The sequence below is a fragment of the Nycticebus coucang genome, chromosome 2 (assembly GCF_027406575.1).
Source record: "Nycticebus coucang isolate mNycCou1 chromosome 2, mNycCou1.pri, whole genome shotgun sequence".
NCBI classification, from domain to species: domain Eukaryota; kingdom Metazoa; phylum Chordata; class Mammalia; order Primates; family Lorisidae; genus Nycticebus; species Nycticebus coucang.
In genome coordinates, this window is record NC_069781.1 from 32,125,652 (window position 1) to 32,247,547 (window position 121,896).

Genomic DNA, 121,896 nt, shown 5'->3' on the forward strand with positions numbered 1-121,896 from the left:
CCAAGGGAGTTAAATAAAGTGCCTGGGTTTCAACCTAAGTCACTGGGGTTCAGAAAGGGACTTCTACCCGTAGGTGGGACTGAAGGATGAAGAAGGGTGGCTAGTAAAGCCCAAGGCAGACACCAGTCCTGCGGTATGCACAGGGGCGGAAGGGCTGGTCAGGTTAGGAAACATTCCCCTACGGCCCGCTCTGCTCTGCCTTCCCCGACTCCCTGACTGCTGTACAATCTCTTCTTTGTTTTCCTTCTAATTTAGCTCTTATCACACTGTCAGGTAATTGTCCCTTACTTTGCTTCTCCTTCACAGGGCCTAGGAGAACCTATTAGGGATCCTAGAAGGGTTTCGTGAATAAGTGAGTGAACAAATGAATGAATGAAGGGATGAATCAAGAACGACACAGGTGCCTTGGGCAGTGCACCTGTGTACTATGGGCTTGGTGGTGAATAGGCCCAAAGCTTGGTCATCAAAAAACAGACTTTAGTGCCAGGGAACACTGTGGGCAGTGAGCAACGGAAGCAGCAGTCAGGCAAACAAGATGGCAACTGATACTGTGGCCTCCCTACCTTTTTCCACAACTGACCTTGGGGTGTTTGCATCATAGAGGCCCCACAATGTGAGCACATCCTCTGTATTAAGTCAGTCAAGAACAACCATTCATCAATGGTGCCAGGCACTGTGGCACTGCGATTTCGTAGGTAGAAAAATCACATCCAAAGGGCATGTGTATAATCCAGTTCCTACTGAATTCATTCCCAATGAATCACTGCTACAAAAGAATAATGTCATTTGGAAACATGCTAAGAACACCTTCCCAATAAAATTCTTTAAATCAAGATGCAGTGTTTAAATCAGAATGAGCACACCAATGTCAATGAGACACAATTGATTCTAACCATCAAAGGAACAGATCAAAACCCGTATTACCACCATACCCACAGAAAGTCAAGCTGGAGAGACAAGGGGACAATGGTCACACACCATGCCCCACATTATTTCAGATCTCCGAGAGCCCCATGCCAAAGTTCTGCCAAACTATATGGCATCTGAGAGATGAGAGTTAGATAGAAAAAGCGTATGGTTTGGGGTGGGGAGGCTTGGGGAGGAATTACACAAGAAACAGACATGCAGGCGGCGCCTGTGGCTCAAGGAGTAGGGCGCCGCTCCCATATGCCGGAGGTGGTGGGTTCAAACCTAGCCCCAGCCAAAAAAAAAACAAAAAAAAGAAAAAACAGATATGCTTTTCCAGAAGAGGTCTGCTTCAGCATCAGACTGTTGAGGCAAAATATCCTGTTTGAAACAAACAAAAAAAAGCCTTGGAATTCCAGGAACTCTGCACTGGAGAGCAGGCTGCAAAGCACTGGCGTGTAGGTCAGTGTGCACAGAGAAGGTAACCCCAGGAGCTCAGACCCTCTCGGGTGCTGTCAGAGGCATCTGTCAAAAATAATTGATCACTTGATTCAAGACCCACACGACATGTTTTGCAAGTATAAGTTTTTTATTATTTCTTTGGGGGGTAAAAAAAGTATACACATAAAATTGAGATTTAGCATATTTGTAGTGTGTTTGCCAACTGTTACATGGGGAAAGGGTGTCAGATTCAGTTCTTTTTTTTTCTTTTTTTTTATTGTTAAATCATAGCTGTGTAGATTCGGTTCTTTAAATTCTGCATTTACGAAGAAAGCTAACACAGAAAGTCAAAAGGCTATGACTCCAGGTGAGGAAAAGCCAACCTAGGAATTTCCAAAATGGATAAACACAGAGCTCTGAGAGAACTGGGTCAAGCTTTGCACATCCAGGCAACAACCTGCCTTTCCATTTTTAACGTGAGACGATGAGGCCATAAATCTAAGGATAGTTAGACACCGTGTGCCCAAGGGCATTCCTTGGTTCAATAGATATGTGACATTGAGCAAGTCACCCGCTCTCAAAATTAATTAAGAGTTCAGGAAGACCTACCATATGCCTGCTACTATGCTGATTTTTATAATCGTGCACTTTTTTAGATCCTCCTCACAACCATGAGGATATAGAAATTATTATTTCCAAATTCCAAGTGAGGAAACCGTGGCTCAGAAAAGTTTTGCCATCTTCCCAGTGTCACAGAATGTCCTGGAACATCAGGACTGCCCAGATGGAGCATCTGAAACCAGGGAGAGCAGCGCCACGCCAGGATGTGAGCAGAGGAGAGAAGGAACCAGCGCCCAGCAACAGCTGGGACATAAGCTCCCCTACCCCATCGGGCCAGGTGAGGTGGGGTGATGAGTTTTTCCCAAGGGACTTGAAGGTTCCAAAATGCTTCTGACGCCAGGAAAACTGAGACAGGATTCAAACACAGGTGGTAATGATGGTGATGGTGATGACGAGTACAATGATGAGAGTGATGGCTAAGGATGAGGAGGGATGATGAGGACGGGGGCGATGCTAAATAAAAACAGTACCATCCATTTGGTGCTCTCTATGTGGCAGGCATTGCTTTAAAGGCTTTTGCTCGTCTTGTTCTCACTATATAACTTTCTAAAGTTTCTAAGGATAATTATCATTGTCCTCCAAGTTACAGAGGAAGAAATTGAGGCTCAGAAGGGAATGAGTTCCCCAAGATAACTCAGCTAGTAGGTAGCGAAGATGAAGCCCAAACCCAGGTTCAGAGAATCTAAAGGCCATGCCCTTCACTGCTACACCCACGGCCTTCCCCCAGCAATTTAGCCGCCAGCCCGAGGGAGAAATTTCACCAAAGTTTAACTCCTAAGGTTCTGTGGAGATATGAAATGCTATCACCATGATTTTGTCATTTTTCACTACAAATACATTCAAAGTATGTCTGTCTCTCACATTTCAGTTATTTTTGTTGTTGGACAGAAGTTTTTCATTTTATGGGCCCAAATTTTGAAACCCTCTCTCTGATGATTATTTTTCTGTGATATTAATACTTGGGAAGGCATTCTGCTGGAGGGGAAAGAAATAGCAACTCTACTTCAGTCTGTGTTCTGATTGTGCATTCTTTTAACTCTTGAATCCATCTGGAATCATTTGCTGTATGGTAGTAATCAAATTTCAGATCCGCTGGCCTAGCTAACGCTGTTTCTGTTCCTCTACACTGCATCTTCCTGCAATTATTGTAACAAGATAAAGCATTTTTCTCTCAAAGCTGACGTTTTCTAAATTCTTTTTCAATTATTTGAATTCCTGCCAATACCTCTATGAATCACAATCTTCCTAAACTATTTATAGGTAATTCTACATTAAACTTTTTAGCAAATAAATTTGATCAGAAAGGGGACTGGCTAAGATGGTGATTTATGGCAGATATATAATGTCCTCACCATCATATTTTCAGGAAAAGAGCAAACACACTTTAGTTAACACTCCACTAGCAATTTGTAGGCTGACCCTGCTGAAGACCAAGACTGGCATTACCCTGGGCATGGCCAGCATTTAGCGCAGCTGAGTGGTGCTAACTGCTCGAGCGTTGGAGGACAAGTGCTGAGCTGTGGAGGTGGGATGCCCCAAGTGAGGAAACAGTAAAATCACAGCATCTGCCACATAAGACACAGAGCAGGTCACAGGAAGAAGAGAAAATTCTTTTTAAAAAATGCTTCTGCTGAGCACAATGGCTCACACCTGTAATCCCAACACTTTGGGAGGCCAACGTGGGAGGACCACTTGAACCCAGGAGTTGCAGGTTGCAGTGAGCTATGATGAGGCTTGTTGCACTATAACCCAGACAATACAGTGAGATTCTGTTTCAAAAATTTTTTTAAAGATGCTTTTATGAAATAGACTTTTCCAAGCAGGACAAAACTGGAAACATTCATGAGTCTTATTCTCAGCAAGATTCAAGAAAACAGTGGAACCTCCATAGTTGAGCACAGCCCTACACTGACCAGCTCCTTATGTTGACCTCATTTTCATAGACCGGGCACACATCACATGTACATCTCAGTACAAAGGCCTTATGTTGACCACCTCCATATGTTTACCAGTTTGTTACAGTCGCTTGAGTGGCCAAATTATAGAAGTTCTACTGTATATGTGGCATATACACTCAGGAGTGGAATTGCTGGGTAGTATGAGAACTCTATGTTTAAATTTTTGAGAAATTAAAAGACTACTTTTCAAAGCAGGTGCACCATTTTACATTTCCATGAGTAGCGTATGAGTGTTCCAATTTTCCACATTCTTGCCAATACTTGTTATTATCTGTCTTTGTGATTATAGCCATTCTAGTAGGTATAAAGTAGTGCCTCACTATGCCTTTGATTTGCGTTTTCCTAATGACTAACGATGTTGGGCATCTTTTCATATTTTTTGTTGGTCATTTGTATATCTTCTCTGGAGAAATATCTATTCAGATCTTTCATTTATTTTTAATTGTATTGACTTGTTATTAACTTGTAAAGGTAAATATTCTAAATACAAATATCTTATCAGGCATATGATTTGCAAATCTTTTTTCCATTCTGGTGATTATCTTTTCATTTTATTAGTGGTGTCCTTGGAAAGCTTCTGAAGCACAGATGTTTTTAATTTTGATGAACCCCAACTTGTCTATTTTCTTTGTATACCTGTGCTTTCAGTGCCATATTTTAGAACCCACTGTTAAATCCAAGATCACGGAGACTTACACTTAAGTTTTAAGAATTGTCTAGTATTAATGCTTATATTTAGGTTATTAACTCACTTTGCCTTAATTTTTGCATATTGTATGTAGCAGGGTTTCAATTCTTTTGCATTTGGATATCCAGTGATCCCTTTTTCAGTCACTGCGTCCTGTAAAGGCTGAGGGAAGCAACTCAAAACCTCAACGCATGTAGCTGCAGAAAGTTCAATGCTATCACCAATTTTTTTTTAATTTCCTATTAATATGAGGGTACAAATCATTAGGTTACAATGTTTGCATTTATTAGGTAGTCCCTGTTGTACTTGTGTCCTGAACCCAGGAGGTGTGCCGTGTACCCTTACATTGTGTCTGTTAAGGGGGAGCACACCAATCGCTATCCCTTTTCCCTTCTCTTCCCTCCCCGCTCACCCCAACCTGAACTGAATTGAGTTTCTCTTTCCTGTGGGCATGTATGAGATCGTCTACTGGCTTCATATGAATGCTGAGTACATTGGATACTTGCTTTTCCGTTCTTGTATCACCAATATCTTTAAGGATTTTTGCAGGGGGGAGTCGTGTTCGTGCTATACTGCCTTTCATTCTGAACTCTCATCCCTGAATTTTACCTGTCACAGATGGCGTATGGCTCAGAAAGTGATGCTCATGAACTATACTTATTGTAAAAGAAGTTCAAGAAATGCCTCACAGTTCACTTTGCTCCTGAGAAAAGAGAACCCAAGAAGGCCTTTCCTACATGTGCACCCTGGCTGGACCCATGTGTGCCACATAGACAACCTTGCCACTTAAGCCATAATTGATGGCACCAGGGAGCAATTGCAAAGGTATAAGAGGCACATTCTATCAGTGGGGGCAAACTGACCCAATCAAATTCTCTATTTTGGAAAATGTAAATGCTCCTTCTAGTTTTGTGAGATTAATGGAAGCTTTAGATCACCATAATTGATCACTGCCAATTATGATTTTTGGCTCAGGCAGACTCTTAATAATGCTCATTTTGGTAATAAAATGGGTATAATGCTTATATATGTTATATGTTTTATTACCTTTTCTCAGCATTTATGAAGGCAATAATATTTAAAGTCTTTATTAAGGGTCTCATTGTGACTCTATGGACACAATGTCTTATTGTGTCCATAAGCTCCTAAAAGTAATTTTTTCTTTCATGGAATAAACTATTTGGTTCTAGTGTGTCATCTTCTGTTCACTTTTTTATTTTCATTTTTGAACATTTAAGAGTCACAAGATTAATCTATAGATTTCCTTTTCATCCATCTCTATTAAGAATATTTAAATTATGCTGCTTTTTGACTGGCTTTAAACTTACCAGTTCCTACTACATTCTAAAGCAGTGGTCCTCAAACTGCGGCCCGCGGGCCACATGAGGTGGTGTGATTGTATTTGTTCCCGTTTTGTTTTTTTACTTCAAAATAAGATATGTGTAGTGTGCATAGGAATTTGTTCATAGTTTTTTTTTTTAAACTATAGTCCAGCCCTCCAATGGTCTGAGGGACAGTGAATTGGTCCCTTGTTTAAAAAGTTTGAGGATGCCTGTTCTAGAGCAATGCAAATGATATGAAATTTTTTTTTTTTTTTATTGTTGGGGATTCATTGAGGGTACAATAAGCCAGGTTACACTGATTGCAATTGTTAGGTAAAGTCCCTCTTGCAATCATGTCTTGCCCCAATAAAGTATGGAAATTTTTCAATCCTTGTCAATTAGGGAAGAATTATCCATAATCATCTCCAGCCTAGAGTGTTGGGAGGGAAGGGTTCCTCTTGAGATTTAATTATTTTATTTATTTTTTTCAGGAAGCCCAGGCAGGGCATGGTAGCTCACACTTGTAATCCTAGCAGTCTGGGAGGACAAGGCACAGGATCCCTTGAGTCTGGGAATTTGAAGTTGCAGTGAACTGTGATGATGCCACTGCACTCTACCCAGGCCGACAGAGTGAGACTCTGTCCCCCTCCCCACCCCGAAAATAAACCCATTTCTTGGAGAATCTTTAATTCACTGTTATAATTGTCAATGTGATTAACTTTTAATTTTTTAATATTCTACATACACATCATTATATTACGGTTCTGAGCTATACTTTTTTGTACATATTTTTCTACCTTTATCTTTTTTTAATTCCAGATTAATGGAAGAGTACAACTAGGTTACAATACTTGCATTTGTTAGGTAGAGTCCCTCTTTTACTTGTGTCCTGAACCCAAGAAGCGTGCCATATACCCTTACATTGTGCCCGTTGAGTGGGAGCACACCAATTCCCTCCACCCCTCCCATCCCCTTCTTCTCTCGTTCCTCCTCCCACCAACTTGAATTGAATTGAGTTTTTTCCCTTATGTGGGCATATGTTAGAACATTGGCTGGCTTCACATTAATATTGAGTACATTGGATATTTGCTTTTCCATTCTTGAGATGCTTTACTAAGAAGAATGTGCTTCTACTCCAACCAGGTTAATACAAAAGAGTCACCATCTTTCTATGACTGAATAGTATTCCATGATATACATATACCACAGTTTGCTAATCTATTCCTGGGTTGATGGGCATTTAGGTTGTTTCCACATCTTGGCAATTATAAATTGAGTTGTGATAAACAGTCTAATGTAAATGTTTTTATGATAAAATGATTTTTTTTTCTTCTGGGTTGATGCCTAGTAATGGAATTGTGGGATCAAATGGAAGGTCTAATTTGAGTTTCCTATTTTTATCTTGATTAAAATTTCCAGAAGTTTGTCTGCTTTTTTAAGAACCAGTTCTGATAATTATTTATAAATTCTACTTGTTTTCTATTTTTAAGTTTATTTCTTTATCATACTTTATAATTACCCTGTTTGTACTTTTCAAACTTAGTTTTCCATTCATTTTCTATTTCCTATGTGTAATATATAAGCCAAAAACTGTAATCATATATTTTCTACCTTGATCTTTATAAATGTGTGATTAAATGCCAGTGTTCCATGGACACTTGCAAGGATGTATTTCTATATTCATATAGTATTATTATAGTATGAATTAAAATATTTAATTTTTCACTTATTAAATTACTTTGTTTAATACAAATAATGTGTTGAAATTTAATATTCTTTTGTCTTCTCTTATTTCCTTTTTTTTTTTTTTGAGACAGAGTCTCACTTTATCGCCCTAGGTAGAGTGTTGTGGCATCACAACTCACAGCAACCTCAAACTCTTGAGCTAAAGTAATCCTCTTGTCTCAGCCTCCCAAGTAGCTGGAATTACAGGTGCCTGCCACAACGTCTAGCCAGTTTTTTCTATTGTTTTTAGTAAAGGCTGGACTTGAACTCCTGAACTGAAGCAATCCACCCACCTTGGCCTCCCAGAGTGCTAGGATAATAGGCATGAGCCACGGCACCAGGCCCTTTTCTTACTTCTAATGATTTTTTACTGTGTATATTTTGATGCTGCTCCTTAGCACACAAAGTTTCATTGCTATTAAATCTTTGCTCTCAATCAGTGTTTCTTAATGTGTAGTTCTTGGACCAGCAGCATCAGCCTTATCTGGGAATTTTCCAGAAATGCAAATTCTCAGGCCATACCCCAGACCTAAAGAGTCAGAAACTCATTGACTGGGACCCAGTGATTTTGATTTTGATTGTTGATTTTTTTGTGTGATTTTTGCTTAAGTATATCTTAAGAACACAGCATATCACTGAATTTTATTTTGTGGTCAATTTGGAGAAAGTTTCACTTATTTTAAATGGAAAATTTATAACATTTACATTTATTCTCATATTTGTTATACTTGGTCTTTCTAATGCCGTTTTATGCTTTATGGGTTTTATTTCTTTTATATTTCTTTCCTATTCTGGTTTGGTGGTTCTTAACCTTCCTAATGCCAGTTGAAAGGGGTCACGACCTACACGTTGAGAACTGCTGCTTTATAAGCTACATTTCTTTCTAATCTTCCGCAAATATTTGGAATTCTAGTAAATTGCATCCAAAATTTTCAAAATCTACATTTAATTATCAAACATAAAGACTGTAATTTAAAAAAAAAAAGAATCAGGAAGCATAAAGAAAAAAGACTGTCATGTTTAATCTGTTCAAAATGTGGAAATTAGCACTGACATTTTCCCTGCTCTTCAGTCTTTCCTTCCTGCTTTCTTTAATTTTGAATTCAAATAATATTATTTTCTCTTTTAGATATGTATAATACAAACAATTTCTTCACATGCAGTCGTTTGCCTTCTGAGTAATCACATCTATCATTATTACTAACATTTTACTTACATGTTTAATATAGTCAATGCTCACTGCAGTGTAATTCAAGTCTCAGTGATCTGAACACCTCACGACTAATTTGTTAAGCAGTATTAGGTGGCTGGTGTATTTCTCCAGACACTAAACACATCTGATGATGTCTTCTAATTCTTTTCACTTAGGAACCCCAACTTCCTCCAGTGAGTTCTGTGTGCTTCCCTGCTCTGTCTTCTGGCCTTAGCACTGCCAACCTGCTTTTTGCTCATCTGTCAGCAACTGGGCTTTTTCTTCTCTGTTCAAGATGTTAGCAGGAGTTTTTGCTTTTTCTTTGGAATTTAATTTTTAAACCTTTTTTTAAATCAAGAAATGCTTTTTTACCTTTTTCTTTATTACCTCTGTTTGTCAGGGATTCTTTCACTAGAATACCTATTCATCATCAAGTGATTAATGCTTCAAATATTAATATCTACAAATGTCTTTGCCTTTTTCTTCTGCATTTTAAGAACATTTGAAGTTTGTCTTCTACTTCTTTTAATTGCTTTTTTATAGTATTATGTCTTCACTTTCTTCATCCCTGTGTGGATTTCATTTTTGCTACTATTTTTTTTATTTCTGTGTATCTTTTTATTTTGGTACCACCTTCCCCTCTCATAACAGCCTGGTCAGATTAATGGAAGAAAATACTTTCATGTACCTTGTTAAGAATTGGTATTTTTTGACATCTTTCAGTTTCTTATTAAAAAACTATTTCAGAGGAGAATGTATTTGCTTAGGACCAGCATTACCATGCTTCTCTTTTGCTACAGAATTTTTCCATAAATCTTCTATTGATTTTCCTATATTCTCATCTTTATGAAGGAGATGTATGCTAGTCCAGGACTGAAGCACTGCAAAGAAAGAATTTCTCTGGGAGTAGTCAGACATTGGATACAGGGGTAGCAGAAGAGGGTGCCCTCCTAACTCTGTCACATTCCCAGTTTCAGATCCGAAGTAGAAAAAAGTTGCAACAGGTTAGAAATGCAGAGGTCAAATGACCTAGACTAGACCAGAGCCACCTCTGGGGGTCTTTTAAGGAACCAAAGATAGAAAAAGGCCTCTTGCTGTGCCCTTATAGAATATATTCCTCCCCCTCCCCCCCATCCCAGTATTTTAGAGCCAGAAGTAAATTACAGCAAGAGCGGTCAAGCCATCTCTCCAGCGGTGGCCCTGGTGCCTTGACCTCCCCACTCAAAAGAGGCCACCCAGGCTGTGCACTGCACCATCCACAGAGAGTCATTTCATTGCTGCAATGCAAATAGCACCCCTCGAGTTGTGTGCTGTGGCAGCCTTATTTAAGAATCTTATTTAAATCCCTATAGAACTTTTTTTGTTTCACTGATTGCCTTTTTATTATAATATACACTTTTCATCTTATGAGTACATTATCTTCTTGAATAACTCACGACTTTAATAATCCTTTCACAGTCCCCTTCTTTTCCCTGAATTATCAGTTCCGTTCATTCATTGTCATTTTTTTCTCTGCTCATCCTCTTCATGAGACTCTATCCCCATCCCTGTTTCTGAGGGCTAGTTCAGTTGATTATGAAGAGAGATGGGTTTGTGGGTGTTTCCCTGAGTGAGGGCAGTGAGTGTGAGCCGTCTGCTTACAGGGAAGTGTGTTGACTAGAAGGCATCTCTTCAGAGTCGGAGAACAAAAGGCAGAGAGGCAGCACTAATCCTGACCTCCGCCAGCCCAGTGCCTGTATTAAAAATTATCATCTGACAACAACCATGAATTTTGTAGGCCTGGCCCTTTGCACACGGATTCTCAGTTTCTTGAGAAAATATTCCTCACCCTTTAGCCTTGCCTGGAAAGGACATCCATGTTCAGGGATACTCCAGGACTCTGAGCTAAACAAGGCAGCTATCCCATAGATCATCTGCTCCTATCTCTGTGTCAGCCACTCATCCTATTCCCATCCTGCACTTGACCATACTTTGGACTTCTGGGAGATAGAGAGGTTTTCCTCCTCCCCATAAAAACCTGAGCCCCTCTCTTCACCCTCTCTAGGGCAAGACTGAGCCCCAGCCCTTTCTAGTCTGGCTTGTCCACAAGCTTGAATACAACATGCCTTCTATATTCCAGAAATTCTTCACAACAGTTGTTCTTCTACTATGCCACACTCATTCTCACTTTTTAATAAATTCACTTATTTTTATACTTTTTGCATTGAATTAACTTATCCATGTTGATACTTCTAAGGGTGGAAGAGATTGGGTGCTTGCGCTTACTCTCCCATCTTGAACCAAAAGCTAGGTAGAAAATAAGGGGTGAAGAGCAGCTTAGAAGGTTAAGAATATTCTTTTTAAGCACTTTCCTTCAATGCTTTAAAAGATCACTATTTTTTTTGTCATTCTAAAATTTTATATTATTTATATATGGTTCATATAAGGTCTATAAAAAACTATGCATATATTTGCATGTTACATGTATATTCTATAAATTTTATCATTTGTTTCATATTTACATATATTTCATATATTTATACTGCCCCCACAGTATTTTAGAGCCAGAAGTAAATTATACCTTATATTTTATATAAATTCTGTCTAAAATTCTATATTTTAACGGGTGCTACTTCTTAGAACAGTGGTTTAAGACTCTGTCCCATGAAGACCCAGGGTTCAGCAGAGGTAGCCCAAGTATAAAGGAGGGGGAGGGGGGAATTAACACCCGGTATCCCTGCCCTACTTCAGAAGGAAAACTGCTACTTTGGTCTATTTTAGATACTTGGAGTTCTGTGCCAGATTTTGACTGGAAAATGAGCACCATAGCCTAAAAACTGTTTGAAACACATTATATTATAGGTTTATTATATTTGGTTTACTCATGGCTTCTGTGATTTATAAATATTCTTTGTTGTTTATTTAATAATCATGAAAGAGTTGGCTACTTTTAACAATCAGAATTGATTAATTCCAGCTCCTGGAACATTTGTCCTCCTTGACTGCATCACGGGTTCCTCCCGCCACCTGGTGGCAACACGTGTCTATTGCAGGGGCAATTTCTAAATTCAGCTGGTATCAGCCAAAATTGGAAATAACAATCTGCAAAGCTATGAAGATTTGTAATGGATTTTTACAACTATTACAAGTTACAGGCATTTCTACATCTATTATCTCTTTTGATCCACCCACCATTCCTTTTAGGGGGTATTCATATTCACTCCCATTTCAGCAGAGGAAAAACAAGCTCAAAAGCTTAGTAACAAAACAAAAACAAACCAAATAACTTACCTTAGATGAGGACCAGAAAATTATGGGTCTATGACTAGACCCCAAAGTTGTAATGATCATCAGAGACTGGCACAAAGTAGCTTTGTGACAATCTGAAGGAGGTCTTAAATCTGAAGAAATATTTAGGCCGAAGGTATTAAATTGGTAGCCATCAGAAAAGAGGTGGCATTTGAAGTCTTATGTTGATCTAAACTTGGAACCATGGGAAACGACACAATGGGACAAGGGATGCCAATAAACAAACCAAGGTGTGATGGCTTTGTGGTAGCAGGCAAGAGAAAGAGAAGTGTTTGGGTCACCAGGAAGCTCATCCTGGGCTGTCTGAAATTGCAATCTGAAAAGTGGAAATCTTTGGCTATTACATAAAAATACACAGCTAAAAGAAAGAGATATAACATCCTATTCTACACAGTCCAGATCAACTCTAAAATTCAGGGCCCTATTGTTTTGAGAAACACAGAAGTGACAGAAAAAATAATAAAGTGTGAATATTCTCAGCCTCTTTCCCTCCTTACCCCTCACTCCCAGAAGAATTCTTTCTCACCACATTATCCAATTAGTCCCTAAACAATTTTGTGACTAGTGCAGCAATTAACAGGGAAGATAACACAAGATGAGGACAATACTAGGATTTAAACCAGAAAGGGAGAGAACTAAAGGCGAGAGGGAAAGAATTTATCCAGAAAAGGAGAAGAGGGCCAGAGAGGAAGAGAGAACTGTGGGCTGGGTTGAGAAGAGATTATTGCAGTGGGAAAGAGTGGAGATTTTAGTATGGTTGCCTTGTAGAGGAGATGGATGGATGGATGGATGGATGGATGCGTGAGGAAGAACAGAACTGGGACAGCCTCAGATGGGTTGTCAAGCAGAAATCAGGTCGTGAGAGCAAGAGATGGGAGCCTGAAACAAGTTCCAAATCCAGGCAAGAGGAGCAAAAAGGGTCCACAGGTCAAAACTCCAGAGAGAAAGCCCAAGGCCAGCCTGACTCAGTGGCACAGTCTGTGCCATCCATGACTTCCTGCCAAGATAGAGACCCCCTCCTCAGCAGAGATGGGTGCTGGCCAGCAGATGCCAGAGAGAAAGGCCCCTTCCACTGGGTAAGGGAGGGAAGGGAGAGGCTATAAAAAGTTTCTGACAGATTCGGGTGCAATAGGGGGAATTCTGTCCATGGCCAAAAGCCCAGTTCTACCACTTTTTAACTAGTGACCTTGGCAAATTTCCCCCCAACCCCCAGAGCCTCCACACCATCCTCTGGACAATGAGTGAAAGAAGCTGGGTGATCCCTGAGGGATCTTCTAGCTCTGACCCTCTGCCTCAGCACCTCAAAGTATCTAACCGGCCACAGGAAACCAGCTGTTTTATTCCCCCTCCCCCACCCAGCTGTGGCTGTTGTTAAGTAGAGTCCTTCCCCAAACCCCCCTTGGCCTACAGCTTTGGCTGTCACCACAGCCAGCATGACTGCCCCCCACCTGCCTTTGGGCGTAACCTCCTGCTCACTCCTGCATGCACCAAGCTCCACCAAGCTCCTCCACTTCCCCTTGCTAGGTTTGGGGCTTTTGCCCATGCTCTATTATCCTCTGTCCACACAGAATGTCATCTGTCAAACACCCATCATGATACTCCTCAATGGATCCTATGACAGGAATTTGCTGCTGCTCCCTTTCTGGGGCCACCGTCTCTGGAATGGAATGATGGAATCATTAATTTTGTGTCTTCCATTTCAGACTGCATTCTCTGTGAGAGCTCAATACATATTTATTAAACCACTTATTAAATGGTTTATTAAATTAAATAATGAATAGATCAATAGATGCATAATGCTAACAAATTTAAACACTACATTCACTACTACCAGCTTCATCTATCACCCAGATTTTTGTAATAAACCTTAATTGCCCTTCTTGTATCTGCCTCCCACTTTCATCTTTCTTGCTTTTAAAACTAAAGTCTTGTTTGTCACTTCTCTGCTCAGGGATTTCCAGATAAAAAGCCACACGCATTAGAACAGCTAACAAAGTCCTGTATGGTCAGGTCCTCATAACTGTCTTATCTCTCCTACCACACTCTGCCTCTGTCACCCCGCACCAGCTTCTCTGGCCTCCTTGCGGGGCCTGTCCAACCTTGAGCTCTTCCGTGACTTTGCCTGCCTGGCTCAACCCTCATCCCCTCAGTCTTTGCTCCTATGTCACTTTCTCTTGGAGGAGTTCCCTGACCACCTATTTCAAATTTGCAACATGTTCCTCCCCTCGAATTCCCTGGCCTGCCTAATTTTTTCCATATTATTTACCACTTTATGATATGTGACATGATTTACTTATTTACTTTCTGTACCTTTTCATAAGCCCTTGAGGAAGGGGTCATGGTCTGTCTTGCTCGCTGGTCTATCCCTTGTAGTTGGCACAAAATATTTGTTGAATAAAAGCCCTGGTTCCCAAGTGGTTCAATCCCAGCATAGTGTCTCATTCAAATAAACTAGTCCAACAGCCAGAAATAATTCAAACTTTTTACATGTGTTGTGTTCTTCAGAAAGACCAAAGAAGAACACAATTATAACTCAAGTGACACTTCTTAAATTCCTTTCTGTACTTCAATTTCAGCAGCTGCTTCATCTAAAACCTTCACTTCCACGCCTCTCCCTTATGGAGCTTCTCCAGCTGCCCTGCCTGGAGAAATTATTTTCTTTTCTTTCCCATGGGCCCTTCCCCCACATCCTCACCAGAAGTTGCCTCCAGGACTTCTGCTTCTACCACCACTGAGCCTCACGGGGACAGCTGGAGACACCACCACTGAGCCTCACGGGGACAGCTGGAGACACCACCACTGAGCCTCACGGGGACAGCTGGAGACCCCCTCACTCTCTATGAAGAGAAGTAGGCAGAGCCCTTTAAGAAGCAAAGTTCTCACACCCTGAGTGATTTTCCCAAAGTAGCTGTAACAAAGAGCACGGCAGAACCTCTACAGTTAACCACTCTCTTAAGGCGACCTAATTTTCATAGTCCAGACATGAGCCCAAGCTACAGTACAGTAGCTTGTTACAACCCCTTGGATGGTCAACTTATGGGGTGTCTATGGTATTCTGAGTAATCATTTTTTGTTCATTCATTACAAACACGACCATAGAAAATCAATAGACCAGAGGCCCCGGTATCTTTCCAAGGAGACACTCTACGTGTTTGTTAATTGAGGCGCTTGCTCTCTTATTGTAAACCTACCTGTGACCACTTAGACAGAGGTTAGAGCCTTCCCTTCCCTAAATTCTAGTTTGAGAACCTTGAGTTTTCTGGGGCCTTGAGGGTCAGGGGTCTGGACCCTCAAGCATTACAGGTCACTCTAGGAAACAGAGTCAAAGCCTCACCGACACTCCCTACCCCCGACCCACATGCAGATCTCCCTGAGAGGGAGGTCTGGCCAACTACAGAAGCATGTTCCAGGGAGTAGCCATGTTGGAAAGCCTTCAGCTGGTGGCCAAGACCATGGAGTTAGGAGAAAAGGCAGTTATCTGGAGAGAAACACAAGGGTGACAAGACCCCAACCTCCTGCCCTAAAATCAGCAGCACTAAGGGTCATCGCCAGAGGGGAAAGGGAAGAGCTAGACTCAAAAGCAAGCCAAGCACCCAGGAATTCCCCTCAGAGCAAGTCTAGTGCAGCAAAGGAGGCTTGGGCAGCATGATGGGGTCAGACAACAGGTCACCAGGAGGTCATCCGGTGTTGGGCCCTGCCATGTGCCTGAGGCCTAGTGCAACTTCCCGAACTTGACTAGAAGTAGATCCATCGAGCTACTTCCATGTAGCAATGACTCAGCAAGGCTTGGCCTGAAACTGCTCTACCTAGATACAGCCAACGTGGTACCATGCCATTGGCCCAACCCTGTTATACCACCCATCACACCATTTCACATACCTCATCCCCCACTTCCTTTCCCCGCCCCTTCCCCACGCCCTATATAAGCGGCTGCTTGACTCAATAAAGTTGAATTCCTGCTTCGACAGACTCCCGGCTCCATGTGTTCCTGTTTGAGCCACCGACACTTGCCATCCCGCTCAGCCCCTGGGACGAGATCGGGCTGGCCCCGATCTTCCCTCAACTGCGACTGCCAGAGGACCCGGCAATCCGGTCCCAGGCAGGCTGGAGTCCTGACTCTAAGCATCTGAGGCATATACAGTAAAGCGACAGGTAAAATCCTTCCTTGGTGGAAATGGACACAAAATCAGGAGCAAATTAAGCCGCAGGTGGGGCCTGCAGAGGCACAAGAACAGCCAGAAAATTCATTCATTCCTTCAGCCATTCAACCAACACTTATTGAGTGCCTACAGTTGCCAGGCACTTTCCTCTTGGAGCTGATACCCTAGTGAAATAGACAAACCCCCTACTTAGGACAAGTCAACACCAAGAAATGTCTCCCGTGACTACTCTCATCTGGCTCCTGTACACCTGCAAACTCACGCCACACCCATGGCAAACTTTTATTTTATTTTATTTTATTTTATTTTATTTTATTTTATTTTATTTTATTTTAAGACAAAGTCTCATCATCACCCTGGGTAGAGTGCTATGGTGTCATAGCTCACAGCAACCTCAAACTCTTGGGCTCAAGTAATCCTCCCGAGTAGCTGGTACAGGCGCCTGCCACAATGTCCAGGTAATAGAGACAGGGATCTCACTCTTGCTCAGGCTGGTCTCCTGAGATCAAGAAATCCTTGAACTCCTGAGATCAAGAAATCTACCTGCCTCAGCCTCCCAGAGAGCTGAGATTACAGACATGCGCCTCCGTGCCTGGCCTATGGAGATGTTTTAAAACAAAATCTAAGGAGCATGTTCTGCTTGCACTAGATATATATACTCTAACACCAGAAAAAGTTTAAAAAACAAACCAAAATCAGAGCTCCTTAAAAAATAAAAAAATGTCCATGGCTGATTTTACTCTTGTTATTCCCTAAAACTCTTGGCAGCCTACTCAGGATTCCAGAATTCCACAGAGCACAATTTAAAATCGTTTGTCCTCAGTCAGGCTGACCTTCCAAAAGAGAGGTGGGCACACACTCTATCCCCCACACAGCCATAGCGGTGAGATTTATCAAAGCTGAGTGAGCCCGGCTTCATTACAGGAGCTCAGAGGCCCAAATTCAGCCTCCCAGAGGGTCCATGTGGACTTGTAAATAGATGCAGTAAAAGAGTAAATAATGAATTTGTGCAATTGGAGGGAAAAGCTCCAAAGCAGCTCTGGTGATGGGGATACAAGCATTTAAAAAAGAGTGCCCGGTGTGCACCTTGTAATGGCTTCATATACATTCATGAGCTTCGGTCCCCCCACTCTTCCTCTTTGGCAGTCACAATCATAAAAGACAAAGGAAAAGTGAGAGGGCAGAGAAAGATAGGTAAACTTTAAGGGTCCAAATTGCAAACACAACCCACAGTTTGTAAATTGCTTGGAGACCTTTGGAGGGAGAATCAAGGAAATAAAAAGTAGAACATACAGGAATTTTGCAGGGGAGACGCTCTGCTCTGGGCATCAAATCTTGTCTGGAGAATGGTTGAGAGGCACAAAACTGGCTAAACCTGAGACGGCTCTGTAGAAAGGACGTGTCTCGTCTCCACTCTTCATTCTTCTGCCTGTCTCCCGCGGCCACCTCCAAGGCTACAGCTTTCACCATATTAAAAACCAGGGGGCTCAAGGGGCCCTGCTGCTCTCCTCGGCCTTTGCTGCCTCCAACCCCTCCCATGAGACCCTCTGAGAGCTCCACTTGCAGAATCAAAGGGTCTCAGGGAGTGGACCCTGAAGCCACCCCTCCTGAATTTAAATCCTAGCTCAACCACTTTTTAGGTAACATGCACCTTTTTGCAGAAAGGATTTACAGTCATCTACAAAGATACTTTCCACTTCTCTGCATTTGTGCATGTGCCCCTTGTTTAATTTAGATAAGGAGATGTGTTGGTTTTAGAAATAAGCGTGAAGATACACCCACACCTAAAGGGGTGAGGAAATTAGCTTCCAGTCACTTAATGTCAAGTTGTCTTCCCATGCTGGGGTCTCACCCTCTGAAAGGCAAGTGCATCTTGCCAAGTTCAGATGGAAGGGATGCAGCAGTGCAGCTGGAAAGAATGACAGGGCGATCACAGGCCATCTCCCCTTTGCCACACCAGGCAAACCAAGGGCGACAGAGCGCCACACAGCACGCTCCGTGGGGTCCCTGCAAGTGAGGCTGACCCCAGGGTCCCAGCAAGCTGAGCAGAGCCCGAGCTGCCTGAGCAGCCGCTCTTTAGAAGGGATGTGAAATTGAGGTCGTGCCCGTCCGTGTTCAGCCCTGGCCTGGCCGCGGCTCTGCAAAGCCCTGGCGTGGGGCCAGCGTGGATAATTACATGTCACCTGCCCAGACTCCGCTGTGGTCTCCCTCTGAGACACATTCCCTCTTCTGCGGCTGCCGTGATCCAGAACATAAATACTTTCTCAATGGCAGCATTCTCTGCCTGGGCAGCTGAGGTTTTGTTCCTTACAAGGAAAATCCTCTTGCAACAACGCACGATTGCACCTTCACTCCCTCAGCAAATGTTTATTAAGCGCCTACTTAGTAAGTGCTGAGCGTGGTGCTGGAGGGGCCAGGGCCAGCGAGACGGAACATTTTTTGGCCCCTGAGAAGCTCACGGTCAAGTCGGAAAGCCATCAACATGGGCAGTAAATGTTTTGTAGAGTCTGGCTGGAGAGCTGCTAAGAAAGATTCTAAATCTCCTTAGATGAGTCAGGGAGGTTTCTAGGATTGGCATTTTGAAGCACAGGTAGTGAAAAGAACAGGTAAGGCAGAGGGTGAATCCCCGTGGTGAGGGGGCCATGAGGAGCCCGGCCCTGCACAGAGAGCCGTCAGGAAGGAGACCGGTCTGAAGGGGGGGGTGGGAAGGAGGGAGCCCGGAAAGGGAGCCTCAGGTTAGATTGCGAAACACCGAGAATATTAGGGTGATGTTACCGGAAGAGGAGGGTCCTGCCACCTGTCACTGTCAGCCAAAATGCAAATACAGGGATAGGTCTACCTATCTTTATTATCAGAAAGCCAGCAACTCTGGAGCACAGTGGGAACAGCCTCTCCCAGACTATTCTGTTGTCTTTCATTTCCAAAACTACAGCTTTTTTTTTTTTTTGAGACAGAGTCTCACTTTGTCACCCTCTGTTGAGTGCTGTGGCATCACAGCTCACAGCAACCTCAAACACTTGGGCTTAAGCAATTCTTTTGCCTCAGCTTCTGGAGTAGCTGGGTCTACAGATGCCTGCCACAACTCCTGGCTATTTTTTTGTTGCATTTGTCATTGTTTAGCAGGCCCAGGCAGGGTTCAAACCCACCAGCCTTAGTGTATGTGGCCAGCATCCTAACCACTTAGCTAGGGTCATCGAGCATATTTTTTTTTTTTAGACAGAGTCTCATTTTGTCACCTTTGGCAGAGTGCCATGGCATCATAGCTCACAGCAACCTCAAACTCCTGGGCTCAAGCAATCCTCTTGTCTCAGCCTTCCGAGTAGCTGGGACTATAGGCGCCTATTTTTTAGAGACAGGGTCTCATGCTTGCTCAAGCTGGTGTCGTACCTGTGAGCTCAGGCAATCTACCCACCTCAGCCTCCCAGAGGCTGCCTCCTTACAGGCATAAGCTACGGCACCCGGCCAAAACTATTGCATTATACATAAAAGTTCCAAGCAAAAACCATGTTACCTCTAATCTTCAACAACAATAATTGGCATAACCTATGACCTAAAACAATATTTCTAATTCAGAGTTAGACTCCTAAATCAATTGCCCTAAACTACTCCAGATATACACTTTTAGGTTAAAGCTGAATTTACAAAACAAGGATCAGAGACTTGAGGTGGAGGTCGCTGGTGTGTCGTCTTGGCCCTAGCCCGACCAACTCCATCTTATTCTCACTACATGAGCTCCCAGTAAGAAGTTCTTCTACAGCGTTGGAAGGTCTTTAAGCAGTGAGAAAATGTCCATCCATGTTTTAGTAAAGCCGCCCTACAGCAGTGTGGAGAGGGGGAACTAAAGAAGCCAAGGTCAGAAGATGCAACAAAAATAGGACCCTACAGAGAGGGAGGGAAGCCTAAAGAGCTGGAAGTGGCGGGGAGGGAGGAGCAGACAGACACAAGCATCCAGGAAAGGGAGTCAACAGGTTCTTAGTGCCTGGTTGGATAAAAAGTGAGGGAGAGAAGACTCCAGAAGGGCAAATGGTAGGACTCCTAACCAAGATGCCACAGGAGGAAGCAGAGTGGAGGAATGAGGGGCTCCAGTGGAGATTCCAGAAAGCATCTGGAAATTCAGGTCTGAACTCACAAACTTTCATAAATGTTTGCCAATGACTCTGGGCTATGCTTTATCAACAGTTTACTGCTGATGGCTCTAGGCCAGTGGTCCTCAAAGCTGAGCTTAAGAATCACCTATAACACACCCTCTAAGACAAGGTTGGTTCTCAACCTTCCTAATGCCGCAATGTATTTTCATTGTTAAAAAGGGGTCATGACCCACAGGTTGAGAACCACTGCTCTAGGACCTAGAGGGTGTGCTAAAGCACAGAGTGCTGGGTCCTACTCTCAGTTCCTGATTCAGTGAGTCTGGGGTGCACCAGAGCCTGAGAAGTTGCATTTCTGACCAGGCAAATTCCCTGTGGTGCTGATGGGACTGCCGTGGAGCCTACACTAGCCTCAGCTCTAGACTTGTCTGAGCCATTTCCCCAACTTAATCTAAGATTTTTCTTAGGGTAAGGAAAAGGGTTGACACAGGTGGAGATGATCAAAATGTTCCCCTTTATCATCAGAATGCTAAGGATTCCGTTCTACCCATTAAGAACAAGTGTTTGAATTTGGTGCCTGGTTAACCTCCCGTATTCTATTTCTCAGATGCTAAGTGTTTTTTGAGAAAACTTAACCTGTGACAAAAGGCACCCTTTTTTTTGAGTGCCTACTATATGCCAGGTGCCACACCAAGCATTTCACAAACATTCTCTCATTTAGTTCTGCCAATAACCCTATGGAAGTGAGTACTTTTATGATCCCCATTTCTAAGATGAGGAAACTGAGGCACTTAGTGGTTAACATGAGCCCAAGGTCAAGTTGCCAGTAAATGGCAGATTGAGCCCAGAGTTCATCTTCCTGTATTTTGCTCTGTGGAATAGCCTAGATTACTCCAAGAACCAACATCTTTCACATCCTATTATACCATTAACCTACAGTGGTTTCCTATGGATCTGTTTTTAAAAATCTGCCAGCACGTAGCTGGCAACCATAGTGGAGTGTATTAATCATCATTCCGCTTCTTAATAACCCTCGTGCATTGAACAATCAAGAGAAGGGAAGGGTCAAGTGGAAGGCGACACCCAGTGGTGATATGAATGTGCTGGAGGCGGCTCTGCCATCACACCTGGGGTTACACAGCATCCTCGGCATATTAGAGAGTAAGAGCCTCTCACAGCATCCGTTCCAACAACATCTCTAGACAATACATGTGGCATCATCCTTAAAAAACAATTTTCAGAAAGCCCTAAACAATTGTTAAGATTGTTTTGCCCACCTCCAAAGACGGAAGCAAACAAATAGAACAGCCCTTAAGTTACATGCCCACCCTGTGAGAGAGATGTGTCCTGTGACATTACAGGACATCTGAAATTTGTGGCCTGTATCCTATCTAGCATCTTTTTAAATGTAAATTCCTAAAAGCTAGAAAGAGTGACTAAGGCTGCTTGAAGAAGCCACAGGGATCCACCCACACCCAAACCCCCTACTTCTGAAAGACTAAATTATTTAAAGGTCAGAGGAGAGTGAATGCCTTTCTAGAAAAGATAGTGCTAAAGAAAGTTTCAGCAGGAGAACTGAACCATCCCCAAACTATCCCAGAGCTGAGCCTGTCCTTGTTACTGGCCTTCAGTATCACTACTAGAGCCTGGACTTGAATCTTGGTCCTTGTGGTTTAAGTCCAGGAGCCTCATCCTACTTCATTCTTGGAGCCCTCTTCCCCAGGGTCTGGACACTAATGTCCATAACACTCCCAGCACGAAAACTGTCCCCCACACCTGCAGCTCGCTAAGTCTTAACTCTAAACTGGGCAGAACCATTCAAAACAGAATACTGCCTCATGTCTGAATTCCAGCAAAATTTTGATTTAGTTCCTTAATCCAAACACCACCTCTCGCATCACACTGTCCCTTGGGCAGAGATAGCTAATCCTAACTAAATTTATTCCCTCTTCTTCTTGGGTCCAGTCTCCTTTGCCAGTAGATGTGGCCACATGGTTCAGTTCTACCAAAGGAAGTGGTGTTTAGGTCTGGCCCATAAAAACTTCCTGCATGACCTTTTTCCCTTTCCAGTGGGTGTTGATGTCCAAGACAACCTTGTATTAAAGATGGCAGAGCCTGTCAGCCCAGATCATGGATTCCTATGTGGAGCATAGGTATCCACCAACTAGAACTGCTATGGGTATCCATATGAATGAAAATAAACTTGAATGTGTTTGAGGCCTTATGGACTCTAGGACTTTGGTTTCTGCAGTTGGCCTGTCAAACAAATACAAATGGATTATGCCCTGATCCACTAATACTCTTTGGAGTATCCTCCATGAGAACCCTCCTCATTGATAAGTTAATCTCCCTGAACTCACACTCAGCCTCCCCAGCTTGCTTATTTTTCCTGCCATGCCCGTCTGAGATCCCAGCTTCTTTCTGCCAATTTCATCTAAGTAAAAACAGCACCTGTGGGCTCAAGGGTGGGAAAAGCTAGATTTGTAGCAAGGAGATGAGCCTGTCTCTCTCAGTCTGTCTATCCAGAGATGGTTGACCCAGCATTCCTCAGTAAGGGAGAATATCATCTGTAACTTCAGTGCCATCGTGGGAAGAGAGGAGGGATCCAAAACAATGCTGATGATTTATTACCAATTTACCTTGCTTTCCTAGAGAAGATTTTCTCAACTGGTTCTTATGAAGAGATATGAAAATTGCCTTTTTTAGGGTAATTAGGAGGCCTCAAAACCAGATGGAACTTCTGTTAACCCAGTTGTAAAGGGTGTTCTGGGTCCTCGTCTGAAACGTGCTGTTCCTATAACTCTTAGGAGAGGCTTAGAACCTGAGGTCCCTGAACCAGCTGAGGGAAGAGATGAGACACAAGAGTGACACATGGGGAACATGGTAAGACAAGTAAATACCATAACATGGGCCTATTGCTGCATTTTATTTGCTGTGAAGTGAGTCCCTTGATCAGAAACTATGCTCTATGGGAAACAATGTTGATGTAAAGACATTTTAAGACCACATATAACGGTTTGGGTAGAAGCATTACTTGCAAAGATGTCGAATCCGTATCCACACTAAGCCTCTCCTTTGAGAAGAAAAAAGTGTGTCCCTTCCATAATGGAAGCAGTCCAGTGTAATCAACCTGCCACCAGGTAGCTGGCTGATCACTCAGGGGATCCCCACAATGGGGAGTCAGAACTGGTCTCTGCTTTTGGGAGATCAGGCACTTGGAAGTCAGTGCCTGTAGCCAGGCCGGTGTAGATGTCCATGTTGCTCGGTATACATTTAGGATAAGCTCTTCCCTTTCCGTAAAAAAGATTTGTGATAGGTATTACATTGAATCTGTACATTCCTTTGGGAAGCGCCGCCATCATTACAACATTAAGTCTTCCAATGCATGAACATGGGATATCTTTCCATTTATCCTTAATTTCTTTCAGCAATGTTTTTTAGTTTTCAATGCACAAGGCTTTTATCCCCAGGGATTTTTTTTTCCCTTTTGGATGCTGTATCAGTCATGGTTCTTTAGAGAAACAGAACTTACACATAGATGGATGGAGGGAGGGAGGGAGGGATATATACACACAAACATGGAGAGATTTATTTTAAGGGGTTGGTTCATACAGTTATGGAACTGGCAAGTCCAAAATCTATAGGGCAAGCTGGAAACTTGGGCAGCAGTTGATATGCAGTCTGGAGGCATCATTTCCTCTTCTTTGAAAAAACTCAATTTTTTCTCTTAATCCCTTCAACTTGATTGGATGAGGTCGTCTCACATTATCAAGAGGAATCTCTTTTATTTAAAGCCAACTAATTATATATGTTACTCACATCTCTGAAATACCTTCATAGCAACAGCTAAAGTAGTTTTTGATTACAGTAGATACTATAGTCTAACCAAGTTGACATATAAAAGTAGCCATATTAAGAATGTACATCAGGGAGGGATTAAAGATGGCAGCCGAGTAACAGCTTCCCTGCAACTGGGCATGGTGAGTCCTGGGAGATAAGACTCCAGGCATCTCTGGCTGGCAGGTTCTGCCGATCATCATCCCTTTGAGGATACAGGGAGTCAGCAAGGGACTTCTGGACCCCAAGAGGAGGACAAAAACAGTGGAAAACTGGCAAGTGGTTGCGTGTGTTCGATTGACCTAATCCTGCTGGTAACCATAAGTACAAGCAGCAGTGAGACTGCAAACCGGAAAGGCCTTACCTGTGAACTGTTTTGGTGTTTTTGGACTTGGCACTCAGTTGAACTGCCTTGGGGTGAGCTTGAGCAGGAGTGTGGAGAACTTTGGGCATTGTCTAGGGCCCCAGACTGAGCCACTGAGCTGGGCCGCAGGGAGCCATTGTAGAGAACTGCCCCAGCAAGCTCTGCCCTCAGGGTCCCAGAGCAAGGATTGGGCGGGACCTAGTAACCTAGTGACTGAGCAGCCTAAAGGCAGGGACTGAGCTGCCTTACAGCCTTAACCCTTAGGGGCAGAGTGAGAAGGTTTGGGCACACTGGAGACTTAGGCTGTGGCCCAGGGTAGAGTGCCATGGTGTCACAGCTCATAGCAACCTCAAACTCCTGGGCTTGGTGCCGCCCGGATCTCCATAAGAGCTGCGCCACAAACCCCGACCCGTGACCTGCACCCACTGGGCCTCCGCATGCCCTGACCAGGAACTGCAGGAGCCGTGCAACCCTGGGTCCTCCCTCCTCTGTCCTCTACACTGGCCCGCTCATCTGGCCAGGGATACTGGTAGCCATGTGCCCTCTGGAGCCCTCCCTGCCTCTGAGCAGAGCCCTTCTCCTGGCCAGAGACTGCTGAAGCCTTGGGCTCTCTGTGCCAAAGTCACTGGGTGCCAGGCACTCCCAGAACTGTGCACACCAACTCCTGCCTGTTGCTGGAACCGGGTGTGTCACACACCAGAGCTGCTTCCACAACCAGAACTCCCTAGCTGGGGCAGCACCAGAGGAACTACACAGGGTCACTCCCTACAAAGATTCAGCAAAAATAGAGTGATCCCACTGGGGTCTAATCTTGGAGAGCCACCTCCCCAACTCTGAGGACAGCCAGAGGCAACGGTGAAAAACAATCATGAGGCGAAATCAACAGAAAAACTCTGGAAATATAAATAATCAGAGTAGATCAACTCCCCCAAGGATCAATGGGACAGACACAGCACATGATCCCATGCACAAACAAATAGCTGAGATGTCAGAAATTGAATTCAGAATCTGGATAGCAAATAAGATCATATTAGAACTCTAAGCAGTAACCCAAAAGATATCTTAAGAATTCAACAAATTCAAAGACCAAATGACAAAAGATTTTGACACATTGAGACAAGAAGTTGCATCCCTCAAAGATCTGAGAAACACAGTAGAATCCCTCAGTAACAGAATGGAGCAAGCAGAAGAAAGGATTTCTGACATTGAAGACAAAGCTTTCGAACACTCCCAAACTCTCAAAGAGGAAGAGAAATGGAGGGCAAAAACAGATCACTCTCAGAAAGCTCTGGGATAATTCGAAGAAAATCAATATTCGTCTAATAGGGATCCCCAAAAGCGACAAAGTGGCTTCACAAGGCACAGAGTCTCTTCTCCATGAGATTACGAAGGAGAACTTTCCAGACATGCCAAGAGATTCTGAAATTCAGATAGCAGACAGTTTCAGAACTCCAGCACGACTCAACCCAAATAAGACATCCCCAGACACATCATAATCAATTTCACTAAAGTTAATATGAAGGAGAAAATTCTGAGAGCTGCCAGATGAACAAAAACCATTACCTACAAGGGGAAGACTATTAGAATAATTGCAGATCTCTCTGCTGAAACCTTTCAAGCTAGAAGAGAATGGTCATCTACTTTTAATTTCCTAAAACAAAATAACTTTCAACTCAGGATCCTATACCCAGCTAAACTGAGTTTCATTTATGATGGAGAAATTAAATACTTCAATGACATTCATATGTTGAAGAAATTTGCCATAACTAAACCAGCTCTCCAGGATATTCTCAGACCTATCCTCCATAAACACCAGCGTAATCCTCCACCACAAAAGTAAACCCACCCAGAAAATTTTGATCAAATTCCAACTTCTACAGTCGCAAAAAGATTAAAACTGTCCACCAGACTCTCGAAAGGCTTATCAATATTCTCAATTAATGGAATGGTTTAAACTGTCCTCTAAAGAGGCACAGGTTGGCTGACTGGATACAGAACTCAAGCCAGATATCTGATGAATACAAGACTTGCATCTTACATTAAAAGACAAATATAGACTCAAGGTGAAGGGATGGTCATCTATATTCCAGGCAAATGGAAAGCGGAAAAAAGCAGGTGTTGCGATCCTGTTCGCAGACACAATTGGCTTTAAACCAACCAAAATAATTAAGGATAAGTATGGACACTTCATATTGTTAAAGGTAATACTCAATATGATGAGATCTCAATTATTAATATTTATGCACCCAACCAGAATGCACCTCAATTTATAAGAGAAACTCTAACAGACATGAGCAACTCTATTTCCTCCACTTCCATAGTAGTTGGAGATTTTAACACCCCTTTAGCAGTGCTGGATAGAGCCTCCAAAAAGAAGCTAAGCAAAGAAATTTTAGATTTAAACTCAACCATTCAACATCTGGACTTAACAGACATCTACAGAACATTTCATCCCAACAAAACTGAATACACATTCTTCTCATCAGCCCACGGAACATACTCCAAAATCGACCACATCCTAGGCCACAAATCTAACCTCAGCAAATTTTTAAAAAAGAAATTATTCCTTGCATCTTCTCAGACCATCATGGAATAAAAGTTGAACTCAATAACAACAGGAACCTGCATACCTATACAAAAACATGGAAGCTAAACAACCTTATGCTGAAGGATAGATGGGTTATAGATGAGATTAAGAAGGAAATCACCAAATTTTTGGAACAAAACAACAATCAAGACACAAATTACCAGAACCTCTGGGATACTGCAAAGGCAGTCCTAAGAGGGAAATTTATAGCACTGCAAGCCTTCCTCAAGAAAATGGAAAGAGAGGAAGTTATTAACTTAATGGGACATCTCAAACAACTGGAGAAGGAATAACACTCCAATCCCCAGAAGAAAAGAAATAACCAAAATCAGAGCAGAATTAAATGAAATTGAAACAAGAGAATTATACAACAGATCAATAAATCCAAAAGTTGGTTTTTTGAAAAGATCAATAAAATAGATAAACCTTTGGCCAACCTAACCAGGAAAAAAAGAGCAAAATCTCTAATTTCATCAATCAGAAATGGTAATGATGAAATAACAACAGACCCTTCAGAAATTCAAAAAATCCTTAACGAATACTACAAGAAACTGAAATCGACCAATACCTGGAAGTACGCCACCTACCAAGACTTAGCCAGAATGAAGTGGAAATGTTGAATAGGCCTATATCAAGTTCTGAAATAGCATCAACTATACAAAATCTCCCTAAAAAGAAAAGCCCAGGACCAGATGGCTTTACGTCAGAATTCTACCAAACATTTAAAGAAGAACTAGTACCTATATTACTAAACCTCTTCCAAAATATAGAAAAAGAAGGAATATTACCCAACACATTCTATGAAGCAAACATCACCTTGATCCCCAAACCAGGGAAAGACCCAATAAGAAAAGAAAATTATAGACCAATATCACTAATGAATATTGATGCTAAAATACTCAATAAGATCCTAACAAACAGAATCCAACAACACATCAAAAAAATTATACACCATGACCAAGTCGAATTTATCCCAGGGTCTCAAGGCTGGTTCAATATATGTAAATCTATAAATGTAATTCAGCACATGAACAAACTAAAAAATAAGGACCATATGATTCTTTCAATCAATGCAGAAAAAGCTTTCGATAATATCTAGCATCCCTTCATGATCAGAACACTTAAGAAAATTGGTATAGAAGGGACATTTCTTAAACTAATAGAGGCCATCTACAGCAAACCCACAGCCAATATCGTATTGAATGGAGTTAAATTGGAATCATTTCCACTTAGATCAGGAACCAGGCAAGGTTGCCCATTGTCTCCATTGCTCTTTTACATTGTAATGGAAGTTTTAGCCATTGCAATTAGGGAAGAAAAGGTGATCAAGGGTATCCACATAGGGTCAGAAGAGATCAAACTTTCACTCTTCGCAGATGACATGATCATATATCTGGAAAACACTAGGGATTCTACTACAAAACTTTTAGAAGTGATCAAGGAATACAGCAATGTCTCAGGCTACAAAATCAACACCCATAAATCTGTAGCCTTTATATATACCAACAATAACCAAGCCGAGAAAACAGTCAAGGACTCTATTCCTTTCCAGTAGTGCCAAAGAAGATGAAATATTTGGGAGTATACCTAACAAAGGATGTGAAAGATCTCTACAAAGAGAACTATGAAACTTTAAGAAAAGAAATAGCTGAAGATGTTAACAGATGGAAAAACAAACCATGATCATGGCTGGGAAGAATCAACATTGTTAAAATGTCCATACTACCCAAAGCAATATATAATTTTAATGCAATTCCTATTAAAGCTCCATTGTCATATTTTAAAGATCTTGAAAAAAATAATACTTCGTTTTATATGGAATCAGAAAAAATCTTGAATAGCCAAAAACATTACTCAACCATAAAAACAAAGCAGGAGGAATCACGCTACCAGACCTGAGACTGTACTATAAATCAATAGTGATCAAAACAGCATGGTATTGGCACAAAAACAGAGAAGTAGATGTCTGGAACAGAATAGAGAACCAAGAGATGAATCCAGCTACTTACAGTTATTTGCTCTTTGACAAGCCAATTAAAAACTATCAGTGGGGAAAAGATTCCCTATTTAACAAATGGTGCTGGGTGAACGGGCTGGCAACCTGTAGAAGATTGAAACTGGACCCACACCTTTCACCATTAACTAAGATAGACTCTCACTGGATTAAAGATTTAAACTTAAGACATGAAACTATAAAAATACTTGAAGAAAGTGCAGGGAAACTCTTGAAGGAATCGGCCTGAGTGAATATTTTATGAGGAGGACTCCCCAGGCAATTGAAGCAGTATCAAAAATACACTACTGGCACCTGATCAAACTAAAAAGCTTCTGCACAGCCAAGAACATAGTAAGTAAAGCAAGCAGACAGCCCTCAGAATGGGAGAAAATATGTGCAGGTTATACCTCCGATAAAGGTCTAATAACCAGAATCCACAGAGAACTCAAACGTATTAGCAAGAAAAGAACATGTGACCCCATCTCAGGGTGGGCAAGGGACTTGAAGAGAAACTTCTCCAAAGAAGACAGACACACAATCTATAAACACATGAATAAAAGCTCATCATCCTTAATCATCAGAGAAATGCAAATCAAAACTACTTTGAGATATCACCTAACCCCAGTAAGAATAGCCCACCTAACAAAATCCCAAAACCAGAGATGTTGGCGTGGATGTGGAGAAAAGGGCACACTTCTACACTGCTGGTGGGAATGCACACTAATACGTTCCTTCTGGAAGGATGTTTGGAGAATACTTAGAGACCTAAAAATAGACCTGCCATTCGATCCTATAATTCCTTTACTAGGTTTATACCCAGAAGACCAAAAATCACAATATAACAAATACATCTGTACCAGAAGGTTTATTGCAGTCCAATTCATAATTGCTAAGTCATGGAAGAAACCCAAGTGCCCATCGACCCATGAATGGACTAGCAAATTGTGGTACATGTATACCATGGAATATTATGCAGCCTTAAAGAAATATGGAGACTTTACCACTTTCACGTTTACATGGATGGAGCTAGAACATATTCTTTTTTTTTTTTTTGTAGAGACAGAGTCTCACTTTATGGCCCTCGGTAGAGTATTCTTTTTTTTTTTTTTTGTAGAGACAGAGTCTCACTTTATGGCCCTCGGTAGAGTGCCGTGGCCTCACACAGCTCACAGCAACCTCCAACTCCTGGGCCTAAGGCGATTCTCTTGCCTCAGCCTCCCGAGCAGCTGGAACTACAGGCGCCCGCCACAATGCCCGGCTATTTTTTGGTTGCAGTTTGGCCGGGGCCGGGTCTGAACCCGCCACCCTCGGTATATGGGGCCGGCACCTTACTGACTGAGCCACAGGTGCCGCCCTAGAACATATTCTTCTTAGCAAAGTATCTCAGGAATGGAAGAAAAAGTATCCAATGTACTCAGCTCTACTCTGAATCTAAATTATAGCTTTCACATGAAGGCTATAACCCAACTATAGCACAAGACTATGGGGAAAGGGCCAAGGAAGGGGAAGGGAGGGGGGAGGTCATGGTGGAGGGAGGGTAATGGGTAGGGCCACACCTACAGTGCATCTTAGAATGGGTACAGGCAAAACTTACTAAATGCAGAATACAAATGTCTGCATACAATAACTAAGAAAATGCCATGAAGGCTACGTTGAACAGTTTGATGAGAATATTTCATATTGTATATGAAACCAGCACATTGTACCCCTTGATTGAACTAATGTACACAGCTATGATTTAACAAGGAAAAAAAAAAAGGAATGTACATCAGCACAGCCCCTCCCCCAAAAAAAGTAGCCATGGTAACAGCTGAATTGTGTGAACACTAAAGTTTGAGAGTCACTGAGCATACAATTACCATTATTTAATATTGCCCTGGAAATTCTGGTCAATTTGGTGATATAGTGGTAAAAATTAACAATCGCAAGAAAACCAATGAAATGCAATTATTAAAAAAGTTTAGAAATTGGTTGCCAAAAACATATATTACTGGGCAGCGCCTGTGGCTCAGTGGGTAGGGCGCCCACCCCATATACCAAGGGTGGCAGGTTCAAACCCAGCCCTGGCCAAACTGTAACAAAAAAATAGCCAGGTGTTGCAGTGGGCACCTATAGTCCCAGCTACTCAGGAGGCTGAGGCAAGGGAATTGCCTAAGCCCAGGAGTTGGAGGTTGCTGTGAGCTGTGTGATGCCACGGCACTCTACCGTGGACAATAAAGTGAAACTCTGTCTCTACAAAAAAAACAAAACTAAACTAAACTAAAGAAAGTACAGTAATCAAGCCAGTGTGGTATTATCAAAAGATAGATGAATATAGTCAATGGAACAGAAAACGCAGAAATAGAACTGAACAAATATAGCCAACTGAACTTTGACAAAGGAGCAAAGGCGATTCAGTGGAAAAAGAATTTTCTTTTCAACAAATGCTCCTGGAAAAAAATGGAGATCCAAATGTTAAAAAAAAAAATAAAAAATGAACCTAGTCACAGACCTTATACCTTTCACAAATACTAACTCAAAATAGGTCAAAAGCCTAATGTAAAATGCAGGAAACTATGAAACCTATAAAAGAAAACATAAGAAAAAAATCTATGTGGCTTTGGGTGTGATGATGACTTTTTAAATGCAACACCAAAAGTACAATACATCAAGGAAAAAGTTGTTATATTGGAATTTATTAAAATTTAAAACTTTTTGAACTCCTGAGCTCAAGCACCAGCCTCAGCCTTAGAGAGGGCTGTGATGCCACGGGACAACAGAGTGAAAAAAAAAAAACTTTTTTTAACTGTTCTGTTCTTCAAAAGACTCTACTAAGAGAATAAAAGGATAAGCCACAGACTGTGAGAAAAATATTTGCAAAATACATATTTGATAAAAGATGTGTATAAAAAATTATACGAAAGCCTTTCAAAATTCAACAATAATTTTTAAAACCCAATTTTTTATTTTTTATTTATTTATTTATTTATTTTGCAGTTTTTGGCCAGGGCTGGGTTTGAACCCACCACCTGCGGAATATGGGGCTGGTGCCCTACTCCTTTGAGCCATAGGCGCCGCCCCCCAATTTTTTTAATGAGACAAGGAAAGAAGTACATGAAAAGATGGACATTATCATTTGTCATTTGCAAATGAAAACTGTGAAATACCACTCCACATCTTCTTAAATGGCTTAAATCCAAAAATTGACAATATTAAATGCTATTGAGAATGGAGAACAGGAACTCTCATTTAATACTGATGGAATGCAAAAATGGTTACATACCATCCCATTTGGAAGACAGGCAGTTTCTTGCAAAGCAGTCTTACAATACAATATAGCAATTAGCATTTACCCAATTGCCTTGAAAACATATGTCCACATAAAAACCTGCACACAAATATCTATAGCATCATTATTCAGAATCATCCCAAACTTGAAGCAACCAGGATGTCCTTCAATAGGTGAAGGGACAACCTGGTATATCCACGCCATGGAACATCGTTCAGAAAAAATAAATGAGTCATCAAGCCACAAAAAATACAGATGAATCTAAAAAGCACATTATTAGGTGAAAGTCAGTCAGTTTGGATAAGCTACATACTAGATGATTCCAACTATATTAACATTCTGGACAAGGAGAAACCTATAGAGATGAAAAAAGATCACTGGTTGTCAGTTCAAGGCAAAGAGAGTGAGCAAAGCACAGGGATTTGGGGGCAAGTAGTGAAACTATTCTGCATGAATCTGTAATGGTGAATACAGAACATTGTGCATTTTTTAAAATCCATAGACCTTCATGGTACAAAGATTGGACCTTCATGTATATAAATATTAAAAATATCATAGAGGTGGTCAGGGGAGGTCCCAGGATGGAATGCAGAACATGACAAAACAACTTAGCAAATGTATGAAATAACCACAGGGAAGTGACTGAGAAAAAAAGGTGCTGATCCATGTAATTTTGGAAGTGAGTCTCTAAGATTAAAGGCAAAAGAAACAGTATGTGAACACTGTACTCTATTTGACAAAGTTTTTTCTCAAGGTATTACAGGCTACAATTCTGACACTGGTATACGTGTATGCTATAATTGAACAATTAGGTAAACAGATGGTGAATGGTAGATGGTGGAGAGGCTTTTCCCACCTGTTGAATGGGAGGTTCCAGCTAGGGGAGGAGACTGGAATGATCCACACAGTAACAAATTATAATTGGAGTCATCAATATCAACTCATCTTTAGCTTGACACAGACACAGATGCTTACATAGATAAGTATTTATAGATAATATGTGTATATACATGGGTTAATACAAACACAAATATCTCCTTTCTCTGACAGCTGAGAGGGCCTAGACCACTGGTTCTCAACCTTCCTAATGCTGCGGCCCTTTAACAGTTCCTGTGGGTCACAACAGGTTGAGAACTGCTGGCCTAGACACATCAATATCCCAGAGGTAACAAGCATATGTGTAGGAGCCAGGTCATAATTGCAAATAAAAACTCTTTGGAGAAATGGCTTATTGTGAGACTGAGGCAAAAAAATACGAGATGAAGCTGGAATACATTTTAATGCCAGAAAGTTAAAGTGTTAAAAAAAAAAAATCCACAAAAGGGGTATGTCAAAGACATGTAGGAGTCAAAGAAGGAGCTTTCAACGGTCAAAGCTGGAACAATGAGTCACAAAATAAGTGAAGTAGTATTAGATTATAAGTCAAAATATAAAATAAATATTCATGAGACCATACTGATATAAATAAATGATTAAATAAAGAAGTGGGAGAGAAAAGACAAAACTCCTGTGAAGAATTCAAGTAATCTATATAGATATATAGATATTCCACCCTCAAAAAGGTAAACACTAACTTCCTACTCCTTAATTGTGGGCTGCACAGTGAAGAAATCTGACAATCACTACTTTGGGTGGTCAGATTAAAAATCAATGACTGGGAGGCGCCCGTAGCTCAGTTGGCAGGGCGATGGCCACATACATCAAGGGTGGAGCGTTCAAACCCGGCCTGGGCCTGCTAAACAACGATGAGAACTGCAACCAAAAAATAGCTGGGCATTGTGGCGGGCGCCTGTAGTCCCAGTTACTTGGGAAGCTAGGTAAGAGAATTACTTAAGGTTGCTGTGAGCTGTGATACCATGGCACTCTACCCAAGGCGACAGCTTGAGACTCTGTCTCAAAAGAAAAAAAAGGAAAGAAAAATCGATGGCTAAAAGTCATGACAGTATGTACTGTTGATGTGATGAAAATGTCACTTTATCAGGCAGCGCCTGTGGCTCAAAGGAGTAGGACACCAGCTCCATATGCAGGAGGTGGTGGGTTCAAACCCAGCCCTGGCCAAAAAAAATGCAAAAAAAAAAAAAAAAAGAAAGAAAGAAAATGTCATTTTATCTTTGTGGTTTTCCTCAAAAAAAAAAAAAAAAATCACAGCCCCAGTCTAATCATAAGAAAAATATCAGACAAATCCCAATTAGAGGACATACTAAAAAAATGCTTGACTAGTACACCTCAAAACAAAGTGATCAAAAACAAAAAGCCTGAGAAATGATCACAGCCAAGAGGAGGCGAAGGAGACATGATTACTAAATGTAATGTAGTATCCTAAATGGAATACTGTAACAGAAAAAACATTAGGTGAAAACAAAGGAAATCTCAGTATACACAGATTTAATTTTAAAAGTATCTTTTTCTCACGTTAATTATTTTTTTATTAAATCATAACTTTGTACAGTGATGCATTTATGGGGTTCAGGGTACTGCTTCAATATACAATGTGAAATGTTTACATTGAACTAAGTAACACATTCATCACAATTATACTCATTTCTTAATAGTTTTGAAATGTACCATTGCATCATGCACAATAGGTGAGGTCCCCCCAAATACACTCCCTCCTCCTATATCCCCCCTCCCCTCTTCCCTTCTACTTTCTGGACTATAGTTATGTTTTGCCTTTCGTATGAGTGTATAAGTGGTTATACATTGATTTCATAGTAGTACTGAGTACATTAGATACTTTTTTCCCATTCTTGAGATACTTTACTAAGAAGAATATGTTCCAGCTCCATCCAGGTAAACATAAAAGGTGTGAAGTCTCCATCCTTTTTATGGCTGCATAGTATTCCATGGTGTACATATATCACAATTTGATAATCCATTCATGGGTCGATGGGTACTTGGGCTGTTTCCATGTCTTGGCTGTTATGAATTGGGCTGCAATAAACATTCTGGTGCAAATGTCTTTGTTCTGAAATAATTTTTGATCATCTGGGAATATATCTAGTAGAGGAGTTGCAGGATCGAACATACTTTTAGTTCCTTGAGTGTTCTCCAAACTTCTTTCCAAAATGGTCGTATTAGCTTGCATTCCCACCAGCAGTGTAGAAGAGTTCCCTTCTCTCTGCATCCACGCCAACATCTGTAGTTTGGGGATTTTGTGATGTGGGCTAATCTTACTGGAGTTAGATGATATCTCAAAGTGGTTTTGATTTGCATTTCTCTGATGATTAAGGATGAAGAGCATTTTTTCATGTGTTTGTAGGCCATGGGCCTGTCTTCATCAGAGTAGTTTCTGTTCAAGTCTCTTGCCCACATAGAAATGGGGTTATTTCTCACATATTCTTATACATTAACAATAACCATTAGAATAATGCTAAAATATTCTAGTCACAATAGGAACAATTATAACAAAAAATAGTTTTTAAAAGTAATAAAATTGGTCAATATAAAGAATATTACAAAAGTTTACGCACAAAAAAAAGATAAAAATAAGGGGAGAGGCATTTCATTGAATGCAAATAAGAAAATTTAATAGTGAATGAATACGAAGTCTTTTCCAATTATTTTTTAGACTTAACATAATGCTAATCAAATTCATATGATTGTGGAACTTGATAAAATGAAATACTTCCTAGTACAAATTGGTTTTTAAACATAATATTTTAAAAATAAAAGTAATAGAGAAGCTTTCTCTTGTAGATAAAAACACTCTAAAGCTGTAATAATAAAAATATATTTGAAAGAGGCACCTGTGGCTCAAAGGAGTGGGGCGCTGGCTCCATATACTGGAGGTGGCGGGTTCAAGCCCAGCCCCAGCCAAAAAAACTGCAAAAATGTATATATATATATGTTTGAGTAAGGGAGATAAGAGGAACTGAAGAAAAACCTAGAAAATGCAGTGTTTCTCAGGCATGCCCCACTGAAACAAGTACCCAGGAGTTTGTAAAAATGCAGATTTCTTGGTTTCTCTCCTGGATATTCTTTCTCATTCACTAAAATACACAAATTGCCCTGATGTTTGAGTAACAATACTCTCAAATGATCAGGAATGTAATACAGTGTAGCACCCCGTATAGCCTACGGCTAGGAGGAATGAGAGTTATAAGAAATACCTGTATAGCTCGATAATGGAACACCTTGGTGGAAAGGGCATGGAGAGGGATTTAGCTCTCTTAATAAGCATGAGAGCTTGTGAGATGAGAGCAGTGGTAAATTGGCAGTCTCTACACCTGTGGTGTTGAGAAGCAGGAGATCAGCCTTATATTAGGCTGGAGGAGCAGGCAGTCAGGAGCATGTGCATTCTATCACAGACCCTCTTACTCTGACTCTGACTCTGTCTCCTCTTCTGCCTGCAGAACACCAGCACAGCATCTCTCTGCTGAAGATCACTAAGCTCTGCTAAAGACTAAGATCTATCTTTCTAAGAAGACTGCTTTATTCTCTCTAAGACACTCTCTCTCTTTCCAGCTAAAGTAGATAGCCCTCAGGCACCTAAGAGAAACTGTACCTGAGCAAGGTAACTTAGCGGTCTGCATCCAGAACCTAGTTAACCCGGGCCCAAGACCTGGCCAGTCCTGGGCCCTGACAAGTGGTATCAGAAGTGGGATATGACAATACAGGATGTCCATAAAGTTCCTGTAAAATTTACTATGTTGAACTATTTTAAATTGTACATGAACTATATGTACATGCTATATATAATAATGAAGACAATAAATTCTTTGAAGTTTTGCAGAAAATACACACAAGGTAGAGAGATGTTTCCAGAAGAGACTGGCTGGCTGGTTCCAATGGCCCCACAAGTGGCCTTATCTCAATTAACTTAGCAGGGTCCAAGGTATGATTATAAATCCAACTCAACCCATCCAGAGGCAGCCTCATATTAAGCAAGCTAATTAATAAAACCAGACTTCAAATTTACTACATAAAATAAAAAATGATGATTACCACAATCTGAAACATTCAAATTGGTATGATTACTTGTTGAACTCCTGGCCTCAAACAATCCTCCTTCCTCAGCCTCCCAAAATGTTGGGCTCATAGGTGTGAGCCCCAAGGCCTGGCCCAGAATGATTAGTTTATTCTCTCTCTTCAGGCAAATGCACATAATAAACAAATTATGATCAAAAGCTTACTTGAAGCACAAGGAACTAAAATAAGAGGAGTTAACTGGATCACCTTAAAAAGTGTATGTCAGGTAATACAGCCTGGGGCATCCCTACCTACCATGGTTCCTGGCTCACCAAGGGCCACAGTGTTCAGAGTAGCAGCTAAAAGAGTAATGTAGGGTTCAGCAAAGCATTCACTGATGGTGGTGCCCATCTAAGCACTGTCTATAAGAATAGATAACCTCACATGCCTGTGTGAATATTAGCCTCCATGGCAAGAACGTAACTGCCAGTGCAACTCGACGAAAATGAATTAACACCTTCTCAGTCCATTTGCATTGAACTGAGGGACCCATGGAGGCCAACACCAGCAAGCACTCTGCAAGGAGAAACCAGGGTATGGCCCTCTCCAACGTTCCTTACTGGCTTTTATTGAAATCTCAGGGATGAGAAAATACAGCACAGCAGAAAACTTCAAAGAGAGAGTAAAGGACACTTTAGGGGGGCAAGACATGATTGCAAGAGTGACTTTACCTAACAATTGCAATCAGTGTAACCTGGCTTATTGTACCCTCAATGAATCCCCAACAATAAAAAAAAGAAAAAAAAAAAAAAAAGGATACCAAACAAGCAGTTTATCTTTAGCTGCATGATTGAACTGTTAACACATACTGTTTACTGCATGTCTGTCTTCCTTTAATCTTATCACTGCTCAGATATGATGTAGGGTTGGGACCGTATGCTGTCTAGTGAGTACTGTTTTCAGTCAGTGCTCATGGTCAGCAGTGATTCCTGACTTTTCCCCAGCTCACACCATCCCTAGCATCAAGCACCTTTAACCCTATAATCTACTCTACACATAACAACTATGAAAACGGTTGTACCAGGCTATTTGACATACATGCTGTGAGATGTTTGGGGAGGATCAACTTCCCTTGGCCTATTTTCAAATTTACAAAGGAATCATCTGATTAAGTTGACCTTCACTTAGCATCCCTATAAGAAGATAATGTGCTCATAAGGTTACTACAAATACTCCATATTACTTCCTCACTTCTAAACCGGAGTGAGTGGACAGTTGGAAAAAAATCACCAAGGGCAAAAAAGTGCCATTTTCACTGTTATTCTCCAACTTCATTTAGGTTTTTGACATTCCCCTGTCCATATGAGGATGGTAAGCTGCTTCCCCCAATCTCTCCCTCAGCTATTTCAAGGCTTCACCTGTTTTACCACCTAACCTATTACTTTTTACAAAAGAGAACACCTTTTTAATGACAAACTAGAAAAAAAGGATGCAACAGAAACTCCCTGAACTCCCTAATACCATGTGTATCCTATTTGTTTCTCCTCCTTTATGATCCTCCTTGCTTCCAGTTTTTGCTAAAATAGTTTTTTCTCTGTCTAAAACTAATCCTTCAACTCCTAGACTCAAGCAATCCTGTGCTCTGGCCCCTATTCCTGGCCTCAACCCCCTTCTTCTGCAAACACATCTGTCAATTTAACACTCTTCCTCCTATAATTCTAATCTCAACTCTTCAATTCACTCTTCTCACAATATAAATATATTCAAATGCTACTTTTACAAAAGAAAAAAAATCACTTTCCCTCAATATGCTATCTCCTCTAGTTTCTGCACATTCTTTCTCCTTCCCTTCAGAGCCAAACTCTCTAAACAAGCTCATCCTGGATTTCAGCCCTTCTCCAAACCTTCTTTTCATCAATAACCACCCTTTATTTCATAAAACAGAAACACAAACAAAAGTGTGCTAAGGAAAGCATAATCTTACATGATGAAGACTTTACATAAATTTATAGGACAAACCCATTCATAAACAAACAATAGATTTTTTGAAAGGTTAATTCATCATAATCAGGTTGCGTTTATTCCAAGGATGCAAAAGGTTATTTTACATTCAAATACCAATCACTGTAATTCACAATATTAAGAAGATAAAGAAAATTCTCTCAATTGATGCAGAAAAATAATTCGATAAAATTCAATATCCCTTCACAATAAAAAACTAGTAAACTATCAACAGTTAGGAAATTTCTTCCTCTGGTAAAGAACATCTAAAAATGTCTACAGCAAGGCCAGGCGCAGTGGTTCACGCCTATAATCCTAGCCCTTGGGAGGCCGAGGCGCCTGGGTTGCCTGAGTTCACGGGTTCAAGACCAGCCTGAGCTGGATGTTATGGCAGGCACCTATAGTCCCAGCTCCTCAGGAGGCTGAAGCAAGAGAATCACCTGAGCCCAAGTGTTTGAGGTTGCTGTTAACTATGATGCCGCGGCACTCTACTGAGGGTGACAAAGTGAGACTCTGTCTCAATAAAAAAAGAAATCTGCAGTAAAAATCCTACTGACAGCTTTGTCTCTGGTATCAGTAATGATATAATAAGGAGGATATTTATCACTTCCATTTAAAATTTTAGAGGGTCTAATCTACACACTTCAATAAGGTTAGATAAATAAATATGTGAAATGCATAAGAAAGAAGAAATGAAACTTTCATTTTCATGGACAGCATAATTATATAGAAGATCATTCTAAAAATATACTTGATAACCCACCTCACACAATATATAAAAATTTTAAACCAAAATGGTTCAAAGCCATAAATGTAAGAGCCAAAACTATAAAACTCTTAGAAGGAAACAGGTAAAAATTTGCATGACCTTGGATTAGGTTTAACATAAAGTCAAAGAAAAATAAATTGAACTCCACCAAAATTAAAAACTTTTGCGCTTCAAGAGATACTATCAAGAAAGAAAAAATGTAATTTTCAAAATGGGCAAAAATATTTGCAAATCATATATCTAATAAGGATCTAATATTCAAAATATATAAAGAACTCTTACAGCTCAGCAATAAAAAGAAAACCCAAATTTAAAATAGGCAAAGGATTTTTTCATATAAGTTTCCTCAAAGATATATCATAAAGTTTAACTATTTTACTGTTTAGTAACTTGCACACAAACTTTATGGCTACCCTGTATAAAATAGCCAAGAAGTTCATGAAAAGATGCTCAGATCATTTCTCATTATGCAAACACAAGAAAAAACCACAATGAGATACCTCCTTATACCCATATGATAATAATAATAATATGTGTTGACAAGAATGTGGAAAAATGGAACTTTTATTCATTGATTGTAGGAATATAAAATAGCACAGCTGCTATGGCAAACAGTCTAACGGTTAATCACAAATTTAAATACAGAATTACCAAATGACCCAGAAATTCCACTCCTAGGTACATAAAGGAGAAAATTGAAAACACATGTTCATACAAAAATTAGTACACAAATGTTTTTAACAGCTTTATTCACAATAGTCAGAAAGTGGAAACAACCCAAATGTCCATCAACTGAGAAATGCATAAATAAAATGTGATATACTGATACAGTAGATATTATTCAGCTATAAAAAGAAGTACTGATACATGTTACGATACGAATGAATCTTCAAAATATTATGCTAAAAGACCCAGGCACAAAAGACCCTTTAGTGTATGAGTCCATTTATATGAAATGTCTAGAATAGGCAAATTCATAGAGACAAAATGTAGACTAGTGTTTATAGGTGCTGAGGAAACGGGGCCATAGGGACTAACTGTTCATAGGCACCAGGTTCCTTTTTTTATCTTCCTTTTATTTTTCGAGACAGAGTGTCACTCTGTTGCCCTAGGCTAAAGTACCACCACACTAGGCGAGATTTTCTATTTATAGTAGAGATGGGGTCTCACTCTTGCTCAGGCTGGTCTTAAACTCCTAAGCTCAAGCAATCCACCTGCCTTAGCCTCCCAGAGTGATAGGATTACAGCCATGAGCCACTGTGCCTGGCTGAGGCACAAGGTTTCTTTTGGAGGATAAAAGAAACCATTAATGACCTAGTATGATGGTTTCACAACATAGCAGACATACTAAAAACCACTGAAGTATATACCGTGAAAAAGTGAGTCTTATTTTGTATCTCAATTAAAAATGTGAAAAGAAATAAAACACACTGATAAATCATTACACTAATTAAATTTAGCAACGTTGCTGGCCAATATAAAAAAATCGATTATAATTCTTTATACCAGTGCAGAGAATGCAACTTTAAAAATTATACCTTGTATAGTAATCTCAAAAAACATCAAATTCTAACAAATAACAAATATATAAAATATCTCACAGAAAGAACTACAAGACACAGATAAGACAGAGGGATATACTACGCTTCTGAGTTGGAAGACTCAATAGTAAGAATGTCAACTGTCCCCAAATTTATTTGTAGATTCAGTGCAATTCCATTCAATATTCTAGCAATTTATTTTTGTGAAAACCGATGATTCCAAATTTATCAGTTTTGGAAGAAAACGGAGCCAATAATAAATTTTTTAAAAATTGGAAGTAGAAGATCAATACACAGCTACGGTATTAAGATAATATCATATGGTGTAAGAATAGACAAACAGAACAATAGAATAGAATCCAGAACATTTCCATGTATATATGGATCCTTGATTTTTGACAATGTGGCATTAAAAAAAATAAAATGGGAGAAAAATAAAGCTGACCTCTTCCTCACACCATACAGAAAAATAAATTTCAGATGGAATTACAGATCTTAGAAGAAAAGATAATGGTAATACAACTTCTAGAAGATAATATAGGAGAATGTCCTCATGATCTTGTGATGGGGAAGACTTCTTAAATAAGATAAAAAAGCTTTCATCATAAAGAAAATATGGCCAAGTTGGACATTACAATTAAGAACTTCTGTTCATAATACTTAAATATTAAGAGAATAAAAATGAAAGCTGACAGAGTGGAAGAAAATATTTGCAATACATAAAACTGCCACAAGAGCTCATATCTTGAGTGTACACACATACCCTTGGCATAAATAAAAAGACAGACAACCCAACAGAAAAAAACCTGGGCAAGAAACTGAAATAGGCACGTCGTAAAAGACGATATCCAAATGGCCAATAAATCATTCGAAGTGTCCAACTTCACTGGCTGTCAGGGATAAGCAAATTGAAAAACAGACCATACTACTGTTATACCTTCACCAGAATTACTAAATGTAAAAGACAAATAACACATTGTATTAGTGAGTCTGTGGGGGAATTGGAACTCTCCTATGCTGCTGGTGGGAATGCAAATCAAGACTAAGCCAACCATTGTAGAAACTTTCTGGAACTACCTACAAAGTCGAACGTGTACATACCCGATGATTCAGCACTTTCACTTCTAAGAAAAATGTATACATGAGCACGGATACACCCAAGAATGTTCATAGCAGCAATATTTACATTAGCCTGAAAATGAAAACAATCTAAATTTCCATCAACATGATGAAATGGATACACAAATTGAGGAACAGTTGTACAATCCAATACTAGCAACAAAAATACACTACAGCTACACAAATGTAAAGTAACACAGATGAATCTCACAAACACACTGAGTCACAAAACAAGTCAGACACCAAGGATAAATATAGTCTAATCTTATTTATATAAAATTCAGAGACAGTCAAAACAAACATCTAGTATTAGAATTCAGAATATTGGTTACCTTTAGGAAGGAAAGAATAGTGATTTGAAAAGAAAAGTGAGATATTGGTAATGTTTCACTTCTTGAGCTGAGTAGTGGTTACACACAGATATGTTCTCTTTGCAATGATTTAATGAGACAAACATGATTTGTGCACTTTTCTTAATGTTATACATCAATTACAAGTTTTAAATACAAACCTGATAAATGTTCTTTGGAAGAAATGTTACTGTTTCTAACAGAAATTACTTACCTTGACAATTTACTCTCATCCTTGAATGAGAATTGAATTTATCTCCTCTAGGCTCACGTAGTATTCAGGGAGTGCCCTGTCAAGAGTTTAAATGTGTTTTAATTTCTCATCTACAGGGAGTTGTCAGCTGCATTTTGATGCACTCAAGGACAGAAAGACACATTGAAGCAAATCTTGCTTTTTCTACAAAGAATTTCAAGTGGGTTCTTATCCTCAAAAAGAGGCTTAGCAAAACTAAAATTAGTATTCTGAATGGCTTTAAGCATCTATCCCTTATGGAGGGAGTTAGTCACCAAGGAGGAAGTAGAAGGATTGAGGATTCTAGGTTTGTGCCCTGAAAGGTGGTGGTAAGTAAAACAGCCTGTTGGTGAGAGGTCTGTTAGGAAATTAAGACACTTCAATGGTATATGACCATGGAGGATGGTTATCCTTGAAACAGCAGCTGCGAAAACTACCCTGGCAGCCTTGACAGCAGAAGATTCACCTCTGCCACCTTATTTCACACCTGACATTTGGGGGTAACTGTGCCAGTACTTGTCCTCCCTGAAGGCAGGTCTTCCTAGAAGATTCTCAACCTTGTTCATTCCTGCTGCCCAAACCTTCTGCCCCAAATTTCTCAAGCGCTTCAGTCCACCAACAGGAAGTATCTCAGCTCCTGTTTTACCACATCACTACCTCCTCTTGGGAGTAACCATCAATTCAATTTATGTCATCTCCATTGCCCTGGGATTGACCCAGCAACCCAGGGATTGGGGAGGGATTTGAAATTACTTTAAAGAGTCTGGAATTTGCCTTCAGGTTGGCATAGTAATGCAGTAGTAGAAATGTTAAGAATTATTTAAGGGCATGAGTCAGAATGTCCTACACAGAATGACTCAGCTCTTCTATTAGAATACCATCACATCCCTATAGCATTTTATTATTACATAACAGTGATAATAAAACTATAGTCACAGTGTGATAAGGAGAATGGACTTCTGAAATTCCTGCCTTACTGGCTTGTGAAATTAAGTGTTCTACATGGGATAAGAGCAGAGCACATTATTTGTACTCCAAACTATATAGAATTCTAATTTTACCTATAAATTAACTGGAGTCTTTTCTGTGAAATGTTTTAACACCTTTTCGTGCATATTATCTTATTTTCAAAACAGTCCTTTACAGTAAGCACCTGTAGCAAAGACTGCTATTTGTCCTCTAATATGAATTAATCCCTTTTTTCTCAATAATGGAAATTCCAAATTGTTAGGCTGCTCAAAATAAAACTGTTACTATTTCAATAATTTCTGTCATTCTAAGTTTATTACAAAATGCATGCATATTTTAAGCCACATAAAATTTCTTCCCAGAAATTTTACATTCCCAGAAATACTTACATTTTTGAGCCAAATCATTTTCTAAGCATACTATAAGTCCTTTGAATTTTTCCTGTCATCACAGACTTTCCTATCTACTGCCCTCTGCAAATTTGATCAGGATGCTATATACTTCCTCTCATAGTTCATTAAGGTATCAGATATAACAATGCTTCTTAGCAGCCACTGCTGCAGATTCTTTTCATTTCATATTATTTTCAGTAAAGGTTTTAGTCTACAGCCTACTTTTATTGAGGTCAGGCTGAATTTTAAGTAAAGGTTTCCATCATTACACAAAGTATTCATTACAATGCAAATATCCATTATCAACTTTATTCTCATTACTTTATTCTACAGGGGTTAAATAAACACCTTAAATTACTATAATAAATTTGCCTGGGAGGAGTCCCTCCCTTTCTCTTCCTCAAACCAAACCTCTATTTGCTGAGATTCATCTTACCACATGAATTTCTTAATTTTTTTCTGGATGCCACTTAACTCTTAACTCTTTCTTAAATGTGGAAGTAAGTAATAGTTCTCATCTTCATTTTTGTCATGGATCACCTCACAGTCTTATCACCTAATTTAGTCTAGGGTCTACTGATTTGCATATCAGACCTTTAGTCTGCAAATGTCACTACAAATACGCCCTTAGGTCATATATTTCAATTTGGACCATTACTTTCCCAACCAACTTTGTTTTAACCACATATTTATTCTGAGCTTATATGTTTTTACTTTAATCTTTAAATATGTGCTATTATCACATTACTATTCATCATCCCTTCTAAACCCCAAAGATGTGATAAACCAGTCAAGCCTGATAACAGAAAGCCCCTACACAGAAATAAAAAGTCCTGGCCCCGCGTCCGTGGCACAGTGGTTATGGCACCAGCCACATGCACCAAGCCTGGTGGGTTCGGACCATCCCAGGACAGCTAAACAACAATGACACCTGCAACAAAAAAATAGCCGGGCATTGTCCTGGGCGCATGTAGTCACAGCTACTTGGGAGGCTGAGGCAAGAGAATCGCTTAAGCCCAAGAGTTTGAGGTTGCCGTGATGCCATGGCACTCTACCAAGAGTGACATAACGAGACTCTGTCTCATAAAAAAAAAGAAATAAAAAGTCCTAAATTCCTGTGATGTGTAACCTGTAGAACAGAAAAAAATGACTACATATATAAATAAGGTGTACAATGATCTTTAGGAAACAGAACCAAAAATTAGGCCTGAATGACTTGGTAACAGAATTATTACTTTTCATAATATCATAAAATATGATTCTATTAGTGATTCTATAGATACTCCTTTACTTGGGGTTCCTCAGATTAGCAGAAGGCAAGAACCATAAAAGAAAAGATTAAGAAATTAAATTTCTTCAAAATTAAAAACCTCTGCTCATTAACAAAATAGGCTAAGCCACAAATCACAGACATTATGTACAAAATACTTGTCAAAGGATTTATCAAAGGATTGATAGTCAAGATATATAACTTAAAAGAACTCCTATAACTTAATTATAAAAAGGTAAATATAAAATATGGGCAAAAGATGTGGACATTTTACAGAAGATCCACAAATGGCCAATTAGCACACAAAGAAAGGGCTCTACATAATTAATCATCATGGAAATGCAAAACCACAAAATCCACAAACTGTCCATTGGAAACGTGTACAATTAAAATGTCTGACACCACCAATCCTTGGTTAGGATATAGAGTAACTAAAAATCCCATAGACTTTTGTGGAGTATAAAATGATATAGCCATTTTGGAAAAAAGGTCTAGCAGTTTTTTATACAACCAAACGTTTGACCCAATAAATCTCTCCCTAGGCATTTATCAAAAAGAAATAAAAAACATACGTTCACTAAATGATTTGGTTCAAATGTTCAGAATAACTTATTCACAATACCCCAAACTAGAAACAGACCCAATGTGCATCAATAAGATTTAAAAAAAAAAAAAAAATGGTGGTATATTCACAAGGGAATGCTACTAAGCAATTATAAAGGCACGAACTACTGATAATGCAACAAGATAGATGAACTTCAAAAACATTACTCCGAGCTTGAAAAAAGTACATGCCAAAGAGAATGCAGTATATGATTCATTCACATTAAGTTCACCTGGGAGTTTAATTGGAAAGGGACTCTCTGGGGTGCTAGTAACGTCTGTACCTTGATAGGAGTTTAAGTTATACATTTGCATGCATTAGTCAAAACTCAGTGTATATACATTTACAATTTGTGCATTTTACTGTATGCAAATCATACCTCAAGAAAAAAACCTCTCAAAAATAGTTAAGGAATACATATGTTAAAAGAATAAAATTGTTTTTAAGAAAATAAATTCAAAAAATTTGGACGAAAGTATAATCTGAATCGAATATATGAAGGAACAGCACAACCCTTGTACTTACCCACCTGTCTTACCTTGCTCCCTGGTGTCCTTTGGGTCTCTGCTAAATGCAATTTTAACAGAAAGGCCTAACAATCCTATCTCACTCCCCTGGCTTTCTTTCTATCCCTATGTCCTACTTAATATATTCATAACCTTTATTGTCACCACAAGAAACACATTTGTTTATTATGTAATTAATAATTTACCACTGGAATGTGAAATTGAAAAGAGCAGGCCTTTTTCTGGTTTTCTATATTTTCAGAGCCTAGGAAAATGTTCAACCCATAACGTACACTCAATATTTGTTGAATAGACAAATGAATAAACATCACCAAGGATGTGAATTACACCTGAGGGTAAACATTATGAAGGATTTTTTTTGAGGTGGGGGAGAACATTCTTGACCACATTATTCCATTTGCAACATTCCACTCAATTATAATCATCTCGTGATTTGAAATGAATTTTAATGGAAAGGTGTCTAGCTTAAAAGGAACAGACAAAACGTGTACTAACAAGGGTCTCCCCGCTTCTCTCATCTCTACTTTTTGCTTTCTGCCCCCAGAAAGGTTGGCATTTCCACTGAAACCTGCTCACCCCACATACCTCATCTCTCTCCAACTCTTATTCAATTCTCCCTCAGCAAGGGAGAGTGACTGATCTGACAGTTTGATATTCATCAGGCCACATTTTACTAGAGGATGAGATCACTGAAGTAAGCTGGCCCAGGCTCTTGTCAGTTTATCTCCTTTTTTTAGAAGACTTCTCAGATCTTGACTTTCCCAGCGCTACCTCTGATTTGCTGGGAGGCAGGTCTGCAGGCCTCATTCATGCTTCAAGTTGGATACCGAGTCTAACAATTTGCTTTGCAAATCCATGTCAAGCCTCTGCAGATGACCAGAGTAGACCCATGGTGGGATGTTTCAGGCCTAAGTCATGCTCTACAGTGTAGATTTTACCTGAGAACTTTGAATTGAGGTTTATAAGATACTTCCGTAGATTTAACAGTTTGTACCAATGTCACAATTGCACAGTAATCAGTGAATATATACCGTATCAGTCAAAATACCACATAGGTTCTGAAAACCTACCTTAGGAAAAATATAAAAGAAAAAACATAAAAATAATGTAATACTCCATTGGTGCTAAATAACTTATTTTAATAAATTCATCTTTAATACAAGTGCAAAACAAAACTCCTGCCATTTGAACTATAAACTTGAACTTCAAATCTAATCAATAATTAATAACATGTTAATTTTAAAAAGTTTTTAACTACAAGAGTATCAAATATAATACAGAACTCAAATATCGAATGCTTTTTGTCACAATATTAAAAATAAATTTCCTAATGTCCCAAGGCTATCAAAATTCTCCACTCCCAATCTTTTTTTTTAAAAAACAAGTATAGTGGCTACAGGTGTTTATAGTTGTTAAAAATCATTTTTAAAAAACTTTTAATTCTTTTGAGTACTTCCAAGCCATTCAAAAATACCTGATACAGGTAGTAGGTTCATGATTTGGGTAGAAGAACTCATATCACAGAGTTGTAATGTTATAATTGGATTTTTAAACCACAAAATAAAAGAAGAAAATCTAACATCATTTAATACTTTTTCTTGTTTTCTGTTTTACCAATAAAAAACCAGATTTAATGTCATAATTCTTCATTCAAATGGATTACCATATGAGGTTTTGGTTTCTCTGTTAATGGTTAACTAGTTATTATCAAATGCCCAAGGACAATCCTCCTTAGAGCTGAGCATTTTTACATGAAAGTAATTAGTTTTCATTTCAAATAAAATTAGTAACATATGTACATTCAGACTAAAATGTAACCATGTGCCAACTACTAAGAGAAATTCAATTAGAAAACTAAGAAAATAGCCAATAGAAAGAAGATAGAGGGAAAATTTTTAAATTAAGATAATACCTTTCTTTGAATCATTAAGATATCTGCTACCAATGTATTCAGACCACCTAAGATTAGAAAGAACATGAAAAATGCTGAGAAGAACAATTTCTCCTGCAGTTAAAACAAATATGTTTTTAGAAAAGAGGAAAAAAATAAGCTAAATTCCTCAAATGAAAATTACAAAGCATGGGATTAACAATTTCTTAAAAATTACAACTTTGATTTTCTTTTGAGGAAAAAAAACAGTATTCTTTTAAAACAAGAACCTGAGAAAAACTTCAGATTGAGACCTATACTCAGGTTCTCAATGAAAAGTACTACTACTAATAAAATTTCAGGTATTTTCCATTTAATATGGGCAAAAAACATATTGTTTATATCTGAAATATAAACTAGCTATTTATTTTCATTTATAATATAAAATGTTTTAGGAAATGTTTACTCCTCTCAGTATTCAAAATTAAACAGGCATTATTTTTCATACCTAGCAATATAATGGTTAATATGAAGTAAAAATTTAATTCTACTGAACTAAAGCTCAAATAGATTCAATTTTAAAATATGCATGAAAATACCTAGACTTTTAAAAAGTTCAAAATTTTTCTTATTTGCAAGGATACGTTTACTTTTTCTAACATTTTAAAAAATGCTGCCTCCTATCAATACAAACTATTCAAATAATCACAACAGAATCTTTTATCTCAGAAAAACAAATTCACATGATACACACCTAAAATGAATTACGAAAAAAGTGGTAGTCTCCCTGAAACAGAAAGAATTTCTTTCTCTTTGTCACCTCCATTCCTAAAGATAATCTTTATTTCACATCATTTACATAGAAATATTATCACAATCTGACAGGTAGATAAGAAAAACTTTTTTTTGCCTTCTAGAGCTTATCAAGTAAATTTATTCAGTCTTCTTAGCGTGTTTCTTTTTAACCTTATCTAAAGTATCATCTACAGGTTTGGAGGCCAGCGATCCCGTGCCATTGGAAGACGATTTTGTTTCACTTTTCTTTTCACATAATGGAAACTGCTGCTGCCAGCCAAACAGCATCCGACTCAACGTATCCTCAAAAGGAGCAAAAGTTGTAGTAGGAGTCTGTGTAATCATCATGGTCACCTGGAGATAAAAGTGCAATTTTGAATGTAATTACAAATGCTTTATGTTTCTCAAAACAGAGAAGTAAATAAAAAAATAATAAAAATAAATAAAAGAATTCAGGCTGGGTGCCCATAGCTCAGTGGGTAGGGAACCAGCCACATACACCGAGGCTGGTAGGTTCAAGTCCAGCCTGGGCCTGCTAAACAACAATGACAACTACAACAAAAATATAGCCAGGCACTGTGGCAGGTGCCTATAGTCCCAGCTACTTGGGAGGCTGAGGCAAAAGAATCCCTTGAGCCCTAGAGTTTGAAGTTGCTGTGAGCTGCGATGCCACAGCACTCTACCAAGGGCAACATAGCGAGACTCTGTCTCAAAAAATAATAATAATAAATAAATAAAAAGAATTCAAAGTGCATTCTTAATTGATCTGCAGATGTTTACTAAGCTAGATCCTGGTAAAATCTCTGTTCTCTATGAGTTTACACTTAAGGGAAAAGAATACAACTCATTATAAATAACACAAGGTACCATATTTGGTACCAAGAGTAGTATAACCATTTTCAAAAAAATCACATTTATTCACAATAAATAAAACAAACTGACATCTGCATTCTAAATCAAACAACCAATACAGCTATCATTATTATGAGCTTAGCATTTGCTAGAACTCAGATAAGTCCTTTACATTATTATCATCTTTCATTTTAATCCAACAACTACTCTCTTATTACCCTCATCATAGACACAGTTAACCAAGGCTCTGAGAGGTTAACTAACTTGCCAAAAGTCACAAAGCTAACAAGTGGTAAAGCAGTTAGAAATACCCAGATTTTGAGTTCAATTACTAAATACACTGTCAATCATCATCTCCGAAAGATATAGACTCTCAGAGACTTGCAGAATATTGCCCACAAGAAGAACTGTGGAAAGCCTCTATCACTCAGCTTTTCCATATATATCTTTATATGTAAGGAACCAAGACATCAAGAGGTAGAGTTGGAGAGTGCACCCAGTCCTTTATCTGGCAAAAGGAAGTGTTCAGAGACACGTAGATTTTCTCAAAAATCTACTTTAGTGTCAAAATAAATCTAGGGGGCGAACTTCAAGGCTAGAACAGTTCCAAAAAATCCGGGAATTTCCAAAGTCACAGATAATGAATCAAACTAGGAGCTTTTGGAATCAAATTTCAAAAAAGACCCCTAGATAACCCACTGGCATGGGGAATATGAAATCAAGAATAAATTCTTAGGAATAGAGAAGTGAAATGCACACTTCAGTGATAAATGGAATAGGAAAAGGAAAAAAGTCTTAGAGCATACTGTTAAATGAAAATAAGACAGAACAATATCATTTATGTAAATTAAAAATACATTTACACACAACATTGTGAATGTATTATATGCCACTGAAATGCTTACTTTGAAATAGCTGATTTTGTTTTGTGAAGTTGACCTCAAAATATTTTAAAACAATTTTTTAAAAATATATACACATGGACTTCAGGCCAGCCATGATTAAATATCTTTTATCAGACTCAGTATCTCACCAAAATCAATACAGAAGTCAGAAATACATAAAATAACTACTAAAAGAAACTAAAGAACCACCTGATGAAACTATTATTCCTAAGCAAAACAAAGCTGAATAAAGTGCGCTCCACATTTGCCTGGCTTTTTCTTTTGAGGATTTGTGCCAATTCAGAGCACAGGACAGACTCCCAGTTGGCTAAGAACACAAAGGCTGGAGTCAGAGAAGATCAAAGCCTCAAGGTCTTGAAGGCAATACAGCCCACAGGGGAGGGAATCATAGGAAGTGAGCCCAAATATCCTTCTATAATCTTCCCGGGAGGAGTTTTTACCAACCCCTCAACTATGCATACGTAGGAAGGAAGAGAATTAGAAAGCCTACCAGGCAGCAACAGCTGGGAGGCAACGAGCTGACACTACAGCAGCCAGCTGCTAGTTACTGGGAAGCCAGGATGAAGTTCAAGGTCAGACAAGGTAGAATTACTCATGGATATAGCTCAGGCTTAATTTAAGAACCCCAAAAGAGTTACAATGTAGAAGGGCAACCCTGAATAAAACAGCACTAACAAACTCTAAAACTAACCATCAATGGGATTAAAATAATCTGTTTGTGCGTTAAACCTGTCTGCCAGAAGAATGTTAAATGTGGTCCTTACCCTCAAGTTGCTTTACAGACTAGTCAGAGATAAGCAAGTAAATCAGTAATTATAAAACAGTAAAGAGTAAATGCAATAATAGAGGACTTGCCCTCTACAAAGGATACAGATCTAGAAGTTATTACCATACAAGTGAAAGAAAAAGGCATGAATATGAATGTTGGTCACTTGGACAGAATACAGAGTGAGAGTTGTCTAAATTCAATGTTAACCTCTAGGTTCATGCACTTTGGGGTAAACCTACAAAATTTTTATATTAAATTATCCCTTAGAATAAACAGTTACAATAAAATCTTGGTCACAGCTTGACTTAATTAACTGCTAATAAAAAGACAAAATAAGGCTGCTGCAAAGAAGTTTCTTTCCTGATAAAACAAGGAGACTTGGTGAGTCTGGGAAGATAAGACTCCAGGCATCTCTGGCTGGTGGGATCTGCCTATAATCATCCCTTTGAGGACACAGGGAGTCAGTGAGAGACTTCTGAACCCCAAGAGGAGGACAAAAACAGTGGGAAACTGGCAAGTGGTTGCGTGTGTTCAATCCCGCCAGCAGCTGTAAGTATAGCAGCTTTGAGACTGCAAACTGGAAAGGCCTTACCTGTAAACTGTTTTGGTATTTTTGGACTTGGCACTCAGTTGAACTGCCTTGGGGAGAGCTTAGGCAGGAGTGGGGAGAACTTTGGGCATTGTGTAGGGCCCCAGACTGAGCCACTGAGCCGGACAAAACTAATAGTGTTTGGCTGTGGGCTGCAGGGAGCCACTGTGAGAGAACTGCTCCGGCATGCTCCACCCTCAGGGTCACAGAGCAAGGATCGGGCGGGAGCTAGTAACCTAGTGACTGAGTAGCCTGAAGGCGGGGACTGAGACACCTTACAGCCCTAACCCTCAGGGGCAGACCTGTTTTGGCACAGTGGGTAAGTGGATAGCCACTTCAGCAGTGATCCAAGTGACAAGCACTTTCCTGGGAAAGCTTCTGCTTAGCCACGTTTAGAAGTTTAAAGTGCCTTTTAAGAGGTCTGAAGAGAGATTTAGGGTCTCCACCCTGTGGGGTTTGAGAACTTAGCAGAGGCTTCCAGTCGTATCAGCATTGTGATTAACATCTCATATGCCAGAAGACCACCTGTTGCCCAGACAACATTCAACAAGATATATATACTACTTTGTTTTGGGGGGTTTTATTTATTTATTTATTTTTTGTTTATTTTTGTTGTTGTTATTTTGTTTTTTAATTTCAACCTTTTCCCTACAGATTTTTTCTTTTCTTTCTCCATTGTTCTAGTTTAAATATAATTTCCCATTGCTGCCTTTTTCAATAATTAGAACGTCATTTTTGCTAGTGTTTCTACCCCTATTATTTGGGTTTTCACCAATTTTATCCCCTAAAGTTTTCTGTTTGCTTGTTTTGGTTTGATTTATAGCATTTTTGTCTTTCCTCTCTACTTGTGGAGGTAGGGTACTGTGTTGGATCAGGTTAGCAAATAGCTGATGACCTCAAGGGAACCACCCAACCAGGCACCCCCAGAGATTCAGGGTTTTTTAAGGTTGTGTCAAAGTACCCTACTCTCTCTCTCTTTCTGTGCCTCTCTTCTTTTCGTCAATATTCCCTTTTACCCACCCCCTCTCCTTTCTTTCTTTTCTTTTCTTTTCTTTCTTTCTTTTATCCCTTCTTGCTCTTCAACCTTCTCATTCTTCTGGTCCTTACCAAAAGGACTCATTGAAACCCTAGTTTAAGGCACGGCAACTTAAAGAGCAAGAGGAAGTGAAAGGAAAATTAGGGCAAGGAAACAGATAAAAGAAACCACTCGAGGCAGAATCAGCAGAAAACTCCTGGCAACATGAAGAACCAATCCAGAGCAACCCCTCCAAGGCACCACGAAGTAGCTACTGCAGAGGATTCCACCTATAAAGAAATGTTAGGAATGACAAGAGAATTTAGAATACACATGATGAAAACAATGAAGGAAATGATGGAAACATGAAGGAAACTGCTAATAACTAGAAAATAACTAAAAGAAAACCCAAAAACAGAATCAAATAAGAGATGAACGATATGAAGAATATAGAAAGGATATAGCAGAGCTGAAGGAACTGAAGCAGTTAATTAGGGAACTTAAAGATGCAATAGAAAGTCTCAGGAACAGGTTAGATCATGCAGAAGAAAGAATTTCAGAGATAGAGGACAAAGTTCTTGAGATAACTCAGATACTTAAAGAGGCAGAAAAGAAGAGAGAGAAAGCAGAATGTTCACTGAAAGAATTAGGGGACTTTGTGAAGCGTTCCAACATAGGAGGTATAGGAATCCCAGAAGGAGAAGAAGAATACCTCAGAGGAATGGAAGCCATACTAGAGAATACTACAAATGAAAATTTCCCAAATATCACCAAAGACTCTGATACACTGCTTTCAGAGGGATATCAGACCCCAAGTCGCCTCAACCCTAACCGAGCTTCTCCAAGACACATTGTGATGGACCTGTCCAAAGTCAAGACAAAAGAAAAGATTCTTCAAGCTGCCAGGAGTAAGCGCCAGTTGACCTACAGGGGCAAACCCATCAGATTTCACTAATGAAACTTTCCAAGCAAAAAGACAATGGTCATCTATCTTTAATCTACTTAAACAGAACAATTTCCAGCCCAGAATTCCATATCCTGCTAAGCAAAACTTTGAAATTGACGGAGACATCAAATCATTTACAGATATACAAACATCCTGGCCACAATAAGACCAGCTCTACAGGAAATACTTCAACCTATTTTACACACTGACCATCACAATGGATCAGCAGCAAAGTAAGAACTCAGAAATTGAAGGAAAGAACCTAACTTCCACACTGATGCAAAAGATAAAATTAAGCAATGGACTCTCACAAAATAAGATGAATAGAATACTACCACACTTATCAATTATCTCAATAAATGTTAATGGCTTGAATTCCCCACTGAAGAGACATAGATTGGCTGACTGGATTAAAAACACTAGCCAGCCATTTGCTGTCTGCAGGAAACACACCTGGCTTCAAAAGACAAATTAAAACTCCAAGTCAAGGGTTGCAAGACAATTTTTCAGGCAAATGGAATTCAGAAGAAAAGAGGAGTTGCAATCTTATTTTCAGATACATGTGGATTTAAAGCAACTAACGTCAAAAAAGACAGAGATGGTCACTTTATATTAGTCAAGGGAAAAATACAACAAGAAGACGTTTCAATTCTAAATATTTATGCACCCAATTTAAATGCTCCCAGATTCTTGAAACAGACCTTACTCAGTCTGAGCAATATGATATCCTATAATACCATAATAACGGGGGACTTTAAACTCCTCTTAAAGACCTGGACAGATCCTCTAAACAGAAATTAAACAGACACATAAGAGATTTAAATGAGACCCTAGAACAACTGTGCTTGATAGACACATATAGAACACTCCATCTCAAAGATAAAGAATATACATTCTTCTCATCACCCCATGGAACATTCTCCAAAATTGATCATATCCTGGGACACAAAACAAATATCAACAGAATCAAAAGAATTGAAATTTTACCTTGTATCTTCTCAGACCATAAGGCACTAAAGGTGGAACTCAACTCTAACAAAAACGTTCGACCCCACACAAAGGCATGGAAATTAAACAACCTTCTGTTGAATGACAGATGGGTACAGGAAGAAATAAAACAGGAAATCATTAACTTCCTTGAGCATAACAACAATGAAGACACAAGCTACCAAAACCTGTGGGATACTGCAAAAGCAGTTTTGAGAGGAAAATTTATCAATTTAGATGCCTACATTCGAAAAACAGAAAGAGAGTGCATGGACAAACTCACAAGCCATCTTATGGAATTGGAAAAAGAAGAACAATCTAAGCCTAAACCCAGTAAAAGAAAAGAAATATCCAGAATCAAATCAGAGATCAATGAAATCGAAAACAAAAGAATCATTCAGAAAATTAATGAAACAAGGAGTTGGTTTTTTGAAAAAATAAATAAAATAGATAAACCATTGGCCAGACTAACGAGGAATAGAAAAGTAAAATCTCTAGTAACCTCAATCAGAAATGATAAAGGGGAAATAACAACTGATCCTACAGAGATACAAGAGATCATCTCTGAATACTACCAGAAACTCTATGCCCAGAAATCTGCAAATGTAAAGGAAATGAATCAATATTTGGAATCACACCCGCTCCCTAGACTTAGCCAGGAAGAAATAGAGCTCCTGAACAGACCATTCCAAGCACTGAGATCAAAGAAACAATAAAAAAGCTGCCAACAAAAAAATGCCTTGGTCCGGATGGCTTCACACCAGAATTCTACCAAACCTTCAAGGAAGAGCTTATTCCTGTACTGCAGATTATTATTCCAAAAAATTGAGGAGGAAGTAATCATCCCCAACACATTATATGAAGTAAACATCACCCTGATACCAAAACCAGGAAAAGACCCAACTAAAAAGGAGAATTTCAGACCATTTTCACTCATGAATATAGATGCAAAAATTCTCAACAAAATCCTACCCAATAGATTACAGCTTATGATCAAAAAAGTCATACATCATGATCAAGTAGGTTTCATCCCAGGGATGCAAGGCTGGTTTAACACACGCAAGTCCATAAATGTTATCCACTGTATTAACAGAGGCAAAAATAAAGATCATATGATCCTCTCAATAGATGCAGAAAAAGCATTTGATAAAATCCAGCATCCTTTTCTAATTAGAACACTGCTGAGTATAGGCATAGGTGGCACATTTATGAAACTGATTGAAGCTATTTATGACAAACCCACAGCCAGTATTTTACTGAATGGAGTAAAACTGAAAGCTTTTCCTCTTAGAACTGGAACCAGACAAGGTTGTCCTCTGTCACCTTTACTATTCAACATAGTGCTGGAAGTTCTAGCCAATACAATTAGGCAAGACAAGGAAATAAAGGGAATCCAAATGGGAGCAGAGGAGGTCAAACTCTCCCTCTTTGCTGAGGACATGATCTTATACTTAGAGAATCCCAAAGACTCAACCACAAGACTCCTGGAAGTCATCAAAAAATATGGTAATGTCTCAGGATATAAAATCAATGTCTACAAATCAGTAGCCTTTGTATACACCAATAACAGTCAAGATGAGAAGCTAATTAAGGACACAACTCCCTTCACCATAGTTTCAAAGAAAATGAAATACCTAGGAATATACCTAACAAAGGAGGTGAAGGACCTCTATAAAGAAAATTATGAAATCCTCAGAAAGGAAATAGCAGAGGATATTAACAAATGGAAGAATATATCTTACAACCACCTAATCTTTGATAAACCAAACAAGAACATACCTTGGGGGAAAGACTCCCTATTCAATAAATGGTGTTGGGAGAACTGGATGTCTACATGTAAAAGACTGAAACTGGACCCACACCTTTCCCCACTCACAAAAATTGATTCAAGATGGATAAAGGACTTAAATTTAAGGCATGAAACAAAAAAAATCCTCAAAGAAAGCATAGGAAAAACACTGGAAGATACTGGCCTGGGGAAAGACTTCATGAAGAAGACTGCCATGGCAATTGCAACAACAACAAAAATAAACAAATGGGACTTCATTAAACTGAAAAGCTTCTGTACAGCTAAGGACACAATAACCAAAGCAAAGAGACAACCTACACAATGGGAAAGGATATTTGCATATTTTGAATCAGACAAAAGCTTGATAACCAGGATCTATAGAGAACTCAAATTAATCCACATGAAAAAAGCCAACAATCCCATATATCAATGGGCAAGCGACATGAATAGAACCTTCTCTAAAGAAGACAGATGAACGGCTAACAAACATATGAAAAAATGTTCATCATCCCTATCTATTAGAGAAATGCAAATCAAAACCACCCTGACATACCATCTAACCACAGCGAGAATGGCCCACATCACAAAATCTCACAACTGCAGATGCTGGAGTGGATGTGGAGAGAAGGGAACACTTTTACACTGCTGGTGGGACTGCAAATTAGTACAACCTTTTTGTTAGGAAGTATGGAGAAACCTCAAAGCACTCAAGCTAGACCTCCCATTTGATCTTGCAATCCCATTACTGGGCATCTACCCAGAAGGCAAAAAATCCTTTTATCATAACACTTGTACTAGACTGTTTATTGCAGCTCAATTTACAATCGCCAAAATGTGGAAACAGCCTAAATGCCCACCAACCCAGGAATGGATTAACAAGCTGTGGTATATGTACATCATGGAATACTATTCAGCCATTAAAAAAATGGAGACTTTACATCCTTCGTATTAACCTGGTTGGAAGTGGAAGACATTATTCTTAGTAAAGCATCACAAGAATGGAGAAGCATGAATCCTATGTAGTCAATTTTTATATGAGGACAATTAATGACAATTAAGGTCACGGTGGGGGTAGGGGAAGGGGAGAGCAGAGAGAGAAAGGGGGGAGGGGTGGTGAAAGGAAGAACAGAGAGAGGGAAGGAGGGAGGGGGGTGGGGCCTTGGTGTGTGCCACACATTTTGGGGGCACAACAAGATTGCAAGAGAGACTTTACCTAACAAATGCAAGCAGTGTAACCTGGCTTATTGTACCCTCAATGAATCCCCAACAATTAAAAAAAAAGACAAAACGATTTGAATCAAAAACAATGGTTTACTCTCAGGAAAACAGCAATGTCTTTTTTACGAATTTCAAGAGAGAAGAATGTCAGGACTTAAAGTATTTCTGAGAACATGAACGATAAGTATTTTTCAAAGTCGAGTTTTTAATAGAATTTCCAGCCCCAATAGACACATCCCTCTGCTGAGTATTGTTGGTATCAGAAATTACTGCTGAGATAGACTTATGTGATTCAAGGACTAGACTTCTGTGGAGTGGACTCAGCCTGTTACCAGACCTTGATTTAACAAGCAAGGTGACAAACATAATTGTGACAAACAGAATAATAAACTGTTATTTTTTATAAATAAAATATAAAAGAAAAAGTATATTACCTAAATTAAATAGGAGTTGGCTTTATGGTCTCTTGCTTTAAAAGGAAAGGAAACAAGGGTTGGCGGCGCCTGTGGCTCAGTCGGTAAGGCGCCAGCCCCATATACCAAGGGTGGCGGGTTCAAACCCGGCCCCGGTCAAACTGCAACCAAAAAAATAGCCGGGCATTGTGGCGGGCACCTGTAGTCCCAGCTACTCAGGAGGCTGAGGCAAGAGAATCACTTAAGCCCAAGAGTTGGAGGTTGCTGTGAGCTGTGTGAGGCCACAGCACTCTACCGAGGGCCATAAAGTGAGACTCTGTCTCTACAAAAAAAAAAAGGGATTCTAAAAAAAAAAAAAAAAGGAAAGGAAACAAATCAAAGCAGAAGCCCTAAAATATTTTGGTATTTTTCAATATATCCTGAAATATAAATTAACTGAGGTAAAGAAATTGTTTAAAGGTCTCCCTTATTTTTATATAATAGTTCAAGTTATAGTACTTCAAAATGCCCAGAAAAATTGACATACAATGTTACTCAAGAGAGCAAAAGGTACTCAGGTACTTCTATATTCTCTATACTGTGAATATAATGAATGAATGAATGAATGAATATAACATCTACCTCACATGAATAATTCAAGGACAACTACAATATATCTATACAAGCAAAATTTATCTAATCTTTCTCTTTCTAAAACATACTTCTTCCTATCTCCACCTCCCCAAATCCAAATAATCCTTTACAGTGTAATTCAAGTGTTTATTCCATTAAACCTTTATTGATGTCTTCCGATGAACCCCTGATGGCCTGCCACATATAGATGTCATTCAGTCAGATATCAGTAATATTAAGCTGAATGACTCAAATAAATTAAAATTAGAGTTTACATTTTCATAAATGTCTTTTTCAAAAACAAGGCAAATGAATTCTTCATTTTTGGTGTATATCCTTTATATCCTTAGATAAATAAGTGTAGAAGAATAAAGAAAACTATGAAAGAGCTTTTTGGTCATTTATTAATCAGTCGGTCAAAACATACACAGGATATGCATAACGTTCATGTGCAATCTAAAATGGCTATTTTACATTACACACGAAATTTATGGACACCTGTGTATTAAAAATTGACTACATGCACCAGATACAATGCTAAGAATGCAAAGATGAACAAAAGAAACTTAGTCTCTGCCTCATAAAGTATGAAAGTAGTGTACACGTCTAACATTTTTTTTAAACGATAACATCTTGAGGACAGAGTTTGAGTCTTATTCAAAGTTTAAATGACCATTTGCATCCCCAAAAGGGCCTAATGTATTCAAAAACATATTATCTGAAGACACTTTTCAACAGCATTCAGCACATCTATCCTTCTTAAAACCATCTCCTGGTTTTCCTCTTACTTCATCAATCATTCTCTTTCAGCCTCCCAATCTAGATCTTCCTTCTTTAAATAAGTGGGTCACAAAAAATAATTTGAGACAGAGGCGGAGCAAGATGGCAGCCGAGTAACAGCTTCCTTGCATCTGGGCACTGTGAGTCTGGGGAGATAGGACTCCGGGCATCTCTGGCTGGTGGGATCTACCTATCATCACCCCTGAGAGGATACAGGGAGTCAGCGAGAGACTTCTGGACCCCAAGAGGAGGACTAAAACAGTGGAAAACCGGCAAGTGGTCCGCGTGTGTTCAATCCGTCTAAACCTGCCCGCAACTTCCACAGGCACGAGAACTTAAAGAGCAAGAGGAAGTGAAAGGAAAATCAGGGCAAAGAAACAGATAAAAGAAACCACTCATGAGAAAGAATCAGCAGAAAACTCCAGGCAACATGAAGAACCAGTCCAGAACAACCCCGCCAAGGGACCATGAGGTAGCTACTGCAGAGGATTCCACCTATAAAGAAATGTTAGGAATGACACAAAGGGAATTTAGAATACACATGTTGAAAACAATGAAAGAAATGATGGAAACAATGAAGGAAAGTGCTAATAAAGTGGAAAATAACCAAAAGGAAATCCAAAAAAAGAATCAAATAAGAGATGAACGATATGAAGAATATAAAAAGGATATAGCAGAGCTGAAGGAACTGAAACAGTCAATTAGGGAACTTAAAGATGCAATGGAAAGTATCAGCAACAGGTTAGACCATGCAGAAGAAAGAATTTCAGAGGTAGAAGACAAAGTTTTTGAGATAACTCAGATAGTAAAAGAGGCAGAAAAGAAGAGAGAGAAAGCAGAACGTTCACTGTCAGAATTATGGGACTTTATGAAGCGTTCCAACATACGAGTTATAGGAATTCCAGAAGGGGAAGAAGAATGCCCCAAAGGAATGGAAGCCATACTAGAGAATATTATAAAAGAAAATTTCCCAAATATCACCAAACATTCTGACACACTGCTTTCAGAGGGCTATCGGACTCCAGGTCGCCTCAACTCTAACCGAGCTTCTCCAAGACACATTGTGATGAACCTGTCCAAAGTCAAGACAAAAGAAAAGATTCTGCAAGCTGCCAGGAGTAAGTGCCAGTTGACCTACAGGGGCAAATCCATCAGAGTGACCGCAGACTTCTCTAATGAAACTTTCCAAGCAAGAAAACAATGGTCATCTACCTTTAATCTACTTAAACAGAACAATTTCCAGCCCAGCATTCTGTACCCTGCTAAGCTAAGCTTCAAAATTGACAGAGAAATCAAATCATTTACGGATATACAAACATTGAGGAAATTCGCCACAACAAGACCAGCTCTACAGGAAATCCTTCAACCTGTTCTGCACACTGACCACCACAATGGATCAGCAGCAAAGTAAGAACTCAGAAATTAAAGGACAGAACCAAACCTCCATACTGATGCAAAAGATAAAACTAAGCAATGGACTCTCACAAAATAAGACAAATAGAATACTACCACACTTATCAATTATCTCAATAAATGTTAATGGCTTGAATTCCCCACTGAAGAGACATAGATTGGCTGACTGGATTAAAAAACACAAGCCATCCATTTGCTGTCTGCAAGAAACACACCTGGCTTCAAAAGACAAATTAAAGCTCCGAGTCAAGGGTTGGAAGACAATTTTTCAGGCAAATGGAATTCAGAAGAAAAGAGGAGTTGCAATCTTATTTTCAGATACATGTGGATTTAAAGCAACTAAAGTCAAAAAAGACAAAGATGGTCACTTTATATTGGTCAAGGGAAAAATACAACAAGAAGACATTTCAATTCTAAATATCTATGCACCCAATTTAAATGCTCCCAGATTCTTGAAACAGACCTTACTCAGTCTGAGCAATATGATATCTGATAATACCATCATAACAGGGGACCTTAACACTCCTCTTACAGAGCTGGACAGATACTCTAAACAGAAATTAAACAAGGATATAAGAGATTTAAATGAGACCCTAGAACAACTGTGCTTGATAGACGCATATAGAACACTCCATCCCAAAGATAAAGAATATACATTCTTCTCATCACCCCATGGAACATTCTCCAAAATTGATCATATCCTGGGACACAAAACAAATATCAACAGAATCAACAGAATTGAAATTTTACCTTGTATCTTCTCAGACCATAAGGCCCTAAAGGTGGAACTCAACTCTAACAAAAATGCTCGACTCCACCCAAAGGCATGGAAATTAAATAATCTTCTGTTGAATAACAGATGGGTGCAGGAAGAAATAAAACAGGAAATCATTAACTTCCTTGAGCATAACAACAATGAAGACACAAGCTACCAAAACCTCTGGGATACTGCAAAAGCAGTTTTGAGAGGAAAATTCATCGCTTTAGATGCCTACATTCGAAAAACAGAAAGAGAGCACATCAACAATCTCACAAGAGATCTTATGGAATTGGAAAAAGAAGAACAATCTAAGCCTAAACTCAGTAGAAGAAAATAAATATCCAGAATCAAATCAGAGATCAATGAAATTGAAAACAAAAGAATCATTCAGAAAATTAATGAAACAAGGAGTTGGTTTTTTGAAAAAATAAATAAAATAGATAAACCATTGGCCAGACTAACGAGAAATAGAAAAGTAAAATCTCTAGTAACCTCAATCAGAAACGATAAAGGGGAAATAACAACTGATCCCACAGAGATACAAGAGATCATCTCTGAATACTACCAGAAACTCTATGCCCAGAAATTTGACAATGTGAAAGAAATGGATCAATATTTGGAATCACACCCTCTCCCTAGACTCAGCCAGGAAGAAATAGAGCTCCTGAACAGACCAATTTCAAGCACTGAGATCGAAGAAACAATAAAAAAATCTTCCAACCAAAAAATGCCCTGGTCCGGATGGCTTCACACCAGAATTCTATCAAACCTTCAAGGAAGAGCTGATTCCTGTACTGCAGAAATTATTCCAAAAAATTGAGGAAGAAGGAATCTTCCCCAACACATTCTATGAAGCAAACATCACCCTGATACCAAAACCAGGAAAAGACCCAAACAAAAAGGAGAATTTCAGACCAATCTCACTCATGAACATAGATGCAAAAATTCTCAACAAAATCCTAGCCAATAGATTATAGCTTATCATCAAAAAAGTCATTCATCATGATCAAGTAGGCTTCATCCCAGGGATGCAAGGCTGGTTTAACATACGCAAGTCTATAAACGTTAACCACCATATTAACAGAGGCAAAAATAAAGATCACATGATCCTCTCAATAGATGCAGAAAAAGCATTTGATAAAATCCAGCATCCTTTTCTAATTAGAACACTGAAGAGTATAGGCATAGGTGGCACATTTCTAAAACTGATTGAAGCTATCTATGACAAACCCACAGCCAATATTTTACTAAATGGAGTAAAACTGAAAGCTTTTCCTCTTAGAACTGGAACCAGACAAGGTTGTCCTCTGTCACCTTTACTATTCAACATAGTGCTGGAAGTTCTAGCCAATACAATTAGGCAAGACAAGGAAATAAAGGGAATCCAAATGGGAGCAGAGGAGGTCAAACTCTCCCTCTTTGCTGAGGACATGATCTTATACTTAGAGAACCCCAAAGACTCAACCACAAGACTCCTAGAAGTCATCAAAAAATACAGTAATGTTTCAGGATATAAAATCAATGTCCACAAGTCAGTAGCCTTTGTGTACACCAGTAACAGTCAAGATGAGAAGCTAATTAAGGACACAACTCCCTTCACCATAGTTTCAAAGAAAATGAAATACCTAGGAATATACCTAACGAAGGAGGTGAAGGACCTCTATAAAGAAAACTATGAAATCCTCAGAAAGGAAATAGCAGAGGATATTAACAAATGGAAGAACATACCACGCTCATGGATGGGAAGAATCAACATTGTTAAAATGTCTATACTTCCCAAAGCAATCTACCTATTCAATGCCATTCCTATCAAAATACCAACATCGTACTTTCAAGAGCTGGAAAAAATGATTCTGCGTTTTGTATGGAACCGGAAAAAAACTCATATAGCTAAGGCAGTTCTCTGTAACAAAAATAAAGCTGGGGGCATCAGCATACCAGATTTTAGTCTGTACTACAAAGCCATAGTGCTCAAGACAGCATGGTACTGGCACAAAAACAGAGACATAGACACTTGGAATCGAACTGAAAACCAAGAAATGAAACTAACATTTTACAACCACCTAATCTTTGATAAACCAAACAAGAACATACTTTGGGGGAAAGACTCCCAATAAATGGTGTTGGGAGAACTGGATGTCTACATGTAAAAGACTGAAACTGGACCCACACCTTTCCCCACTCACAAAAATTGATTCAAGATGGACAAAGGACTTAAATTTAAGGCATGAAACAATAAAAATCCTCCAAGAAAGCATAGGAAAAACACTGGAAGATATTGGCCTGGGGAAAGACTTCATGAAGAAGACTGCCATGGGAATTGCAACAACAACAAAAATAAACAAATGGGACTTCATTAAACTGAAAAGCTTCTGTACAGCTAAGGAGACAATAACCAAAGCAAAGAGACAACCTACACAATGGGAAAGGATATTTGCATATTTTCAATCAGACAAAAGCTTGATAACTAGGATCTATAGAGAACTCAAATTAATCCACATGAAAAAAGCCAACAATCCCATATATCAATTTGGGGCAAGAGACATGAATAGAACTTTCTCTAAAGACGACAGATGAATGGCTAACAAACACATGAAAAAATGTTCATCATCTCTATATATTAGAGAAATGCAAATCAAAACAACCCTCAGATATCATCTAACCCCAGTGAGAATGGCCCACATCACAAAATCTCAAAACTGCAGATGCTGGCGTGGATGTGGAGAGAAGGGAACACTTTTACACTGCTGGTGGGACTGCAAACTAGTACAACCTTTCTGGAAGGAAGTATGGAGAAACCTCAAAGCACTCAAGCTAGACCTCCCATTTGATCCTGCAATCCCATTACTGGGCATCTACCCAGAAGGGAAAAAATCCTTTTATCATAAGGACACTTGTACTAGACTGTTTATTGCAGCTCAATTTACAATCGCCAAAATGTGGAAACAGCCTAAATGCCCACCAACCCAGGAATGGATTAACAAGCTGTGGTATATGTATACCATGGAATACTATTCGGCCATTAAAAAAAATGGAGACTTTACATCCTTCGTATTAACCTGGATGGACGTGGAAGACATTATTCTTAGTAAAGCATCACAAGAATGGAGAAGCATGAATCCTATGTACTCAATTTTGATATGAGGAGAATTAATGGCAATTATGGTTATGGGGGGGAACAGAAAGAGGGAAGGAGGGAGGGGGATGGGGCCTTGGTGTGTGTCACACTTTATGGGGGCAAGACATGATTGCAAGAGGGACTTTACCTAACAACTGCAATCAGTGTAACCTGGCTTATTGTACCCTCAATGAATCCCCAACAATAAAAAAAAAATAATTTGAGACAGACTGTGTTATTATGGTCCATTATTCACTTCCAAGAAACACAGTCAACAGCATGCTTTCTGATTCACCCGCCCAAATTTCAACGGGCTCAGCTCATCAATGTTGCAGGGAGGGCTTGGTTTGTTTCTGTCTAGGCCACGGAGGTGGGGAGAAAGCATTTTCACGCAATGATTTTCTATCATTTTATAAGTGAGTCAAAGGTGTCTCAAAGCCCTGAGCATTTGCAACAAGCTTTCAGGGACCTTACTCTTTCCCATGCCAACAACTTTTCAGGAGTTTCAAGAATTTTGAAGAGGCCAAACGTCACTGACAAGTAGGGAGAGGAGTGGGCATCCACTGAAATGACTGCGGAAAACATCACCACTGTGGAAAAATGGTTTGCGAAAACAATCGAGTGACATTTAAGGACACTGAAGCAGCACTACACATTGGTTCAATGGCAGGGTCCAAAAACCACATGACTATCTTGAAGTCAGGAAAGTTTCATCTCAAACTCACACTCTGACAGACAAGCAAAAGTGCATCTGAGAATGGTGTGAAGAAATGTTGGTCAGATTTGTCAGAGGTAAGGCTAGATGTGTTTTTGACATCATTACTAGAAATGAAACCTGGATTTACTGGTTTGATCCTGAGAACAAGCATCAGTTGATAGTATGGATTTTCCTCATAAAAATTTTCCCAGTGAAAATCCACCAAGAAAATGAAGTGGCTCTGAAGTGTCGGAAAGAAAATGGTGGCAACTTTCTTCTCCAAAAGTAATCATGTTGCAACTATTCCTCTGGAGGAACAAAGGACTGTCACTGCTCAGTGGTCCACAATAGTATACCTACCAAAAGTTTTCAGGAAGCTTCAACAACAGTGGCCAAGGGCAGAACAGCAGGAGACCATTTTGCACCATGACAATGTGTCTGCCCACACAGCCAACATCGCCATTCAGTTCCTGGAGTCCACAGAGGTTACACTGATGACTCATCCACCCGACAGTCCTGACCTGGCCCCATGTGATTATTTCTTGTTCCTTACATTAAAAAATTGCATGCCCGAAGAAAGTTCTCCAGCCATGAAGAAGCTGTTCATGCCTACAAAAGTGAACTTGAAGAAAATGAGTGGCAATGGTGTTTTCAAAAATGGTTAATAAGAATGCAAAAGTACATACAATGTCATGGCAATTATGTTGAGAAAATATAGTAATCTAAATGATTTTATGTTTCTTAATTTTGTGTATCTCAAAACTTTTGTAGTGTTCCTAATATCACTTGAGGCCAGGAGTTTGAGATCAGCCAAGTCAACATTAACTAGCTGTTCAGGAGGCTGTGCAGGAGAGTCACTTCAACCCAGAAGTTTGAGGCTGCAGTGAGCTATAATTGTACCACTAAACTCCAGCTTGGGCAACAGAGCAAAACTGTATCTCTAAAAAATAATAATAAAGTTGAACTCTTCCTCATATCATCCATAAAAATTAATTCATAACAGATCAGAAGAGCTAAAACTATAAAACTCTTAGAAGAAAACATAGGAGTTTGGGCGGCGTCTGTGGCTCAGTGAGTAGGGAGCCAGCCCCATATACCCAGGGTGGCAGGTTCGAACCTGGCCCCGGCCAAACTGCAACAACAACAAAAAAAATAGCTGGGCATTGTGGTGGGCGCCTGTAGTCCCAGTTACTCAGGAGGCTGAGGCAAGAGAATCGCCTAAGCCCAAGAGCTGGAGGTTGCTGTGAGCTGTGATGCCACAACCGAGGGCAACAAAGTGTGACTCTATCTCTCAAAAAAAAAAAAAAAAAATATATATATATATATATATATTAAAAGAAAGAAAGAAAGAAAACATACAGGTAAATCTACAATGGTTTCTTAGATATGCCACATAAAACATACATAATAAAGATATAACTTGATTATATCATAAGTTTTAAAATTTGTGCTTCCAAGAACACTATAAAGTGAAAAAAAATTCAGAGAATGGGAAAAAATAACTGCAAATCATACGTCTGATAAGGGTCTAGTATCCAAAACACATAAAGAATTCTTATAATTAAAAATGGGCAAATTATGAATCCCCAACAATAAAAAAAAAAAAGAAAAAAAAAAAGGGCAAATGATCTGAATAGATAAAAGAGGACACACAAATCTAACAGGCACATAGAAAGAGGCTCAGCACCTTCAATCATCAGAGAAATTGCAAATGAAAACCACAGAGATGCCACTTCACATCCAGTGGCTATAGAGAAAAGAAAAAAAGACAATAACGTGTACTGGTGAGGATATGGCAAAACTGCAACTCTCAATGTAAAATGACAAACCACTTTAGAAAAAATTCTGTCAGTTTAGCAAATGGTTAAACACAGAATTACCATATGATGTAACAATTCCACTCCTAGATGATATGCCCCAGAGAAGTAAAACCCATGTCCACACAAAAACTTGTACATGAATGTTAATAGCTCATTATTCATGTTAGCCAAAAAGTGAAACAACCAAAATGTCTATCAACTAATGAATAGATAAATAAAAGTGCCTGCCTATGGTTGGGGGTACTAGGAAAAACGTGAATGACTGCTAATGGGTACCAGGTTTCATTTAGGGGTGATAAATATGTTCTTAATATTTATTACGGTGGTAATTGCACAACTCTGTGAATCTACTAAAAACCATTCAATTATACACTTTAAGTAGGTGAACTGTATGGTATAGAAAATATATCTCAACAAAGGCTGTTAGAAAATAACACATACAGCTCAAATTTGAAGCTTGAAAGAAAGCACGTGTAGAGAGATTTTGCCTCCGATATTTGAAGCACAAACCACCTTCATTGAAGTGACTACTGAAACAAAAATAAATGATCCCTTTAGACGGGCGTGTGGCTGGTGCCTGTTGTCCCAGCTCCTCAGGAGACTGAGGCAAGAGAATTGCTTAAGCCCAAGAGTTTGAGGTTGCTGTGAGCTGTGACATCATAGTACTCTATCCGAGGGGAACACAGTGATATTCTGTCTCAAAAAATAAATAAATAAAAATAAACGATCCCCAGAGTGATGTGGTTCTAAGATACAAATTTATACTTTTTTCTTTTTAAGAATCCTGTAGATAAGTTTTTACTCAAAATTATCTAGTTTGAAACAGAATTAGCCATAACATTTTTCTAGGTTTAAATAATAATTTTATCTTAAAATCAACTGAATACTTGTGAATAGGGAACCATACCCATCATAATTAGCCCCATAAACAGCTGCAAATAAAATTTGTAAGATGTGTTAGGTTCAGTGACAGAGGCTGAGAATACTGGGATTCAGAGATATTAGTCACTTGCTTATTCAGAGATTAGGCCACAGGGTTAAGATTTAAACCCAAGACTGCCTGTCTCTAAAACCATCTTATACTATACTATCTTCAAGAAGGAAAAAAGATTACACTCAGGCAAATAAAATAGACTGACCACAAATAATCCCTAATATAACAAATTGAAATTTTAGTACTTAAAGGAAGCTCCGAGGACTTCCACCCCAAGCACCTCATTTTACAAAGGAAACAACACGCTCTTTGAAGTCTTGGGTAAATCTGGCTATTTCTACTACTCTCTGACCTCGAATATACTAGCAGGCTATTTGCAAGTGTTTCCCTGACAGCCTCAGCACAAAGCAAGTGAGGAATCACAGAAAATCTGTTATAGAAAGTCACAGACATGCTGAATAAACTCTCCCAAATTTATCTTTTTAGATTATAATAAAATAATAAAAACAGTTCTTGTTACTTGCCCAGTATGCAGGACTCTATCAAAGGGAAATGATAATACAGGATTTGTAACACTCCCTTATAAGCATCTCAAACTCTTACCTTTGTGGCCACAATAAAGATGGTATAAAGGAACATAAGATTATGCTTTGATATTGCCAGATGCTTGGTGTACTGCAATGTGAAGATAACTGACCCCAGCAGGGTTATCTTGGAAGGGCTGAAAATAAAACACATTTTAAGTCAGCAAGTAATAGTATTATCGATCTCTTTCTCAAAGAGTGCTCTGCAAAACACCAATTTAACAGGCTATTTATTAACAGATACAACATAAAAATGAGTTTTGTGAATACACTTTAAAAGTTTTGAAAATACTGAGTTATTCAAAGTCAAATAACTTTCTTCACAGTATAAAGTACAAGAGATTTTAGATGGTTCATACATTTCCAACTCACTAACAAAGAAAATACATTTCTACATGCAACATTTCTGAAATGCATTTGGCCATATTACACTTTTTCACAAAGGATTTGAAATTCCCATGATTCATTGCATGGTTTGGAATTAGTCTTGGAAAACCTTACAGCACTAAACAAACTCTTAGGGTGGGGTGGGAAGATGAAAAGAAAGCCATAATTTGTTGAACTTGCCCATCTCCATTGTGTAAATACTCCCATCACAGCCAATTTCAGGCTGCTGTAGAACAGGGAAGAGATGTACACAATCTGCTCTCATAATACAGTAACAGCCACCTCCAGCAAATCATTCAACTAATTCTAGCACAGCATATTAATCTTAGCTAATATCTTAATATACTAATGCTGAAATTATAAAGCCTAAAATAATAATCTACCAAATAAGAACCATTACTTTCAAGTGATATATTTACCACATAAAGTATATTTCAGTAATAAATCATTATCTAGCTCTCTATGCATATAAGTATAAAAAGATAAAGAATAAACTCTTAGACTGCCACACCAGGAAATACGGCAAATTTAAAGGTTCCTATAGACACTTAATAAAAAAATAAGTTATTTAATTATAACAAGTTAGGAACTGAGTTCAAAACAGGGTTAAGTTTAGAAAACACAGATTTAGATCTCACTTAATGTGAGATAAAATTCAAGTTTTAGAACAGTGATCTCTAAACTTTTTTTTTTTTTTGAGACAGAGTCTCACTATGTCACCCTCAGTAGAGTGCTATGGGATCACAGCTCACAGCAACCTCAAACTCTTAGGGCAAACTCAATTGGGTTTTAAGGCTTAGGAATACTTCTCTGTGACTTGGAACTCTATCCTCTGGGCTGCAGCTCCCACCATGAAGTCATTCTTCCTTTTCCTCGGGTAACACATGTTTGCAGCTGAGCAGTTTTATCAGACCTTTTCCTGTCTATAGATTTTTGGTAGCCAGCTTTCTTTCTTTTCATCCTGTCTCTCCTTTCAGTGTAAGCTGTCATTGTCTCTGCTAATTTAACATTTCCAAAATCTTGTGGGTCTCCTATGTATGACATAGAAGAATCCTCCACAGGTCTTTCTTTCATAATCTCATCTCTAGTCCTGACTTCTGCTATAATCTTGGAATGGATCCATGAGTCACATGCCTAATCCTTTCAATACTGGCAAAAGGTTGCCTAGCTACACCCTTGACCTTCTCTCCAGAGTAGGCTTTCCTAAGAATAAATCTCCTAGTTTTATCACCTTCTGCAATACAAATAGGCTGAGAATTTCCCAAATCATCAAGTCCTGCTTTTGTTTTATTTTCAATAGTTATTCCTTAAATTTAGTTCTTTCATCTTCCACTTTACTGTAAACATCAAGAAACCAGGATGTACCTTCAACACTGTGCTTAAAAATCACCTCAGCAAGAACATTCAAGTTTACTACTTACAAGTTAAGCTTTCTACACAACAGTGGCAAAGAATAGTGTGGCTAAGTTTCTGCCACTATATATAATAACAAGGATCACTTTTCCTCCAATTTGCAATATCACGTTCATCATTTCCCTCTAAATCTTCACTGATACTTTTAATATCCATATTTCCACCAACATTTGGTCTATGACAATGTATGTATTCACTAAAACTATATAAGCTTTCTCTAATATGGTCCTCGCGCCTCGGTGCCTGTAGCTCAAGCAGATAAGGTGCCAGCCACGTACACCGGAGCTGGCGGGTTCGAATCCAGTCTGGGCCTGCCAAACAACAATGACAACTATAACCAAAAATAGCTGGATGCTGTGGCGGGAGCCTGTAGTCCCAGCTACTTGAGAGGCTAAGGGAAGAGGATCGCTTAAGCCAAAGAGTTTGAGGTTGCTGTGGATGGTGATGCCACAGCACTCTACTCAGGGTGACAGCTTGAGACTCTGTCTCAACAAATAAATAAATATAATAATAATGTCCTCACTTCCTTCTGACCCCTCACTGGAAGTTCCTTTGATATCCATATTTCCACCATCAATGTGCTTAAAGCAATCTAGGCTTTTTCTATATCATGCACTTCAAAATTCCTCTAGCCTCTACCCATTATTTATTAAACATATCAAAGCCACTTCCATATTTTTAAGTATTTGCTAAAGCAGCACCCCACATCCTGGCACCAAAATCTGTATTAGTGTCCTGTAGCAACTGTAACAAGTTACCACAAATTAGGTGACTTAAAACTGAGAAATTTATCTTTTCAAGTCTAGAAGCCAGAAATCCAAAAGTAGTATCACTCAGTCAAAATCAAGTTGTCAGCAGACCATGCTCCCTCCAGAGGCTCTACGAGAGAATCCATCCCTTGTCTTTTTCAGCATCCAGTGGCTTCCAGCATCCCTTGACTTGTGGCTGCATCATTCTTATCTCTGCCTCCAGTGACACATGGTCTTCCCCTCTTCTATGTGTGGTCAAATCCCCCTTTGCCTGTCTCTTACAAGTACATACGTGATTGTCTTGCATCCTACCTGAATGATCTAGATGATCTCCTCATCCCAATATCTTTAACTTGCAAAAATATGCAAAGACCCTGTTCCCATATAAATTAACATTGAGAGGTTCCAGAGATTAGGAATGACATCCTTTAGAAACCAATATTCAACCTACTACATTTATTTACTGTAAATATATATTTATGTCAAAAAAACACTTAGAAATACACTGACATATTAACAATAATTGTCACTAGATTATAAATTACTTTTCCTTTATGTTGATATTTTACCAGATTTTTTATAATACATATAATTTACTTCTTAAAAATTGGGAGTGGAGGAAGAGGGAAAGGAAAACACTCTAGAAGACTTACTATGAGGAGGGAGAAAGGCTTGATTCTGTTTTTGATAGAACTAGACCTTTAAAAAAATTGGGCTGGCAGCAAAAAACAATCTGAAAGGAAATTAAGAAAGGAAATTCACTTACAATAACAAATAAAAGAATGAAATACCTGGGAATAAATGTAATCAAGGAAGTGGAAGATTTGGACTATAAATCATTGTTGAAAGAAATTAAAGAAAACCTAAATAAATAGGAAGTTACCCTGTGTTCATACATCAGAAGACTCACTATTGTTAAGATGGCAATACTCTCAATCTACAGAGTCAATGACATCACTATCACAATTCCAACAGTATTTTTTTTTTTTTTGCAGAAACTGAAAAGTACTTAGAATTTTTGAATAATATTCAAATTCACATGGAATTGCAAGGGGCTCCGAATAGCCAAAACAATCTTGAAAAAGAAAAGTTAAAAGTATCACACTTCTACATTTTGGAACTTATTACAAAGCTACAATAATCAAAATGGGAATGTACTAGCACAAGGTCAGACATACACACAACAGCATAGAATAGACACTCTACAAATAAACCATCTATGACCAACTGATTTTCTATAAGGATGCCAAGTCTATTCAATGGGAAAAGAACAGCTTCTTCAATAAATGGTGCCAGGACAACCAGATATTCACATGCAAAAGAATGAAAGTGGACTCCTACCTTAAGCAATATGAAAAAATTACAGTAGAACCTCTGTAAGTTGACCACCCAAGGGGCTATAACAAATTCATCAACACATGGAAGTGGTTAGCATAAGGAACTAGGCCTAGTGGACTGATATGTACATGTGGTGCATGTCCAGTCTATGAAAATTAGGTGAACTTAAGGAAGTGGGCAACTATGGAGGTTCTACTATTATTCAGTAGATCAGTGACCTAAATCTTAGCTATGACATCAAAAGCATAAGAAAGAAAAGAAAGTGGAGTCATGTCCCCAAAATGGCCAACTGCAAGCACTTGTTTTCTCCAATAAAAAGCAAACAAAACAATGAATAAACAACTACATTGTGAAGAAAATAACTAAAGGAGAATAATGGACTACAGCACAGAAGTAGCAGAAAACCCACAGAATACATAGAAAACAGGATGATCACATAAAGGGAAGGAAAGACCTTGCCTCTACCATACCATTCCCCAGTCAGGATCACCTTAGAACCAGGAGGGACTTCCCCCTGCTAGGAAAAGGTAAACAGGAGGACTGAACAGCCCCCATCACCACCATGGACAACCAGGGTCTTTCTACCACTGTGAACATCTACACATCTCACAGGTACTGAACCCGGCTGAGGGAGCTTCCTGGAGTCCACACAGCTGCACTGCTCTCAGAGAAGGATCCATCAGCTGCCCCCTGTCCTGAGGCCCAACCTACTACTGTGCTGTGCCATCTCGAAACCAGAGCCAATCTGGAAATGCACTTTGCTTTGTAGGAGAGCAGCCACTACACACCTCCATCCCTGAGGCGCTGCTACCACTGCACATGACTATCCAGGCCCACCACCTCAAGCTGAACTTCTACTAAACTCCACCTCTGGACCCAGGATGCTGGGGGGTGATACACTCTATCTACCTGCCACGCCCCCACTGCTGCTGCATCCTGCCCACCAGGACCTAAGCTGATGTGGTGCCCCAACTCCTGGAGGACAAGAGACTTAGCCAAGCAGAGAAGTCACAGCCACAGCACCTGGAGTAAAGCAGCACCTGAGAGGAATGGCACCTTATCTTGCAGGAAACTGATGACGTGGCCCAGCCAAGCAGCTGATCCCCATCAGCACCTGAACTGCCACTGTGCCCTGCATCCCAGGGAAACAGAGCCCTGGTTGAGCTGGAGCACCCTGCCTTCCTGCTTCCCTAGAACTAGACTAGTCTCCTAGGGTCTGAGCTGCTGAAGTAGCCTGCTTCTCCCACCCCCAGGAGTAAAGTTATTACTGTATTGCTCTCTCATCCTCAGGGCCCAAAGCATAGCTGCATTCCACCATTCCTGGGTCCTTGCTATCTCTTTATCTGGCATCAGAAAACTTGAGCCATTGCCATGTCCCACCATCCCAAGGTCCACAGTCACTCCTACACAGTGCCTCATCCCCTGTGGTCTGAGTTGACACTACTACTATTAGCTCTGGGACCCAAATATAGATACACCCTGCTCCCTGGGGTCTAAGCCTCTAGAGCACCCCTTCTTCTCTGGACATGTGCCAGTGCAGTGGCCTGTACCCTAGGGTCAGAGTCATAGATACATCCTTGCCCCAGGCCCAAGCAGCTGAAGTGCACCTCAGCATCACAGACCCTGGCTTTGTGAACAGTATATATCCACTGATGCCTCAAAGAGTGGACGTACAGCCTAAGTCCCAGGTGCCACAGAAGTTGTAATGAGACCCTGAGTTCAGGGTGCTGGCTCTTCAGCCACTGGAACAGCCAGCATCCTGGAACTCAGCACTGCTTTCACTGCCTGTGGGCTGTGTCAGGCCAGACACCAAGAAAGAGGGAAACCCCCTAAGACCCACACACACACACACACTGTGGGGAAAACTAAAAGACCCCCAGAAGTCTTTGTTACGGAGGATGCTAACAACCCATGCTGTCACTACCGCTGGTCTCAAACTCCTGAGCTCAAGTGATCCTCCCACCTTGGCCTCCCAAAGTACAAGGATTACAGGCATGAGCCACACTTAATCCATTCACAATCAAGGTTGTGATCAATAGGTAAGTACTTACTCCTTTCATTTTGTAGGATGGCAGGGAGTGAGGGATTGTTTTTTGTGTGTTTTGTAGATCCTTTGTTCCTTTCTTTCTCTCTTATTATATACCTCTGTGGTTGGCAGTTCTCTGTAGTACTAATTTTTATTTTGTTTCTCCTTATTTACATATTTGCTATAATTGTTTTCTTTGTGGTTACCTTTGGGCTAAAACAAAGAATCTTATAATAGACTAAGTTGATAACAACCTTGCATAAAAATACTCTAGACTTTTTTTCTCCCCCATTTATATTTCTGTTAGCCTAATTTACATCTTATGTATTATTTGTTCCATAACTTCTAATAATAGCTGTTGTCTGTTTTTGACCATTTTAACTTTAAACCTAGAGAATTAACTTGTACTAGAGGATTGAAGGATTTACATAGCATCATTACAGCACTGGGGCACTCTGTTTGATTTTTAATTTACCTTACTGGTGAATTCTATACTTTCACGAGTTTTCTTCATAGTAATTATTGTCCTTCCCCTAGCAGTTATAGTACTCCTTTGAGCATTTCTTACAAGCATGGTACTGTCGTGTAGACATACAGACCATTGGAACAGAATAGAGATCCCAGAAAAAAAGCCATACAGCTGTGACCAACTAATTTTTGACAAAGTTGACAAAAACATACACCAGAGAAAGGATACCCTGTTCAATAAGTGGTCCTGGAAAAACTGGATAGCCATATGCAGAAGAAGAAAACTGGATCCCTATCTCTCACCATATATAGAAATTAATCCAAGATGGATTAAAGACTTAAATGTAAGACCTGAAACCATAAAAATTCTAGAAGACAATGTAGGAAAAGTCTTCTAGACACTGACTTTGGCAAAAAATTATAACTAAAATCCCAAGACCAAATATACACACAACAAAAATTAATGTGACTTAATTAAACTGAAAAGTTGCTGCACAGTGACAAAAATAATCAAGAGGAAATAGGTAACCTGCAGAATGAGAGAAAATATTCACAAACTATACATGCAACAAAAAAAATAATATCCGGAATCTACAAAATATTCAAATCAGCAAGACAAGTAAAAAAAAAAAAATCCCATCAAAAAGTGGGCAAAAGACATAAACAGATATTTTTCAAAAAAAGATGGACAAATGGCCAATTAACATATGAAAATATGCTCAACATCATCAGTCATCAGGGAAATGCAAATTAAAACCACAAGAATCATCTTACCCGTGTCAGATGGCCTTTTTCTTTTTTTGTCTTTTTTTTTTTTTTTTGAGACAGAGTCTCATTCTGTCACCTGAGTAGAGTGCCATGGAACTCAAACTCCTGGGCTCAAGAGATCTCTTGCCTCACCCTCCCAAGCAGCTGGGACTATAGGCACCTACCACAACACTTAGCTAAGTTTTCTATTTTTTTGTGGTAGAGGTGGGGGTCTCATTCTTGCTCAGGCTGGTCTTGAACTCCTGAAGTCAAGCAATCCCCTTGTCTCAGCCTCCCAAAGTGCTGGGATTATAGGTATGAGCCATCATGCCCCTCTAGAATGGCCATTATTTTTTTTTTTTTTTTTTTTTGTAGAGACAGAGTCTCACTTTATGGCCCTTGGTAGAGTGCCGTGGCGTCACATGGCTCACAGCAACCTCCAACTCCTGGGCTTAAGTGATTCTCTTGCCTCAGCCTCCCGAGTAGCTGGGATTACAGGCGCCCGCCACAACGCCCGGCTATTTTTTTGGTTGCAATTCAGCCGGGGCCGGGTTTGAACCCGCCACCCTCAGTATATGGGGCCGGCGCCTTACCGACTGAGCCACAGGCGCCACCCAGAATGGCCATTATTTAAAAGTCAAAAACCAGTAGATATTGGCATAGATGCAGTACGCGGGGAATGCTTACACTGTTGGGAATGTAAACTATTAAAACCTCTACAGAAAACAATACAGAGATTATCTAAAGAATTAAAAGTAAATCCATTAATCTAATCCAGCAACATCCCACTACTGGGTATCTACGCAAAGGAAGAGAAATACTTTTATAAGAGTGACACCTGCACATGCATGTTTATCGCAGCACGATTTGTAATCTCAAGGATATGAAATCAACCTAAGTGCCCATTATCTGATGAGCAGATAAAGAAATTGTGGTATGTGCAAAAGTACTACTCAGCCATAAAAAGGTATGAAATAATGACAGAACTGGAGAACATTACCCTAAGTGATTGAGAATGGAGAAACAAATACATGTTCTCACTTACAAATAAATGGTAGCTAAACAATGGCTACAAAGGTCATAAAGTGGTGTGGTGGACACTGAAAACTAAGAAGGGGAAGGATGGCAGGGAATGAGGGATAAATTACACCAATCGGATACAAGGTAAACTATTCTGGTGACAGGTACACTAAAAGCTCTAACTTTATATATTTCATCCAGGTAACAAAAAACTCCTGTACCCAGTAAATCTATTGAAATTAAAAAAAAAATCTAAAAAGAATAGCTTCGCAACTTTGGAATAGGCAAAGACCTCCTAGCTAGAATACAAAAACATTAAAAATTATTAAATTAGGGCGGCGCCTGTGGCTCAGTCGGTAGGGCGCCGGCCCCATATACCGAGGGTGGTGGGTTCAAACCCAGCCCCGGCTGAACTGCAACCAAAAAATAGCCGGGCGTTGTGGCAGGCGCCTGTAGTCCCAGCTACTCGGGAGGCTGAGGCAAGAGAATCACTTAAGCCCAGGAGTTAGAGGTTGCTGTGAGCTGTGTGATGCCATGGCACTCTACCAAGGGCCATAAAGTGAAACTCTGTCTCTACAAAAAAAAAAAAAAAAAATTATTAAATTAGACTTTACCAAAAGTACACACACAAGCGACAAAGAAACAGTACCCTAAGTATATTATTATATGTGTATAAAGAACTCTTATAGTGCCGGGCGCGGTGGCTCACAGCTGTAATCCCAGCACTGTGAGAGGCTGAGGAGGGAGAATTGCTTGAGCTCAGAAGTTCGAGACTTGCCTGAGCAAGAGTGAGACCCCGACTCATAAAAAACAAACAAACAAAAAAACCAACCAGGTGCCACAGCGAGCACCTGTAATCCCAGCAGCTTCCAGAGGCTGAGGCAGCAGGATGCCCACAGCCAGAGTCTAAGATTGCAGTGAGCTATTACACCATTGCACTCTGCTCAGGGCATAGGGTGGGACTCTGTCTCAACAACAACAACAACAACAAAAAGAACTCTATGGTCAGGTATGGTGACTCATGCCCAAATCCAGAACTTTAAGAGACCAAGGCTGACAACTGCTTGAGTCCAGAAGCTCTAACCCAGCCTGAGAAACATGGCATGACCCTATCTCTATAAAAAATAACCAGGCTGTGGTGGCATGCACCTGTAGTCCCAGGAGTTTGAGGCTGCAATGAGCTATGATCGTACCACTGCACACCAGCAGCCTAGATGACAGAGACAGACCCTGTCTCTAAAAGAAAATAAAAAACTTTTATAACTCAATAATAAGACAAATAACCCCCCCCCCAAAAAAAATAATGGGCAAAGATATATAAAAACACACATGGAAATGGCCAATAGACTTATGAAAAGACCCTCAACATCTTTAGTTTGCAGGGAAATGCTAATTAAACCCACAATGAGAAATATATCCATTGGAATTCTTAAAATTAAAAAGACTGACAATACCAAGTCTCAGAGATAATACAGAGTAACTGTAATTCTCAGACACTTTGGAAAACTGCTGGACAGCTTTCAAAAATTTAAATATATACTATTATTCAACTCAACCATTCCAGTCCCAGATATTCACCCAAGTAAAATGAAAACATATATACACATACATATAAATGTTCATAGCAACTTTATTCACAAGAACTGGAAGCTAGAATCAATCCAAATGTCCACCAACAGATGAATGAATTAACTAGAAATTAACTAGTTCATCCTTAAAATCTCTGTGTTAAATGAAGGACAGCAGACACAAAAGGGAACATACTATAAAAATTCATTTATAAAAAATTCTAGAAAAGGGCGGCACCTGTGGCTCAGTTGGTAAGGTGCCAGCCCCATATACCAAGGGTGGCGGGTTCAAACCCAGCCCTGGACAAACTGCAACAAAAAAAAATAGCCGGGTGTTTTGGCGGGCGCCTCTAGTCCCAGCTACTTGGGAGGCTGAGGCAAGAGAATCGCTTAAGCCCAGGAGTTGGAGGTTGCTGTGAGCTGTGTGATGCCATGGCACTCTACCTAGGGCCATAAAGTGAAACTCTGTCTCTACAGAAAAAAAAAAAAAAAAATTCTAGAAAAAGCAAACTGGGGTGGCACCTGTGGCTCAAGGAGTAGGGCGCCGGCCCCATATGCTGGAGGTGGTGGGTTCAAACCCAGCCCTGGTCAAAAACGGCAAAAAAAAAAAAAAAAAAAAAAAAAAGAAAAAGCAAACTGATTCTGTATGTGTGCCTGGTGCCAGGGATGGAAAAAGAGATGGACTGCAAGACACACGGGAAAATATGGGTTAACAAATATTCTTGGCAGTGGGAGTAGTCGCTTCATTATCACATCTGTAAACTCATCAAATCATACTCTTCAAATAAATGTATTTATATTTAAATGTATTTAAGATGGAGATCTTCACTATCTGTTTAACATTAAGCAAGTCTTTTAACTTCTGAGAGCCTTAGTTTTTTAATCCAAGAACTAGAAATAATATCTACTTCTCAGGTTTGTTGTGAGGATTAGTGATAGCATATATTTTGAAAAGTACCTACACAGCACAGGCATATGACACTTGGCTTAGAAAATGGCTTAGGATTCCGATTTCAACTGCACTCACTTCTAGAACCCTGATTCATACACTATTCTCTAAGACTTTGATCTTGGATATATTGTGCTCTACAAGTTTTTTGCATACAGTAAGCACTCAACAAATGCACGCTGCATGGATAAATTAAAAGACATCACAGACATATAAAAGTATTTGGCAATAAATATATGAAAACTATACATACATATACACATACACACGCATACAGCTCTATGTGCTGCATAACAACCTTTAGGTCAACCATGGATCTCACATACATAGGTGGAGCTGAAAGATTTTAATAGAGCTGAGAAATGCCTATCACCTGGTGATGTACCTATCATAACATCACAGCAGGATGCATGACTCACATATTTGTGATTATGCTGGTGTAAGCAAATCTACTGCACTGCCAGCTGTATAAAGTCTAGCACTTAGAATTATGTACAGCACATATTTGATAATAATAAATGACTATATTACAGTTATGTATGCAATATACCTTATTTTTAATCACTATTTTAGAGTGTACTACTTATTAAAAAAAAGAAAGTAAACTGTAAAAGAGTTCCAAGAAGATCCTTTAGGAGGTATTCCAGAAGAAGGCACTGTTACCATAGGAGATGACAGCTCCATGCATGTTATTGCCCCAAAAGACAAAATGTGGAGATGGAAGACTCTCAACCTGTGTGATGATCCCAATCGTGTGTATGTGTCTTAGTTTTTAACAGAAGTCTAAGAACTAAAAAGCAAATAAGTAATTTTAGAAATAGAAAAAACTTATAAAATAAGGATATAAAGAAAGAAAATATTTTTGTACAACTGTACAATGTGTTTTTTTTTAAGCCAAGTGTTATTACAAAAGAGTCAGAAAGTTTAAAAAGTTAAAAAGTTTATTAAGGGCACAACATAAAGGCATCTGGCACACCAAACTCTGCCTAACAAATATTGTAACCTAGTTATTAACCTTCATATTACCTTAATATGTACCTTCATATTAACCTGAAATTTTTTTAAGTTTATTACGTAAAAAAGTTACAATAAAAAAAGCTTAATTTGTTATTGAAGAAAGATTTTTTTTTTTTTTTTTTTTTTGCAGTTTTTGGCCGGGGCTGGGTTTGAACCTGCCACCTCCAGTATATGGGGCTCCACTCCTTTGAGCCACAGGCACCACCCACTGAAGAAAGACTTTTTTTTTTTAATAAATCCAGTGCAGCCTAAGTGCAGGTGTGTGTAAAGTCTACAGTAACGTCCTAGCCTAAGCCTTCACATTCACTTACTGCTCACTCACTGACTCAACTCTAAGCAACTTCCAGTCCTGCAAGCTCCATTCAAGTTAAGCGTGCTAGCCAGGTATGTCATTTTTTATCTTTCACCCTATTTTTAGTGTACCTTTTCTATGTTTAGATACACTGTTATAATTATCTACTGCATTCAGTCCAGTACATGCTCTACAGGTTTATAGTCTAAAAGCAATAGGCTATACATATAACCTGGTTATGCAGTAGCTTATACATTCTAGGATGTTTGCACAATGACAAAATCACATAATGCACATTTCTCAGAATGTATCCCCATTGTTAAGCAACTGTACACACACACACAACATATCCTAATAGACCAAAGATCTATCTCACCTGACCCACCTCTTGATAATTCATACATTTATCTAATATGCCTTGAGTGTCTGTGTGTTAGGTTCATGGGACAAAGAGCAATAAAAAGAGACAAAAATCCTTGTCCCTGGCATTTTGTATTCTTTGAAGGGTAGGCAGAGGAGCCAAGGACAGAAGACAATGAACAAAATGAATAAGTAAATTACAGAATATGTTAGAAAGTGATAAATGTGGAAAAAAGAAAAACAATTTTAAGGAGAGTAGTCCTCACTGAGAAGGAAAGCACTGAGAAGACAGGTAAGGGATAAGGGAGTTAGCCATTTGGGGGAAAAGATTCTAGGCAGAGAGAAAAGCTAGCACTAAACGAGACCATAGCTGGCTAGCTCAAACATAGAACGGAGTGAGCCAGGAGATAATGACAAGACATGAGAGGAAAGCAAATTGGGTACAGAAGAGAGTTAGATCTTCTAGGGCCTTATTGGTCATTCGGGGGAATCACTGCAAAATTGTGAACAGAAAATAAATATCATTTTTTTTTTAGTTATAACCAAAAACAATGCACTATGAAAGATGTTGCAAGGCATGTACTTAAAACGAGGAAACTTCCTGTGAATACACTAGTATCTTATTTATAACTTACCATCCATCAAAGCCTCCTTTGTTCTATTTCCAAACTACCTCACTCAAACTTTAAAGGGGACTTTCTATTAAATATCCTGGAATTTGTTAGTTCACTTAAAAGTACTTTATACTGCTTTTTGATCTTCATTTTTAATACATTTATAATCTAGTTTAATCCATTTTTAATTAGAAAATCAGCTTATTTTTACAGTCTTTCCTTGCCTTGCTTGTTATGGACTCTATTCTCTAAGACTTATCCTTCTTGAATTGTGGAAACAGTCATTTCTTGACTTCACTTTTGGGTATATCAGAAATATGTATATCTGTGACATATTTAAGACTAGGTCAGTGTCTTTAGAAAACAGGTACTGACTAGATTCTCTTAAATAGATACAAGGTATGAATGGGTTATTTCCTCTAATCTTTTCCTTATGTATATATAATTTAACTCAACTGTCATTTTTTTTTCCTTGAGACAGACCCATTCTGTCACCTGGGCTAGAGTGCCATGGCCTCAAGACTAGCTCCCAGAAACCTCAAACTCCTAGGCTCAAATGATCCTCCTGCCTCAGCCTCCCAAGTAGCTGGGAACACAGGCATGTACCACCACACCCAGCTAATTTTTCTATTTTTTTAGTAGAGATTGGGTTTTGCTTTACTCAGGTTGGTCTCAAATTCCTAAGTTCAAACTATCCTCCTACCTCAGCCACCCACACTACTAGGATTACAGGCATGAGCTACCATGTCTGGCCTCAACTGTCTTTTTTTTTTTTTTTTTTTTGCAGTTTTTGGCCGGGGCTGGGTTTGAACCCACCACTTCTGGCATATGGAGCCGGCGCCCTACTCATTTGAGCTATAAGCGCCACCCGCCTCAACTGTCTTTTTTAAAGTAACTCACAGTGATTTATGACATAATTATGATTGATTATTCCCTTAAACTTGATATTTTACTACATTTTACCGTGTATAATCTGAAATCTGGATTACGCTGTAGACACTTATTAAAATGCCATGAGCCAGTAAGTGACTCTTTTCCATCCAGAAGTCTGTTTCTATATAGTTCTCCTTCCATAAACATACACTCCTGCCACAATTCTACAATAATCCAGAGGTTTTTATTTGGTTTTGTTTTCTAAGGGGAGGAACCCACATAAGAAGGGAATCAATATTTATTTTAAAATATATTTGAAACAGCAAACTTTTTAAAAGAATAAAATTTACTAGTTCTCTTCCCATTATCACTGCTGGTTTTTTTTTTCCTAATATATTTCATACACATTCAGAATCCCCAAAATTTTCTTAAAAAGAAATATAGAAATACATCTATCTGAGAATAAAAATCCAGGTCTCAGTATGTGTTTAATTCAATCAACTTACTAGGACATCTTCAGCCATTCATGACCTTCTGGTTTCCAATCTCCTTTTACCAACCTCTCAAAATTAGTGATGATGGCACCACCAGCACCTAAAAATGAGAAAATAAAACAAGAATATTTAGCCAAATTTCCTTGAAAAGATATTTGAGGAAAGCTGTAATTACATCCCTTGATTGAAAATTCCATGAAGACTCCCAAATATAATTCTTTGGAAAAAGGCAAACAATGCCTTGTATATTTATGGTACTAAAACAATCGCAATTCTTCTCTTTCACCAGTATGGAAACTATTATTGTACCATAATTAGGGTTAAAATTGAGGCCTCAGGCAGAAAGATATGGCTAGATGTTTGTTTCACAAGTAAAAAATTAAATTGTTTTATCACTTCCTTTCCTAACATGATTGGTTTTAGGTGAAGTACACTGTAACAATAAGAGAAATTTATTAAATTCCTACATACAAAAACAACAAGAGTAAGTGATAAAAGACTAAAATGATGCCATGATCAATCATATTATATTTCCAGTAATTCAGAAGGGGAAAAAAAGGTACAGAAATGGCAGGGTAATATTTTTTCTTCACATGTGCCACATACTTTCTTATGTAAACTTGTATTTGTGGTGGCACTATAACTTACTTAACTATGATCCCTCTGATTCTGTCATAAAAATTTTACATAAAAACAGCCAAGCTCAAAATAATGGCTAATGACCAGAATTAGTAAAAAGTACTAGTTTTAAATTAACTAAAAAGAAACAGGTTTTCACCTTCCAAAAAGGTGAATCACTACTTAAGTATGTGATTCCCAATAAAGTAACTAGAGAATTGTTCTGTAATGGCACACCAGTAATAGAACATTTATGAGCACATATTGTTAGTATTACCTCGGGCCCATCCAATAGCTATCATGACTAGCCAGCCATTTTTGTAATAGCTATTAGCATGTGTGACTCCACCTACTATTTTCCAAGTTCTGGTCACTTCCTTCATTCCTGCGGCCAGAAGTTGAACAGGTAAAAATGAATAGCCCTGGGAAACCAGATCGCATGGGCAAAAAAAAGTAATATACCTGAAATTAAAATAGAAATATTTTAATATATGAATGGAATCAGAAGAACAGAAATAAAAATCTTACCTATCAGCAATAACAATTAGACAAAACACAACAATGGAATTACTCACATACACATTGAACTTGAATTCAGTAAAAGCACAGATTGGGTAGGGTGTCAATTTTTTAAAACACACAAAACATATGTAATCTGTCAAAAGTCACGATCAGAGGAGAATGTAAATTTTCATGAACTCCTGATTTGTGCCAATGCCATTCTGGAAGCTAAGTGCTAAATCCACTAACAAATAAAGCAAATGTATAGGAAGGGTAATGGGTGGGGGCCACATCTATGGTGCATCTTAGAATGGGTACAGGCGATTGCACTAATGTACACAGCTATGATTTAACAATAAAAAAAGAAAGAAAGAAAAAAAAGCAAATGTATAATCACTTCTGGGACGGAGGCTCCTCTAGCCATACACTGTTTCTGTCTTGGAGAAAATGAATTAGAGAAAAGGGCTTTTGGTAACTGAGCAGGGCTACATTTCAACTTTCATTAATTTCGTCACCTGTGCCCCTTTGTGCAGGACATACACCTCAATCTATATAAAAACAAGTGACAGTTCATAGGGAGGTAGATTTGTGTTAAGAAAAAACATTTTCATACAAATGAAAAACATGAAGCTTAGTCCAGCAGTTCTCAACCTGTGGGTTGCGACCCCTTTGTAACAATGAAAATACATCGCGGCATTAGGAAGGTTGAGAACTAGCTTAGTCTTTAATTTAGTTGACTACGCTTATATTTTAACAAAATTAAATTGTGATTAAAGAATAATTCACCCCTTCTGTTGTAAATTATTTTTTAAACTTCACTTGTTCTAAGAATCTGTTCAGATACTAGCAATAGGATCTATTGGAAAGCACACTGCTTTTTTCCTCTACATTCCTAAAATACTCTGATAGACAATTTTGTGCTTACAGCAGAATATTTCCTCTTTCTAATGGAGTGATATAAAATACAAGACATGAAAGAAGTATCATATCTTTTTCGAAAGAAGCTATTAATCTTACTGTAATTCATGATGAATAAAGTCAGAATTCTTGAAAGTTCATGAAATATGAAATGTTGGCCAAAATATTGCTTCAAAGACTGAAACAAGATACAAAGCTTTGTCTAATCTACCGCATTCCTTCTGCTTTGTCTCCACTTACTAATTCCTTCCTATTCTTCGAGGTCCTATTCAATACTACCCACTGACTTTGGGGGTTTTGTTTTATTTGATCTTCTCAGCTAAGAATACATTCTGATGGCTCTGTACAACTAAGCCAATTGGTTCCTATGCCTCAAAATAGCTCTTCATACATTTTTCTTTATAAAGACTGTTATGCTCATAATAAAATTATAATAGTCCTTAGATAACAGAAATTGTTCATTTTATTATCCCCCAACACACAGCATGATATAAAGTAGCCCCGAATTAAATCATTTATTAGCAATCAGTCTAGAGGCAAAATACAAAATATAGCAAATCAAAGAATCAGTTGATATCTAAAGAGCTTGAAAAAAGGAATAAATTATCTGAAAGAAGTAAAAAAAATTGTGAGAATGTTTGATTTAATTTAAAATTTTACATGTTCATATAAGATTTGTGGAAATGGTATAATTTAAAATTTTAATGTGTTCATATAATATTTGAAAGTCTCTGTATACTATTCTTTTTAAATATAAACCTAATTTCCAGGACACTGGTGGGTAATGAGAATACAAAGAGTACATCTACTTAAGTTATCAATTTTTAATGAAATAAAAATATTTTGGTATCCATTATAGATTAAAGAGAGGGGGGTTGTTTTTGCTTTAGTAGTAAGTGATGTTCAAAAGTAAAATATTCAGGCTCAGCGCCTGTGGCTCAAGCGGCTAAGGCGCCAGCCACATACACCTGAGCTGGCGGGTTCGAATCCAGCCCGGACCCACCAAACAATGATGGCTACAACCAAAAAATAGCTGGGCATTGTGGCGGGTGCCTGTAGTCCCAGCAACTTGGGAGGTAGAGGCAGGAGAATCGCTTGAGCCCAGGAGTTGGAGGTTGCTGTGAGCTGTGATGCCACAGCACTCTACCCAGGGCAACAGCTTGAGGCTCTGTCTCAAAAAAAAAAAAGTAAAATATTCAAAAAGGAAACAATAAAAATAATAATATTACAAATGGGCCAGGCATGTGGCTCATACCTGTAATCCTAGCACTCTGGGAGGCCAAGATGAGAAGATCACTTGAGGTCAAGAATTTGAGACAAGCCTGATAAAGAACAAGACCTCATCTCTACTAAAATAATGGACAATTACCCTTGGCAGGTGGCACACACCTGTAATTACAGCTACTTGGAAGGCTAAGGCAGAGGATTTCTTGAGCTCAAGAGTTTGAGGTTGCTGTGAACTATGGTGAAGCCACTGCACTCTAGCCCAGGTGACAAAGTAATATTTTATCTCAAACAAACACAACCAATAATATTATAAATGACCCCATTCTCATTCCCTGTACTGAGCCTATCTTTAACATGAGATAAAAACTTATACTATTATACCAGCAATACTGGACTTTTTATATGTGACATACGGCACATAACATAAAATTTGTAATTACTTCTATTTCTTTATAAATAAATTTTTATTCTATTACTTCTAAAGTATACCCACAATAAGCTAACATTTTACACAAAAGAACTTTTCTCATTTGAGTACGAAATCACCCTGGGGGGAAAGAACAAGTTTTTTTTTGTTTGTTTTTTTTGAGAAAGAGTCTCAAGCTGTTGCCCTGGATAGAATGCCTTGGCATCACAGCTCACAGCAACCTCAAATTCTTGGGCTTAAAGCGATTCTCCTGCCTCAGCCTCCCAAGTAGCTGGGACTACAGGTGCCCATCACAACACCTTGCTATTTTTTGGTTGTAGTTGTCATTGTTGTTTGGCAGGCCAGGGCTGGATTTGAACCCACCAGCTCCAGTGTATGCGGTTGGCGCCCTACCTGCTGAGCTATAGGCACCGAGCCGAAAGAACAAGTGTTTGGGGGGCTCACTAGACTTATAAGTAAACACATCAGACCAAAGGCTCCCTAGAAAACAATTCTTGTTCTATAACACAAAGTAGCTTTTTAATATTCCCTTAATGAAGGAAGCAACACTCAAGTGTCTCTCCTTCTATAAAGACTATAATTTCACCGTTAACTAAAATTGTCAAACCTAAGGTAGAAAGAAGAAATGAAATAAAAAGATAATTGATTTTGCATACATTTTATGCTATAAAATGTCATATAGGTTAAGCTAATGAAGAGGAAAATAATGAAAGTTGACCTAAAACAGGATACAAAGAAGATCCTAAGCCACTAACAAATGAAAGCTAAGCCAGTTTAAGAAAATATGAGAGCAGGCGGCACCTGTGGCTCAGTGAGTGGGGCACTGGCCCCATATACCAAGGGTGGCTGGTTCGAGCCCAGCCCCAGCCAAACTGCAAAAAAAAAAAAATGGCCAGGTGCTGTGGCGGGCGCCTGTGGTCCCAGCTGCTTGAGAGGCTGAGGCAAGAGAATCACCTAGGCCCAGGAGCTGGAGGTTGCTGTGAGCTGTGACATCATGGCACTCTACCAAGGGCGACATAGTGAGACTCTGTCTCTAAAAAATAATAATAATAATAAAAGAAAAAAAAAAAAGAAGAGAGCAAAATTTAGGTTAAACCAACATTTGAACAGAAAGAAACTTCCCAGGATCAATCACTAAGAACTCTACTTTCATTCAAATATCAATTCCACTCCTCTATCAAAGACAGTATCACTTAACAAAGCCAAAACACAATGATAAACCAAATATATAGTTCATGTTAGTCCAATAATATCTTTGTCTTGCCTTATTTCTCTAACAAGTTATTAACTTTATGTATAAGCTTTGAAAAAGATTGACAGATAAATGACACCTATAAAAACTATATTTTTTCTTTTTCTTTTCTTTTTTCTTTTTTTTTTTTTTTGCAGCTTTGGCCAGGGCCAGGCTTGAACCCACCACCCCTGGAATGTGGGGCCGGCGCCCTACCCCTTGAGACACAGGCACTGCCCATAACTATATTTTTTCTTATATTTTTTCTCATTAAATATAATTCCACAAATGTGGAAATCTATGATCATTAATACTTTGGAGCTGAAGGAAATTACCAAGGCACAAAAATCAATTCATAGAAAAATTATAAAGTATTTACTTCCCCCAAACAGATTTTCAAACCAAAAAAAGCCTATGAAAAGTTTACACTATCTCAGAAGCAATGAAACTACACAACATACCAAGTTTCTTTGCCAGTAGATGGCGCTAATCTCCAGATGTATGCACTATGAGCTATTGAATTAAAGATGACTTTGCTTGCTAGATTTTAAATTCCAAACATTTTATTTCTCAACTGAAAATCAAACGGAGCAAAATTAAAAATTTGTTCTAAATATTAAAACTTTAAAAAAAAGAAATATATACTCTGCCTTTAAGCCAGCATAATTTTTTATTTTTAAGGGTCTATGAGGACAGAAATAAAGTTTGTATTTCCAGAGTATAAAATAATACACTGCATAAGCACAAACTAAAGAACTAGATAACCTATAATTTAATCATGACTCCAACTACTCAATATCTGCAAGTTATTAACCACTCCATGCTTTAGTTACATGATCTGTTAAGTAAGAATGTTATAGTACAGTACCTACTTCATAGGGTTCTTGTGAGGTTTAAATGAAATAATACATCCAAAGCACTTAGAAAACTAGGACATACTAAATGTGGAAGAATAACAAAATAAGTGGTTGCTGTTGTTATTATTGCTGTTTTATAATGCCCAACACCTACAGCCATCAAAAATGCTCATCAACAAAAGAATAAATAAAATATAGATATTAATATAATAGATTATCCAATAGTGGGAATGAATGTACGATAGCCACATACAAACCTGCAGATTAATCTAGTAACATAATATAGAGTAAAAAAAATTATATCCCATCTTAAATCTTTGCTCTCTACAGTTTTAGCATATATTTATACCTTTAATATTGTTTTTGAAAGCTTTATAAATGAAATACTATAACACTTTTCTGTGACTTACTTTTTTTTGTTCAACCTGTATTCCTGAGTCATTGTTATGTGTAGTTATAATTTAATATAAATTTTTACCAGCATATAGCTAAACATAATATGTCATAATTTATTCGTCCATTTCTCTGTTGACAGTTGTTTCTAGTTTTGGCTATTCTAAGTAGCATTTCTTTTTTTTTTTTTGTCGCCCTCACCCTCACAGCATCACAGCAACCTCCAACTCCTGGGCTTAGGCGATTCTCTTGCCTCAGCCTCCCAAGTAGCTGGAACTACAGGCACCTGCCACAACACCCAGCTATTTTTTTGTTGCAGTTCGGCCGGGGCTGGGTTTGAACCTGCCACCCTCGGTATTTGGGACTGGTGCCCTACTCAACTGAGCTACAGGTGCCGCCCTCTAAGTAGCATTTCTAAGACCTTTCTTGTACATATGTATATTTACTGATATACATGAGCAAGATTTTCTCTTGGTATATGCTTAACAGTATATTTATTGAGTTATAGGGAAAGTAATTCTTAGACTGTATCAGATAATGTCATTATGTTAATATCTGTATTTTATTTATTCTTCTGTTTATGTACATTTTCATTGGTTCAAGCTCCTTTGTTGGGCAACATGTTAAAAGTAATTGTTACTAAAAAAAGGAAGGAAGGAAATGGAATGGGAGAGACTTCAAAGCTAATGACAAGGGGTCTTGGAAGATGGCAGAGGCCGCACATACTTTGATCTCTTCAAATTCCCATAAAAATACACAAACAACAAGATAGTAAGATCAAAATCCTACATACAATATAGTTGACCCAGGAACAGCACAGAGGTTGGGGCAGTAACCCCAATACAGTGAAAATCCATGTGTAACCTTTCACTCCACCAAATTAGCTACTAACAGCCTCCTATAGACCAGAAGCCTCACCAGTAACACAAACATATCATAAAATATGATTAATACATATTTTATACGTTATATTATATATTGTATTCTTACAATAATCTAAGCAAAAAATAACTGTTAATAAGAAAATCTTAAGGAAGAGAAAATATATTGACTATTCATTAAGTAGAAGTGGTCTTCATTCTCTTCCCTGCCACATTGAATAGGCTGAGGAGAAGGGACAGGAGGAATTGGTCTTGTTTTTTCAAGGGTGACAGAGGCAGAAGAAAATCTGCACATAAATGAACCCATTCAGTTCAAACTCAGGTTGTTCAAGGGTCAACTATACTTACAACAGAACTATGTGACAAGGTATCTTCAAACCCCAAAATGCCAAATCACCAATGTCCACAAGACCCACACCACTTGGCAAGGTGAAGAAGGCAGCAAGGTGTTGACCAAGGGACTCAAACCAAAATAATGCCAAGATGGCTAATGCGTATTCACTGGAAAGCACATCAGGCCAATTTGGGAAAAAACAAAACAACAAAAAAGAAAGGAAAATCCCTACCACATGGAGAGGTTCTAGCATCTCTAACACCAGATAAGACAGAGCCCATGGTAAGAACTTCTGAAAGGGTTGTAGCCATTTAGTCCCTATGGGCTTTCAAACTGATCCACCAGGGCTCTCTTCCAGAACAAGCCACACACTGAAAAAAAACGACTGCTGAGGATCAAAACTGAAGAGGAAGAGACCCAAGAAATCTCAGAAAGCAGGTCACTTTTGAACACTACATAAAAAAACAACAGAAGCAGAAGCTTTGTGAAGTAAAATCTTTCCTTTTCCAAATCTATCCAGGTTGTTACAAAAAAAAAAAAAAAAAATCTTTCCTGAATTTCACCTCATTCTGAAAGTCTGAAAACCAATTTCATATAAAAATGACCAACAAAAATTATCAAGGTCAAATACCATACAATAGGATTTGTATCCCATACAATCCAGCTACTCAGGAAGCTGAGGCAGGAGAATCGCTTGAGCGCAAGACTTTGAGGTTACTGTGAGCTGTGCCACAGCACTCTACCAAGGGTGACAAAGTGAGTGAGACTCTGTGTCAAACAAAGAAACAAAAAAATAGATCAAGGCAACTTGCGTAGCTCAGTCGGTAGGGAACCAGCCACATATACCGAGGCTGGCGGGTTCGAACCCAGCCTAGGCCAGCTAAAACAATGACAACTGCAACAACAACAAAAAATAGCCAGGCATCGTGGCGGGTGCCTGTAGTCCCAGCTACTTGGGAGGCTGAGGCAAGAAAGTCGCTTAAGCCCAAGAGTTGGAGGTTGCTGTGAGCAGTGATGCCACCACACTTTACCCAGGGCAAAAGCTTGAGACTTTGTCTCAAAAAAACAAAGAAAAAGAAAAAGTCTCACTGCGTGTGGCTCAAGCAGCTAAGGCACCAGCCACATACACCTGAGCTGGCAGATTCAAATCCAGCCCGGGCCCACCAAACAACAATGATGGCTGCGACCAAAAAAATAGCCGGGCATTGTGGCGGGCGCCTGCAGTCCCAGCTACTTGGGAGGCAGAGGCAAGAGAATCACTTGAGCCCAAGAGTTGGAGGTTGCTGTGAGCTGTGATGCCATAGCACTCTACCCAGGGTGACAGCTTGAGGCTCTGACTCAAAAAATAAAGAAAGAAATAAAAATAAAGAAAAAAACGGCAATCTACTATTTCAAAACAAGGTAAAGACATTAAGAAAGTAATGTTAAGACATTAAAAAAAAGCAAACATTGGGCGGCGCCTGTGGCTCAAGGAGTAGGGCGCCGGTCCCATATGCCAGAGGTGGCGGGTTCAAACCTAGCCCCGGCCAAAATAAAAAAAAAAGCAAACATCACAATTAGAAAAACAGAACTGAAGGTACAATACTCAGAAAGACTAAGAAATAAGAGGAGAAGGGCGGCGCCTGTGGCTCAGCCGGTAGGGCGCCGGCCCCATATGCGGAGGGTGGCGGGTTCAAACCCAGCCCTGGCCAAACTGCAACAAAAAAAATAGCCGGGCATTGTGGCGGGCGCCTGTAGTCCCAGCTACTTGGGAGGCTGAGTCAAGAGAATCGCCTAAGCCCAAGGATTTGGAGGTTGCTGTGAGCTGTGTGACGCCACGGCACTCTACGGAGGGCGATAAGGTAAGACTCTGTCTCTACAAAAAAAAAAAAAAAAAACAGAAATAAGAGGAGAAAAAAATCATTTGAGAAATGAATACCAAACCAGAAAATGCAAAGAGAAATAAATGTAACCAATAGTACCTTCAAAGAATTAAAGGTGAAAAGAAAAAAATATTTAAATTTTAAAAAGCAGATAAAGGCCAGGTACAGCGGCTCATGCGTATAATCCTAGCACTCTAACTCTAGGAGGCCAAGGCAGGAGGATTGCTTGAGGTCAAGAGTTCAAAATCAGCATGAGCAAGACCCCATCTCTTGGCTTAGTGCCCATAGCATAGTGGTTATAGCCCCAGCCACATACACTGAGGGTGGCGGGTTCAAACCTAGCCCAGGACAGCTAAACAACTACAACCAAAAAATAGTTGGGCATTGTGGCAGGCGCATGTAGTGCCAGCTACTTTGGAGGCTGAGGCAAGAGAATCACTTAAGCCCAAGAGTTTGAGGTTGCTGTGACTGTGATGCCATAGCACTCTACCAAAGGCAACACAGTGAGACTCTGTCTCAAAAAAAAAAAAAAGACCCCATCTCTACCAAAAATAGAAAAAATTAGCAAGGCCTGGTAGTAGGCACCTGTAGTCCCAACTACTTGGAAGACGGAGGGAAGAGAATTGCTTGAGCCCATGAGTGTGAGGTTGCAGTGAGCTATAATCATACCACTACACTCCACCGGAGGCAGCAGAGTAAGACTCTGTCTCAAAAAAAAAAAAAAAAAAAGAGAGAGAGAGAAAAAAAAAAAACACGCAGATTTAAAAAAAAAAAAGATACCTTGTAAAAAGACTCAAAGAGCAGCCAAAATACCAATAATAAGAGTTCTGAAGGAAACTAATGCCAGGGAAGAATGCAAACACTAAAATAACTTTCCCCTATGAAACCAATTTATGGCTTTCATATGAAAGCTATAACCCAGCTATAACATAAGAATATGGGGAAGTGGGAGAGGGAGGAGACGGAGGGGGGAGGATGGGTGGAGGGAGGGTGATTGGTGGGATTACACCTACGGTGCATCTTACAAGGGTACATGTGAAACTTAGTAAATGTAGAATATAAATGTCTTAGCACAATAACTAAGAAAATGCCAGGAAGGCCATGTTAACTAGTGTGATGAAAATATGTCAAATGGTCTATAAAACCAGTGTATGGTGCCCCATGATCGCATTAATGTACACAGCTATGATTTAATAATAAATAAATAAATAAATAAATAAAATAACTTTCCCAATTAAAAGAAAATCTATAGGCACCAAAAAGAACATACCATGTACCTGAGAGCAATATTCCAGAGCAACCAACACCAGGATATATTTTATTTAAATTTTAGGCTTTAATAAATAAAGAAATCCTTTAGGTATCTAGAAGAAAAGAACATACGACTTATAAGGGAAAGATAATTAAAAGGCCATCAGATTTTTTTTTTTTTTTTTGAGACAGAGTCTCACTATGTTGCCCTAGGTAGAGTGTTACGGTGTGACAGTTCACAGCAACCTCAAACTCTGGGGCTTAAGTGATTCTCTTGCCTCAGCCTCCCAAGTAGCTAGGACTACAGGCAACAACGCCTGACTATTTTCAGAGGCGGGTCTTGTTCTGGTTCAGGCTGGTCTTGAACCTGTGAACTCAGCAATCCACCTGCCTTGGCCTCCCAGAGTGCTAGGATTACACCCGTGAGCCACCTCACCTGGCTGACCACCAGACTTTTTCACAGCAATGCTTTCAGCCAGAAGAAAATGGAGTAGATCTGAAGGATCTACAGAACCATGACCATATGATCTTAGTATGGAGTGCAGTGTCTGCACCAGTCTGGTCTGCTGATTGGGCAAGCCTTGCATCAGGTGCGTGCAGAGCCCTATGCTTAATACAGTAGACCCTCGATAAGTCGACCACCCATGGGACCGTAACTGCTCAACCTACAGAGGTGGTCAACATAAGGAACTAGGCTAGGCCTACCATATTGATATATATGTGTGGGTACATGTCTGGTCTATGAAAATTAGGTCAACTAAATTATAGGGAGATGGTCAACTATGGAGATTCTACTGTATTTAAAATACTCAAGGATAAAAAGTATGAGTCAATGATTTTATGTCCAGTAAAAATGACTTTTAAGTATAAAAGACAGAGACAAATCTATCAATACATAAAAACTCGGGGACTTTTGTTACTAATGAATTTGCTAGAGGATAAGCTTCAGACAACCAAGATTACTAGAGAGATATATATAAGGATTGATGATAGGCATTAAATATAAAGTTAGCTGAAAAACTAAAAATGAGGGGGTGGCACCTGTGGCTCAAAGGGGTAGGGCGCTGGCCCCATATGCCAGAGGTGGTGGGTTCAAACCCAGCCCCGGCCAAAAACTGCAAAAAAAAAAAGAAAAAGACTAGGAATGAGGGAGCACTGAGAATCGAAGAGTACAACATGTAATAGCTAGAAAACTACAATAGTGTAAAACAGTACATCTGTTTTAAGAATGAGAGAATGTAAAGTATATATACAAAAAAGTTTTAGTGGGTGGCGCCTGTGGCTCAGTCGGTAGGGTGCCGGCCCCATATACCGAGGGTGGCGGGTTCAAACCCGGCCCCAGCCAAACTGCAACCAAAAAATAGCCGGGCGTTGTGGCGGATGCCTGTACTCCCAGCTACTTGGGAGGCTGAGGCAGAATCGCTTAAGCCCAGGAGTTGGAGGTTGCTGTGAGCTGTGTGAGGCCACGGAACTCTACCAAGGGCCATAAAGTGAAACTCTTGTCTCTACAAAAAAAAAAAAGTTTTAGTAACCATTTCAGTGGAAGTCTTAGTATTGCTACTCTAAGACTACCATGTACATAATACAGAATAAAATAAATTAGTCATGTTAGAATACTTTAATTCTATCATATCCTTTGCCCTTAAGAATCAAAACTCTTAGTCAAAAAAAGGAGACACATATGTACCAGAAAAAAAGTTAAATAAAAGCTCTGTAGTCCTGAATGTGCATTAGAAATACCAGTGTGAACTCACGAGTTATCTTTATTCTTCTTAGCTCTATTCACTGAAATGACCTAGAAACAACCATCAAACCAGTAACAATGAGCATTTCCAGCACTCAGACTGTGGTCTCAAAATGCCATCCTCACTAAAAGAAATAAGTGCTTCTTAGGGAAATAAGTGATTCCAGAATTAAAATACAAGATGAATCTTAAACCCTAAGTAACAAGAAAGCTAATCCAAAGTCTTAGGTGTCAATTTGAAGAGGTTCCCAAAGATGGGACAATTTGAGCTTCAACAATGAAAATAACTGAAATTTACTGAGACCAAAAAAACACGCTTAAATCCATGAATTATTTTTTCTAAACAGGTCAACTCCAGAGGATGACAACAGACCAATTCATTACCTTGAAAACTGATAAATAAAGGAAAAGAATCAAGCATTTATCCCACCTTTCCTATATGAACTATAAAACTGCTTTCTCAAATAATAAGTGAGAAGTATCTATTTATAATTCAGAAGTATTCCAACCAATAAAAAAAAAGAGTGAGACTATCACCACTTTGTAATTCCCATTTAACTAGCAGATATAATAAGCATTAAGTGTAAAAGGGTGCTATTGTCATAAAGAGAGCCAATCAAAAAAATACGGACCTCTTTTAAAGTTGCTAAAGGGATTTAACCTGAATCTGATTTGGATTCTGGATCAATCTGCCAATTTTAAGTAAACATGGAGGAATAAAATGATCTGTACCACAAATATGCGATCAGCAAACTCTGGACAAACAGCTCTGGTTCAACAGGTAAATTTTAAGAAAAAGAAAAACAGAGGGATAACTAAAAAAACTTTAGAAAAATATTAAAAATTTTAATGGACATAACTATAGTGTGTAAGAATGAACACTGAGTGATAAAATCATAAAAATATGCAAAAAAGTGACTACCATAAAAGTTAGGATAATATAGGTTACTATAATGGTTAGTCAGGGAGGGAAGTAAGTTATGATTAGAATGGGTCACACAGAAAGGACTTCTGGAATAGGTGACAGAGTTGTATTTCTTGACTTGGATAATGGTTACAAGGATGTGCCCTATAGTAATTCACGAGATTATATGCTTGTTTTCTGTGGTTGTCTGAATTTTTTCACTTTATAATAAAAAGATTATTTTAAGTGACAATTTTTTATTAGTATAAATGATGGCTATATAAGCTTCTTTACACATGTATCACAAATCTTTATACTTTGCATATATTTTATAAATATTTTTATAGCTATTCAGTATTACTTGAAATTTTAAGCTAAAAAAAAAAAGATTGTTCATAGTGAAAATTCTTCTTAATAGTCCAAATGCCTGAGTTGAAATCCAGATGCTGCCATTAACCAACTTGCTCAGCCTCAATTACCTCTTAGGTAAAATGGAGCTAATAAAAGATCTGAGATTAATTAATAAATTCTATAATAGGAATTCACCACTTGAAAAAAGGTATTTATTTTCCATTTCTAACATACCTTTTGGTTTAAGCCAAGAAAGCATGTTTAGAGACAAGAACTTATATTTCCTTTAAGGGATCAACTCATCAAATTCTGTAATCCTTAACTACTCAAATATAGAAATCCTTTATAATGTCTAACAATACATAGCAATCCATTCCTTTAAAATGTAATTACTGTATGAAGAATAGTAGTTGGCACACAGTTAACAAAATAAAATCCCTGCTCTGATAGGTTGTTTTTCTAGTGGACTAAGACAAATCAACATTAAGAAATCAAGAAAAAAAACAAAGGATGATGTGACAGTCACAGGAGAAGAGGTACTATTTCAGTCAGGGAAAGACTCTCTGATAAAAGAAAACATAAGTCTTCTGGGGGAAAAAATATAACAGGGAGAAGAAATTAAGTACAAAGGCACAGAGCTAGAAGAAGACCTTATACGTTCAAGAAACAGCAAAGCTCTCCGGTGAGAGTGGAGGGAGCAGAAGTACAGCAGACATCCGCCACAGGGAGTGGAAGGGAAGATTCTGCAGGATTGTGTACGCCATGGAGAGAGCAGAGAATTTTATTCTTAATAAGATTAAGAAACTATTGAGCACCTGAGTAACATGTTCTAACTTATTTTAAAATGTAGTTGTCCCTTTGTGGAGGACTAGTTCTAGCAACCTCCTCAAAACCTTTGGATGGTCAAGTCCCTATATAAGTTGGCACAGTATTTGCAGATAAGCTACACACATCTTCCTTTATACTTTCAGGGGTGGCCAACCTGTGGCCTGTGAGCTACACGCAGATTACGTGAGGACATTTTTGCTTATCTGTAGTGGCAGATATCACAAAAATTATGCACAGATCATTTTTTTGTTCATCAATTTTCATTAGTGTATGTGTATGTAATGTATGGCCCAAGACAACTCTTCTTCCAATGTAGTGTGGAGAAGCCAAAAGGTTGGACACTCCAGCATGGATTACTTACAACACCTAATACAATGTAAATGCTGTTAATACTTATTATATTATGTTGTTGTCTATTTTTATAATTTTTTTATTTTTTTTCCAATTTTTTTGATCTGTGTTTGATTGAATCTGAAGATATGGAACCCACAGATATATAGGGCCAATCACCTTACTGCATAAAGAATAGATTCAAGGGGATAATCAAAGGAGCAGCTGGACCACTTAGGAAGATCCTGCAATTGAAGAATGGTGGATGTTAATACCATAGGAGTACAAATAGAAATGATGGAAAGTTTTAGAGAGAAGAAAAAGAATCTAAAAGTAGAATCTACTTTTTATATAGTTTCAGAATCAATACACATTAAGAAGTTTTCCAAAATGCTAGTATCTTTTAAAAATATTGTTATAGAAATAAACGTCCGTGAGAACATTTTTCAAAACACCTAGCAACTGCAAGACTGTAAGAAATGGTTAAACAAATTTGTAACATTTGGCTGTTAAGTGCGAAGACTCTAAGGCCGCGCCACTTTGGGAGGCTTAGGTAGGAAGATCACTTGAGGCCAAGAGTCCAAGACTAGCCTGGATGATATAGAGAGACCTCATCTCTATAAAAAAATTTAAAAATTAACTAGGCCTGGCAGCTGTCGTGGGAAGACTGCTTTAGCCCAAGAGTTTGAGGTTATAGTGAGCTATGACCAGGCCACTGAACTCCAACCTGTCTCTAAAAATACATACACAAATGTGCAGCCTCTGAAGTTAAACTTCATGTTTTGATTCTAGCTCAACCACTCACTGGATATAAAAATCACAGCAATGCTTCTCTATGCCTCAATTTTCCCATTTGTCAAATAGGCCTAATAGCAATAGCCATATCACACGAAAATAAATAAAATAAATAAAAAGAATTTAGCAGACAATTCAACAGATGTTAGCTATCACGTAATATAGTCTCTTCCTCCTAGTTTCCACTGCCACAGGTTTCCACTATTACTCCATTGCTACTATTATTTACAATACCCGTTTTTATAATTGGTTACATATGCATTTAAAAATTATCACAATAGGCTCGGCACCTGTAGCTCAGTGGTTAGGGCTCCGGTCACATACACCAGGGCTAGCAGGTTCAAACCTGACCCGAGCCTGCTAAACAACAATAACAAAAAATAGCCAGGCATTGTGGCAGGCGCCTGTGATCCCAGCTACTTGCAAGGCTGAGGCAAGATCACTTAAGCCCAAGAGTTTGAGGTTGCTGTGAGCTGTGACATCATAGCACTCTACCAAGGGCAACACAGTGAGACTCTTTCTCAAATAAATAAATAAATAAAAATTTTTTTAAAATTATCACAAAAACTTTAAGTATTCCTAATATATATAACATATATGTTTACTTATATATTTGATTAATATAAGTAGATTTAATATATAATTAATAACACTTTAAAAGTTCCTAACATATATAACATATATAATTAATTATATATTTCATTAATATTTTTTAATAAAAAGCATAGTTTTTGCTTTAAAAATAACAAAGGAATCTGATTTGTATCATACTTTTTTTTAGCTTGATGGATCAATCCCCGTAAGAATAACTGAATTTGGGCCAAGCACAGTGGCTCACACCTGTAATCTTAGCACCCTAGGAGGCTAAGGCAGAAGAACCCCTTGAGTTCAAGAGTTTGAGACCAGCCTGAGCAAGATCAAGACCTGTCTCTATAAAAAATAGAAAAATTAGCTGGGTATAGGACGTGCTCCTATAGTCCTAGCTCCTACCTACAAGGGATGCTGAGACAGGAGGGTCACTTAAGCCCAGGAGTGTGAGGTTGCAGTAAGCTAGGCTGATGCCACTGTACTCTATCCCAGGCAACAGAATGAGACCCTGTCCTAAAAAAAAAAAAAAAAAGGAAAACTAAATTTGGATTTATAAGCATTCAAAGCAATTTCTAATAACATGTTTCTTCCCTTCAAAACAACAAAATTAGGGTTTAAAGATTTCACAAGGTTCAAAAACTTCAACAAGTACAAGAAGAACAATTTTATATGGACTATAATCACATGGACTTTTTGTTTAGTTTTAGATGTTCACATTCATGATTTTATAGTATTGTATATGTGGCTATGGATTAGGTTCACAAACTAAACAGCTGGAACCAAATATTTAGTATTTGAAATGTTGTAGTAAAGATACGTAAGTTAATTTTTTTTGATAGCTTAGCTGTACTTCGTTGGTTTTCTTTCAGAATCCTTCTACAAAAGAACAAATTGAAAATCAAGGCCTTCCTCTTTCTAGGAGCCTTCCACCCACTCCTATGCACCCTGCTGGGTCACCGTTGCAGTTCATGGTGGGTAGAGGACTTGCTACCTTTGCCCCCCACCAAGCTTCTAGAAGAAGATAAGGGGAGAAAGGCAAGAAAGAAACATATTTCATACTTAAAGCCTTTGGCATTATTTGGGTTCCTTCCTCGCACATGCACTAACTTTTCAAGAACATAAAATATTTTTCAAAGAAAAAAATTCTATTTTACTAAATAATTTATGAAACAATTTTTTATATGTCCCATAGTTCGCCATAATGGCAGCTTACCAGATTGAAGATGCCAGTAATATATTAGTGTGGTTTGCAAGAAACCTCAGAGGAGGCTCTGCAAGCAGTATACAGGATAAAATTCCTCCACCAAAGCAGTGGAGCATAGCAGTAAACCAGCTGGAAAAAGGATTCTCCCATGCCACTGCCACTGCTCCTGAAATGGTAAGATAAAAACATGAGATAGTTGTATGTTTATTTATTTTTTTTTATATCTTTTTTTTTTTTTTTTTGGCCAGGGCTAGGTTTGAACCCACCACCTCTGGCATATGGGACCAGCAACCTACTCCATGAGCCACAGGCGCCACCCAGTTGTATGTTTATTAAACAAGTCCCAAGGTATCATGTATACTGAAGAAATAAACCTTTTTAATTCTTAATTTTCAGCAACTTACTCATAGGTATGCCAGTTATGATCATTGAAAACCATATTCTTTGTCCTTTAAAGCAAGACTGGAAACATTCCATTATTGGGTGAATTGGAGCACCTTTGGCACCTTTAAAATACCCTTTTTAGGTTCCCATTGCCAGTTACCTAGTAATACTTTTTTTTTTTTTTTTGAGACAAAGCCTCAAGTTGTCACCCTGCCTAGAGTGCTGTGGCATCACAGCTCACAGCAATCTCCAACTCCTGGGCTTAAGGGATCCTCTTGCCTCAGCCTCCCAAGTAGCTGGGACTACAAGCACTCACCACAACGCCCAGCTATTTTTTGGTTGTAGTTTTCAGTGTTGTTTGGCAGGCCCAGGCTGGATTCAAACCCACCAGCTCTGGTGTATGTGGCTGGCGCCTTAGCCGCTTGAGCTACAGGTGCCGAGCCCCTAGTAATACATTATTATAAACAATCTTCCAACTTACTGGCTCCTTTCATACTAAACCCAACTTTAAGTACTCCCAGTCAATATGTCAACGTGATACATTAAGAAAAATGTATGGGGCGGCGCCTATGGCTCAGTGAGTAAGGCGCCGGCCCCATATGCCGAGGGTGGTGGGTTCAAACCCAGCCCCGGCCAAACTGCAACCGAAAAATAGCCGGGCGTTGTGGCGGGCGCCTATAGTCCCAGCCGCTCGGGAGGCTGAGGCAGGAGAATCATGTAAGCCCAAGAGATGGAGATTGCTGTGAGCCGTGTGAGGCCACGGCACTCTACCCGAGGGCGGTACAGTGAGACTCTGTCTCTACAAAAAAAAAAAAAAAAAAAAGAAAAATGTATGATCTTAAGTACATTAGAAAATAAAACAGGCTGAAATAAATAAACTAAGCTTTCAACAATAGGTGAGAAATAGGGTAATAAAATAAACCCAAAAGTGAAGGTTACTGAAGAATAGATAATTACCTATCTCAACATGAGTCCTAACAAAATTACTTATTAATTATGAAAGGAAATAATAACTTTGGAGTGGAGAAACCTTACAGACATCACCATAAACAATATGACCCCTGATATGATACACTGAGAATAAATATCACTTCTGGAGTATTTTTAATAAAAATTATATAACCAGAGCTAACCTAATCAGACAAATCCAAATGAAGGCTACTCTGGAGGAAAAAAAAAAACCATGAAACAAACAAACAAGTGGCCTTTATTTTTAAAATGTCAAGGTCAAGAAACACACAAAAAAGGCCAATGGAATGTTCCAAGCTAAATTACATTAAAGAGACAAAACAACCTACTGCAATGCATGCCTAGATTATATCCTGAAATAGGAAAGAAATTATAAAGGAACTTATTATACAATGGATTATGGCTTAAATAACAGTATTTCATCGTAGTAAAACTTCCTGATTTTGACAACCGTACTGTGGTTCTCAGAATATACACACTTAAGTAATTAGAAGTAACTGGGCAAAATGCCCCTAATTTATATTCAAGTGGTTTTAAAAAATAATATTCATAAATAAAAATATTCAGAGAACTTTTCTTGGGTTTAAAATTATCACAGGAAAAAAGTTCAAAAAATAAAAACTAAACTCATCCAGAGAAACAGAAGTAATAAAATAAAATAAAAGCAATAAAATAAAATAAAAGTAGAAATTAATTATAACAAAGCTAAAATGGGGGATAGAGATGGGCAATCATTAAAATCAACCCAAAGCTGTTCTTGGAAAAGACAATAAACAGACCACAAGTATGAGGAAGATTAAAAAAAAAAATGACTAAAAAGGCCAGACATGCTGGCTCATACCTATAATCCTAGAACTCCAGGAGACTGAGGCAAGAGGACTCCTTGAGCTCAGGAGTTTGAGACCAGCCTGAGCAAGAACAAGACCCTATCTACACTAAAAACAGAAAAAGTAGCCAATATTGTGGCAGGCATGTGTAGTCCCAGCTACTGGAGAGGCTGAGGCAGAAAGATCATTTAAACATAGGAGTTGGAAGTTGCTATGAGCTAGGCTGATGCCATCGTACTCTAACCCAGGGCAACAAGGTGAAACTCTGCCAAAAAAAAGTTCATAGCATTAGAAGAAAAAAAAAGAAAGAAAATATGACAGAGAGTTTTCTTAAACTATAAGAAAACTAACATATATTTAATCCAATGAATGCAAAAATGTAGTTGGATTGGGAATTTTTCTAAGAATTTATAGATTAGTAAAATTCCCTTAATAACAAATAGAAACCTGAACATACAAATAACTACAGGAAAAAACTATAGGGCAAAAACCTAGCCTAACAAAGGTGCGAGGCCTAAATAAATTAATGGAAAAAAATTTTACCAAATATCTTTGCACAACTTATTTGTATAACAATTATAGGTACTTACAGCAAAGGAGAAAAATCATTCTACGAAACATAATCCTAACTCAAAAATTAAAACAAAAAAAGACAGAGACAAAGAGAAAGATAATGAAACAGAAAGGAGGGAGGGAAAGTGAGAGGAAGAATAACAATGAGACAGAAAGGAAGAATACACACTAAATTCTAATTTACAGTGAACTTAAATCAGTAGTTTTTCAAAAAGACAATAAACGGTGTCCAAGTAGAATTTAACCAAAGAATTCAAGGAAGGTTCAATATTTAGAAATACATTAAAACCATTCCTTATACTAGAAAATTATTATGATCACTCCTTTAGACAAACAATAAAAGATCACTTCATAAAAATTCAACATTCCAGACTTAAAAAAAAAATTCTAGAAACAAAAATAGTACTTAACCTGAATAAAGCCATGAAGGAAAAGATTTACAAATATGACTACATTGAAATTTAAAACTTCTATAGGACAAAAGACTAGAATAAAATGTTTTTCACCCTGACACATAATAACCAATGTATACCTGGCTATCACCATTATTATGCGAGTAAATAAAGGGGAAAAAAAAAAAGCAAAATTACCCTTCCTCTCTACTCTTACCATTCAGTTACACTCCTCTCCTAAGGAGTGATTACTTCCAGACTTCTAATGCTTATTTACAAGCATAAAATATTCCTCTTCCCTTTCCTCCCTCCCCTTTCCTTTTCTTCCTCTCCACAGTTCCACTGCCTAGCATGTGTTCCTATGTGTCTCTCTCCTCTCTCTGTCCCGGGCGTACCTTGGTTAGCACTTGGGGTGCAGTCTCAAATGGGAGCTCTAACTGAATGAGAACTATAAGGGGCCCATAGCAGAGCACAATCACTAAGAAGACTCATTCCCAAGGTGATTATTTCTGATAAATATACAATTAGGGAATATTGGCTGGAGTCCCTATCTTCTTCATTCCTTAGTATTATTCTTGAGGGGTGGGAGGTGTTTCTTCTTTTTTGTCACAAGTCAAATAGGCAGCTATGACTGATTACTAGTTTTGTAACCTCTGTATAGGATCCCTCTTAGCCTCTCTTGACACAAATTTCATCTTTCATAAATGTAAGCAATACAATGTAAGTACATATTTTATGAGGACTTAAAATGAGTGGAAAAAATAGATACAGCATATATTTACTACCTAGTATATGGTAGACACTCTGATGATTCATTTATCTGTTGAATGGATTAATCACTGATAGCAAAGAGGTTGTCAAAAGGAAACCCTTACGCTGCTTCTGATTCAATTCTCTAAACTCTATATAATTTTTTTGAGTTTTTATTGCAAAGCTGGGGTAAGAACGATATATCATGGCAGTGTAAAAGTACTCATAACCCCAATAGTCTTAAATCAATGGAACTACGATTTTATTAGGGAAAAAAAAAGACAAGAAAAGAACAGAGTTGGAGGGAGGATCTCCCTCACCTCAGTCTTATTTGCCTTAATTTTCAAAATTATTTCAGCCAGAAAAACTTCTCTAACTCAAAATTATTTTATTTTTAACATATTAACATTTAAAAGAGAAAAAAATTATCTACCCTACCTTGAGTTAAGATGCTTAAAATACGCTATTAATAGAATGATTTTCCCCAAAATTCTTTTTTTTAATAAAAAAATTATATTTACTTAGAAGCATTCAGAATGTCAACAAAACAGCTGCAACTTTTTTTTTGCAATTACAGAGTGGTATTCAGTTAACAGAACAATTATTTCGTATAAGCTGCATCAGAGACAACTGAAGATGAAAAGACTACCATCCTCATATATAACTAATTTGTGCTGTGCACCAAGAACCTGCTGTAAATTTCCATGCCAATTTACAACCCCCATATTGCACCCCAGGCAAGGTTAGTGGCTATTGAAAATATCACCAGGACAGGGCTATCTAAAGATACATTTGGTAGTGTGTTAACAATACAAAAAAAGACACCGTACAGTTTAAAAAACAAATCTTACACAGCCTTACATTTCAATTTTTTACTTTAAAAGGAGTGAGTTGTGTACAGGGAAGTTAAATGCTTTATAGACAAGAAAAAAAAACTGCACTGGAACCAACTTATTCATCATCATCTTCATCTTCTTCGTTGTCCTCCTCCTCTTCATCCTCTTCAACTTCCTCCTCTTCCTTCTTTTTCTTGCTTTTTTCAGCCTTGACGACGCCCATTTTCCCTGCATCAGGCTTTCCTTTAGCTCGGTATGCGGCAATATCTTTTTCGTATTTTTCCTTCAGCTTTTCAGGCTTCTTTTCATCAGGCTGCTTGTCCTCCGCAGCAGTGTTATTCCACATCTCCCCAGCTTCTTTGCAACACCACCAATGGACAGGCCGGGATGTTCTTTGATTTGGGGGCAGTACTCAGAACAGAACAAGAAAAAGGCCGAAGGAGGCCTCTGGGGTGCATTGGGATCCTTGAACTTCTTTTTTGTTTCCCCTTTAGGAGGGATGTAGGTTTTCATTTCTTTCATAACGGGCCTTGTCTGCCTTTGCCGTATCTCCATATTTTCCTTTCTCTTTAGCAGACATGGTCTTCCCCCTCTCTGAGCACTTCTTAGAAAACTCTGGGAAGTTGACTGAAGCATCTGGGTGCTGCTTCTTGTGCTCCTCCCGACAAGTTTGCACAAAGAATACATATGATGACATTTTGCCTCTCAGCTTCTTAGGATCTCCTTTGCCCATGTTTAGTTAGTTTTCCTCAGCGAGGCACAGAGTCGCCCAGTGCCTATCCGGCTCTCACTTACCCCTGCGCTGTCTCTATGGAACTCAATGTACTGCAATGGCTCTTTCCCCAAAATTCTTACCAAAATTTGTCACATTGAGTCCTGAATCTTAAGTCCAAGCACAAGATGTTTAAAGTACAAACAAACATATATGGACTTTAATATCAAAATGCTTCCACTATGAAATGAAAGCCAAAAAATAAAGTCATAGTCTACTTCTGTTAAGTTCACTAAAAATCACATGTGCAAAATAATCCCACATGCTAGCCAAAATGAATCATTGGACTATATTTAAAATAGTTCTATTACTCAGGAGTCTGAGGCAGGAAGATCACTTGAGCCAAAGAGTTTGAAGCTACAGACAGCTATCATTGCACCACGGTACTCTAACCTGGGTGACAGAGTGAGACCTTATCTCCAAAACATAAAAATAAATAAAAAATAAAGTAAAAGAGTTTTATTAACTCAGTTATAACAAAGCTTAGAAAGATAGTTTTAAATGTGCTTACATGAATTCTTTATTTTGTTACACTTGGTCTATTTTAGTTTGACAGTATGTCCCTATTTTTAAGAACTAGTTGTACCATAGCTATTTTCAAAACAGTTGACATTTACCTTGCTAGTGATTGATATTTATGACTTCCAAGAACAAAAGCAGAGGAATGTTCTAGCCTTCTTAAAGCCTCAACTCCAGAAGTTAAGTATTTTTAAATTGCATATTAGTTTGCTTTTGTTTTATAGTCTCTCCCCTTTATAGATTTATCTCCTTTTTGAAAAGAGAGGAAAGCTAAGCGGGGTGGCCAACTCCAGTAATCCTAGCATTGCTGGGAGACTGAGATGGTTGGTTTGCTTGAGCTCAGAGTTCGAGATCAGCCTGAGCAAGGGCAAGACCCCATCTCTACTAAAATAGAAAAACTAGCCAGATGTCGGGGGTGGTAGAGAGGTACCTACACTCCCAGCTACTTGGGAGGATGAGGTAAGAGGATCCTTTGAGCCCAGAAGTTTGAAGTTGCTGTGAGGTAGGCTGATGCCACAACATTCAACCACAGGACAACAGAGAGAGATTGTCTAAAATAAATAAACAAATAAATAAAATGAAAAGAAAGAAAAAGGAACATCATGATAGATTTCACAGATTCAAGCAAGCTTTTTCATAATAATTATTTTTTTAAAGATCATGTAGGCAACAGAGGCTCAAAGATTATCTATGACATAATTCAAGAAGCTTTAGATCATTTGATCAGAGTGGGCCAAGTAGATCCACAAACCCATACTATGGTTATTTCCCCAGTTCTTAACATATAATTAGAACAGACATACTTAGCAACAGCATAATCCTCATATTGGTTCTCTGACACATGGTGTAAGTATCATCAAGGTAGGAAGAAATCAAGTAGAAACTCCTCTCTTCACCAACAAAGTAAACAAAAGTATTGTCATAGAAATTGGTGCCGCACCCAATGACGTGAAAGATGAAAAGGTAGTGATAGGTACCATGTTACATTGGATCTAACACACAGCAGAGGGATCTTGGAGAACTGCAGTGAATTTTCATAAACATAGGTAGGGACTCCAACTATAGCTAGTATTCAAGATGTAATATTTTTACTGGATTAGATCAGCACAACTCTTATTACCTTGTAAGCATATGCTTTCTTCTCCTTACTAATTCGCAAAGAACCCCAGAAGTACTTTGCACTTTGTTTAACTACTACAACTCTCCCACTCCACAGAAAGAATTTGATCATATTGAGAGATCATGCAACACCACACTGAAGACACTGTACTAACTGAGTCTCATGAACAGTAAGTAGCAAGAACTTTAGATCTTAATAAGATATGTGCCAACCAAAAAGCAGGACATTAAACTCCCTTGTAGATTTCCCTATCAATCAGAGTTCAGGAAAGAGACAGAAAATAACAGTTATTTTAACAGAGAGAATTTACTAAGGAATTTAGTAGGTATAACATTGTTAACTAGACTGCTGAAAAAGAAATAAATACTATGTTATCACGGAAGTTAATAGTTACAGAAAGCAGTTACCACTTTAGTGGAACAAAGAATACCCTGAAATTATTACAATTTAGAAACTTGGAAGAGGAGTTCCTTAGGAGCCAAAATCAGACACTTAAGGAAGGAAAATCACTCTGCTGGTATTCTAGTCTAGCACATTTATAGCACAAATAAAATACTGAATTTTAAGTTCTTATCAAGCTACTCTGGACATTACTGATCATTTGAACTAGACACAGGTCTCCTGACTTTATAACCTTTTCCACCACAACATACTCCCTGACATTTATGACAGGTCACTCAAATATTCCAACTTTCCTTTCACTTACAAAGTATTAAATACTTTAAGCAAAATTCTTTAAACTTACAGAAGTAAATTATGGACTATCATTCCTGAGACATCCTTTCCAACCCCACACCAGGTAGAACCTGCTATGGTTCTTTAAATCATGTAATGAAAGAGGCTTTGAGAATATCATGAATGTTCTATTTTTATCTAAATGTTGATTATGTGGATGTGTTCATTTTGAAAATTCATTCAGCTGTAAATTTATGATTTTTGCACTGTTCTGTATGTTTTTTTTACAGAGGGATTCAGAAAGGTTGTAAAACTGTGCCGTCACCACTGCTGGTACCTTTCCAGGATGCCCAGAACTGATCAATTCTAGACTTATAAACTCTTTCATCTCCCACAAATTAGAGAAAGGAATAATGCCAACTTTATTCCTGGATTTAATTCCTAAAAGCAAAAAAATAAATATTTGAGATATAGGAAAAGAGAGAAATTTTTTTTTTTTTTTAGAAACAGAGTCTCACTTTGTCACCCTCAGTAGAGTGCCATGGTGTCACAGCTCACAGCAACCTCCAGCTCAGGGGCTTAGGCAATTCACTTGCCTCAGCCTGCCAAGTAGCTGGGACCACAGGCACCTGCCACAACGCCCAGATAGTTTTTGTTGCAGTTTGGCTGGGACTGGGTTCGAACCTGCCACCCTCTGTATATGGGGCTGGTGCCCTGCTCACTGAGCCACAGGCACCACCCAAAATGAGAGAAAATAATCAGGTCAAATGACAGCTTATTAAGAAATTGTGGCTCCCGGGGCGGAGCCTGTGGCTCAGTGAGTAGGGCGCCGGCCCTATATGCCGAGGCTGGCGGGTTCAAACCCAGCCCTGGCCAAACTGCATCAAAAAAATAGCCAGGCGTTGTGGCGGGCGCCTGTAGTCCCAGCTGCTCGGGAGGCTGAGGCAAGAGAATCACATAAGCCCAAGAGTTAGAGGTTGCTGTGAGCTGTGTGATGCCACGGCACTCTACCGAGGGTGGTATAGTGAGACTCTGTCTCTACAAAAAAAAAAAAAAAAAAAAAGAAATTGTGGCTCAGAAAAACAAAAAAAAGGAAAGAAAAAGAAATTTTGGCTTGGTGCCAGCCACATACACCTAAGCTGGCACGTTTGAATCCAGCTTAGGCCCACAAAACAACAATGACGGCTGTGAGCTATAATGTCACAGCACTCTACCCAGGGCAACAGCTTGAGGCTCTGTCTCAAAAAAAAAAAAAAAAAAAGAAATTGCAAAATTCTTAAAACAGTAACATTAAATGAACTACAAAGAGAAGGCACAGACCAGTTCAAAAACTTACAGCATAGCCAGATCTGAACTATGATGTCACATCATAGCCAGATCTGAGCTATGATGTCACAGCATTCTACCCAGGGCAACAGCTTGAGGCTCTGTCTCAAAAAAAATAAAGAAATTGCAAAATATTTAAAACAGTAACATTAAATGAACTACAAAGAGAAGGCACAGACCAATTCAAAAACTTTCAGCATAGCCTGATCCGGAGTCAAGAACTACCTCTAAAACTTACTAAACTATGTGACTTAAGGAAAGTTATTTTACTTCCTTAAAACTATTCTTCATCTTGCCAGGCGTGGTGGCTCATGCCTGTAATACTAGCACTCTGGGAGGCCAAGGTGGGTGGATTCCGTGGGCCCACGAGTTCAAGACCAGCCTGAGCAAAAGCGAGACCTCATCTCTACTAAAAATAGAAAAACTGAGGCAAGAGGATCACTTAAGCCAAGTTGGAGGTTGCTGTGAGCTATGATGCCACAGTACTCTACCCAGGGCGACAGTTTGAGATTCTGTCTCAAAAAAAAAACTATTGCTCATCTGTAAAATGATTTTGTTTTTATTTTGAGACAGAGTCCACTCTGTCTTCCCAGGTACAATGCTGTGGCAGCATAGCTTACACAGTTCAGGAGTTCAAGACAACCTCAAACTCCTGGCTCCAGTGATCCTCTTGTCTCAGCCTCCCAAGTAGCTGGGACTACAGGTGTTTGCCATCTACACCTGGCTAATTTTTCTGTTCTTAGTAGAGACAAGGTTTTGCTCTTGCTCAGGCTGGTCTCAAACTTCTGAGCTCAAACAATCCATCTGCCTTGGCCTCCCAAAGCGCAAGGATCACAGGTGTGAACCACTATCCCTGGTCTGTAAAATGAATTTAATAAGATCTACTTTACAGGGATATGTGGGGATCAGAGTTAACATACTGAAATGTTCTGCATGTATCTGAACTCAGCGATAAATATTATTATTGTATAAGAAAAGTAGCTCAACCTTATGTGATGCTATCAAAAAAAGGAAAAAAACACAGATGAGTTTCTTTAGGGCTTTAAACAGCATCTTTCATTTAGGTATCCTCAACATCTAATACAGTGCACAGTATAGAGTTCCTATGAATATTTGCTAAATATGACTTGAGAGAGGTTAGCAGAGTAGCTGTGGCAGAACTTAGAATAAAATAATAGATTTCATATGTAGTAGAAATAATTATAGCTAGGAAGTCTTATAAAAAATGACTGGGGCCAGGCATGGTGGCTAACGCCTGTAATCTGGGAGGCTGAGGCAAGAGGATAACTTGAGGTCAAGCCTGACCAAGAGCACAAGACCCTACCTCTACCCAAAATAGAAAAAATTAGCCAGAAGAGGTGGTGGTCATCTGTAGTCCCAGCTACTCAGAAGCCTAGGCAGGAGGATCACCTGAGTCCTGGAATTTGAGATTGCAGTGAGCTATGATGATGCCATTGCACATGAGCCAGGGCAACAGATCGAGACCCTGTCTTATAAAAAAAGAAAATGGCGATTAGATGTGAATTAGAAGCGAAGAAATGTGTTTGTTCTGATGAAAATTTAAATAAGAAAAATGACAGAGCTAAAAATATAAGACAGATTAAAACTGGTATTATAAACCTTCTGTTAAAATGGTTTCCCACCAGCAGTCCCCAAAACAGCATATTCCAACTTACCAATACTGCATACAATGTAACAGGACACAGAAAAGAGGGAAAAAAACAACCTTACGCTACTAGCCTAATCATAAAACTAAAAGACAATCACATAACAGAGTTCAGGAGGAACCAGAGTTAAATCATGAGACGACTGGAGGAAAATAAGGGGTGGGGAGAAACAATCCCATTTATTATACAACCTGATGTCTTTATGTCTTTGCTTATGAAGCAGAAGTCATATGATGGGGGGGGATTATCTTTCCTTGGATTTAAAAACCTAAACCTGAACCAAATACAAATGGAATACAATACTTCTCCACACCTCAGATAGGAGCTAATTCCCTTTACCTTTTTCCCTCCACTAGTATTTTTTAAGATCTAGGAGTGGAGACTGGTAGGAAAGCAGGGAGTGAGGTACTGGCAGTGGTAAGAGTACATTCTAAAATAAAGTCTCAAGAAATAACAGGCTTGCTGGAGGCTGTGGCTCATGCCTATAATCCTAGCATGAGGCCTAGGCAGGTAAACTGCTTGAGTTCAGGAGTTAAGACCAGCCTGAGCAAGAGCAAGACTCCCATCTCTACTGAAAATAGAAAAACTAGCCAGGCATTGTGGCAGCACCTGTAGTTGCAGCAACTGGGCAAGCTGAAGCAAGAGGATCACAAAAGCCCAAGAGTTTGAGGGTGCTATGAACTATGATGATGCCACAGCACTCTACCCAGGGCAACAGTGAGACTCTGTCTCAAAAAAACAATAATAATAATAATAATAACAGGCTTGAGAGGCTAACATGCTTGAGAAGAACCTCGGTAGCAGTATATACATATGAATTACAGTTTATTGTACTACAGGTCTGAGTTTAGAGACTCAATCACTGAAGGATAGGAAAAGATTGCCAAAAGTAAAGCATAGACATACTAAGTAAAAATCTAACAGAAAGTCAGCATTATAGCTGGACGCTGTGGCAGGCACCTGTAGTCCTAGCTATTTGGGAGGCTGAGGCAAGAGAATTGCTTAAGCCCAAGAGTTTGAGGTTGCTGTAAGCTGTGACGCCAAGGGCGACATAGTCTCAAAAAAAAAAAAAAAAAAACTTGGGCATTAGACTAGGAATACATACATATAAGCTCTTTAGTTCTAAAGATGAAAACAGAATGCTACAATCAACAAAACAAAAAACAACCTACAGAGTGGTAGAAGATATTTGCATGTTACAGATCTGACAAAGGGCTGATAACCAGAATCTATAAAGAACTCAAGCCAATAAACAAGAAAAGATCAAACAACCCTATTAAAAACTGGGCAAGAGAAATGAACAGGAACTTCTCTTATTAAGATAGGCTAATGGCCAACAAATATATGAAAAAATGCTCACTATCTCCAATCATCAGAGAAATGCAAATCAAACACCTGAGATATCAGCTAATCCCAGTGAGAATGGCTTATGTCACAAAGTCCCAAAACAACAGACACCAGACTAGATGTAAGAGAAATGAACACTCATACACTATTAGTGTGACTGCAAGGTAGTAACAATACCTAGAGAAAATGGTAGGGAGACTCCTCAAAGAACTAAAGGTAGACCCACCACTTGATCCTGCAATCCCATTACTAGGTATTTACCCAAAGGAAAAAAGTCACTTTACCATAAGGACATTTGCACTCAAATGTTTATCGCAGCATAATTCACAATCACAAAGATGTGGAAACAACCCAAGTGCCACCAATACATGAGTGGATTAGTAAATTATGGTATGCATATACATGTACCATGTAATATTATTCAACCACAAACATGATAGAGATTTAATACCTCTTGTAACAACCTGATTGGAATTAAAGACAAAATTCTCCTAAGCTAAATATCATAAGAATGAAAAAACAAACATCACATGTACTCAGTGTTAAACTGGAATTAGTAAATTAACAAGCTACTCCCTGCTTCTACTGACAGGACCTGAACAGTATATATCTTATTCTAAACAAGTTAAATGGGGAAAAAATATGTGAACCTATAAAAAAATCACCATAGGATATAAAGTGAGTAAGATCCAGAAGAGTCAAATGCCATGGATAACATTTAAGAATGAAGTACTGAACAATCTAGAGAAATTTTCTAGAATATAACGTACATATTTACTCCAATAGACATGAAGTTCTAAATAGATGATTCCTGAAAAGTATAAATAATCAAAGTAAGACTTATCCATTAAAATACACCAAGAAGGTTGGCACCTGTGGCCCAGTGAGTAGGGCGCTGGCCCCATATATGGGGAGGGTGGCGGGTTCAAACCTGGCCCCAGCCAAACTGCAACAAAAAAATAGCCGGGCGTTCTAGTGGGCACCTGTAGTCCCAGCTACTCGGGAGGCTGAGGCAAGAGAATCACCTAAGCCCACAAGCTGGAGGTTGCTGTGAGCTGTGATGCCACAACACTTTACCAAGGGTGACAAAGTGAGACTCTGTCTCTAAAAATAAAATAAAATAAAATACACCAAGAAACAGAGAACTTCCTAGTTGAAGTTTACCAAATATCAAAGAACAGGCAATGTCTACTAAATAAGCCATCCAGAGCTAAAATAAAAAGGAAAGCTTCCCAATCTACAATAAGAGGATACATCTTTTTTAATGTATTAATGTAATTCATTCATAGAAAACACAATATGATCTCAATAGATTTTTAAAGAATAGCACTTAATAAAATTTGTCACCTTCTCTAATCAAGATGATATAAAAATATAGGAACATATATACAGAACATACAGAAACTTATAGTAAACCTCAAATTTGATAAAACTTTAGAAGCATTCTCATTAAAATCAGGAGTAAAGCAAAGCCACTTACTATCACCACTATTGTTCAATATCAACACTCTTCAAAAAGACATGAGAGTTCTTACAAGCAACAAAACCAAACAACCAACCATGACAAACTTAAGCCATAAAAAATTCACTGGCAGGATTTTAGTAGCTCCCAGAAGAAATAAGATGGTAAAGAAAACAAGCAAAAGCTAAGGATACTGTGGAGAACTATGCAGGAGAGATGATCTGAATAATGGTCTTAAAGGAAAACCAATTCAATAAGCCTACTCCTAAGACAACTGAGTTCCAGCTGTTCCTTCTTCCATGCATCATTAAGATTCAAAGACTTCCAAAGAAACAGAAATATAGAATTTTTTTTAAATAATATAGATGAGTGTTTTTATAATCTTAGGGATGGGAAAGCCCTTCCTAAAATAATACAATAATCCTAGGAGTCACAAAAGAGGGGAAAAAAAATCAAAAGATCTGTCTTTGAGAAATTAAGCAGATTTAGGTGGGGAGTGGTGGCTCATGCCTGTTATCCCAGCACCCTGGGAGGCCAAGGGGGGGCAGATAACCTGAGCTCACCAGCTCCAGACCAGCCTGAGCTAGAGCGAGACCCCATCTCTAAAAAATAGCCGGGCATTGTGGTGGCTGCCTGTAGTCCCAGCTACTCGGGATGCGGCCACAGCAGTCTACCAAGAGTGACAAAGTGAGACTCTGTCTCAAAAAAAAAAAAAAAAAAGAAAGTAGGCTTGGCACCTGTGGCTCAAGCAGCTAAGGCGCCAGCCACATACACCTGAGCTGGCGGGTTCGAATCCAGCCCAGGCCCGCCAAACAATAATGACAGCTGCAACCAAAAAATAGCCAGGCGTTGTGGCAGGAGCCTGTGGTCCCAGCTACTTGGGGGGCTGAGGCAGGAGAATCGCTTGAGCCCAGGAGTTGGAGTTGCTGTTAACTGTGAAGCCACAGTACTCTATCCATGGGGACAGCTTGAGGCTCTGTCTCAAAAAAAAAAAAAAAAAAGAAAGTAGGCAGATTTAACTATTAAATTTTTTTAAACTTCTACCATAAAAAATGATATTAAGTAAAAAAACTGCAAGAGTCAAGGAAAAAAGGGCTATCACACATAAATAGAATACCTATGACTTAAAAAGAGTCAATAGAATAAGACAATAATCTATAGTCCAATAGAGAATAGGGCAAAAGGTATTAAACAACTGAAAGAATCAAGCACAAATGGTCAATATACTCTTAGGAAGCATACAACTCATAATTATTATCATTACTCATTAGCATTAGTAACCATGATAAACGCAAATGAAAACTTTTCTGACAATCAGAATGAAAAGATACTGAACACTAACAAAAGTTAATACTGTCAAAGGAAACCCACAGTCTAACACTCTTCTGGTAAAAGCTTAAACTGGTACACCCTTGTGCTGGTCCCCAACCTCAGGGCCATACACTAATACGGATTCTGAAAAAGAGGCTTCAAGAGTGGTGGGAGGAAAACCTGGCCAGGAAGTCTGGAGGGCCCAGAAGAATGTGGGTATGAAGTAACCAATGACCAATAAAAAGAGATAATAAATGACCAATAGAAAAGGGCAATACTGCCTAGAGACACAGAGAGGCCAATGAAAAACTTGCAACCGATTTCAAACCGGATAAGTATTAATTCTCCTGCAGACTTTTGCATCTCTATCTCTTTCACCTTCTCTCCTTCATGAGAGGACCCACTTCCAACTCTCTTCAGAAGTGCTCTAAACTTTCTCTGTGTTCTTCCTAAGTAAAAATTTTCTTTGTTACATTTAAACTTGTGCAGGTTACTTTTGCTCTCTATTCACAGCTGCCCATGCTGCTCCAATTTTATTTTCTGTTTTCATTCATTTTTGCTTTCAATTACTGCTGTGCCTCGATTGAACTTTCTAGCTAGCTCAAAAAAGTAATCAAACCAGGTCAGCTGAGTTTCAGAGAGCTGGGATACCCAATCCCCAAAAGGTTTCTGACCTGTTAATAACCTGGCCACGCTGCTTTATCAGTCTGTGCCATCCCCACCTATACCCCGAGTCCATAGAAAAATTGTCTTCCATAAAATTTGTCCCTGGTGCTAAAAAGGTTCCCATCTGTTGCCTTTTAGAAACCAGGGCACAGAAGGTGACTAGCCAGCCAGCTAGAGAAGATTCATCTGTATTTACAGCCACCAAACTTAGAATTTAATAAAAGAGCAAGTTTTTTCAACTTTAATATAGTTTAAATACACAATTTTGACTCTTAATCAGACTTTTTTTTTTTTTGGAACAGAGTCTCACTATGTTGCCCTCAGTAGAGTGCCGTGGCGTCATAGTTCACAGCAACCTCAAACTCTTGGGCTTAAACGATTCTCTTGGCTCAGCCTCCCAAGTAGCTCGGAGTACAGAGGCCCACCACAATGCCTGGCTATTAATCAGACTTTCTTACTAAAGGAGAGGAAATACCCAGCATCCCTACTCCCCATTGCTTGCATCACCACCTGAGCACCGCCTCCTTCCTGTTCCACCCAACACCCTCCAACACCCTCCAACCCCTACCCCAGCCTGTAAAAAATTTGTCTTCCATGAAACTAGTCCTGGTACCAAAATGGTTGGCTACCACTGCACTTGTGTGTTAACTCTATCATTTTTACCTCTGTACAAGACTGGTATTGTATAAAACTATGTTATTAGCATTCAGTTATCTCAGCAGTTCTCATATTTTGGGGTCTCAGAGAATCCATCTACACCCCTAAGAATCAGCAAGCAGATAAATGGTGCCAGGGGCTGGGAGAGGGCTGACTACAAAGGGGCAAGAGGGAATCTGGGGTGGACGAGGAAACTGTTAACATCTAGATAATGATGGCAGTTACATGACTGTATGTGTTTGTCCAAAAACATAGAACTTTTTTTTTTTTTTATTGTTGGGGATTCATTGAGGGTACAATAAGCCAGGTTACACTGATCAAAAACACAGAACTTTATATTAAAAACGGTGAATAGCCAGGCTCAGTAGCTCATGCCTGTAAGCCCAGCAATTTTGGGAGGCCAAGATAGAAGGATCACTTGAGGCCAGGAGTTTACAACCAACCTGAACAAAATAACAAGACACTAACTCTACAAGAAAAAAAAATTTTTTTTTAATTAGCTGGGAATACAGCTACTTGGGAGATTGAGGCAAAAGGATCACTTCAACCCAAGAGTTTGAGGTCGCTGTAAGCTATGATGATGCTATGGCACTCTATCTAGGGTGATGAGACTCTGTCTCAAAAAAAAAAAAAAAAAAGGGGGAGGGTTGGCGCCTATGGCTCAAAGGAGTAGGGCACTGGCCCCATATGCTAGAGGTGGTGGGTTCAAACCCAGCCCCGGCCAGAAACTGCAAAAAAAAAAGCTGAGTATGGTAGTATATTTTTATAGTCCCAAGAGCCCAGGAAGTTGAAGTAGCAGCAAGCTATGATTATACCACTGCATCTAGCCTGGCCTACAGAGCAAGACCTTGTTTCTAAAAAAAATAATAATAATTAATTATTAAACTTAAATAAATATGGTAAATAAACTGTATGTAAATTATACTTTGTTGAAGAAGTATAATTACATACTTTTTTTGGTTAAAAAAAATGACTTAAAATGTATTGAGGACCCTAAAAGAGTACTTGTTTATGTGAGTTACAGGTATCAATACTTAACCATATTAAAAATTTTTTTTCTTTTTTTTTGAGACAGTCTCACTCTGTTGCCTCAGGTTAGATTACCATGGCATCAGCTTAGCTCACAGCAACCTCAAACTCCTGTGTTCAAATGATCCTTCTGCTTCAGCCTCCCCAGTAGCTGGGGCTACAGGTGCCCCCCACAATGCCCAGCTAATGTTCCTATTTTTACTAGAGACTCAGTCTTTTTTTTTTTTTGAGACAGTGTCACTATGACACCTTCAGTGTCATGGCATCACATCTCACAGCAACCTCAAACTCTTGGGCTTAAGCAATTCTTTTGCCTCAGCCTCCCAACTAGCTGGAACTACAGGTGCCCACCATAAGGCCCAGCTATTTTTTATTGCAATTATCATTGTTGTTTAGCTGGCCCAGGCTGGGCTCAAACCTGCCAGCATTGGTGCATGTGGCTGGCACTATAACCACTGTGCTACGGGCACTGAGCCCATATTAGAAATTTTAACTGAGAAAATGTTAAAATAGTCTTGATGTACTCATTTTAAAAATGAATGCACTAAATGTTAATGTACTCTTTGTGAGAAATATATTTTTCTTTTTTTTTTTTTTGTTTTTTTTAAAGGCCTTTATTTTATTTATTTATTTTTTGTGGTTTTTGACCGGGGCTGGGTTTGAACCCGCCACCTGCGGCATATGGGACCGGCGCCCTACTCCTTGAGCCACAGGCGCCACTCGAGAAATATATTTTTCAAAGCAAAAAACATTTAATGAGAAAAGTCATATTGTATATTTTAACAAATCTCTTCAAATATCAGCCTTCAAATAGAAAACAGTTGGCTGAATTCTCATATCTGCTTCCATCTGTTATACAGTAGTATCACAAGTCATGTAGCTTCTGTGAAAATCCACTCTACATTTGTGAGAAAATGAAAGTGAAAAAGATGAATAACATCTGCACATTATTATGAAAATAAATTTAACCTGCAAGTGTCATGGAAGACTCATGGGTCTCTGCACCACACTTTGAGAACCTCTAATTTAGCCTATACAAGAAAATATCAGGGTGGTGCCTGTGGCTCAGTGAGTAGGGCGCCAGCCCCATATACCAAGGGTATGCAGGTTCCAACCCAGCCCTGGCCAAACTGCAACAAAAAATAGCTGGGCGTTGTGGCAAGCGCCTGTAGTCCCAGCTACTTGGGAGGCTGAGGCAAGAGAATAGCCTAAGCCCAAGAGCTAGAGATTGCTGTGAGCTGTGATGCCACAGCCCTCTACTGAGGGCCACAAAGTGAGACTGTCTCAAAAAAAAAAAAAAAATCAAATTCTGAATATGAAGCAGTAACAAAATTTACTTCTTTTCACCTCAAAGAAGCAGTCATCTGTCTTACTCTACTACAGTAATAATCCCTTATCCACACAGGGGTCCTCAAACTACGGCCCGCCGGCCACATGCAGCGGTGTGTTTGTATTTATTCCCGTTTTGTTTTTTTACTTCAAAATAAGATATGTGCAGTGTGCACAGGAATCGGTTCACAGTTTTTTAAAAAAACTATAGTCCGGCCCTCCAACAGTCTGAGGGACAGTGAACTGGCCCCTTGTTTAAAACGTTTGAGGACCCCTGATACTGAGCTACAATTTCAGTGTAAGTGAAACATGTTTCTGAAGTTCAAGGATTTAAAAACCAGTAGTCCGTAAGAGTGACTGCACCACCCTCACAACCTCACTCATCAACTATCTGCAGCACAGAAGGCAGCATGAACATATAAAAGTAGACAAAGAAATGCTGACCTCGAAGAAAGATCCATAAAGCTAAAAAGGAGGTGAAGTAACTACAAAAGTAAAGCACTATTGCAGCAAACATATCCTGAATGTCAAATACCAAAAAATACAAATATTGCTTCTTGATCACATAGTTAAAAGAACTCAAAATGCTATGACTATATTCCCCAATCTACAAAATAGTTAAAGTATGTCAAATGACACTTACTTGTGCAATGTCACTGATGACAGTGAGAACGGGAATCCACCCACTTCTCATATGCTAAGATAGATGCTGGGACACTGCATTAAGGGGAATACCAGTGTGCCTATATCTGAGTGTTTGTACAACTCCCATAACGGGAAAGTAGTCCATAACTATTTATTGATCCAAGAGACTAAGTCAGAAACTTGCTGTCTCTAGGGACTTTGCCCTTGGGTGACTTTCAAATACTGTCCAAAGAAGTGGTGGTACCACCAGGAGACCACGTAAATTTGGAGGGGGGGGAACCAGCAGCACTGTGCCTCCGAAGTGCGGCAGCGACTTCTGTCACCTGTCTGGGGAGTCCCGAGGCCTGACTGGGTCAGTCCCGCACGCCCCTAACGCGACATAGGGCACTCAGGTTACACCTCCCTCAACTAGTACTGGGGCCTCTTCCCTCCCTGGCCTCAGTCTCCCCATCTGTATCCGGGAGCTTGGACACTGGCTCTTCGCGCCCCTCCAACTCGACCTTCAGAACTGTCGAGGCCAGCTGCTGCTGGGCCGCTCGGCCGCCCACCCGACTCGGGACGTCCCCGCTGGAAGGGGACCCTGAGAGGGCCGGTCCGCGGCGCCCGCACTCACCGGGCTGACGCTTCAGAGCCATCACAGACACTAGATAGTGGGCGATGTCAAAAAAGGGGAACATGGACGTGTGGGAGAAGGCCAGAGCCAGCTCATCCCATGGAGACTCCATAACTACGGCTGACCACGGCGGCCCAAGTAGCCGCGGCGACGGGTTACCAGCTTGAGCTGTGAGGGATGGAGGAGGGGACGCGGCGCCGCTGCGCGTCAGCTCGGGCCCCGCGCGTGCGCTCTGGCTGCGGGAGCCTGCGCCGGGGGCGGGGCCGCGCGTCCTGGAGCCCGGGCGGTTGGCCGGGCGGGCAGGGTCCAGCTGCGGCTGCGGGCGGGCCCTGGTTCTCCAAATAGGTCCGGTGGACACTGGGCCAGACATGGAAGAACCTGCAGATGAGCAAAACGACATCTGCAAGGGTAGACGCTCAGAGTCGGATTTATCCCTGTACACTGATGTCATTTACCTAACACCTATCGGGTAGCCACAATGC

General features: G+C 39.0%; 1 protein-coding gene and 1 pseudogene across 1 annotated transcript; both read right to left on the bottom strand.

Moving 5' to 3' along the window:
* Positions 1-49,904: 49,904 nt before the first annotated feature.
* On the bottom strand, positions 49,905-121,645 carry TMEM38B (transmembrane protein 38B). Its single transcript, XM_053571886.1, has 6 exons — positions 121,415-121,645; positions 101,555-101,711; positions 85,197-85,381; positions 84,314-84,401; positions 70,006-70,123; positions 49,905-50,139 (listed from the first exon to the last, which is right to left on the bottom strand). Exons 1-6 carry the CDS (start codon positions 121,524-121,526, stop codon positions 49,924-49,926), a joined length of 876 nt encoding a protein of 291 aa, XP_053427861.1. The 5' UTR covers positions 121,527-121,645; the 3' UTR covers positions 49,905-49,923.
* Positions 106,135-107,140, bottom strand: LOC128571995 (high mobility group protein B1-like; annotated as a pseudogene).
* Positions 121,646-121,896: the final 251 nt, after the last annotated feature.

What these genes read in the sequence shown, in the direction of transcription:
- TMEM38B (XM_053571886.1), bottom strand. Translation starts at nt 121,526, where the DNA reads ATGGAGTCTCCATGGGATGAGCTGGCTCTGGCCTTCTCCCACACGTCC. An exon ending in GGCTCTGAAGCGTCAGCCCG is followed by an intron (nt 101,712 to 121,414) that starts GTGAGTGCGGGC and finishes TTACCATTTCAG; the next exon opens with GAGCAGTGGCAGTGGCATGG. An exon ending in GAATGGCTGAAGATGTCCTA is followed by an intron (nt 70,124 to 84,313) that starts GTAAGTTGATTG and finishes TTTTATTTTCAG; the next exon opens with CCCTTCCAAGATAACCCTGC.